Below are 112,710 nucleotides of genomic sequence, written 5' to 3'. Positions count from 1 at the left end.
AAATCATTTCCTTGAGTAAGACTGTGTCATCATTAGCTCCTAAAGAAAGGCCAGTTCTTGGGCAAGATACATTTTTGCACAAGGCTTAAGGAAAGCTTGAGTGAGAAATTTCACCTACTCCTTAAAGGCCCCTGGACTGCCTAAGTTTTAACTGTCTCACTAGGACCACTTGGGAAGCTCCCTTAATACTCCAGTAGTTGCCTAAGCTACTTTACCAGCAAAAAAAAACTGCCACTTACATTATACTTAAGGTAAAGTATTTAATGTTTCCCCCTGACATCAAGAATGAAATAAGGACATATTTGCTGATACCACTTGTTTTAAATGTGGCTTTGGATGCTCTAACCAACACAGTAAAAGGGGAAAAGAAAAGGCATATGAATTGGGAAGGAAGAAATGACAGTCATTATTCACAAATGGCATACTCATGTATACTGAAAACCGAAAAGAATTGGAAAGTATGTTTAATAAGGTCACTGAACACAATGTCTAAAAAATTCAGTTGTATACCTTTATTCCAGAAAATAAATAGAAAATGACATTTAAATAGATAATTATGATAGCACCAACAGTCATCAAATACCTCATAAGAAACCAATCAAAAGATGATACAAAACATTATTGACTACAAAAAAATTACTGACAAATTAAAATAAGTCCTAAATAAATGCCAGTTAATATACCATGTTCATGGATTGCTAATGTTAAGTAGTTAGAATAGGAAAATGGAGTCCAGAACGGTGGTGGCTAAAAGACAAGGAAGGGAAAAGCCCACAAAAATAGAACAAAGGAAGGTCCGAGGACCGGAGTGAGGACCTCAGGTACAACAAACAACACTCCTGGCTAGCCCAGTTTACATAGGGCAGGCCCAGGGGAAGGAGGGGCAACATATAAAAAGAGGAGCCAAAGGACCTGGGGTCTCTCTCTCCCATGTGTGCATGCTCTCTCTCTCTCTTCTCTTCTTGTCTTTTGGGTCAGCATGCCCTCACGCCTGTATTTTCCTTTTATTTTCTAAATAAAACTGAGCAGTAACACGGAGCTGTAACACTGATCTGTCTGAGAGCTATAACACGGTCTATCTGAGAGCTGTGACACGCCAAGGGCATTAACGTCCATTGCTTCAAATTTTTGTTGTGATGAGACAGAACCAAGGAAATTACACACTCCCCTGACACTAAGATGCCATTTCTCCCCAAGCTGATCTTTAGATTCAATGAAATTTAATACAATGTCCCAGGTAATTTTTGAGAGGAAATCAAAAAGCAGTTTCTAAAATCTATATGGAAATTCAAAGGCTGAAATTCAATAGCCAAGGAAATTTTGAAGAAGAATAAAGCTGGAGTACTTACAACTAGCAACTATCAAGATGTATTATAAAGTTGTAGTTACTGTCAACTGTAGTGCTGGAGAAAAAGACTCTTGAGAGTCCCTTGGATGCCAAGGAGATCAAACCAGTCAGTCCTAAGGGAAAGCAGCCCTGATCCTGAAGCGCCAATACTTTGGCCATCTGATGCAAAGAGCCAACTCACTGGAACAGACCCTGATACTCAGAAAGATTGAGGGTAGGAATAGAACATGGCAACAGAGGATGAGATGGTTGGATGGCATCGCTGACTCAATGGACGTGAGTTTGTGCAAACTCCAGGAGATGGTGAAGGACAGGAAAGGCTGGAGGGCTGCAGTCCATGGGGTTACCAAAGAGTCGGACATGACTCAGTGACTGAACAACAACAACTGAGGACCATCTATGTGAGGATTTTTCTTCTTCATCCCAATTCCTGCTGTCATTCTCAAGTAATTGTAAGAAACACCTGGACAATGTGCCAGCTAGGCTCACATTTCTTTGACTTTCAACTCCTGTTACTTTCATTTCTGTTTCACACATGCTACCTGTTTGATGGTCACAGTTTACATCACCAGAACCTTAATATCTTCCTTTCTGACTGGAACTTATTCCTACTACACCTGCTGTTTGGCTTCTTCTGGATATCCAGCCACTTGAGTCCTCCACTTTATGCAGGTTACCAGCATCCTTCTATCCTCATCGTGTGCAGAACAGACATCAGGATCTGTAGCTTGAACGACTTTTATTTTAGCTCATCTCTCAGGGCTAAGACTAGCTCTCAGAATAAATTTTATTTTCAGAGCTTTCAGCTCTCATTTTTAGCTCTATAGCTCACTTTTCTATGAGCCCAACCAACCCTTCAGTCATGAGTGTCATGACTGCCTTCTATACTGAGGCTTCTGGATAAAATCTGCCTATCTTTGAAAATATAAAATGAATGCAAGCTCATAAATTCTAGTATCAGTTGAACTACAGAGCACTATTCATCAATGTAATTTCCTCTTTTTTTTTTTTAAATCATCCTCTATAAAATGAAAGAGTTATTCCACACCTTTGCCAATCTCCTCGGATCTAGTCATCTCCAAACTTCCTTCTAAGAACACGGCATCATATCTTACTGAGGAAATTGATACAAGGACTTCCTTTCAATTTCTGATCCTACTCTACATCTATCCATATCATAAGACACATTTCTTTTCTTTTAAAATCTATACCTATACCTCACTTTTGTCTTCTTTTAAAAAGTTTTGGCTGTGCTGTGTGGCATGCAGAATCTTAGTTTCCTAACCAGGGATCAAACCCATACGCCCTGCATTGAAAGCATAGAGTTTTAAGCACTGGACCACTAAGGAAGTTCCTTATTCTAGCCTTCTTATATTTGGTTTCATGGTATGATTTGACGTTTCGGTTTGGAATCAAATCCTACATTTGTTCTCAAGCCCATCTCCTCTCATTCCCACTAAGGTTTTGCTTTATGAATTACCTCTTTCTCCAATCTATCTGCAATTTCTTTCTTTGTTTCCTTCACCTTACCTTAAGTATTTAAGAGACCATCTTGTCTTCTCCAAAAATTCCATTAATCTGCCATTATTTTCTAACTAATGTTAAGCTAGAGCATAGGTTTAATAGAGCTAGGATTTAATTGTCTCCAGATCACAGACTAACAAAGATAGCCCAGTCTCCTCTGACATATAATAGGGTTTAAATAATAACTATCTTGAGGTATTACTGTTAACATTAAATGAGATACCATACTATGTATGGTAGGTGTTGAACAAATATTAGTTTCCTTTTTTTTCCCCATCCTTTCTAGTTCCTAAGTGTAGGGGCTGTGTCTAAATCATTTTTGTGTCTCTACTGTATAAATCACTTTTATATATCTAATTACCTTATCTAGACCATATCTAATTCCTGAAAATGAGGCAATGAGGGGAGGAACAAACTCTTAAAATTATCTTATTTTAATTTTATTTAGAATTCAGTTCAGTTCAGTTCAGTCGCTCAGTAGTGTCCAACTCTTTGTGTCCCATAGACTGCAACATGCCAGGCTTCCCTGTCCATCACCAACTCCCAGAGCTTGCTCAAACTCATGTGCATTGAGTCGGTGATGCCATCCAACCATCTCATCCTCTGTCATCCCCTTCTCCTTCTGCTTTCAATCTTTCCCAGCATCAGAGTCTTTTCCATTGAGTCTGTTCTTCATGTCAGGTGGAAAAAGTATTGGAGTTTCAGCTTCAGCATCAGTCCTTCCAATGAACACCCAGGACTGATCTTTAGAATGGACTGGCTGAATCTCCTTGCAGTCCAAGGGACTCTCAAGAGTCTTCTCCAACCACAGTTCAAAAGCATCAACTCTTCGGTGCTCAGCTTTCTTCACAGTCCAACTCTCACATCCATGCATGACTACTGGAAAAATCATAGCCTTGACTAGATGGACCTTTGTTGGCAAAGTAATATCTCTGCTTTTCAATACACTATCTAGGTTGGTCATAACTTTCCTTCCAAGGAGTAAGCATCTTTTAATTTCATGGCTGCAGTCACCATCTGCAGTGATTTCGGAGCCCAGAAACATAAAATCTGACACTGTTTCCACTGATTCCCCATCTATTTCCCATGAAGTGATGGGACCGGATGACATGATCTTCGTTTTCTGAATGTTGAGCTTTAAGCCAACTTTTTCACTCTCTACTTTCACTTTCATCAAATGGCTCTTTAATTCCTCTTCACTTTCTGCCATAAGGGTGGTATCATCTGCATATCTGAGGTTATTGATATTTCTCCCAGCAATCTTGATTCCAGCTTGTGCTTCTTCCAGTCCAGCGTTTCTCATGATGTACTCTATATAGAAGTTAAATAAGCAGGGTGACAATATACAGCCTTGACGTACTAATTTTCCTATTTGGAACCAGTCTGTTGTTCCATGTCCAGTTCTAACTGTTGCTTCCTGACCTGCATACAGGTTTCTCAAGAGGCAGGTCAGGTAGTCTGGTATTCCCATTTCTTTCAGAATTTTCCATAGTTTATTGTGATCCACACAGTCAAAGGATTTGGCATAGGCAATAAAGCAGAAATGGATGTTTTTCTGGAACTCTCTTGCTTTTTCCATTATCCAGCGGATGTTGGCAAGTTGATCTCTGGTTCCTCTGCTTTTTCTAAAACCAGCTCGAACATCTGGAAGTTCACGGTTCACGTAGTGCTGAAGCCTGGCTTGGAGAATTTTGAGCATTACTTTACTAGCATGTGAAATGAGCACAACTGTGTGGTTGCTTGAGCATTCTTTGGCATTGCCTTTCTTTGGAATTGGAATGAAAACTGACCTTTTCCAGTCCTGTGGCCACTGCTGAGTTTTCCAAATTTGCTGGCATATTGAGTGCAGCACTTTCACAGCATCATCTTTCAGGATTTGAAATAGCTCAACTGGAATGCCATCACCTCCACTAGCTTTGTTCGTAGTGATGCTTTCTAAGGCCCACTTGACTTCACATTCCAGGATGTCTGGCTCTAGGTGAGTGATCACACCATCATGATTATCTGGGTCATGAAGCTCTCTTTTGTACAGTTCTTCTGTGTATTCTTGCCACCTCTTCTTAATATCTTCTGCTTCTGTTAGGTCTATACCTTTTCTGCCCTTTATCGAGCCCAGCTTTGCATGAATGTTCCCTTGGTATCTCTGATTTTCTTGAAGAGATCTCTAGTCTTTCCCATTCTGTTGTTTTCCTCTATTTCTTTGCATTGATCACTGAGGAAGGCTTTCTTATCTCTCCTTGCTATTCTTTGGAACTCTGCATTCAGATGCTTATATATTTTCTTTTCTCCTTTGCTTTTCGCTTCTCTTCTTTTCACAGCTATTTGTAAGGCCTCCTCAGACAGCCATTGTGCTTTTTTGCGTTTCTTTTCCATGGGGATGGTCTTGATCTCTATCTCCTGTACAATGTCACAGGAGTGACAGGCATTCTGTCTATCAGGTCCGGTCCCTTAAATATATTTCTCACTTTCACTGTATAATCATAAGGGATTTGATTTAGGTCATACCTGCATGGTCTAGTGGTTTTCCCTACTTTCTTCAATTTAAGTCTGAATTTGGCAATAAGGAGTTCATGATCTGAGCCACAGTCAGCTCCCGGTTTTGTTTTTGCTGACTGTATAGAGCTTCTCCATCTTTGTCTGCAAAGAATATAATCAATCTGATTTCGGTGTTGACCATCTGGTGATGTCCATGTGTAGAGTCTTCTCTTGTGTTGTTGGAAGAGAGTATTTGTTATGACCAGTGTGTTCTCTTGACAAAACTCTATTAGTCTTTGCCCTGCTTCATTCCGCATTCCAAGGCCAAATTTGCCTGTTACTTCAGATGTTTCTTGACTTCCTACTTTTGCATTCCAGTCTTCTATAATGAAAAGGACATCTTGTTTGGGTGTTAATTCTGAAAGGTCTTGTAGGTCTTCATAGAACCATTCAACTTCAGCTTCTTCAGTTGGAGCATAGGCTTGGATTACTGTGATATTGAATGGTTTGCCTTGGAAACGAACAGAGATCATTCTGTCGTTTTTGAGATTGCATCCAAGTACTGCATTTTGGGCTCTTTTGTTGACCATGATGGCTACTCCATTTCTAAGGGATTCCTGCCCGCAGTAGTAGATATAATGGTCATCTGAGTTAAATTTACCCATTCCAGTCCATTTTAGTTCGCTGATTCCTAGAATGTTGACGTTCACTCTTGCCATCTCCTGTTAGACCACTTCCAATTTGCCTTGATTCATGGACCTGACATTCCAGGTTCCTATGCAATATTGCTCTTTACAGCATCGGATCTTGCTTCTATCACCAGTCACATCCACAGCTGGGTATTGTTTTTGCTTTGGCTCCATCCCTTCATTCTTTCTGGAGTTATTTCTCTACTGATCTCCAGTAGCATATTGGGCACCTACCAACCCAGGGACTTCCCCTTTCAGTGTCCTATCATTTTGCCTTTTCATACTGTTCATGGGGTTCTCAAAGCAAGAATACTGAAGTGGTTGCCATTCCCTTCTCCAGTGAACCACATTCTGTAACCGTTTCTATTGTTTCCCCATCTCTTTGCCATGAAATGATAGGACCGGATGCTATGAACGTAGTTTTCTAAATGTTAAGCTTTAAGCCAACTCTTTCACTCTCCACTTTCACTTACATCAAGAGGCTTACTAATTTACAAATTAGTGAGTTTAATATTGTGATATCTGATTCATGACTAAGTTTAGAAAATGAAGCTAGATCTGTCCCTGTGTCTGTTTGGATATATGTATGCCTCAGTATGTGTCTTTGTCTTTGGATAATGTTACTGGGGGTTAATTTGTAAATGAGCTTTAATCTAATTGGCCTAAAAAAAAAGTAAGCACTTACAAATAAACAATTATAAATACAAGAGAAATTAAGCAATTATGAATTACTGAAGTCATAATTAATGATTTTCAGGTTCACATGAACTGGGAAGTGTTCAGTATTAAATTAATACCTGGTATTAATGTTTGTTGATCTAATTATTATAGACATGTCTAACAGTCATCAATATTAAGCATAATATTTTCATTCTGCCTAGGTTTAATACAAGCTAAATAAAATCTTGTTATATCTGTTACAAATTTGCCAGCAAGGAAACTTTTGATGTGAAGAAATGTTTAAGGAAAGAAAATGTAAATGAGATAAGAGTTTTTAGATATACTCTGTTAAGAATAATTATGTTTTAGTTTCTGCGGCCTTAGTGGTTGGGGTATAGACTTGATTTACTGTGATATTGAATGGTTTGCCTTAGAAATGAACTGAGACCATTCGTTCCTTTTTGAAATTGCAACCAAGTTGCCCCTTCTCGCCTCATTAAAGGTGATCTGTTCTTATAAAGTGCCGGTCTGGTTCTTTTTTCCGAACCTCGCCTTCTCTAACTCCCTTATCCTACCACCACAGTCCATGGGGATGCCAAAGAGGCAGAGAGGGCTCAGCAGCTAAACTACACGTGTGTCCATGTCATGCATGTCTGCCATCTCCAGACTTCTCTGGCACAGTAAGTCGTGCACTCAGAGGGACAGATGAACCTCCATTAAAGACCCTATTAAAACAGCAACAACAATGGGGAAAACAAAGGTAATTAGAGCACGAAAAAGCACAGGAGAGGCCTGGGCTCTGACCCGGGGGGCGGGGAGCCCCAGCCGCCCAGGCGGGTCGGCTCCCGAGGCAGTCCAGTCCTGCCAACTTGGGGCTCTCTGACCCGCCTCCCTTCGCGCGCGCATTTCCGGCCAGACCTGGGGAGGCCAGACATGGCGGTGCTAAGCCAGCTTCTCTTTTCTTGGGGCCGCGGTCCCCGGCGGGTAAGGCAGCTCCGAAAGGGCTGGGGGCCCTGCGTGTCTCCTGCAAGTCCCGTCCAGGGGGCGCGCGGAGCGCAGACCCGGCGACCCAGGCTCGGGGAGGAGCGCCGTGGGCCCCCGCGGTCCCCGAGCGGGGAGCCAGGCGCGGGGGTCCTGCAGACGCGGGGTCGGGGCGGGGGGCTGCGGCTTCCCCGGACTGGGATGAAGCGGGGCGGTCACGTCCAAGCTGCCCTCGGGAGAAGAGCTGGGGTACCTTTGTGCCCGTGTGGAGGGGCACGTTGAGCGCCTGCGTGATTCTCACAAGTTGCACATTCTTGTGAGTTTCCAGTGAAAGTCGGGCTTCCCTGTGGCTCAGCTGGTGAAGAATCCGCCTGCAATGCGGGAGACCTGGTTTCGATCCCTAGCTTGGGAAGATCCCCTGGAGAAGGGAAAGGCTACCCACTCCAGTATTCTGGCCTGGAGAATTCCATGGACTGTATAGTCCATGAGGTCGCAAAGAGTCCAAGTTGTATGTAAATAGAGAGAAGGACCCTGCACACACCTGCCGGCCTGGTGACGAGGGGGAGAGGGAGGGGTGGGAAGCGGGGCCCAGAGGAAACACTGGCCTTAGCTGGAGTCCTTTTTTTAAACGAAGAAATTCGTTCACCTGTTTGTTGTTCAAAGATTAATACCAACCTGGCGCGTGTGAGTGCTGAGTCACGTCAATTCTGAACCTGTCTCTTTCAATTCTGGTTTCAAGGGGGAGAAGGTTTAAGAAGGACTACTCATGCCCAATTATTCTCTCAAAATTTTCTGGTCAGATAAACGATTTGTAGGGGGACAGGGTGACTAAAGGGGCAAAAGAAGCCTGGAGTTAAACTAAGACATCTTCCCTCCTGGGGGGAAGTGAAGCATCAGGACTGGGGAAGAAGATGTTCCCACTCACAGTGGGACAAGTGTACAATCTTAAGGAGTATCATTTGGGGGTTTTACATTTAAACTAGGACCTGAAGGATCAGTGGAAGTTAGCCAGGGGGAGGAGAAAGAGTAAGAAAGTTCTAGGCAGCAGAGTGATCTTAGTGAAGGCCCAGACTAGGGTTATAGGTCCCAAGTAAGGAGGTGGGTTGTGAGACACAGACTGGGGAGGCCTGTGAGCCCCAGGAAGGAGTCGGAGCTTTGTCCTGAAGGCCTGAGAGCAGGGTGAGAATGGAGGCAACTTGGGCAAGACTCTCTCTGGATAAGAGACCATGGTGGCCTCAAGCGGGGAATGGCCGCACGTGAGAGGCTTGAAGTCTGGTGATATTCAAGTGGTAAATGGAGAGTCCTTGCTGCTTGGTCCATGGTAGGAGGTGAGAAAGGAAGACCGGGCCAGGCTGAGGAGGCAAATGGCACCATCAGAAGTGGAAGCAGAAAAGTAATGCCATCAGGTGGGACTTGAGATAGGGATCCTAGAGTGTAAGTAAAAGTGACAGGGGTCTGAGCTAAGGGCAGTTTTTGTAGCTATTTAGGACTAAAATGAACTCAGTGTATTGGGTGCGTGGTGTGAGATGAAGTCCTGATTTCTATCGTTGGCCTCTGAGCTAAGGAAAATGTTCCTCTCTCAGGGAATTTACAAGAGGGAGCCAGAGAGAAGAGAGGGGGTAAATGATGTACTTGAAAATGTTAAATGACCTCTCAGTTCATTTCAGTTGCTCAGTGGTGTTTGACTCTTTACGACCCCATGAACCACAGCACGCCAGGCCTCCCTGTCCTTCACCAACTCCCGGAGTTCAGCCAAACCCATGTCCATTGAGTCGGTGATGCCATCCAACCATCTTATCTTCTGTCGTCCCCTTCTCCTCCCACCCTCAATCTTTCCCAGCATCAGGGTCTTTTCAAATGAGTTAGTGCTTTGTATCAGGTGGCCAGAGTATTAGAGTTTCAGCTTCAACATCAGTCCTTCCAATGAACACCCAGGACTGATCTCTTTTAGGATGGACTGGTTGGATCTCCTGGCAGTCCAAGGGACTCTCAAGAGTCTTCTCCAACACCAGTTCAACATCATCAATTCTTTGGCGCTCAGCTTTCTTTATAGTCCACATCCATACATGACCACTGGAAAAGCCATAGCCTTGACTAGACGGACCTTTGTTGGCAAAGTAATGTCTCTGCTTTTTAATATGCTGTCTAGTTTGATCATAACTTTCCTTCCAAGGAGAAGCGTCTTTTAATTTCATGGCTGCAATCACCATCTGCAGTGATTTTGGAGCCTAGAAAAGTAAAGTCTGCCACTGTTTCCACTGTTTCCCCATCTATTTCCCATGAACTGATGGGACCGGATGCCATGGTCTTATTTTTCTGAATGTTGAGCTTTAAGCTAACTTTTTCACTCTCCTCTTTCACGTTCATGAAGAGGCTCTTTAGTTCTTCTTCACTTTCTGCCCTAAGGGTGGCCTCTAGGACTTATAAACTGGTATACAGGTGATTTGACTAAGTTGTAGAGGTGGTGGGGAGAACGATAAGTCTGTCGGGAGTGTTAACGAAGACCTTAGCCTTTGAATGGTGCATGTTGAGTGTTGGTGGAGATCCATTTGTATAAAGATAGGGAGGTGGACACAGTTGGTATTTGGGGAACCCTGAATATTTTGTTTATCTGAGTATAAATTTTAAGGAGGGGAAAGCAAAGGGAGATAAGGCTGGATAGATGGAGAAGAGCCAGATCATGATGACTTGCTGTGCTGGGTGAAGCTAAGGAATCTGAACGTTATGCAGGGAATCCCTGAAGGAGGTCAAAAAGAGAAGTGCTACAGGCAGGTTTGCAGTACTCTGGAGAGCAGTATTGCAGATGTGCTGGGATAAAGGGAGACTGGAGGACAGAGACCACGTAAGAGACGACGTAGCACAGACCTGCAGTATTTGTGAATGGTGGAAGATGGGAGTCTTTGAAGTCGGACAGTAGGCAGAGAGGAAAGATACTGACTAGGCAGGTAGAATACGGGCAATTTGGACAGGGATGGAATATATTAGGCGCCCATATTAGAAGGCATTTCATTAATACTTGACAACCCTTAGTGTTTTTTTTTTCCTTTTAGTTTTATTTATTTGTTTATGGCTGCACTGGATCTTCATTGCTGAATGCAGGCTTTCTCTAGTTGCAGAGAACAGGGGCTACTCCTTGTTAAGGTGCTCAGGCTTCTCCTTGCAGTGGCTTCTCTTGTTACAGAGGACCGGTTCTAGGGTGCATGGGGGCCAGTAGCTGAGGCACATGGACTCAGGAGTCGTGGCTCCTGGGCTCCAGAGCCCAGGCTCAATAGTCGTGGCACATGGGTTTAGCTGCTCCCTGGCATGTGGGCTCTTCCTGGGCCAGGGATCGAAGCTGTGTCTCCTGCATTGGCAGGCAGACTCTTTACCACTGAGCCACCAGGGAAACCCAGCCCTTAGTTTGTAAAGAAAATTCCAGGTGGAAAATAATCGCAAACTTAACTGTCCTATATTCTCTTCCTAAAATGATAACTTACTTTGACAGTAGAAATGCCTGGGTAAGTTAAGTAAGTTAAGAGTAAGGGGACAACTGTACTGTGATCCCTTCCAGAATGGGAAAACTCCCATGCTGTCTTGCATCGAAAGCTGTGATAGAACTGTAGGCTTTCACAATTTGTGAAATGATGTTGCCATTCACCTTTAGCTCTGATTTATTTTGCTTATGCTTTAAAATTATATTTTTAACTCCAGATTAGATATCTCCAGCTGAATATTCCACAGGCATTCCAGGTGAGACATTTCTGATACAGAACTGGCTATTTTCAGTTCTCCAACTTGAGTCTTTTCAGATCAACCGAGTCATTTAGTTACAGCTATTTATACTGTTTAAACTCTGTCATCCTCAGCTCTCCCCTTCTTGCTTACCATTTCCAGTTGGCTGGCTTCTGAGTTCAGGCTAACCAACGTGTTAAACATGTGGAAAGTATTGTCTTGCCTTGATTTCTGCTGTCCTCATTATTTCTCACCCAGACTAATGACTTTTGTCTGACTCATCTCCATTTCCTTCTAGTTCACCGTTAAATCTTATTCTTTCTAAAACACAAAGGCAATGCACAAAGTAGCTTCAGATACGAGATGAAGGTGAGAGAAGTGGAAAAGTTTCAGTCCACCAAATAGCCTTGATTAAAGAGAGAGACCTCTTTGTCTTCTTTTAGTGATATAGATCAAGGTGTGCTGAGGTTGGACTTTAAGGCAAGAGGAAATAGTAATTCACTGCATCTTCTTTTTCTGGGACCGTCTCACCTGCAAGTAATTTTATTTGCCAACTTCACACTCCTTCTATGGTGGCGTTCAGTCAAGGTCATCATCTCTTGCCTGGCCTGCTACAAAACATTATACCTACTCTCCCTGCTTTCAATTTTGCCTGCTACATTTTCTTCTCAATTTAGTAACCAGAACAAGTCTCTACAAACCTAAGGCAGATCATGACAGTCCTGTGCTCAAAGCTTTGGAGAGTTTCCCACACAACTTGAGTAAGAATGTCAGTCCATGTCGTGGCTGACTCAGCCTTTGTGATCCCAGCCTCTATGCCTCACTGACTTCGCCTCTGTCCTTCTTTCTGCTTCCTCTGTCTTCTTCAGCCATGCTGGCCCTCTGACTCTTCATGTGCTCGGTAGGCTTCCTTCTCAGGGGCTTTGCCTTTAGCTTTTCCTCCGCCTGAAAGAACCACATGACTCATCCCCTCACTCCCCTTGGGTCTTTGTTCAGATGTCACCTCAGTGAGACCTTTGCTGACCACTCTATTTAAAATAGCAACACTCTACCCATATTCTATGCCTTATTTTCCCTCACAGCAACACATTAGCTTTTACTGTACTATACATTTCACTTAATTTATCTGCCCTCATCCCAAAGATAATCTCTCTGTGGGTGGGATATCATATCTGTTTTGCTCACCACTATATTGCCGTTGGTTGGAAGAGTGTCTTGGGCATAGCATATGCTCAGTAAAAACTTGCTAAAAATAAAATGAGTTAACAGTATACCTAATTATAGTATCATATTTGTCTCTAGTACTTTTTCACAGAAGCAAATTCCCAAATCAAAACAAATCTCTTTCAAGCACAGGGTTTCTATTTCTTGGTTCAAAAAAGTTAGTCATATTAGTTTTGGCTAATGTGATAGGGACCAAGAGGAGATGACTTGAATGAGAGGCAAGCAGGAGTGAAAACTCCACTTGAAAAATTCAAATTGCCTATTAATTTATCTCTTTAATTTCATCTTCCTTGATTGCATAGTTTTGGTGAAGCATCTATTTAGTCTACATCTAATTGCATACAGATAAGAACTGTAATAAAAATTAGCAAGTACACCCTGTAACACAGAGCAACTACTTTTTCAAGGACTGATGTTCATTGCTATGAAACGTATCATCACTCAAAAATGTAATTTTTGTTTTGTTACTGGTAACAACCACATAATTCAGCCTAGCCACTGAAGCTTGGAGTCAGCTAACTTTCTCTTATATTTGCTTAGCCTTACCTTCACGTTGCTGTGGCAATGAGATCTGTGTTCTGCAGAAGCTTAGAATATTAGAGTCCTCTGTGCAGTGCCTGGTTTAAGTGAAGGAGCAGGTAGAGGTGCTCAAGCAAACCGCACAGGTGTGGAGTTTGAGTTTAATGAAGCCTGTGGCAAGAATCGGAGAAGGCGATGGCACCCCACTCCAGTACTCTTGCCTGGAAAATCCCGTGGACAGGGGAGCCTGGTAGGCTGCAGTCCATGGGGTCGCAAAGAGTCGGACACAACTGAGCGACTTCACTTTCACTTTTCACTTTCATGCATTGGAGAAGGAAATGGCAACCCACTCCAGTGTTCTTGCCTGGAGAATCCCAGGGACGGGGGAGCCTGCTGGGCTGCCGTCTATGGGGTCACACAGAGTCGGACACGACTGAAGTGACTTAGCAGCAGCAGCAGTGGCAAGAATGGAATGGGTAGAATTTGGGCTCTTCAACTTTGTTAAAGTTTGTAGTATACTGACACTATTGGCATTAGCAGGTGAGATGATCTTTTTACTCTGCAGGGAATAATGTCCTGTCTGCTCCTTATATTTCCAGACACTATGAACCATGTCAGTTATGCAGAAGTGACAGTAGGGTCTGGGCACTGAAAAGAATCCATGCATGTCACAGACTTATGCCTTCTAGCAACTGGATAAAATAAATTGCAAAGTAGTTATTGCAGGCTTACTCTGTTCATGCGCTATATGAATTCCTTTAGAAATGCAAAAGTGTGAACTTTTCAAAGTTGCTTGAAAAATAAGATTGTTTGGTCTTCACCAAATTGACATTTAAAGAATTATTTATTTTTAATTGCAGGATAATTGCTCTACTGTATTGTGTTGGTTTCTGCCATACATCAACATGAATCTATTTTATGATATGAGTGTTGCTGCACCTGCTTTCTTTTGATTTCTGTTAGCATGAAATATCTTTTTCTAGCCCTTTGCTTTCAGTCTGTATTTGTGCTTAGGTTTAATGTGGATCTCTTGTAGATAGCATATATAGGGGTCTTGTTTTTTGTATCCATTTAGCCAGTCTGTGTCTTTTGGTTGGAGCATTTAGTCCATTTACATTTAAGATAATTATTGTTATGTCTGTGCTCCCCTGGTGAATGAGCAGTAAAGAATCTGCCTGCAGAGCAAGAGATGCAGGAGACATGGGTTTGGTCCCTGGGTCGGGAGGATCCCCTGTAGGAGGGCATGGGGTACCCACTCCAGTGTTCTTGCCTGGAGGATCCCACAGATAGAGAAGCCTGGCAGGCTACAGTCCACAGGGTTGCAAAGAGTCAGACATGGCTGAAGTGACTGGGCATGCACGTCCATGATCCTGTTACCACTTACTGTATTGTATTATTTGTTTTTGTAGACCTTTTCTTTCTCTTGTATTTCCTGTCTAGAAAAGTTCCTTGAGCATTTGTTGTAACGTTGGTTTGGTGGTGCTGTATTTTCTTAACTTTGGCTTGGCTGTAAAGCTTTTGCTTTCTCCTTCAAATCTGAATGAGATCTTGGCTAAAAAGAGTAGTCTTGGTTGTAGGGTTTTTTCCCTTTTATCACTTTAAGTATAGCCTCCCATTCCCTTCTAGCCTGCAGAGTTTCTGTTGAAAAATCAACTGTTAGCCTTAGGAGGATCCCCTTGTAAGTTATTTGTTGCTTCTCCCTTGCTGCTTTTAATACTTGTTCTTTGTATTTAATTTTCGTTAGTTCAATTAATATGTGTCTTGGATTTAACCTGTATGGACTGCCTGGGCTTCCTGGTCTTGGTAGGCTAGTCACTTTCCAATGTTAGGGAAGTTTTCAACTCTAATCTCAAATATTTTTTTCATGCCTTTTCTTTTCTTTCTTCTTCTTCTTCTGGGACCCCTATAATGCGAATGTTGGTCCGCTTAATGTTGTCCCAGATATCTCTGAGATTTCTTTGTTTCTTTTTATTCTTTTCCCTTTATTCTGCTTTGCTTCACCTATTTTTACCACTCTGCTTTCTGGTTCACTTGCCTGCTCTTCTGCCTCTGACTGTTATTCTGCTCTTGGTTCCTGCTAGTGTATTTTTAATCTCAGTTATTGTGTTGTTCATTGCTGATTGTCTATTCTTTAATTTTTGTAGGTCCTCGTTAACTTTTTCTTGTATCTGCTTGATCCATGCCTCCAGCCTATTTATCTGTGCTTTGATTTTATTTCCAAGATTTTGGATCATCTTTACTTTCGTTGCTCTGAATTCTTTTTCAGGTAAGCTGTTTATTTCCTCTTCATTTGGCTTCGTTTTTCTTTCTTTCTTTTCTTTTTTTTTTTTTTTTTGTTACCATGGCCCTTAAATCTGCTGCATGTCTCTCTGTCATTTTATTTAACTTACTGAGTTTGGAGTCTCCTTTCTGCCTGGTGGTAGGTCATAGTTCATCTCAGTTGTGAAGTCTGCCCCTCGTGGGTGGAGTTGGACCAGTGCCTTGTGAAAGTCTGTTGGTTGGGGGAATGTGTGTCTGTGTTCTGGTGCATGGAGCTGGATCTTGTCTCTCTGAAGGGTAGTGCCGTTTCCAGTCATGTGTTTTTGGGTGTCTGTGCCTTGGTGAGGCTTTGGGCAGCCTTTCTGCTAATGAACAAAGTTGTGTTCCTGTTTTGCTAAAGTGCTGGCATGACACTGGAACTTGCTGGCTTTTCGGTGGGCTTGGTCTTGGTGTTGAGATGGGAGGCCTTTGGGAGAGCTCTCATCAATTAATGTTCCATGAAGCTGGGAGTTCTCTGGTGGTCCCAAGTCCTAGACTCGGGTCTCCCACCTAGGGGGCTCAGGCTTGACCCCTAACTGTAGCAGCAAGACTTCATAGGCCATGCAGCACAAAAGACAAAGTGAAAAAGTGAAAGTGAAGTTGCTCAGTCGTGTCCGACTCTTTGTGATCCCATGGACTATAGCCTACCAGGTTCCACCATCCATGGGATTTTCCAGGCAAGAATACTGGAGTGCATTGCCATTTCCTTCTCCAGACAAAGACAAAACTCCAAGGCTAATGGTGAAAGCAACACTCAGTAGCCAATAACACCCAAAGAAACTCACACACACTTATAAAAAGAAGAGAGAAAACAGAGAAAAGGATAAAAACTAGAGTCAAAACGGAAGAGAGCAATCAAGCCAATAAACAAGCCCCTAAGTGAAAATGTATAGTAAAAACATGACCAGCAAAAATGCCAAATGAAAGCATGGGGGAAAATGCAATATAACTACATAGTACCCTAAAAGCAGGGAAAAACTGAAATGAATTTTTTTTAAAATAAGATGTTTTAAAACTGGAAAAAGTAGGTTAAAAAGTGAAAGTTAAGAGAATCGTAAAGAAAGGACAACATAAGAACATATGAGAAAAAAGAGAAAAATATGGAGGCAGTGGCAATATGAAGAATATCCTTGTGATTCCTCCATTTTCCTCTCCACACAGTTTTCTTCAGTCTATCTCCCTGCTCAGAAAGTCATGCAATATTTGTAGCAAGGCCTCTGGACCTGTTGTGGGCAGTGTTGAGTCAACCCAGACTCAGGTGTTACCTTACTCCACCTTTTGTGTGCATACATGCTAACCAAGGTAAACTGGATGTGGTCAAATAGGAGATGGCAAGAGTGAACATCAGTATTTTAGGAATCAGTAAACAAAATGAACAGGAATGGGAGAATTTAATTCAGGTGACCATTTTATCTACTACTATGGGCAAGAATCTTAGAAGGAATGGAGTAGCCATCATAGTCAACAAAAGAGTTCAAAATGCAGTACTTGAATGCAATCTCAAAAATGACAGAATGATCTCAGTTTGTTTCCAAGGCAAACCATTCAACATCACAGTAATCCAAGTCTATGCCCCAACCACTAATGCTGAAGAAGCTGAAGTTGAATGGTTCTTTGAAGACCTACAAGATCTCCTAGAACTAACACCAAAAAAAAAAAAAAAAAAAGTCCTTTTCATCATAGGGGACTGGGATACAAAAGTAGAAAAAGATAGAAAAAAGTAAAGAGATACCTGGAATAACAGGCAAGTTTGGCCTTGGAGTACAAAATGAAGCAGGGCATAGGCTAACAGAGTTTTGCCAAGAAAACACACTTGTCATAGTAAACACCCTTTTCCAACGACACAAGAGATGACTCTTCACATAGACATCAGATGGTCAATACCGAAATCACATTGATTATATTCTTTATAGCCAAAGATGGAGAAGCTCTGTAGAGTCAGCAAAACAAGACCTGGAGCTGACTGTGGCTCAGATCATCAGCTCCTTATTGTAAAATTCAGACTCAATTTGAAGAAAGTAGGGAAAGCCATTAGGACATTCAAATTGCTTATGATTATACAGTGGAGGTGATGAATAGATTCAGGGGACTAGATCTGGTAGACAGAGTGGCTGAAGAACCATGGACAGAGGTTTGTAACATTGTACAGGAGGTGATGACCAAAACCATCCCCAAGAAAAAGAAATGCAAGAAGGCAAAGTGGTTGTCTGAGGAGGCCTTAACAAATAGCTGAGAAAAAAAGAGAAGCGAGAGGCAAAGGAGAAAGGGAAATATATATCGAAGTGAATGCAGAGTTCCAGAGAATAACAAGGAGAGATAAGAAGTCCTTAAAGGCTTTGTCAACATGAAACTAAAGGGAATATAATGACCAGCTTGGAAGATGGCCAGATCTGCAAATTTTTCTTTATCATTTATACACATTTTCAAATTTTATACTTCAGTAACTTTTCCCCCCTGGTTTAAAAATCAAATCATATTAATATTTATTGAATAAAATTTGAAATTACTCAAAATCAACCAACCTAACAAAAAGAACAAAGAATCTTCTATTATCCCTTCACCTAGTCATACATAATGACTGTGAAAGGTAATGAATGAAGTCAGATCTTAGATTTGAATCTTTACTGCTTTCATTATTTGCCTCTAAAAGTTAGTTACTTGACCTACCTGTGTCCTTCAGTTTTCTCATCTATAAAATTGGAGTAACAGTGTTGTTATTGTTTTTGGCCCCTAAGTGGTCTCCAACTCTTTGTGACCCCATGGACTGCAGCATGCCAAGCTTCTCTGTCCTCAATTATCCCTTGAAATTTGCTCAAATTCATGGCCATTGAGTTGGTGATGCTATCTAACCATCTCATCCTCGGTTGCCCACATCTCCTTTTGCCTTCAGTCCTTCCCAGGATCAAGATTTTTTCCAATCTCTTTACATCAGGTGGCCAAAGTATTGGAGCTTCAGCTTAAGTATCAGTCCTTCCAACAAATATTCATGGTTGATCTCCTTTAGGATTGACTAATTTGATCTCCTTGCAGTCCAAGAGATTCTCAAGAGCCTTCTCTAGGACCACAATTCAAAAGCATCAGTTCTTTGACTCTCAGCTTTCTTTATGGTCCAACTGTCACATTCATACATGACTACTGGAAAAACCGTAGCTTTGACTATATGAACCTTTGTCAGCAAAGTAATGTCTCTGCTTTTTAATACGCTGTCTAGGTTTGGCATAACTTCCATTCCAAGGAGCAAGTGTCTTTTAATTTCATGGCTGCAGTCACTATCTCTGGTGATTTTGGAGCCCAAGAAAATAAAATCTGTCATTGTGTCCACTTTTTCTCCTTGTATTTGCCATGAAGTGGTGGGACTGGATGCCATGATCTTAGTTTTTTGAATGTTGAGTTTCAAGCCAGCTTTTTCACTCTCCTCTTTCACCCTTATCAAGAGGCTCTTTAGTTCCTCTTTTTAGAGTGTTATGGTCTGCATATCTCAGGGTGTTGTTATTTCTCCTGGAGATCTTGATTGCAGCTTGTGATTCATCCAGCCTGGTATTTCTCATGATGTACTCTGCATAGATTTAAATAAGTAGAGTGACAATATACAGCCTTGTCATACTCCTTTCTGCATTGAACCAGCAGATAACTCCATGAACCAGTCAGTTGTTTCATGCCCAGTTCTAACTATAGCTTCTTGACCCACATACAGTTTTCTCAGGGGTTAGGTAAGGTAGTTGGTACTCCCATCTCTTTAAGAATTTTCTACAGTTTGTTGTGATCCAGTCCGTATTTTGGCATAGTCAATGAAGCAGAAGTGGATGTTTTTCTGGAATTCCCTTGCTTTCTCCATAATCCAGCAAATATTGTCAATTTGATCTCTGGTTCTTCTGCCTTTCTAAACCAGCTTGTACATCTGGAAGTTCTTGGTTCACGTACTGCTGACGCCTAGCTTGAAGGATTTTGACCTTAACCTTACTAACATGTGAAATTGTACAATAGTTTGAACATTCTTTGGCATTGCCCTTCTTTGGGATTGCAATGAGAACTGACCTTTTCCAGCTGTGTGGCTACTGCTGAGTTTTCCAAGTTCGTTGACATACTGAATGCAGCACTTTAACTGCATCATCTTTTAGGATAAGGCCAACTTGACTTCACATTCTAGGATGTATGACTCTAGGTGAATGACCACACCATCATGGTTATCTGGGTCATTAAGACCTTTTTAGTATAATTCTTTTTTCTGTATTCTTTACCCTTCTTAATCTCTTCTGCTTCTGTTAGGTCCCTGCTGTTTCTGTCCTTTATCATGATCATCCATGCATGAAATGTACCTTTGATATCTGCAATTTTCTTGAAGAGATCTCTAGTCTTTCCCATTCTATTGGAACAATACAGTTTACTTTATAGGGTTGTAGAAAGTCCTAAGTAGACCTGGCACTTGGCAAATATCGAATCCACTACTTACTGTTGTTATTTCCTTCTAGTCATTTTTCTAAGCATGTATTTTTATTTATAGTTCAGGACATCCTGTATATTTCTCTCTCTCTTTTTTTTACATCATATTATAAGCATTTTCTTGTTGAATTTATACTTGTGAATAGCCTTATCCTAAGTTATTGACTACATTTCTATTTCCTTACAGTAAATTTCTAGATATCTCAAGGCAAATAATGACAGCCCATTTAATGTATAAGAATGCTCTAGTGGGAAATTATATATTCTGAAGTTTTAATCTTACAGCCATCTGATGGGGAATATCAGATACCTGAATAGTATGATCATTAAACTCAGTAGGATCTCAGTGAATATAGAGAGATAACATGCAAGGTTTTATAATCTTGGTTTTGCAACTTGGGCAACATATTTAACCTCTCTGGGCCCCTCCTGTACAATCGGGTAAAATTAATACCTATTTCATGGGGTGGTGACAATTAGTTTTTAATCCTGATACGTGGTAAACACTTAATGAATATTGTTAGCTCTTTATTTGTTACTGTGTTTAACACTGAAAAGTTTGTCTTCATAATTAAAAATGAGAGAATGGCAGTGTTTTAGATAAGTAATATCTAAAATAAGTAAAGGGTAAGCTGTAAAGTACAAGATAGGGCAGTCCAAATACTTTTTTAGTTGAAAATGGTTTTATTGTTTCCCCCATTTTAATTATAACAAGTATTTTTCCCCATTCTAAATTTATTATTCAAAGACAACATGAGAAGAGGCATTTGATTTGATAAACCTTTTAAAGGACTTTTATAATGTTCTTAAGTGAGTCAAAAGATGGAATGTGATTTTCTTCCAAGTTGTTCTTGTTAAAAGACAAACATGCTTTAAGCTTTTTTAAAGTTAAATTTTAGCTAAACACAGAAACTAACAATGCCAGCATTTATAGAGTGTTTTCTATGTGCTATCCAATTTTCTAAGTTTATTGTTTATACTGTCTCATGAAACCCTTATAATGACCTGTGAGGAAGGTTCTGTTATTATTTCCAACTACAGAAGAAATTGAGGCAAATAGAGATTAAATAACTTGCTGAAGATTGTATGACTAGGGAGAAAGTTCTCTCCTGTGTAGTCTAGCTCCAAAGCCCATGCTTTACACCATTCTACTGTGTTACTTAACATTCCAACAGAAAAAGTATAAAAATTGATTAAATATAGTACTAACATGTTTACAGTGTTTGTGTTAATCCAAGAATTTGACTAATATTAAAGAATAAGTTTAAAAACTCATATCTTTTGTGGGAATACAAGTATGCATATTTCAATTCATTTTTCTTCTATTAGTTTTTCAGTTATGGAACAAAAATATTATATCAAAACAATGAAGCTTTGCGGTCTAAATTCTTTCCACCTTTTCCAAAAGTGATGCTACCACCCAATAGTTTTCAAGGAAAAGTAGCATTTATTACCGGGGGAGGCACTGGCCTTGGAAAAGGAATGACAACTTGTCTGTCCAGCCTGGGTGCACAGTGTGTGATAGCCAGCCGGTAAGTGAGTCTTAGTAAGTTGCCTGGCAAGAGTCTATTGATGGAATAAGTCTGTGCTACAACATTGAAAACACTTTTTGCCAGATTTGTTTGATTTGCATCTTAATCTCTATGAAATAGTCCTTAGATTATTTTAAAATAATAATAATAACTTTTCCTTGGAAAAAGTCAGTTATTATTTGTGATGATAGAAGTAATGATTGATGATGGAACTGATAATATACTTAAATTCAATAACATACACAAATTCAGTAACAAAATTTTTTCTGTGTATGAAGTAATAAAGTACTATACTGAGGCTCCTTTGTTTTCAGTGACAGCGATTATAATTACTGATTCAGTAGATAGTTAACCTTGCACCAAGATAATGGATAGAATGCTTCCATTTCCTATAAGATGGGCAAATATTTCAAAACATCTATTGTGATGAATATAGGAAGGGGGAGGCCTTGTGGAAAGAATTTACTTAGGCATGTCCTGGTATCTTATAGCTATTCAAGTTAGAGGTTTAGAGACTGGCCAAAAAATCTATCCCTTCTTTCAGTTTGGAATACTGTAAAATTTTTAGATAGGATAAGTTAATAGTCTGAATGATAAGTCACTATGTAATTTATAAGGGCCCAAAGGAATTTCTTTCAGATGTTTCTTTTAATGCAAATTGGCCAGAACACTTTTTTTATGTTGCAAATGTTTTTAAGTGTGTTAATATATTATTTTCTTTGTAATGCTATGTGATTTACATTGCTTTTGTGTGTGTGTGTGTTTCTGAAGAGTGTAAGATTCTGAATACATCTAGGTTGTCCAAACCCATCAATTTGGTATAAAATCTGGTAACATAGATTTTATATATAACATAGATTTTTTAAAAATAGTTTAACCTAAGCTTACATCATTCCAGGAATGTATTTTCCTTCTAAAGCATGCCTGGGCAAGCAAACACATAGAAAAGAATATAATTAAGGAAATAATTTAAGATTTAACTGGCTTAAAAGTAATTCTATCAATTAATGTCAGATATATGAAAATTGCTTAAATTTAACTTCTGGAAAATAAATGCACTCATACTTGTTTATAGATTTAGCTTTTCTATTGTCCTCAAAATACATGTTTTTAAGCTGTAAATTCTTTCTTAATGTATGAAATTAAAAAGAAAAATATAACATGAAATTATTTCAGAACTCATGCAAAGTACCGTGTGTTTATTTCTAGAAAAATTGATGTTTTGAAAGCAACTGCAGAGCAGATATCTTCTCAAACTGGAAATAAGGTACATTAAAAAGTTATTTAAGTCAGATTTAGGAATTATAACATGCTTAAGTAAGTAACTCATGCTTATGGATTAAGAAGTCTGAAAAAATGTAGAATTCTTTTTTCTTTTTGTTGTTTTGCAGGTCCATGCAATTCAGTGTGATGTGAGGGACCCTGACATGGTACAAAACGCTGTGTCAGAAACGATCCAAGTCCTTGGACATCCTGATGTAAGTGTGATGGTGATGAGGCGACAGTATGAGGTGTTTGATGTTGATAGCACCTTCCAAGGTGTATTAATGAAATAAAATATTGATGCTGGGCGAGTGCTGTGTTAAGAAGCCCCTGTTTTCCTTTGCTAGCAAAAAGCCAGCTCTTTTTGCCAGCGACTAGAGTAGGTAGACTGCTATGCTATTTCCTTTCAGGAATACTTTAAAAATGCATTTATAATCATATAGAACAAACTTTATTTCACTTTGTTTAGTAAGAATAAATAAATAAGAGTAAGCTATCCAACAGCACAATATTTAGTTTAAATGATTCATGCTCTTTGCTTTTCTTTATAATTTTGGATTATCTCTGTCCATGGAGGAAAATAATACAAACAAGGAAACCTACAAAATGGCTCCAGACTTCTCCTTATAAGACTTGAGATATACATGGATGTTTTGCTTTTGTTTGGTTCACATATTGGAAAGAAGCCATTTCTCCAGTAGTCTCAAAGATAGCACTTTTCTATGTTAAAGATATTTTTGGACAAATCAATATCTACTGTAGGACTAAGTGGAATTTTTATTGTTATTAAAGAAGCAGGTCATCAACCAAGAATTTCATTAGCTAAATTAAGCCAAAATGATACCAGAAATTAAAGGCACTTTAATTGAGATTCCTTGAAATAAATAATCACATCCTAGACATGCTTAATCTATATGTATATTTTTAGTAATAGACTCTACCCTAATTTTGAGACAGGGATTAGAATTCCAAAATTTGGTAAACAATAATAGGAAATTTTCAAAGGCTCACAGAAGGTAAAACTGAACCAAATCTCATGGTATTGTTTCATAACAGACTATGAACTTTAGTTTTACTATATTATTTGGATAAGTTTCAGAAATAAAAGCCCTTTAGGAAAAATATTCCTCCTCATCTAAGTTTCTATAACTTGCCTTATTCACTTATTAGATTGTGATAAACAATGCAGCAGGGAATTTTATTTCTCCCTCCGAAAGACTCTCTCCTAATGCTTGGAAGACAATAACTGACATAGTTCTGAACGGCACAGCCTTTGTGACTCTAGCAATTGGGAAGGAACTAATCAAAGCACAGAAAGGTATGTGTATTTATTCTTCACATATTAACTGGCTCCCTACTGTGTGCAGGTTCTGTGCTAAGTCCTGGGATACTCAATGATGCAATGTCTGTACTTGTACAGTCAGTTCAGTTCAGTTCAGTTCAGTTCAGTCGCTCAGTCGTGTCCGACTCCTTGCGACCCCAGGAATCGTAGCATGCCAGGCCTCCCTGTTCTTCACCAACTCTTGGAGTTCACTCAGACTCACGTCCATCGAGTCCGTGATGCCATCCAGCCATCTCATCCTCGGTCGTCCCCTTCTCCTCCTGCCCCCAATCCCTCCCAGCATCAGAGTCTTTTCCAATGAGTCAGCTCTTCTCATGAGGTGGCCGAAGTACTGGAGTTTCAGCTTTAGCATCATTCCTTCCAAAGAAATCCCAGGGTTGATCTCCTTCAGAATAGACTGGTTGGATCTCCTTGCAGTCCAAGGAACAGTCAGTTCAGTCACTCAGAAAAACCTGATTACAGGTTTTTCTATTAAATGCTACTTTTGGTGATATAGATTTCTATTTTCTGTTGACCAGTCATGATACAATGTTACCAAGTGAGTCAGTTCAGTTCAGTTCAGTCGTATCTGACCCCATGAATCACAGCACACCAAGCCTCCCTGTCCATCACCAACTCCCGGAGTTCACTCAGACTCATGTCCATCGAGTCAGTGATGCCATCCAGTCATCTCATCCTCGGTCATCCCCTTCTCCTCCTGCCTCCAATCCCTCCCAGCATCAGGGTCTTTTCCAATAAGTCAGTTCTTCACCTCAGGTGGCCAGAGTACTGGAGTTTCAGCTTCAGCATCAGTCCTTCCAATGAACGTTCAGGACTGATTTCCTTTAGGATGAACTGGTTGGATCTCCTTGCAGTCCAAGGGACTCTCAGGAGCCTTCTCCAACACCACAGTTCAAAAGCATCAATTCTTTGGCGCTCAGCTTTCTTTATAGTCCACCTCTCACATCCATACATGACTACAGGAAAAACCAGTATGTCTAGAATCAGTGTACAGTTATTCACTTAACACTTACTGATGACTTTTGTGTACCATACTCTGTGCTGCATGCCCAAATGACAGAGGTGAATAACACACTGTCCCTGAGCAGGCTGTGGTTGGGACTTGAAGGGTGCAGGTATTTTCTCAGAGAGGTGATAGAGTATTCTGAACCAGGACAAGGAGGAAGTATCCTTGTGTTGCTTGAAGGATGTCCTTTGGGGCTTGAGGGGAGTGGCATGGAGCTGATCAGTTTCCTTCCGTTTGTTCAAAGCTTTTGTCTCATTAGATTCAGTTTCTTCTGTACAGTGTGGATAATTCTCAAATCAGCTTGAGAAAGATATAGGAACAGACAGAAGGATTCTAGAGGGGCATTAGCTTTTTTTCTACACATGTGCTAACAATTTCCATCTTTTCCCCATTCTCTTATTGAAGTTGAAATCCTAAGTTTCAATTTCTGTTATAGAAAAGCGAATATGATTGAGATAGGGAATTTGCTTTTTTTAAAAAAGTTTTTAAGAGGGATGAATGAGTGGGGAGACAGAGAAGAGTTGCCTCCCTGTCCATCACCAAGTCCCGGAGTTCACTCAAACTCATGTCCATCGAGTCAGTGATGCCATCCAACCATCTCATCCTCTGTCACCCCATTCTCCTCCTGCCTTCAATCTTTCCCAGCTTTGGAGTCTTTTCCAATGAGTCAACTCTTTGCATGTGGGCTGATTTCTCTCTCTTCTCTCTCCCAGGATCCTTGTATCTCTTCTGTATCTCTTCTTACTATATCCTTTTTCAAGTGTATTTGATTATTATCCACATTGTGTCTGATTTTCTCTCTCCATACCTCTTACTCATTTCTCTGTTGCTCTCTGTATGTCTGTCTCACTCCCACTCTCTATCAGCTCTTCACTTTTGTTTCTCTGTTTATTTCTTCATCTTGGTCTCTCTCATCACTTGGTATTTCCCTGTCTTGTCTGTTTTATTTCATCCCCTGCCCGTCTTTGTTATTCTTGATTTCTGTCTGACTCTCCTTCCTTTTCTCATTATTGTCTTTCATTGTAATATAGACTTTGATCTATTTTTACTCATCACATTGGATTAAAATTAAAATTCTATGGACTTCATTAAAATTATATTAGCTCAGGCTTCTTAAAAGATGGAGCCAGTTTTTTTCTGCCAAAATTCCTGTCAGTTATAGATGCTGTAACCTGACAGTTTTCAGTTCAGTTCAGTTTAGTCACTCAGTCGTGTCCTACTCTTTGTGACCCCATGGACTGCCAGGCCTCCCTGTCCATCACCAACTCCCAGAGTTCACTCAAACTCATGTCCATCCAGTCAGTGATGCCATCCAACCATCTCATCTTCTGTCACACCATTCTCCTCCTGCCTTCAATCTTTCCCAGCTTTGGAGTCTTTTCCAATGAGTCAACTCTTCGCATAAGGTGGCCAAAGTATTGGAGTTTCAGCTTCAGCTTCAGTCCTTCCAATGAACATCCAGGATTGATCTCCTTTAGGATGGATTGGTTGGATCTCCTTGCAGTCCAAGGGACTCTCAAGAGTCTTCTCCAACACCACAGTTCAAAAGCATCAATTCTTCTGCACTCAGCTTTCTTTACAGTCCAACTCTCACATCCATACATGACTACTGGAAGAACCATAGCCTTGACTAGATGGACCTTTGTTGGCAAAGTAATGTCTGCTTTTTTTTTTTTTTAACTTTATTTTATTTTACAATACTGTATTGGTTTTGCCATACATCACCATGAATCCGCCATGGGTGTACACGTGTTCCCAATCCTGCTGTCTAGGTTGGTCATAACTTTCCTTCCAAGGAGTAAGCCTCTTTTAATTTCATGGCTGCAGTCACCATCTGCAGTGATTTTGGAGCCCAAAATAATAAAGTCTGACACTGTTTCCACTGTTTCCCCATCTATTTGCCATGAAGTGATGGGACCGGTCCCTCTAGTCAAGGCTATGGTTTTTCCAGTGGTCATGTATGGATGTGAGAGTTGAACTATAAAGGAAGCTGAGTGCCAAAGGATTGATGTTTTGAACTGTGGTGTTGGAGAAGATTCTTGAGAGTCCCTTGGACTGCAAGGAGATCCAACCGGTCTATTCTAAAGGAGATCAGCCCTGGGTGTTCTTTGGAAGGAATGATGCTGAAGCTGAAACTCCAGTACTTTGACCACCTCATGCGAAGAGTTGACTCATTGGAAAAGACTCTGATGCTGGGAGGGATTGGGAGCAGGAGGAGAAGGGGACGACAGAGGATGAGATGGCTGGATGGCATCACCGACTCGATGGACATGAGTTTGAGTGAACTCTGGGAGTTGGTGATGGACAGGGAGGCCTGGCGTGCTGCATGGGGTTGCAAAGAGTCAGTCGGACATGACTGAGCAACTGAACTGAACTGAATTGATGGGACTGGATGCCATGATCTTAGTTTTCTGAATGTTGAGCTTTAAGCCAACTTTTTCACTCTCCTCTTTCACTTTCATCAAGAAGCTCTTTAGTTCTTCTTCACTTTCTGCCATAAGGGTGGTGTTATCTGCATATCTGAGGTTATTGATATTTCTCCTGGCAATCTTGATTCCAGCTTGTGCTTCCTCCAGCCCAGCGTTTCTCATGATGTACTCTGCATATAAGTTAAATAAGCAGGGTGACAATATACAGCCTTGATGTACTCCTTTTCCTATTTGGAACCAGTCTGTTGTTCAATTTTGTTCTACCTTTTTATTGTTGATTTGTAGAGATTTTTCATAGATTCTGAGCTGAGTGCTTTGTGAGATATAGTGTGTATTTAGAATATCTCCTCCTAGTCTGCTGTCGTTCAGTGACTGAATTGTGTCTGACACTTTGCAACCCCATGAACTGCAGAATGCCAGGCTTCCCTGTCCTTCACTATCTCCTGGAGTTTGCTCAAAGTCATGTCCATTGAGTCAGTGATACCATCCAACCATCTCATCCTCTGTCACCCCCTTCTGCTTTTGCCCTCAATCTTTCTCTGCATCAGGGTCTTTTCCAATGAGTCACTCTTCACATTAGGTGACCAAAGTACTGGAGCTTCAGCTTCAGCATCAGTCCTTCCAATGAATATTCAAGGTTGATCTCCTTTAGGATTGATTGGTTTGATCTTCTTGCAATCCAAGGGACTCTCAAGAGTCTTCTCCAACACCACAGTTCAAAAACATCAGTTCTGTGGCTCTCAGCCTTCTTTATAGTCCAACTCTTATATTTGTACATGACTACTGGAAAAACCATAGCTTTGACAATAGGGACCTTTGTTGGCAAAGTAGTGTCTCTGCTTTTTAATATGCTGTCTAGGTTTTTTAATAGCTTTTATTCCAAGCAGCAAGCATCTTTTAATTTTGTGGCTGCAGTCACTGTCCATGGTGATTTTGAAGCTCAAGAAAATAAAATCTTTCACTGTTTCCAATTTTCCCCCATCTATTTGCCATGATGTGAGGGGACCAGATGCCATGGTCTTCATTTTTTAAAAGTTGAGTTTTTAAGCCAGGTTTATCACTCTCCTGCTTCACCTTCATGAAGAAATACTTTAGTTCCTCTTCACTTTCTACCATTAAAGTGGTATCATCTGCTTATCTGAGGTTGTTGCTATTTAGCCCAGCAATCTTGATTCCAGCTTGTGAGTATACAGCCCAGCATTTGGCATGATGAACCCAGCATATAGGTTAAATAAGCAGGGTGACAATATATGGTCTTGATGTACTCCTTTCTCAATTTCAAGCCAGTCCACTGTTCCATGTCTTGTTCTAACTGCTGCTTCTGGCCCTGCATACAGGTTTCTCAGGAGACAGTTAAGATGGTCTGGTATTCCTATCTCTTTCAGAATTTTCCAGTTTGTCATGATCCACAGTCAAAGGTGTTAGCATAGTCAGTGAAGCAGAAGTAGATGTTTTTTGGAGTTTTCTGGCTTTTTCTGTGATCCAAAGGATCATAGACCCTTTCTAGGTAAAAACAGAAGTAACGATAAAGGAGTAGGTTATCTGGTTTCTAGCTGCTGCTGCTGCTGCTAAGTTGCTTCAGTCACGTCTGACTCTGTGTGACACCATAGACAGCAGCCCAGCAGGCTCCCCCGTCCCTGGGATTCTCAAGGCAAGAACACTGGAGTGGGTTGCCATTTCCTTCTCCAGTGCATGAAAGTGAAAAGTGAAAGTGAAGTCGCTCAGTCGTGTCCAACTCTTAGCGACTTCATGGACTGCAGCCTACCAGGCTCCTCCATCCATGGGATTGTCCAGGCAAGAGTACTGGAGTGGGATGACATTGCCTTCTCTGTTTGGTCTCTAGAGGTTGTAGTTTTTATCAAATATAGTACATTTGCAGTCTTTATTTCTCCAAATGATTTTTCTGTTCCTTTATTCTGGGACTTCAATTATATATGTGTTAACATGCTAGATACTTCCACAGCTTATTGATATTCTGCCTTTTTTCCCCCTCAATTTTTATCCCTTCTTTGTCCTTTATTTTCCATGCTTGATATTTGTGATGTCTTCAAGAGTGTGGATCTTTTCTTCTGCAACTAAGACCATTTATTTGATTTTTCATTTCAGATGTTTTTTAGCATTAGAAGTTCTATTTGGTTCTACTTTTGTATTTCTAATTATACTCATGTTTTCCTTGAAATATTTTAGAATACTTACAATATCTTTTTTCTTCCATCTTTTGTTTTTATAAACAAAGATTATATTTTTAGTGATAAAAAGTACAATTCACAAAGGAGATAGACATCATAAACCATTACACACCTAACAACAGAGAAACAAAGATACATAAAGCAAAGATGAGAAGAAATGTAAGGGAAAAGGAAAAAATATATAATCATAGTGAGACATATTAATATTTCTCTAAGAATATTTTTTCAGTTGCAGAAAAAATAAGAATAGATGTGTCTTGAATGATGTCATTAATAATTTAAATATAATAGTTTTATATTTATATTAATCTTATATCCTACAGAGCTATATTTAAAATTTTATAACTCATTTGTTATTTGGTTTCTATAGGACATTTAGAAAAACTGACAAAAAGGTAAACATTACTAAATTTCAAGAAGTAGAATTCTTTTCTTGTGTGATTCAGTTATACATATACACATATATTATTTTGGAAATTATTTTCCATTACAGGTTATAATAAGATATTGACTTTGTTCCCTGTGCTACATAGTAAACCTTTGTTGCTTGTTGCATATCTATTTTTAAAGTTAGAAATCTAGTGTTCTATTCATACTAAGTCAATCAGGTGAAATCAAAATGTTAGAAATTTTTTAGTTAGGCAAAAATTGATAAATCTTCAAATATATATATTATACATATTATTTATATGTGAAAGTGAAAGTTGAAAGTCACTCAGTTGTGTCTGACTCTGCTCCCCCATGGACTATATAATCCATGGAGTTCTCCAGGCCAGAATACTGGAGTGGGTAGCCTTTCCCTTCTCCAGGGGATCTTCCCAACCCAGGAATTGAACCAGGGTCTCCTGCATTGCAGGTGGATTCTTTACCAATTGAGCTATCAGGGAAGCCCTATATTATTTATATATATGTATACAAAAGATTTTCTGCTATGCTTGTTAAAGGCTTGAGAAAGAACATTAGGAAAAAAAAAGAGAAGGTGGAGAAACTGGAAAACATAAACTAAATGAAATGGGAGCACCGAATGTAAAATAGAAAATGTGAACCAAGCTGGATGAAAGTAAAAGATCCTCATAGAGTCCAGTTGTTTTTAAACATGGCTGCTCATTAGGAACATATCTGAAACTCTGACCTATAAAAAACAAGTAACACCTGGACATTTGTATTTTTCAAAGAATTGCAAGGTAATACTGATATGCATCTGGATTTTTAAAAATGATTACAGGTTTTTCTATTAAATGCTACTTTTGGTGATACAGATTTCTATTTTCTGTTGACCAGTCATGATACCACAGTACTAAGTGAGTAATGGTTACATAGTCACAATAGTAAAAGATGTTGATCAGTTTTCACAATCAATAGCCAGATGAAAAATGAAAGATAATTACTGTTGCAAGCCATAATGGGAACATGATTAACCTAACAACATAAAATAATTACATACAATTTGGGGGATCAAGCCGAGTGATGTGGTAAGTGGAAGTGCATACATGCACATGTTTTCATCTGCTCAGCCAGTCTATGTCTTTTGGTTGATACATTTAATCCATTTACATTTAAGTTAATTATCAATATATATGATCCTATTACTGTTTTCTTGTTTTGGGTTTATTTTCGATAAGTAGATATTTTCTTTCTCTTGTTTTCTGCCTAGACAAGTTCCTTTAGCATTTGTTGTAAAGTTGATTTGGTGATGCTGAGTTCTCTTAACTTTTGCTTTTCTGGAAAGCTTTTGATTTCTCCGTCAAACCCAAAGGAGAGTTTTGCTTGATAGAGTATTCCTGATTGTAGTTGCTTCCCTTTCATCACTTTAAATATATCATGCCACTCTCTTCTGATTTACAAGTTTAGTTAAGAAATCAGCTGATAGCCTAATGGGAGTTCCCTTGTAAGTTACTTGTCATTTCCCCCTTGTTGCTTTTAACATTTTATCTCTGTCTTTAATTTTTGTCAGTTTGATTACTATGTGTCTTGGTGTGTTTCTCCTGGGGTTTATCCCACCTGGGATTTTCTGTGCTTCCTGGACTTGGTTGACTGTTTCTTTTCCCATGTTAGAGAAGTTTTCAGCTATTAGCTCTTCAAATATTTTCTTAGATGCTTTCTCTCTCTCGTCTTCTGGGACTCCTGTAATGCGAATGTTGATGTGTTTAATGTTGTCCTAAAGGTCTCTTTTTTTCGTCTTGAAGATCTTTTTTGTACAGTTCTTCTGTGTATTCTTGCCACCTCTTCTTAATATCTTCTGCTTCTGTTAGGTCCATACCATTTCTGTCCTTTTTTGAGCCCATCTTTGCCTGAAATGTTCCCTTGGTAACTCTAATTTCTCGAAGAGATCTCTAGTCTTTCCCATTCTGTTCTTTTTCCTCTATTTCTTTGCACTGATCGCTGAGGAAGGCTTTCTTATCTCTTCTTGCTATTCTTTGGAACTCTGCATTCAGATGCTTATATCTTTTCTTTCTCCATCTTCAAGACCAAGATAATCATGATGGAGTGATCACTCACCTAGAGCCAGACATCCTGGGATGTGAAGTCAAGTGGGCCTTAGAAAGCATCACTGCGAACAAAGCTAGTGGACGTGATGGCATTCCAGTTGAACTATTTCAAATCCTGAAAGATGATGCTGTGAAAGTGCTGCATTCAACATGCCAGCAAATTTGGAAAACTCAAGCAGTGGCCACAGGACTGGAAAAGGTCAGTTTTCATTCCAATCCCAAAGAAAGGCAATGCCAAAGAATGCTCAAACTACTGCACAATTGCACTCATCTCACACGCTAGTAAAGTAATGCTCAAAATTCTCCAAGCCAGGCTTTAGCACTACGTGAACCGTGAACTTCCAGATGTTCAAGCTGGTTTTAGAAAAGGCAGAGGAACCAGAGATCAAATTACCAACATCTGTTGGATCATCAAAAAAGCAAAAGAGTTCCAGAAAAACATCTATTTCTGCTTTATTGCCTATGCCAAAGCCTTTGACTGTGTGGGTCACAATAAGCTGTGGAAAATTCTGAAAGAGATGGGAATACCAGACCACCTGACCTGCCTCTTGAGAAACCTGTATGCAGGTCAGGAAGCAACAGTTAGAACTGGACATGGAACAACAGACTGGTTCCAGATAGGAAAAGGAGTATGTCAAGGCTGTATACTGTCACCCTGTTTAATTAACTTCCATGCAGAGTACATCCTGAGAAACACTGGGCTAGAAGAAGCACAAGCTGAAATCAAGATTGCCGGGAGAAATATCAATAACTTCAGATATGCAGATGACACCACCCTTATGGCAGAAAGTGAAGAGGAGCTAAAAAGCCTCTTTGATGAAAGTGAAAGTAGAGAGTGAAAAAGTTGGCTTAAAGCTCAACATTCAGAAAACGAAGATCATGGCATCTAGTCCCATCACTTCATGGGAAATAGATGGGGAATCAGTGGAAACAGTGTCAAACTTTATTTTTTGGGGCTCCAAAATCACTGCAGATGGTGATTGCAGCCATGAAATTAAAAGATGCTTACTCCTTGGAAGAAAAGTTATGACCAACCTAGATAGCATATTGAAAAGCAGAGACATTACTTTGCCAACAAAGGTCCGGCTAGTCAAGGCTATGGTTTTTCAAGTAGTCATGTGTGGATATGAGAGTTGGACTGTGAAGAAGGCTGAGTGCCGAAGAACTGATGCTTTTGAACTGTGGTATTGGAGAAGACTCCTGAGAGTCCTTGGACTGCAAGGAGATCCAACCAGTCCATTCTGAAGGAGATCAGCCCTGGGATTTCTTTGGAAGGAATGATGCTAAAGCTGAAACTCCAGTACTTTGACCACCTCATGTGAAGAGTTGACTCATTGGAAAAGATTCTGGTGCTGGGAGGGATTGGGGGCAGGAGGAGAAGGGGACGACAGAGGATGAGATAGCTGGATGGCATCACCGACTCGATGGACATGAGTTTGAGTGAACTCTGGAAGTTCGTGATGGACAGGGAGGCCTGGCGTGCTGCGATTCACGGGGTCGCAAAGAGTCGGACACAACTGAGTGACTGAACTGAACTTTTGGGTCTATGGGCTCTTGGTCTGGTTACTGGTGAGCTTCAAGAGGGTTTACATCAAGGGGGACCTTCTGAGGCTGCCGCTGCCTCTCCCCCACCTCCTGTAGAGAGCTTCTGCTGGCCCACACCTACACAGGAGACCCGCCGACACTAGCGGGTAATTTTGCTTCAGTCTCCTGTGGTTGGGGGTGTGGGGGTTACTGCTGCTTTCCTCTGAGTCTTGGTTGACACAAGATTTTGTTTGTGACCTTCAAAACTGGAGGCTCCATTTCTCCCAGTCCTGTGGAAATCTTGTCATCAGATCCCACTGGCCTTCAAGGTCAGATTCCCTGGGGATTCCCAGTCCCTTTGTTGGATCCCTAGGTTGGAAGCCTGACGTGGGGTTTAGAACCGTCACTACAGTGGGAGAACTTCTTTGGTATTATTTTTCTCCAGTTTCTGGGTTGCCCATCCAGTGGGGTTGTGATTTGATTTTATCATGATTGTGCCCCTCCTACCATCTCCCTGCAGCTTCTTCTTTGTCTTTGGACAAAGAAGATACTTTGGAGTATCTTTCTCTGGTGGGTTCCACTGTTCTTCTGTTGGTGGTTGTGCAATAGCTAGTTGTGATTATGGTGGTCTCGCAGGAGGAGATGAGCGCACATACTTCTATTCTGACGTCTTGAACAGAAGTCTTTTCTATTATCTTTTTTAAAAAATTGTGAAGGATAGTTGATTTAAAATATTATGTTAGTTTCAGGTGTATAACATAGTGATTCAATGTTTTTATGGGTTATACTCCATTTAAAGTTACTACAAAATAGTGGCTGTGTTTTCCTGTGCATTACAATGTATCCTCATCGCTTATTTTATACACAGCAGTTTGTGTCTCAATTCTGTATTCCTGTCTCACCACTCCCTTCTTTTTTCACCTCACTGGTGACCATTAGTTTGGTCTCTATATCCATGGGCCTGCTTCTGTTTTGTTATATATATATTCATTTATTTTAGATTTTGGAGAAGGAAATGGCAACCCACTCCAGGATTCTTGCCTGGAAAATTCCATGGACAGGGGAGCCTGGTGGGTGTCAGTCCATGGGGTCACAGAGAATCAGACATGATTGAGCACAGAGTATGGTACATTTTAGATTTTAGGTTCCAAATATATGCGATAACCTATAGTGTTTGTCTTTCTCTGACTTATTTCCTTAAGCACGATACTCTTTTGGACCATTTTGTTGCAGATGTCACAATTTCATCTTTTTTATGGCTGAGTGATATTCCATTGTGTATGTATACATCACATTTTCTTTATTCATTCATCTGTTGATGGACGCTTAAGATTGCATCCATATCTTGACAATTGTAAATAATGCCACTATGAATATTGGGGTGCTGGTATCTTTTCTAATTTCTTATATCAGGGTGCCCCACCTTAAGCTCCCTTTCGCGTGGATCTTAGCAGCCAGGGCAAGTAAGTAGACGTGGTGAGCCTCTGTACTCCAGATGGGAATTCAGCCAAGAAAAGGGAGAAAAGAACGACTTGGGGAAGCCCAGCATCGGTGCGAGACTCCAAAAACTATTTTTCAAAATCAGCTTATATACCCCAAGATGTACATAAAGAAATAATGGAATATGCAGAGTTATGCAGGGGCAGCAGTCCTGACCCTCATTGAAACCAGGCTTTCTTTTTGCATACCCTCCCGTACACAAAAGGTCTCAGGTGGTTTACATTATCTTCTGGCCAAGAGGCTTGTTAACATTTTTATGGCTCTCTTCCTGGATAATTGTCTATCAACCAGAAAACTCCTTTTCCCTAGAAGTGTTTTTTCTTTACTCTGCATCACCCTCAAAGTACTAAATAAAGTTACATTCCTGTAGAACAAAGGTGCAGTGGGTTATAACAAAGAAAGTACTTAACTCAAAGATCTAATGTTGCTAATACCAGGTCTACCACCTGTTTTTCTATATACCAACTATCTCTACAAACGAAAGATATGAAAATTTGGCAGCAGTAGTGGCTCAACAAATGAAACCTTTAATCAGTCCTATTCTAATGATTTTGACTCCTCGGAAGCCCCTACATTCCTAGGATGTTTTAAGCTTCCTGTGCCTCCTGCGGTTGGAGGCCTCAAACAATCACATGCGCAGCTGTACGAGTCCTGCAGGCAGGCTAGAAAGCCATCAGAGGGGTTTTTGGATTGAAACACTGTATTATGCCCAGGCGATTTATTATCTAAAAGCTCTAATTTTTTCCAGGAAAAGGTGGTGGGGGGACAGCCCCCTGTTAATGACAGAAGAGTAGGTGGAAAGCATAACACAGTAAAGCAGGCAGACTCTGGTCTTGGGGGGTGGATGCTCAGGGGGAACCCCTGAAGCCTGATCACATCCTTGCATTTTGTCAGGCTTCCTTCTGCATGACCTTGTCACGGGCGGGATTCCTCACACTGGCCCCCGGCAGGAAATAGATGGGCAAACAGTGGAAACAGTGTCAGACTTTATTTTTATGGGCTCCAAAATCACTGCAGATGGTGACTGCAGCCATGAAATTAAAAGACGCTTACTTCTTGGAAGAAAAGTTATGACCAACCTAGATAGTATATTCAAAAGTAGAGACGTTACTTTGCCGACTAAGGTCCGTCTAGTCAAGGCTATGGTTTTTCCTGTGGTCATGTATGGATATGAGAGTTGGACTGTGAAGAAGGCTGAGCGCCGAAGAATTGATGTTTTTGAACTGTGGTGTTGAAGACTCATGAGAGTCCCTTGGACTGCAAGGAGATCCAACCAGTCTATTCTGAAGGAGATCAGCCCTGGGATTTCTTTGGAAGGAATGATGCTAAAGCTGAAACTCCAGTACTTTGGCCACCTCATGTGAAGAGTTGACTCATTGGAAAAGACTCTGATGTTGGGAGGGATTGGGGGCAGGAGGAGAAGGGGACGACAGAAGATGAGATGGCTGGATGGCATCACTGACTTGATGAACGTGAGTCTGAGTGAACTCTGGAGTTGGTGATGGACAGGGAGGCCTGGCGTGCTGCGATTCATGGGGTTGCAAAGAGTCGGACACGATTGAGCGACTGAACTGAACTGAACTGATGATTAGTAATGTTCAGCATTTTTCTTATGCCTGCTGGACGTCTGTATATCTTCTTTGGAAATAGATTATTCAGGTCTTTTGCTCATTCTTTAATTGAGCTGTTTGGTTTATTTAATATTGAGTTGTATGTGTTATTTATATATTTTGGTTATTAGCCCCTTATTGCTTATCTTATTTGTCAGTATTTTTTCCCATTTAGTAGGCTTTTTTTTTTTTCATTTTGCTCATGGTTTTCTTTGTTGTACAAAAGCTTTTAAGTTTAATTATGTCCCATTTGCTAATTTTTCCCTTTATTCTTTTGTCTAAGGAAACAGATCTACAAAAATATTGCTATGATTTATGTCAGAGAGTGTTCTGCCTTATTCTCTTCTATTATAGTTTTAGGTCTTACATTTAGGCCTTTAATTCATTTTTGGTTTATTTTTGTATACAATATGAGGATATGTTCTAATCTTTTTTTGCATGTAGCTGTCCTATGTACAATATCATCTGAAAGGTCTTCATCTGCTGATTCTATCTTTTGTGTCATTTCTGGGAGACTTTCTATTATCTGATTTTTTTCCTGGTTGTTTCTGTGTCTTTTCATGAGTAGTAATTTTTGGTTGCCTGCTATAAATTTTATGTCATTGAGGTGTGTGCATGTGTGTGTATGTATGTGGTATGTCCCCATATGTGTATGCATTTTCATTTCCTTTTGAATCAAAAGCTTGTGGATCAGGTCCACTAGTTCAGGTTCACTTTTAAGCTTTATTTGGGTGAGTCTAGAGTGGACTTGACTTTGGGCTAATTAAATCCTCCTACTTTGGCCACCTGATACGAAGAGGCAACTCATTGGAAAAGATCCTGATGGTGGGAAGAACTGCAGGCAGGAGGAGAAGGGGGCAACAGAGAATGAGATGGTTGAATGGTGTCACTGACTCAATGGACATGAATTTGAGCAGACTCTAGGAGCTGGTAAAGGACAGGGAAGCCTGGGGTGCTGTAGTCCATGGGGTTGCAAAAAGTTGGACACAACTTAGCAGCTGAACAACAAACACCCTCCTACTGATGCACAGCCCTTCTGAACTTTCCACTGAAAGCCCCGATACTCAACAAGCCTACTTGAACAAACTTATCTCCCAGCCCTATGTGTACTATAGGAATTGTTCAGCTTATGACTCCCAGGAAGCTACTCTTTGCCTGGCTTTATGGGCTCTTATCCTAACAAGTACATTTTGGTGTCTGACCAGACTCAAAGATAGACTATGCAGATTTATGAGGCTCTATCTTTACATACTTTTCTCTTTGACATAAATCTCCTCACAAATTCAAACTTCCTTATTCTCCCCAAACCCCATTCTGTCTCCTAAACACAGTGATAATGCTATATTTTACTGTTTTCCCACTCCTTATGCCACAGTCTGGAGAAGGCAATGGCACCCCTCTCCAGTACTCTTGCCTGGCTAATCCCATGGATGGAGGAGCCTGGTGGGCTGCAGTCCATGGGGTCAGGAAGAGTTGGACACAACTAAGAGACTTCCCTTTCGCTTTTCACTTTCATGCACTGGAGAAGGAAATGGCAACCCACTCCAGTGCTCTTGCCTGGAGAATCCCAGGGACAGGGGAGCCTGGTGGGCTGCTGTCTATGGGGTCAGACAGAGTCGGACATGACTGAAGCGACTTAGCAGCAGCAGCATGCCACAGTCTATATGACATATGTATATAGGATATACACTAGATAGACTGTAATATACACTATAATATGTATATATATATATGGAGTACATACTGTAGTATATGTATAGTACCTTTATGTAAAATGTGATCTTAGGGCTCATTTCATTTGTTTTTCTTCTCTCAGAAATTGCTGTCTTCCCTCCCTGCTAAACAGTATCTGAAAATAGTTGTATCATATATTTCTGCAGTTTCTTTATGTTTATAGGAGGAAGGCAAGTCCATGGTGCTGAAGGGAGAAGTCCCTGCTAATTTAGTAGTTCTGATTTATTCTTGTTTAAATGGGTGGATAGCTAATGGAAATTCTATCCAGCTGATTATGCAGGGCCTCTTGAGATTTGAGCCTAGGTATTAACTCACCTGGTATAGAGTTTTGATTAAGATTGGGCCATCCTGAATGACAGCAAGATTACTAGAAAGAAAGATCAGGCACTTTTATTAGATTACTGTTTCATTAATTTAGCCTTAGTAAAGTTTTTAAAAATTCTTCAGTTTTTGTTATACTCTTTTGAATCAGATCCCGTTATTTTAAATGTTTTCCTGATGTGAATTGGTTTAGCTCTATTGTTAATTACTCTATCATTTTGAAATATTAGGAGCATCATTTCTTGCTATTACAACCATCTATGCTGAGACTGGATCAGGTTTTGTGGTACCAAGTGCTTCTGCCAAGGCAGGAGTGGAGGCCTTGAACAAGTGAGTACTATATTGTTAATCTTATATTACTGTGTATATAGTAATCTAATAAGTACTCTCAGGTTAATCTTGTCCCTGAAGATGATGTGCTTTGAAAGCCTGTGTAACTAAATTCCTGCTTTCTTGTTTCTTTCCAGAGAAAACGAAAACAATGACTAATTCGGATTTGCCAGGAGACATCGTGTCTCGTGAATAGTCTTATTTTTCTATAGCTGCACTGTCCATTAGAATTCTCTGTAGTGATTAAACTATTCTGCAGATCTGTATTATCCAGTAGCTACAAGTGGCCATTGAACCCTTGCATTGTGGTTACTGCAACTGAGAAACTAATTATTACTTAATTTTAATCACTTATCTAGTACGACTGTATTATAAAGTTTGAGGAAAGGGCTGATAGGAACTTAGACTGGAGTGTCCATGTATCTCTACTAGTACCCCCTCTGACCTCCCTTAAATATGCTTTCATCCTTTTATTGTACTTGCTATACTATTATACAGGATTAATAGAACTAGCATAGACAGTGACCACTTATCAGGTCTTTTGGCTTTTTCTCAGCAGTATATGATTGCTTTTTGAGTTTATTCCCCATTGGACTTCCCCAATGTCTTTGTTTTAATGTAAGTTCTTATTGCTTTTCTTTCTTATTACAATAGCCCCATAATATGTTTCTCTGCTGCCAGTTTATTTTTTATTCACGTTCCCACCAGACTCATCTTTCTAACAATGTATGCCTGCTTGTTATAATTCCCTAGGTAAAAACCTTATATCATTTTCTATTCATCTTTGGAATAAAAGCCGAAACTCAGTATAATGTTCTAAACGGACTTGCCTTTGGCCTTTCTGTACTCATTGGCTTGTTAGATCAATATTTACTGTGTACCTTTTGTGTACGTGGCACTTCTAGTAGGTAGAGGTATATGGTAGTAATGGAAATAGAACAATCCTCATTCTCACCTGAGCTTGTATTCTTTTACCATTCTTCCTCTGCTTTAATCACTGTTATTTCTATGCTCTATACTTACTTAAACACATCATGCATTTTCATATATCTATGCCTAGATTGTGCTGTTGTTAGAATTTGTTATAATATATTTCACCTCCCTTCAGGGCTCTCATATCACTTCTTCTGGGATAGTTTTTCTCATTTCTTGGAGTAACAGGCAAGCTTGGCCTTGGAGTACAAAAGGAAGCAGGGCAAAGGCTAACATAATTTTTGTCAAGAGAACTCACTGGTCACAGCAAACACCCTCTTCCAATAACACAAGAGATCACTCTACACATGGATGCTACCAAATGGTCAATACCAAAATCAGATTATATTCTTTGCAGCCAAAGATGGAGAAGCTCTATGCAGTTAGCAAAAACAAGACCTGGAGCTGACTGTGGCTCAGATCTTCAGCTCCTTATTGCAAAATTCAAACTTAAATTGAAGAAAGTAGGGAAAACCACTAGGCCATTCAGATATGACCTAAATCAAATCATTTATGATTATACAGTGGAGGGGACGAATGGATTCAAGGGACTAGATCTGGTAGACAGAGTGTCTGAAGAACTGTGGACAGAGGTTTGTAACATTGTACATGATGAAGTGACCAAAACCATCCCCCAAGAAAAGAATGCAAGAAGGCAAAATGGTTGTCTGAGGAGGGCTTATAAATAGCTGAGGAAAGAAGAGAAGCAAAAAGCAAGGGAGAAGGGGAAGGATACACCCAACTGAATACCGAGTTTTGGAGAAGAGCAAGGAGGAATAAGGCCTTCTTAAATGCACAATACAAAGAAGCAGATGAGGAAAACAGTAGGATGGAAGTGACTAGAGATCTCTTCAAGAAAATTGGAGATATCAAGGGAACATTTCGTGTTAGGTTGGGCATGACAAATGATGGAAACAGTAAGGACCTAGCAGTAGCAGGAGAGATAAGAAGAGGGAGAAAGAATACACAGAAGAACTATACAAAAAAGGTCTTAATGGCCGGGATAACCATGATGGTGTCACTCACGTAGAGCTCGACATCCTGCAGTGTGAAGTCAAATGGGCCTTAGGAAGTATTCCTACGAACAAAGCTGGTGGAAGCAATGGAATTCCAGCTGAACTATTTAAAATCCTTGAAGTTGATGTTGTTAAAGTACCACGCTCAATATATCAGCAAATATGGAAAACTTAGCAGTGGCCACAGGACTGGAAAATGTCAGTTTTCATTCCAAACCCAAAGAAGGGTGATGCCAATGAATGCTCAAACTACCTCACAATTGCACTCATTTCACATGGTAGTAAGTGATGCTCAAAATTCTCCAAGCTAGGCTTCAGCAGTACGTGAACTGAGAACTTCCAGATGTACAGCTGGGTTTAGAAAAGGCAGAGCAACCAGAGATCAAATTGACAGCATTTGATGGATCATAGAGAAAGCACGGGAATTCCAGAAAAATATCTACTTCTGCTTCACTGTCTGTGTTAAAGCCTTTGACTGTGTGGATCACAACAAACAGTGGAAAATTCTTAAAGAGATGGGGATACCAGACCGCCTTACTTGTCTCCTGAGAAACCTGTATGAGGGTCAAGAACCAACAGTTAGAATCTTACATGGAACAAGTAACTGGTTTACAATTGGAAAAGGAGTACGACAAGGCTATATATTGTCACCTTGTTTATTTAACTTCGATGCAGAGTACTCATGCAAAATGTCAGACTGGATGAATCAGGAGCTGGAATCAAGATTTCTGGAAGAAATAACAAGAGCCTCAGATATGCAGATGATACCACTCTAATGGTAGAAAGTGAAAAGGAACTAAAGAGCCTCTTGATGAAGGTGAAAGAGGAGAATGAAAAAGCTGTCTTGAAATTCAACATTCAGTAAACAAAGATCATGGCATCCAGTCCCATCACTTCATGACAAATAGGGAAAATTGGAAGCTGTGACAGACTGTATTTTCTTGGGCTCCAAAATCATTGCAGACAGTGACTGCAGGCACAAAATTAAAAGACACTTGCTCCTTGGAAGGGAAGCTATGACAGACCTAGACAGTGTATTAAAAAGCAAAGACATCACTTTGCTGACTTAGGTCCATACAGAAAAGCTATGGTTTTTCCAGTAGTCATGTACAGATGTGAGAGTTGGACCATAAAGAAGGCTGAACACTAAAGAATTGTTGCTTTCAAACTGTGGTGCTGGAGAAGACTCATGAGAGTCCCTTGGACTGTGTGGAGATCAAACCAGTAAGTCCTGAAGATAATCACCTATTCATTGGGAGGACTGATTTTGAAGCTGAAACTCCAATACTTTGGTCACCTGATGGGAAGAGCTGACTCATTGGAAGAGACTGTGATGCAGGGGAAGATTGAAGGCAAAAGGAGAAGAGGGTGGCAGAGGATGAGATGGTTGGATAGCATCACCGACTCAATGGACATAAATTTGAGCAAACTCTGAGAGATAGTGAAGGACAGGAAAGCCTGGCGTTCTGCAGTCCATGGGGTCACGAAGAGTCAGACAGGACTTAGTGACTGAACAATAACCCTTTGCAGCTTTAAAATTTTGTTTATTCGAATCTAATGAGAAGGGTAACACATTAATAAATGCCATCTTGTGTTGTAGATTCTAAAATGAAGGTGCACAGAGAAGGGCATGGTAGACCATTTTTAATTTATTATTAAAGTTATATAACTTCCCCACTAGGATCTGTGTACTGTGAGAGAAGAAAGCAGATCTTATTCATCTTGCTCATTGCTCAGCAAGATCTGGTACATAACCAATGCTCAGTTCCTGCTGAACTACACAATTCTCTCTTTTGAGTAGTTTTAAGGTACTTTTTAACATGTAAACTAATAATACACATTTCTTTGGGAGACAAAATTGTACTTTACTCAGCGGTTTAAACTTAGTCTGAATAGAGATAATTACCATTTTTAAGGTCAAATGATATTGGAAATAAGAGCTTAGAATGTGACTATTTTGACACCATTTGTACAATATCTATATTTGTTTTGTCGAGATCTTATTCGATATTTCAATTTCATGTTCCCTAAGGGCCATGATCCTGTGCTGCTTTTTTGATATTATATTACTACATGGTGAATCGCACATAGTAGCTGCTCAGTAACTGCGTATGTTCTTCCCCAGCCTGAGTTCCCATCAGCCCTCTTCCATACCTTGTAGCACACGGTCATACCACATAAGGTCTTTTAGGTCCTGGAGACTGCGTGTTGTTATGCCTTTGTCCTTTATACCCACTGACCCACGTTCCTGGACAGTCTTCTCTTCTCCACCCTCCCTTCCAATATCTTCCATCCTCTTCTCTTTCCCCCTTACTCCCACAAAATCCTCCTAATCCTTCTTCAAGTGTTAGCTCACTTATCACCTCCTGAAGGAAGCCTTCCCTCTTACTCCCGGTAGAGACGGGCACTTCTTCCTCTGAGTAATATTGGCACATATTACACAGTTTCCATCTTTCACTTGATGAAGGCACTTGTAATGTTGCAGACACTGTGATCTAATGTACTATAAGTAAAGTTGCATTGAACTTTATAAGTGCAGGACTGAACTCCAGACAATGCGAGGAAGAGACATGATTCTCTCAGTTCTTTATGCTAAATAATGATAGCCTCTTTAAATATGTATATGGATACTGGTCTTCATACTAAAATGTGAATGGTAGGTAGTCTAGCATAGTGCTTAGGACACTAAAATGTAAATATTATATAGTACAGAAGACTGTGATTAAGGGCACATATTCTTGTGCTGGACTGCTAGAAGTTGACTCACTAGCCATATGACCCAGAGCAAATGATTTATTTTCTCTGTGCCTCAGTTTCCTTGTCTGTAACAGAGGGAATAATAGCAGTACTTACCTACTGGAGTTGCAGTCTCTGGTATGTAGTAAGCATGTCGTAAGTCTTGGTTAATAGTATTTTTAATTTATAGTGTAGTATTTTAGAAATCTGTACTGTTTGTTTTAATTTTTAGGTCTCTTGCAGCTGAATGGGGTAAATATGGAATGAGATTCAATGTGATTCAACCGGGGCCTATAAAAACCAAAGTAAGTTTTGGTTTGCTTATGATCACATTTTGAATGATTAAGAAGTGGACGATTAATAGGTACATTCTGAAATATGCAGCATTTTCCAAGGAGACCAGAGTTTGGAGCCCTGGTAGAAGGGCAGAGGGTTTTGGTATTATCCAACATAAGAAATCAGAGAAAGTGATGGCACCCCACTCCAGTACTCTTACCTGGAAAATCCCATGATTGGAGGAGCCTGGTGGGCTGCAGTCCATGGGGTGGTGAAGAGTCAGACATGACTGAGTGACTTCACTTTCACTTTTCACTTTCATGCATTGGAGAAGGAAATGGCAACCCACTCCAGTGTTCTTGCCTGGAGAATCCCAGGGACGGGGGAGCCTGGTGGGCTGCCGTCTACGGGGTCGCACAGAGTCGGACACGACTGAAGCGACTTAGCAGTAGCAGCAGTAGCAGTAACATAAGAAATAAGGAGCTAGGAAAGAAAATAGTAGTTACACAACTCCTTCATAAGGTCTATTTCAGTGTCTTAATATAATATTTCTGGGATCTTCTATGCCTTGAATTTTGGCATTGTGTCTGATTTGTTTTAATGATCTGTTATTATATTTCTTATTTTTTACTATATTTTACAGGTTCTTCCTTTGACGTCCTTTTTTTTAAAATCATGGAAATTTAACTATATTTTAAATTTAAGAGATGCTTTCTAAATTTACCATATAAGCTTGGTCTTACATGTAGAAAAATAGGTAGCATTTTCTTTGAGTCATATCTGTGCCTTTTCACTTTAAACACTCATGTCGTCTAATCCCTGTGTCTCTGGGATTAAAAGTTCTTCTGATGGCATGCATTCTACCTGTAATCAGATATTCATTGCAATTCATATTATCACTTATGCTATTACAGACATTGCTCAAAAAGTTCACAGGTTCTCTGTTCTCTCACATTATCCCAAATAACTTCATTCTCATATCTTTTTGTTTTCATGTAAAGCAGGAATTTTTAATCCCACTTGGAATGTTGCTTTGAAGGCCCAGGTGAAATTTGCTAACTTTAACTTAATAAACTGAGGGGGCTTCCTTGGTGCCTCAAACGGTAAAGAATCCACCTGCGATGCAGGAGACCTGGGTTTGATCCCTGGATCAGGAAGATCCCCTGGAGAATGGAGTGGCTACCCACTCCAGTATTGTTATATAAATGGAAAATAATGCTAAGGAACATTTGCCTTATGGTGGTTCTGGGTTGTTAAATATTAACATGAAGATGGTTGTATTAAGTAGTTTGAAGGGTGGAAAATAGAAAAACTGCCTAAGTGAAACTTGACTGAATATCTTATTTGTTTGGCACTTAAATTATAAAATATGATAAAATTAATGGAAAAATAATTCAAATGCACATATTAAAATACTTGATTCAGAGTATCACTGTGTTAAGCACTGTCTGAAAAGGACTAAACAGTCATCAAAACTTCATTCTAGGACCTGAATATCTAGGAAAGGTCATCTGCATTTTATTATTTATTTAATATATATTTACTGAGTGCCTTCTGTGTGCAAAGGTGCTGAGAAAGATATAAAAACAGTTATGACAAAATGCTTGCCATCAAGGAGCTTTAGTCTAGCTAGCAATCTAGGTATGAGTTTTATGCAAGTGACAAGCATATAATTTTAAAGAAATTAAAAGAAAATTAAAGTATGGAAACTCTGTAGCCAGCACTGATAGAACCAGGTTTGAGACCTTTGTCTATGATTTTCTTTATACCTGTCTAGGAAAAGTTGAAGGACTCACAAGGAGCCTGTGTGTGCTTGCTCTGTCTCATGTCTGTGTTACTGAAAAGAATTGTCACCCAGACTTCCAGGCAGTAGTAGAGGAAGAGTCAATGATTTTTATTAATCAGTGTGCATGCATACTTTGGGCTTCCCAGCTGGCACCACTGGTGAAAAAAAAACCCACCTGCCAATGCAGGATACATAAGAGGTGAGGGTGCGATCCCTAGGTTGGGCAGATCCCCTGGAGGAGGCATGGCACCCCGCTCCAGCATTCTTTCCTGGAGAATCCTCATGGACAGAGGAGCTAGGCAGGCTACAGTCCATGGGGTCACAGAGAGTCAGACACGAATGAGCAAACTGTCACACAGTCACGAGCACACGCGTGCAAACTTTATCTTGGTCTGCTCCTTTTCGTCATTAACAGAAGGCAGAAATCGTTTCGCAGATTTAGTTATGGTTTTTCTCTCTCTGGGACCTACTTGAATTTGATATTACTACATACTGATTTTCTTCCTTTCCTATGATTTTGAGAAAAAAAGGAGAAGGAGAAGGAATTTCCTCTTAAATATTTTCTACTTGGCTCATTTTTCTGTGTTAAATCAAATGACAGTAGCCCCCTTACTTCCGTCACACTAAACTTGTACATATTTCAGAGTATTTTTGTATACATTTTCTCATTTCCCAGGCAAAAATTTTGTGAGATAGCTCAGACAGGCACCCTCATTTTACTTATGAAGAAACTAATGTAGAAAGGTTATATGTTCTAGTGGTTTTTTAAGGGTCAATATTAGGCAAAATGAATGTGGAAGAATTTGGCAAAACTTTTGCTTATAGGGAGTAAGATATGAACAGGCTGCCTTAGTAACATTCCATTTATTGCAAATTTAGTTCTTAAATAGGATTTTTTGTTTTTGTTTTTGTTTTTTAAAAGCAACCTAATTATTTTCTTAACTTCTAAGGGTGCCTTTAGCCGTCTTGACCCAACTGGAGCATTTGAAAAAGAAATTATTGACAGAATTCCCTGTGGTCGTCTGGGAACTGTGGAAGAACTTGCAAATCTTGCTGCTTTCCTTTGTAGTGATTATGCTTCTTGGATTAATGGAGCTGTAAGCATAGTTTTCTCTCTCAACACTTTTGGGAGGTGAATTTGGGGTGGGGAGGTGGATTTGGGGTGTGGAGGTCGATTGTAGAACCAACCCTGATGATGTTGAATGTAAATATGATTTAAATTATTTAATTAGCTGTATTTAGTATGTTATTTATAATATAGAAATACTAATATAGTTTAAGCTTATGGAGTTGATTCATTAATAAATTAATTTTATTAAATGCAAATAACTCTGGTAGACATGCCTTTAAGCTGATCTTTAAGAATGGGTAGAATTTGAAATCATAGAAATGATGGAAAGAGGATTTTTAAGAGAGTAAATCAATTTAGATTTAATTGTCAGTTTTGTCTTTAAAACTTGTGCTTGGATTGAAAGTGTCAAAGAGATATTCCAATCAGTTAGGAGGGAGAAGTGGCTAATGGTTCAGAAAACTTTTTAAAAGAAGTCAATTTCACAGCTTTTATTATCATTTTTTAGGTAATTAGATTTGATGGTGGAGAGGAAGTACTTATTTCAGGGGAATTCAACAGTCTGAGGAAGGTAATACCATTTTGTGAATATAATACAATATTAACAGTGAGGATACTAAGCTTTAAAAACACTCAAGAACCTCATTAAATTGACTTTTTTCTTTTTGTGGTAGGTCACCAAGGATCAGTGGGACATAATAGAAGGACTTATCAGGAAGACCAAAGGCTCCTAAAACTACTCTGGCCTCATCTTGGTTATAATGGAAATTATGCAGACTATCTATAATGATTTGAATATTTTCAGGTCTAATAAATTGTTAATTAGCACGCATTCCTGGAATGTGTATTATATGCTAGGCCAATGGTAGGTAGATCTTGTACATTAAAAGATGAATAAGATGGGATATTGTCTCTTCAAAGAATTTTTAAACAATAAAAACAGGAAAGTGAAAGGCTATTAATAGAACTGAAAGGTGCTTAGAAATGCAGAGAAAGGGACAGATATTTGTAACTGGAGAAAATCAGGAGAAACTTAATGGTGGAAGTAGCATTTAAGTTACATGTTAAAACTATGTCTTTGGTGATGGTGTCTAAAAGAAAACAGAGGATTTACAATAAATCTAATAATGGACTCTGTCTTTTCAGTGTATTTCCTTTTCATTGTACTTATGAATTGTCTTCTTTAACTTAGTATTAATTCAGTTTTAACTCAGTATTAACTCAGTTAACTTAGTATTAATTCAAACAAGTTTTTGCCAGCATCTATTTTGCAACCAGAAATTTTATTTGGCAGTAAGAATAAAACATGAATAATCTACAGCATTTGAACTCTTAAAACTCATTATCTAACAGGATAGATAAACTTGTAAATAATTATTTATGATTCATTGTGATCAATATTCCAGCAGGGTTATGGAGGGGGAAGTAATTCATTCTGTTTCTAGAGTTTAGAGAAAGTGACGCCTAGTAGATAGCATTTCATCTCAGCGTTTAAAGGATATGTTCCCTATGACTTACAATTACCAGAAGGAAAGGATGAGGTGGGGATGAATAGACTGGGAGTTTGAGATTGACATGTATACACTGCAATATTTAGGATGGATAGCACAGGGAATTCTGCTCAATATTCTATAATAACCTAGATGGGAAAAGAATTTGGAAAAGAATAGAGAAAAAAACTTTTTAAATAAAATGCTTGTTTTGAAAAAAATAAAATTACTAGAATAGGAAATGCTAAAAAAATTAAGTATGTGTTCTCTATGTAGAAAAGATGAACAAAGCTTATAAAAACTTTTTGTGTATAATTTCATTTTATTCCATATTTAATTTGACTAATTTGTCATCCTAAGAATCAAATAACAAAAAATCCACAGTTTCAAGTTGATATAGATAGAATTTTGAGTTTATATTTTAAAAAAGTATTTTGCTTTCATTATTCTTGTTTAGTCATTAAGTCATGACTGACTCTTTTGTGACTCCATGGACTGTATAGCCCTCCAGACTCCCCGTCCATGAGATTTCCCAGGCAAGAATACTGGAGTGGCTTGCCATTTAGGAATCAGTCATTATATGCTCGGCAGACTGACTTTCCCCATTGCCTAAGTTACTAAGAGAGGGCACCAGCAGCTTCCATCTTACCTCCTGCAAAAGAATCTAGTTTTTCTGTTTGAACTTATATACTATAAACCTGATATACAAATCCTTATTACATTGATGTTAATTATATGCATTAATTACATTAAATTGTGTACATAAATGGTTTAGAATTTGTATCCTTTACATGTATGATAATTTTGCCTTTTACCTTTTACCTATCTCCATTTACCTTTAAAAATAACCATTTCCTCTCTTCTATCCACATCTTTCTTCTTTATTTTTAAATTATCAATACTTATTATGGTGTAGGGGAAAAAAGTGACAGTAGTTACCTAAATGACTTTTGTAAGTTTCATCACTCTTATTTTCTTCATGATAAAATTCAAAATTGCAATATCTGCTTCACAGGGTTGTTATGAGGATTAGGTGAGAGAACTAAAAACACCATGTTAAGCATCAAGCACGCAAATGAAAGAAAAGGCCCTTCTGTTTCTCTACTCTTTGATTTTTAAGAAATTATTATCATAGAAAATGTGAGAATACAAAAGAATAAAAAAATTGAAAGTTAGCTTCCTAAAGCAAACTTCTGTTAACATTTTGGTATGTTTATTTTCAACTTTTGGCCTTTTTTCATTTAATCTTTATTTTTTATGCAAGTAATTTGTTTATATAATTTATATAGGAAAGAGTACACTGAAATCCCCACTCCAAAGCTGTCTTCCCATGTAACTATCTTCAGTTCTTTTAATTTTTTTTTCTGGAATTACATGAGATTGCAAAGGGTTGGACATGACTGAATGACTAACATGTTTTGGGCTTCCCTTGTGGCTCAGCTGGTAAAGAATCCACCTGCAATGCAGGAGACCCCAGTTCAATTCCTGGTTTGGGAACATCCCCTGGAGAAGGGAAAGGCTACCCACTCCAGTATTCTAGCCTGGAGAATTCCATGAATTGTATAGTCCATGGGGACACAAAGAGTCGGACATGACTGAGCGAATTTCACTTCTGCTTCATTGAGATGGCAATACCAGACCACCGTACATGCCTGCTGAGAAACCTGTGTGCAGGTCAAGAAGCAACAGTTAGAACTGGCCATAGGACAACAGACTGGTTCCAGATTGGGAAAGGAGTATGTCAAGGCTGTATATTGTCAGTCTTTTTAACTTATACGCAGAGTACATCATGCAAAATGCTAGACTAGATGAATCACAAGCTGGAATCATGATTCTCAGGAGAAATATCAACAACCTCAGATATGCAGACAATACCACTTTAATGGCAGAAAGGGAAGAGGAACATCACCTCTTGATGAAGGTGAAAGGGGAGAGTAAAAAAGCTGGCTTGAAACTCTATATAAAAAAAAAAAAAAACATGGAAAATAGAAGGGAAAAAAATGGGAACAGGGACAGATTTTATTTTCTTGGACTCCAAAATCACTGTGGACAGGGACTGGAGCCATGAAACCGAAAGATGCTTGCTTCTTGGAAGGAAGTCTATGACAACCCTAGACTGTGTATTAAAAAGCAGACACATCAATTTGCCAACAAAAGTCCGCATAGTCAAAGCTATGGTTTTCCCAGTAGTCATGTATGGATGTGAGAGTGGGACCATAAAGAAGGCTGAGTGCAGATGAATTGATAGTTTCAAATTATGGTGCTGGTGTGTCTTAGTGTCTTTTTGGATTGCAGTCCCTTGGACAGCAAGGAGATCAAACCAGTAAATTAATCCTAAAGGAAATCAATCCTGAGTTTTCATTGGAAGGACTGATACTGAAGCTGAAGCTCCAATACTTTGGCCACCTGATGCAAAGAGCTGACTCGCTGGGAAAACCCTGATGCTGGGAAAGATAGAAGGCAAAAGGAGAGGCGGGGGTGGAGGATGAGATAGTTAGATAGCATCACCAACTCAATGGACATGAATCTGAACAAACTACGGGAGACAGTAGAAGACAGAGAAGCTTCATGTCCTGCCGTCCATGGGGTCACAAGGACTTGGACACGACTTAGCAACTGCACAACGACTCCAGCTTTCTTTTAATTTCCACTTGCCTGGAATAGCGTTTTCCATCACTATACTTTCAGTCTGTATGTGTCCCTAGGTCCGATGCGGGTCTCTTTTAGGCAGAATATACACAGACCTTGTTTTTTAATCCATTCAGCCAGTGTGTCTCTTTCGGTTGGAGCATTTAATCTGTTTACATATAAGGTAATTATTAATATGTACTTACTTCCATTTTGTTAATTGTTTTGTTTACATGATTCTTTTTCTTCTTTTGTGTTTCCTACCTAGAGAAATTCCTTTAGTCAGTCAGTCAGTTCAGTCAGTTCAGTCGCTCAGTCGTGTCCGACTCTTTGCGATGCCATGAATCGCAGCACACCAGACCTCCCTGTCCATCATCAACTCCCGGAGTTCACTCAGACTTGCGTCCATCGAGTCGGTGATGCCATCCAGCCATCTCATCCTCTGTCGTCCCCTTCTCCTCCTGCCCCCAATCCCTCCCAGCCTCAAAGTCTTCTCCAATGAGTCAACTCTTCACATGAGGTGGCCAGAGTACTGGAGTTTCAGCTTTAGCATCATTCCTTCCAAAGAAATCCCAGGGTTGATCTCCTTTAGAATGGACTGGTTGGATCTCCCTGCAGTCCAAGGGACTCTGTAGAGTCTTCTCCAACACCACAGTTCAAAAGCATCAATTCTTCGGCACTCAGCCTTCTTCACAGTCCAGCTCTCACATCCATACATGACTACTGGAAAAACCATAGCCTTGACTAGACGGACCTTAGTCGGCAAAGTAATGTCTCTCCTAAGTTCCTTTAGCATTGTTTTTTCAGGCTGGTTTGCTTGGGTTGAATTCTGTTAGCTTTTGCTTCTCTGTAAAGCTTTCAATTTCCCTATCAAATCGAAATGAGATCCTTGCTGGGTAGAGTAATCTTGGTTGTATGTTTTTCCTTTTCATCACTTTAAATATAGCCTGCTACCCCCTTCTCTCCTGCAGAGCTTCTGCAGAAGCTTATGGGGATTTCCTTGTATATTATTTTTGCTTTTCCCTTGCTGCATTTTTTCTTTGAATTTAATTTTGAATTAATTTTTGTTAGTTTGATTAATATATGTCTTGATGTGATTCTCCTAGGGTTTATCCTTTATGGGACTCATTGATCTTCCTGGACTTGGGTTGCTATTTTCTTTCCCATGCTAGGAAATTTTTTTCTATAATATCTTCAAATAGTTTCTCATATCCTTTCCTTTTCTCTTCTGGGATGCCTCTAATTCGAATGTTAGTGCATTTAGTGTTGCCCCAGAGTTCTCTAAGACAGTCTTCAATTTTTTTCCCTCTTTTTTTTTTTTTTTATTCCACTCCTTGGCAGTTATTTCCACCATTCTATTTTCCAACTCATTTATCTGTTCCTCTGTCTCATTTATTCTGCTATCAATTCCTTCTATGTCAGGGAATGTTTAACAAGAGGATTCCTACGTGCTATTTCTCATAAATCCTCTATTCCTTATCAGTTTCTGTTGTCAGAAACTAGTGGAACGGCAAGGACTGAGATCATAGGATGAGACAGGCTTGAATCTCCTTCAGTAAACATTCTCCTTATGACAAAACTGCTTAGTCTCGATCCTCTTTCTTGAGATGTGGATTGTCTCCTGACCTTGTGGCCGTTATTGATCCCTTGTTCCCTAGGTAACAGTTGCCGTACATTTGGTTTTCTGATCTTTATCATTGTCGAAAGAAATTTCTTGTACCACAGTCTATATATACTCACAGAAAGATCATTAAAGCACCTTTGCTCCATCAGAGCTTGGGTCCCCATGTCTTTCTTTCTCTCTCTCTCTCTCTCTCTCTCCCTCCCTCTGGCTCTCTCTTTCACTTTCTTATCATCGACTCCGGACCACCAGGTTCCGATCCACTAAAGGACCCCAACACTTCTACTGTATTTTTCATTTCATTTGCTGTTCATCTCTGTTTGTTCTTTAGTTCTTCTAGGTCTTTGTTAAACATTTCTTGTATTTTCTCAATCTATGCCTCCATTGTATTTCTAAGATTTTCAATCATTACAAGTATCAGTCTAAATTCATTTTCAGGCAGATTGCCTATTTCCTCTTCATGTATTTAGTCACATAGATTTTTACCTTGGTCTTTCATCTGTAACATATTTTTTTGTCATGTCTTTTTTTCTTTTTTTAATAGATTCCTGTCTTCTGGTTGTTTGGCCTGAAGTTTCTAGCACTGGAAATTGCAGGCAGTTGGGTAGAGCTGGGTCTTAGTGTGAGATGTGGACCTACAGGAGACCTTACTTTGATTAATATCCCCTGGGTTCTGATGTTTTCTGTTAGTCCAGTAGTTTGGACTTGGCACTCCCAGTACAGGAACTCAGGCCTGACCTCTGGCCTAAGAACCAAGATCCTGCAGGTTGTGCAGTGTGGCAAAAAGAAAATAAATAAATAAATAAATAAGAGTACCAAAGAATACCAAATAAATTGAGAATATTAACATATATTAGAGAATATATATATATGAAACAACTGGAAGGTAAAACAGAACCCCAATAACAAAAACAAAAAAGTGCTTCTGTCCTTCACAGGCTGCCCTGGGCTGAATGCTTGGGGGACTGCCTGTAACTTCTCCTGATATCTATTCCCTGAGGGTCCCTCCCCATCCAGCTCGTCTCTTCCTCCTCTGTGAGCAGAGGGAGCCTTGGAAGGTGGTGGATCAGGTGCAGGGCCTCAGCAGGTCCCCCAGGCCGAGTTGGTGCGGGGATGTGAGCCACATTCCCCTCTGATCCTCCAATGCCCAGGTCCCTTCCTGCCCCCACTGGCCCCTCAAGGTAAGTGTGCCTCTTCAGGTGTATGGATACCTCCCCTCCTCCAGCTTCCCCCAGGGGCCCTGACCGCCTTCGGCCTCCCCTTCTTCCCCCTCCTTCCCCCCAAAGTCCTGTCCTGTTGCTCCAGGATTTATCCCATCCACCTGGGTGCTGAAGTCCCCACAAGCATCTGGTAGTGTCTTGGCTGTGCAGAGATGTGGACTCCATGTGTTCCCTCTCCTCCACCTGGACACTACCCCTTCCACCCCTTCATTTTATAAAGAGAGCTGAAGCTCAAGGAAGTTAGGACTTGACCAAGGTCATACGATTAAGCTAAGCTTATGTTTCCTGCTCAACTGGACCAGATTCTTAGGATCATCATTTAAACAAGGAGACAACAATAAGGTCTTTATGAGATACAGTTCTATTACAAAAGCCTGAAAAGAAAAAGACCCATTAATTTTTCGGCATGGGGGGATTGGTTCTTGATCAATTTAATTTTGTTGTAACTGAACATAAAATATTTGTTGTATTTTCATAAATTCATTCACAGCCTCAATCCCTTTAACTTCAATTTCCTTCCAAGGTCTTGCAGTTCTCAAGTGTACAGTAATATAACCCTTGGGTCTGGAGACAGAAAACATGGTGCTTAATACAAAATCTCAACTTCTTATGCTGGTAGAGGTGATCTTGCCTGCTCTGTCTTATACACCCTCTCCCCCAACCCAGGCTCACAGCAGCTTTCTTTCTATTCCTCAGAATTATTTGGCCTAGGGCCTTTGCACTAGCAGTTTATTCATCCTATGAATGAATGTGCTTTTCCTTATCTTTATAAAGCTGGCTTTTTTAGGGATGCTTTGGACACCATTAATTTTTCAAAAATAATTTTAACTGACCTATGATTGCTAAAAATACTCAAATCATGAATTTTCACAAAGAGAATTTGGTTGTATAACCACTAAGCAGGTAAGAAACAAAATATCATGAGGCGTTCAGAAGCCTTCCTTATGTTCCCCGCTGTGACTCCATTTTTCTCCCTAAAACTAACCGATATTTCGACTTCTAACATCTAAGTTAAGCTGCTTTTGAAGTTTCTATTTAGAATTATAAAACATGTATTCTTATATTTTTGGATTTTATCTACATAGCAATTGCTTTGTCATTGTTCAGTTGCCAAGTTGTGCCCAATTCTCTGCAACCCCATCAACTATAGCATGCCAGTTTCCCCTACCTTTCACCATCTCCCTGAGTTTGCTCAAACTCATGTCCATTGAGTCAGTGATGCCATCCAACCATCTCATCCTCTGTCACCTTTTTTTCATCTTGCCCTCAGTCTTTCCCAGCATCAGAGTCTTTTCCAATGAGTCAGCTCTTCCTATCAGTTGGCCAAAGTACTGGAGCTTCAGCTTCAGCATTAGTCCTAGTGAATATTCAGGACTGATTTCCTTTAGGATGGACTGGTTGGATCTCCTCGCAGTCCAAGGGATTCTCAAGAGCCTTCTCCTACACCACACAGTTCAAAAGCATCAATTCTTCAGTGCTCAGCTTTCTTTATAGTCCAACTCCCACATCCATACATGACTACTGGAAAAACCATAGCTTTGACTAGATGGATTTTGTTGGTAAAGTAATGTCTCTGCTTTTTAATATGCTTTCTAGGTTTGTCATAACTTTTCTTCCAAGGAGCAAGTGTCTTTTAATTTCACAGCTGCAGTCACCATCTGAAGTGACTTTGGAGCACAAGAAAATAAAGTCTGTCACTGTTTCCACTGTTTCCCCATCTCTTCGCCATGAAGTGATGGGATTGGATGCCATGATCTTCATTTTTTGAATGTTGAGTTTTGAGCCAGCTTTTTCACTCTCCTCTTTCACTTTCATCAAGAGGCTCTTCAGTTCTTCTTCCTTTCTGCCATAAGGGTGGTGTCATCTGCATATCTGAGGTTATTGATATTTCTCCCGGCAATCTTGATTCTAGCTTGTGCTTCATCCAGCCCAGCATTTCTCATGATGTACTCTGCATATAAGTTAAATAAATAGGGTGACAATATACAGCCTTGATATTCTTTTCCTAATTTGAAATCAGTCTGTTGTTTCATGTCCAGTTCTAACTGTTGCTTCCTGACCTGCAAACAAATTTCTCATGAGGCAGGTAAGGTGGTCTGATATTCCTATCTCTTTTAAGAATTTTCCACAGTTCGTTGTGATCCACACAGTCAAAAGCTTTGGCATAGCCAATGAAGCAGAAATAGATGTTTTTCTGGAACTCTCTTGCTTTTTCTATAATCCAGCAGATGTTGACAATTTGATCTCTGGTTCCTTTGCCTTTTCTAAAGCCAGCTTGAACATCTAGAGGTTCTTGGTTCATGTATTGTTGAAGCCTCACTTGGAGAATTTTAAGCATTACTTTACTAGCGTGTGAGATGAGTGCAATTGTGCAGTGGTTTGAACATTCTGTGGCATTGCCTTTCTTTGGGAAGGAAACTGACTTTTCCAGTCCTGTGGCCACTGCTGAGTTTTCCAAATTTGCTGACATATTGAGTGCAGCACTCCAACAGCATCATCTTTTAGGATTCAAAATAGCTCAGCTGGAATTCCATCACCTCCACTAGCTTTGTTCGTAGTGATGCTTCCTAAGGCCCACTTGACTTCGCACCCCAGGATGTCTGACTCTAGGTGAGTGATTGAACCATCATGGTTATCTGGGTCATGAAGATCTTTTTTGTATAGTTCTGTGTATTCGTGCCACCTTTTCTTAATATCTTTTGCTTCTGTTAAGTCCATACCATTTCTGTCCTTTATTGAGCCCATCTTTGCATGAAATGTTCCCTTGGTATCTCTAATTTTCTTGAAGAGATCTCTAGTCTTTCCAATTCTATTGTTTTCCTCTCTTTCTTTGTAATGATCACTGAGGAAGGCTTCCTTATCTCTCCTTGCTATTATCTAGAACACTGCATTCATATGGCTCTATCTTTCCTTTTCTTCTTTGCCTTTCATTTCTCGTCTTTTCTCAGCTATTTGTACGGCCTCCTCAGACAACCGCTTTGGCTTCTTATATTTCTTTTTTTTGAGAATGGTTTTGGACACCACCTCCTGTATAATGTTGTGAGCCTCTGTCCATAGTTCTTCAGGCATTCTGTCTGTCAGATCTAATCCCTTGAATCTATTTCTCACTTCCCCTGTATAGTCATGAGGGATTTGATTTAGGTCATACCTGAATGGCCTAGTGTTTTTCCCTACTTTCTTCAATTTGAGCCTGAATTTTGCAATAATGAGCTGATGGGGGAGCCACAGTCAGTTCTCAGTATTGTTTTTGCTGACTCTATAGAGCTTCTTCATCTTTGGCTGCAAATAGTATACTCAGTTTGATTTTGTTATTGACCATCTGGTGGTGTCCATGTGTAGGCTTGTCTCCTGTGTTCATTCTCATAGTTATGTTACATTTCACCATACGAATATACCAGTTTAATGCTCAGCTATTGGTAGACATTGGATTATTTCTAGTTTGGGTTATGTCAAATACAATGCTGCTTGCTTTAAGCATCCTTTTTTTTTTTTTTTTAAGATACATACACCTTCCTCTGTTAGGTTGCTAAGCCTAAAAGTGAAATTTCTGGATTGTGAAGTGTGTGTGCGTGTGCTTTGTCACTCAGTCGTGTCTCTTTGCAACCCAATAAACTGTAGCCTGCCAGGCTCTGTTCGTGGAATTTTCCAGGCAAGAATACTGGAGTTGGAGCATGTTGCCATTTCCTACTCCAGGGGATCTTCCTGACCCAGGGATCGAACATGCATTTCTTGCGTCATCAGGCAAATTCTTTACCACTGAGCCACCTGGGAAGCCCATGAACTGTACATGCATTCAAATTCAGTAGATGCTGCCAAATGGCTTTTCAAGGTCTTCACAACTTAACTTCCCACCAAGCAGTGTGTAAACATGTTCACTGTGCCACAACCACACCAATGCTTGGCATTCAAAAATCTCTTTAACTTTAGTCTCTCTGGTGAGGGCATAATAGTATCCCACTTATTCTAATTTGATTTCTCCTGATTACTAATAACACTGATTATTTTATTTTTATTTTGGTTAGATATCCTTTTATTTGTGAAATGCCCGTTCAGCCTTCGTACACATTTTTATGTTGTGTTAAATATAAACATTGTTTTCAGAAACAATGTTTATATATTTGTACCTTTGTCAGTGTTAACAAATCACTGAAGGAGGTCATCAAGTGCACTTGAGTACAGGTTGACCCAAGAGCTGAGTCCAGGCTCCTCACTCTCTCCTTCCTGGAATGTCCATGTGACCTACCCTTCCTACACCAGAGCTCTTTCAGCCACGAGCAGGTAAGGTACTGTGAGACCACCTGGATTGAATGTGTGACTGAACCCAGAGTCAAGGCTCTATAGAAACTCTCAGATTCAGGTGGGTGAGTGTGGAGGTCTACTCACTTAACACCCAAGCCAAACCTTGTATGTCAATTTCCTTACTTACTAAAACAGCCACCTGCCAGTCTGGAGTGGCCTGCCTCTTTCCTAGGTCGCTCCATGCCCTCCATGTACTGGGGCCAGTTTCAGGTCTCACCTGGGAAACTCTCAAGATTGTGAGCCAACACAAACACCTGTTCACACGCTGGTGTTTGGTTTTCAAGCTACAAGCAACTTTGTTCTCTTAATAGCATATTTTTGAGAACAGAGTTCCTAATTTTAACGGAGTCCAAATTTTCAGTCTGCTTTTTCATAACTGGTTAAGGAATTTTTCCATGCTTGAAGTATTAGAGATATTCCCTTGCTGTCTGTGTACACTTCCCATTTAGACTGGTAACATAGTTGGAATGGATTTCATGATATGAGGAAGGTGTTATACAAGCTACCTTACATTTGTTCTTTCGGACTCATTTTCCATTCTTCGTTCTGTTCTCTGCTCCAGGAGGCTGGCCTGTCACCTATATGTAATTGTGACTAATTTAGCTGAGTTGTAAGAATCTTCCCCAGGAGTGCTTAGGAGTTAAAGTCCACCCTGATAGGCCAGGTGCTCAATTTGTGGCCCTTATAACTGTCAGCACTCTAGGAAATTCCCTCAGACATCCTCCTATCAGAATTTTTGCTGTTGCTTTTCTTTCTTTTTCCTTGCTATTACTGTAAGAGCACCAAACCTGGTCTAGTTATGGTGTATACTTCATAATAAACAGCTGTTCACCCACAGATGAAATGTAGGGAAATTCTGTATATTACTCCTATGCCTCTGGAGAACATCTTTCACAAAGAAATATTTGATTATGTTTGCTGAGATTTCTTTGTAAATCTTAATGTCAGAGACACCTATTAATTCAATGAGGCATCCCACAATTCGATGATAATGAGTTAAACAGGTTTACATTTATTTAAATGTCTTGTGCTGTGCTTAGTCACTCAGTTGTGTCCAACTCTTTGCACCCCCATGGGCTGTATCCCACCAAGCTCCTCTGTCCATGGGGATTCTCCAGGCAAGAATACTGGAGTGGGTTGCCATTCTTCTCCAGGGGATCTTCCCAACCCAGGGATCAAACCCAGATCTCCCCCACTGCAGGCAGATTTTTTACCATCTGAGCCACCAGGGAAGCCCATTAGATGTCTTAGGGTGTGATAATTTTGGTAACCTACATTTCCCATGGATTGATCATGGGTTACGTGTTCACTGACTTGAGGAAGAAAAGAAAAATACAAGAAATTATTAAAGTTATTTCTGTTTTTATTTATTCTTAGTAGTTAAATTCAGCCTAAGACCAGTGCTTCCATTTACACACTAAGAGCAAAGCCAGTCTACCACTGAAATCACATGACAAATTTTTATGTTTTGGCAATCTCTTTTCTGTTCATTCTTGAGGGAAAGAAATACCTAACTTTTTGTTATTTATATGAATTGAGGAGATCAGTGCTGAATTTATAGAATGGCAACATTCAAAGTGACCCAGAACCATTAACTCTTTGGTAGTAACTATAAATTTCAGAGACACATCTCTCATAGTTCCCTGCTTCACAATCAAAAACTGAGAAATCACAAAGCATTACATGTCAACTATAACCAGTATAGTATATTCTAGCTACAAATATATGAAACTGTGGCTTGAATGTGTGTCAAGAGAATGTTTTAGAATGACCCTTCTAAATAAGATAAATGGCTGCATTAGCATTTCTTTTCAGATGTTCTTTTTAATTCATTTGAAACTATCTGCAGATAGAAATAGAACTAGTTTGAATGCTGATCTCAATATGAAATACAGAATTCACAGAATAGATAAAATTGTTGATGTAGCATTCAATAATCAGGGTGCTATGAATTTTCCATTAAAATTCACTTATGTAGTAAAAATAGAGCTGTCATAGCTAGAAAAAATTATTTTCAGAGACAGCAGTTACCCTGGGTGGAAAAGAACAGTTCTACATAGAAAGAAAATCCAAGAAGTATGCAAAGTAAACACCAGGATACTTGATATATATAATTTAATCAGATAGTACATAGACTATGACATAAAACAGCAGTTTCCTAGAATAATTATAGGCTGCAAGACATGAAACCAGTTAGAAAACGGGTTGAGGTCCTACTCTGTGACAGTAGACTTATAAATACAAATGTAGAATTAGGTAGATCTACGCATTGTCTGCTTTTCCTTGTCATCAAATCAACGTGAACCAGTAGACTGATAAGAATTCAAGCAGTAGATGTATTGCTGATTCACTATATCTTGCCCAGTGAAGTGAGACTATTAACCTCACAGAGCCGCGATTAACTATGGATTGATAGTTTGGTATTTTAGATGCAAAAGCACATTTCTTCTAATTGGAAATACAGCTTAGAACTATTTTGTTGGGCAGACTTCAGATTGTCTGAAATAAGAATGCTTAGCTTGTGATGTATAATCCTCCTATTCAATAGTGACAAACATCAGAAACTAGGATTTTAGAGACTAATCCTGGTGGATGTTTGAGGGAAATCTTGTCCAATGACATGTATGGAAGGAAGAATATGTTAGCTTATTTTTTTCTTTTAATTGGGTGTATTGACTGGCCTAAGCATAGACATCCTCCTTTTCAGTCATATGGTTACAAAAACTGTACATTACAAAGAGTATAGAAACAAACTGAAAAGAGTGTGCCACAGATCCTGGATAATTATCTATATGCAGTTAAATTTAGAGATAGAAAAGAAAATACAGCCTACATCCTTATGGTGCACAATTACTTTTTAGATACAACGTATCACTAATAAGTATCATGGGCATCAACCCTAGTTGTCACCAGCAGAGAGAATGAGAGCGAGATCCGTTCGGTATAGCTTCCCTCCATCCGATAAAGCCATTATACTTTTCTTGTATGTTGGAATATTATTAATATCCAGATCCTAAAAAGGACATAGACAGTATTACAATCCAGTTAAACACTGAAGTGAATTAACCACTGTCACGTAATAAAATATGAGACAAAACTGCTTGTTATACCAATCCATTAAGAAGAGTTGGATTAAATTCTTATACAAATGTGAATAAATCACAAGGTTGTTTTAAAATCTATTTATCATAGGTAAACACTGATTCAGACCAGTATGAAATCAAGTGAAGAACTGAAATCTACTTCTCCTCTACAAAGTTTTAAAGTAGATTCTCCAGAGTAGATGTGTCGTTGCATCAGGATGGATCCATCAAGTCTGCTTAAGAAGGAAATGGCAAGGTAACTAGATTACCTGTTTATTTTTCTCACACAGATCTTTCAGTAAAGCATCCAGTTCATTTTCATCTATGTATCCATTGCCATCCTACAAGAGGGTTAATAAAACAATATATAAGCAACCTCATCCACAAAAAATGCAAAGGCAGTAAAATGGAAATAATTGAAATCCTCAGAAAATCTACCTACTGCAAATTTGGCAGATATACTAACCTTGTAGGTCAGACCCTCAAATTTTGAACTGCTCCAAAGTTCCAAAACAGATACGAATTTCCTCTCATTCAGCACCTTACATTTGTAAAATGCTTCGAAATTTTCAAAGCGGTTTTACATTTACTATTTCCCTGTATGTTAACAATATCACTACCTCTCGTTGAAGTAAGAAATTAATCACAAATGTTTTGCTGGAGGGAGGACGTAGGCATGGGGGAAGTATATTCCCGGCCTGTAATAGAGGCGGGCTGTTATCACATCAGCTGTGCTAGGGCCTCCAGAGGACTGGCTTGGTCCAGGAGGAAAGAAATGAGAAGAGATAGAGCATGTTAACTACTGACGTCATACACAACCTTTCCTCACACATGTGATCTCACTATTCCCTACGTGGGAGAATCCCCTCTGGATATTTTCATCTAGCCACCCTGCAGAGTGACTATTATTATCTCTTGGTTACAAATGAGGAAATTAAGGGTCAGAGGAGTTTGGTGTCTTATGCACAGTTCACAGGAGATAAATTGTAGCATGGGATTTGAATAAAATTCATCTAATTTGGGATATAACGTAATTCATTTCCTATGACAAGAATAAATTGGCTGAGTAATTTTAATAGCTCATGTTTCTTTAAATATAACCTTGAGTTTGAGGCTTTTTTTCCCTTTCTGAGCATTTTCCAAATTTTTCTAAAAAATCAAATTACAGATAAGAAACACTTTTTTTTTTTTTACCTGATCGTATAACTCAAAAGCTTTATTGAACTCTTTCCCACACATTTTGACTCCCTAGATGATAGAGAAGAGGGCAAAGATTAAAATGCTACAATTACATTTCATTGTGCTTCCCTTGGCAGATATCCCACATTTTAACCTTTTGAGAAATATTATGTACGGTAGAGAAAAAGAGAAATACCTGAAATTTAAGAAGAAAGTTCTCCTGCACGGGTAGTAATCTTTTGAGAGAAAAACATTATATAACTGCATTAGATTTCTGACAAAGGTCAGCTTATAATGGTTTTATTTGCATAGCTCCTAAACTCACCTGGCCATCTCAGTTAATTCCAGCTTTCCATCATTATTTGAATCAAACAATTTCAGCTGAAAGACAGAAGGCATTATTTTGTATTAAAAAAAATACCTGTTGCATAGAGAAGGAAATTCAAAATAAAGAAGTTTGAGTAATCAATTACCTATATAGACAGTAAAATTCTAGAAACTAGCATTTATTAAAAGTTCGGTGAAAAATTTCAGTTCTGTGACTTGTCAATTACCAAAGTTTATCACAACAATAGAAAATAGAGTAAGAGTGATCTTACGCTAGACTTCTGGAACATCATTGTTTATTTTTCTTGCAATGTATGTATGTATTATATTTGCAATATCTTGCAAATATGTATATGTTTATATTTGCATATAAACCTGAAAATATGTATGTTTATATGTATCAAGATGTGGGAGATACGGTGTCTGGCAGTACACATCCTGAAACTTTCCAAATAATAGTAGGAAAATAAATATTTAACTTGTTTTCCTCTTTTAGAGCATCAGAGAGTAAAGCAGATAATATGGATAAATCCTTACAGAATAAATTTTTGAGTAAGTGATCTTTTGATAGCTGAAAATTACCTAACTCCACAAAAAAGGAAACACTCATACACGGAGCCTTGAAGCTAGCCTTACAAGGCAGAAGCTTTGTAGGTATTTCACTTTTCAAGTGAAATGATACATGTGTGCATATGATGCCCACACCATAGTTTATTCATTTCATCCTGTGTAGTCTTGGGAATTAGCCAGAACACAGTAATATTTCATAGGCTCTTGGCTATAATCTTTTCAAGATCAGTCCTACCATTAGGTCTGTATATTCAGCTAGTTTTGTATCATCAACAGTCTTGTTTGCTTTTTCCAGCAAGTCCTTTAGAAAGTTCTGTTAAGACAAAAAAACAGATAAATTTCATCAATAACAATCTGCCTTCTTTACAGCCTGCTTTGAAATGGAACACCCCAGGAATACAAAGAAAGTCTCTTTTTGAGACTAGGACTGGATAAAAGGAGGACATTAGAAGAGAGGTCCTCTTGGCATTCCAGCAGGGATGCTGCCTTTGACAGGCGTGATATCTGCCTTTTACTGAGAACTGATCTGTCAGACCATGCTATGGTATGCTACGCTTTTATGATTTCAATTTAAAGAGAAGTTAGATTGTGCACCATGTAGGAATCAGAGTAAAAACTTATAAAGCCAGCCGGCCCAATGGATGCATTTCTTCCTAATGGTATCTTCACAGATACTCATGCGATTCTTCTCCAAGAAATAAGAAACACTGTGCATGTGTGCGTGCTAACTCATTTCAGTCGTGTCCGACTCTTTTGCAAGCCCATGGACTGTACCCCGCCAGGCTCCTCTGTCCATGGGATTGATTCTCCAGGCAAGAATACCGGTGTGGGTTGCCATGCCCTCCTCCAGGGACTGATCCTGCGTCTCTCATGTCTCCTGCATTGGAAGCCCAAGAAACAGAATGGACCCCCTTATACCTTTTTGAAGTGTGTGAATGATTATTAGTATACAAGGTGGAGATCTACCCTTAATCTCAAGTGCATTTTCTGCCCTTGCAATCTGTATTTCCTTATCAGTGTATAGCCAGTATGAAGCACATTTCACTAGAGGCTGAATTAGCTTTTAGGTTTGATGCAGTCCAAAGCACCTTGGTTAGTGTTTCACCTGACTGTTCAAACTAAAATAGTTGGCTGCAGGCGTTACCTAATTCTTGAAGGATATGAATCACACCAAAGTAGAAATTAATATGGGAAAGATGCAAAAAAAGATGATTATTAATTTGACAGTTGACATTTAGGAGTGATTTTAATTTTTTTACCAGAGAAATAAATCAAATAAAAGCTTTCAAGAGCTTGCCATATAAATGACAATGTAAGTACTTAAGAATATAATAGTTTTTCACTTTGTCTAGTGCTGTTCATTTGCAATTTCTTTATTTTTCAGAAAAATGAATTACTGCAATTATGGAAAACTGAGCTGATATGTTAAGACAATACCAAAGGATCGGGTTTCTTCAGGTTTGCTGTCATATATCTCCCTCCCAAATTTTCTAGTTCTGCTGGGATGATTTAACTTCATTATTTTCAATGAAGGAGACTTTTTCCTTATTATATTTCATAATTTTATTTTCACTTCAAACATTCCACTTAAAATTCAAAGTGAAGCATGGAAAATTCAAAGTTATCTGTTGGGGATGAATTTTATTTTTGAACCATATGAAGCTTTTGTCAGAGACTAATTGGGTTAAAAATCCTCATCAGAGACTAAAATGGTGGTCACAAAAATAGCCTGGGAGAAACTTCAGGACGCTGAGATTCAAAGTCATGTCTGAGAGCAAGCAATGTTTTACTCCATTATGGAATCTTAAAATTAGCTTTCTTGAAAGATCCATTAAAAAAGAATGCCAACTTATCTTCAAAATTCCCCAGAGAGAAGTACTTCTATTTAGAATCTCTTCTGAGAATAAAATTTAGAACAAAGAAGGTCAGTATTGGAAATGAGCTAAAGTTTCTTTATAAACTTGAGATGATTTTTAAAAGAATTTTTTTGGTCCAGTAGAATAAAAACACAATAATTTAACTGTCACCTTGTGGGTTGCTGAATTACAAATTTGTGAAAAATATAGTTTCTGGTGATTTCGTGTGAAAAATGTTTACATTTCTAAGTGTTGTTAGTCCCACATGCTTTAACGATTTTGCAGTTATACATGTGTGCTAAGTAGCTTCAGTCTTTGTGACCCCGTGGACTGTCACCTGCCAGGCTCCTCTGTCCATGGGATTCTCCAGGCAAGAATACTGGAGTGGGTTGCTGTGGCCTCCTCCAGGGGTCTTCCCGACCCAGGTATTGAACCCACATCTGAGTCTCCTGCATTGGCAGGCAGGTTCCTTACCACTAGTGCCACCTGGGAAGCCCTTGATTATACAAATACGTGTAACTCAAACAATGTTCAACTATGACCGGGAAACCATGTTTGATATTCCTGTTTCCCTACAGAGGAGCAGAAGAGGTAACTCTTGGTGACTAAAGCTGAAAACTTTTGATATTGTGGGAAAGAAAATTATTGCTATTATCAGATATTCTGTGGCCAAAGCCAGGTTCTTTTCCCAAGCAGCTGAGTACTCTTGAAAAATTATCTAATTTCTCTGAATTTCAGTTTGTTTGTTTGTTTGTATAATGGGAATTATAATACCTCCTCTGCAAATTTTCTTTGAGGATTAAATGTTAAAATACATGTTAAGCCTAGTATTATGCCTGCCACATAACAGGTGCTCAATAACTATTAATTTGTTTCCCTTCTAGTTACTCTATACCCTAAAGATAGAGAAAATAGAGACTTTCAGACTGAGAAGTGTTGAGGTCAATTTAAAAAAATGAGGGAAAGATGGTTTTGTATTTCTGAAAGGCTAGTAAATTATCGAGCTCATGAATAATATAATTTATATTGTACCTGTATTTCACAGAACCTCTCAGATGCAACATCTTACTTGAGCCTCACAATAAATTGAAAGGTAAGTGTTATTACCCTCATATAAAGGAAGAAAAAGTGAGGCAGAATGATAAAGACATTTGTCCAGAGACAAGACTTGGTTTCAGATCTCTTTACCTTTTCCTTCCTATCTTCCTCCTCTCCTACCAGTTCCTATGTACGTTTCTGAGATACGAATTGATAAATTCATTTCCAAAGTTACAGTTTTTCAGAAGTTTGATTATAGTGGGACTTTGTAAGCCCGGGGCCTTGGAAGCAAACTAGTGCAGAGATCACAGCTCTATGTCCTGTTTCTGTGTAGACTTCAGTTCATCACTTAACTTCGCTTCACTTTTTTCCTTACTGTGGTACCATTAATCCCACAGTACTCACATAAAGATTAAATAAGACGTGTATAAAGTGCCTGGCATACAACTGGTGTCCAACGGTTGCTTCTTTATCTTTAAAGGGAAATCTATATAGTTGTTTAATCTATAAGATAAAATGTCAAATTTTAATGAAAATAACCTGACTTATTTGGCTTAGTATGCCATTATAAATCTCTCTCTCTATCATCTATCTATCCCTTATTAACAATTAGTACACACCACAGGAAATGTCAACTGCTGAACAGAATTTCAAAAGGTACTTGAAGTCTCTTTTTTGATGGGGTACTTTATTAACCATGTGGAAGAGTGGATGAAAATGTGCCATTGCTTAACGTTAGTTTCTTTTGTGGGAAGTTTTTTTTAAAAAACCACGAAATTCATAATTGTATTTGAAAGGGGAAAATGTACACATTTTTCTTTGCTTACCTTAAGCTCCTCAGTTTCTATGAAGCCACTGTGATCAGTATCATATTTTCTCCATGTCTGTAAATAATTTTGGATAAGGAAGACCAAACACGTTAGAAAAGGTCATAATTCCCCTACTTTCAGATATCTGAAGATTTCACTCAGTGACAGGTTTCCTGTACCTTCATGAATTCCTCACAGGACTTTAGCTGCTGGCATCGGAAAAGCAGCAGGAAGTTCTCTTCCGTGGGTAACACATGAGCCAACTGGAAAAGATCGAAGAAGCTGGTGTGAGGAGCTCGAAAGCAAGTCTCTCTCATTTCCTGCTCTTAGTTGTGCTTGGCCATGATTTTTTACCCAGAAAACTAGGAGAGGAGAAACATGGCAATCGATTTTCCCTTTTGGATACTTTGTCCCTACAAAGTGCCATCGTGTTTTGCAGCGCTTGCTGCCCTTTGAGGGACTGGTTCTCAGGTCAGGGAGGAGGCTGCAGCAAGCATGCCTGGGGAGCGCAGGGAAGGGTGACTGACACTTCTCGTCTGCTAGACACACTGGCAGACTCATGCCGGTGGCTCGACCCCTGCATCTTTCCTGTGCCCCAGCCAGATCAGGTCTTTTCCTGTGAGGGCCCAGAAGATGGCACACATGGGGCCATGCATTTCATAAAAGAAGAAGCTGTGAGATATGAATGTAGCAGGGAGCACAGACGGCAAGAAATGAATTCTGAAAGTCGGAGGAGAAAGCTTATTAAGAGATGCAATGGAATATAAACTCAGGACAATTGTAAAACAAGAGAAAGAGAGATGGGAAAAGACACTTTACAGTGAACAGTGGAAACTGAATGGTAACAGGGAATATCAGTTCTCAAATGTTTGGTGTCTGCTAAAAGGACATCTGTTGCTTGAGTCCAGGGCTTAAATCTTATTTGATGATCTCCCTTGAGTGACCCACTGACATTTCTCCTAAGATCTCATTTTGTAACTTGAATGCTCCTTTTTTTTGTTTGTTTGTTTGGTGGAAAGAAGGACTCCAGATCCCATTTTATGACGAATACAATCTATTGTGCGCAGGGAGGGCGGGAGCTGGACTGATGGCCTAATGAAGGTGTATGCTCTATTCCTGGGCAGCTGCTAATTAGCTGTGGTCCGCAGCAACTCCCTCAGCCGTTTCTGGAACTTAGCATGCTCATCACTTAAAATGAGGAGTGGAAATAGAAACCAGTGTCTCTTAAATGTATTTGGTTCAAAATGACTTTGAGAAGCTGTTAGAATTACTGCATTTTCACCATTAAAGAATGAACCTACAATACTATATTTCATCTAATTACCAGAAGTTGATGAATCCCCTGAAGTACAGGCATGGACCCTCATCTGTGAATTTTAAACTAAAAAACCCATGGTCTAGATTAACCTCTAGGTCAGCATAAATCCCAAAAGTCTACCAAATTATAGAACAGACTCTCACACTTAAAAAATATATATATTGTCCTTTTAGGTCCATTAAAAAATTTTAAATGTAAAATGTATCATTCTATCTTATATGCAAGTAACCTCAGCTTCTTTATGCTGTATATGTCCTTTAACTTATCTTATTTTTAGATCTTTGAAATAATATTTCAAATTAGAATCATTCAGGCACTAATAATGGGATAAAATGAAGGGGCAGAGCCAGATATCTTATTAGGATGTTTAGTATGACTATCAGAAAACATTTTCTTATTTCCAAAGGTCAATAGTATGGTTATGCATTAATGCAAGCATTAATTTAGGAAACAGGAAATAGCCAATGCCAACTCTTTCTTTATTGGTATGTAAATTGTCAGATACCCCTTTGTAAGCTTTTGGTAGACCTACCCATAGCCCACCCATTTCAGGAGGGTAAAGACTATTCTTTGTCTGCATCCCCTGAATACTTAGTGTGGTACTCAACATGTTAGGTGCTTGACATAAATGTTTGGATTTGGTTAATAATTTTACTTCATTAAAAGTACCTACTTAACATGATTTGTAATGAGCATATATTTTTTATCTTCGTTGTGATTTTCTATATTGTTTGGATTTTCAAAATTACTGTACATTGTTTTGAACAAAATAATAATTTTTCTTTAAAAATCTACTTATCAAAACCCACCAAATAGATAAAAACAGAAAAACTAAAATACTGAACTAACAAGCAATGACCACATGTAAAATTAGGGAAATGTTTAACCTCTTTTGTTTAAAAAATTAAACTTTACATAACTTGCATGAAGTTCACAGGTCTCTAAGAATGTCAAATATAAAGATGGTAAAATTGCTCTTCATGTTTAGTATAAATGTATATTTCTTCACCCCTGCTATTTTGCTCCTACTTGGTTTAATTATAATAAAATACATATTATATCTACATGCAACATAGTCAATCTTTTAATTTAATTGAACTGTTAATGTTAAATTCAATACAGTACCATCATATTTTATAGACATTAGCAATGATTCTTAAACACATAAAACCCTGTCATAAGACAAACCAGCCACTAAGAAAGAAGTAAGTATGTGTGGATAGGATGTGGCTATGTGCTCAGTTGCTACGTTGTGTCTGACGCTCTGCAATCCCATGGACTGTTGCCCTCCAGGCTCCTCATGGGAGTCTCCAGGCAAGAATACTGGAGTGGGTTGCCATTTCCTTCTTCAGGGGATCTTCCCAACCCAGGGATAGAACCCTGGTCTCCCCCATTGCAGGCAGACTCTTTACTGACTGAGCTATGAGGGAAGCCCCTTCACAACAAACAAATAACATAACAAATCATCTCTTTTTTTACATATTTTTTGCCACGTCATGTGGTTTGTGGGATCTTAGTTCCTGGACCAGGGATTGAACCCAGACCCTTGGCAGTGAAAGCACCTAGTCCTAATCAATGGACCACTAGGGAAAGCATATGAATCAATATTAAAATTTCAGAGCTGGGTGCCTAAACTCTCCAGCTGTTGATTCTAAGACCATATCTACAATGTGACTGAGGTCTTTTATAGAAGCTGTTAAGTAGGGCTGTTGTTGCCTCTCTTTTGCTAAGTCACTCTTGTCAACAGGAGTAGCCTGTATTACTTGTTCCAAGGTTATTGGTGATTTCTTAATTTTCAGTCCACCAGCCTGCTTTTTTTATAAACTCTCAAAACTTTATTATGAGTTGGAGAAGAGAGTTAAGAAAAGGAGAGAAATGAGTGGAAGTCAGATAAGTGTGGCTACTAGGAGAATCTTTCAAAGCTTCATTTATGAAAATCGCTTGCTTGTCCCTGAGAGTGGGGAGGCAAAGATTTCTCTCTACTTGCCTGGCTTCTGTTTCAGTCTCTGTACATCTTGAGGAAAGGGTCTGTGACTTAATTAATGTTTTTTTTGCCTGGCACCTGCAAGAATTTCCATAGATATTTTACTCAACCAATGAATGAAGGCAGTTGACTATCCAGGGTCAGCGTAGGCTGCCAGAATTCAAATAGCTTGCTACTAAGCTGTGGACAGGGGTTGGAGTGGCCGCTGTGACTGCCATCCACAGTTCTCTTTAGATGCTAGGAGTGTTGTTGTGGTCTCAGCTGTCAGGTCTCTTTGGGAGATTACCTGGGCTGACGAGAGCTATGTTCCCAAGATGCACATAGGGATATAAAACCTAGCTCTCTCACTCAAAACTTGGGACATCTCCCAAGGTTTGTCCCAGTTCAGAGCTCACTGTAGGGTCAGCTAAAGTTGAGACTGTTTCATAGCCCAACGTCTTGCTCTGCCCAGCTTTGTTCTTTTATTTCCCTCGGATAGGCACTGATTCCAAGAGCACTTCTTAATAAACTTCCTCATTGCTTCTCTTCAACTCAGATATGGTCCCCAAAGGAACCAACCTATCCCAGGACAGGGATCTTTACCACCTCTCTTCTATTACTAACCATAATATGGAGCTCTTGATTAAGTTTTGGATCAGGTTGAAATCCCTTGCTGTGGCTCACGTGGCCGTGATTCAGAACCTATGAGGCACTGGACTGCATGCTGGGGATTCATAGTCACTGACAGTAAGAACTTTACAGGGAGGCAGATAATTAAAAATTTTGTTTCAGACAATTTCAAAGCAAGAGATAACTACAGTGGTAAAACTACATGCTAGGTGCTGGGAGAAGACATGTGAAGGACAATTTTACAAGAAATATAAATGACTGAGGTATATCTTTTAAAGCATACACACAAAGCTTAATTTTTGAAGACAATCTTGGTGCATGTTAGATTCTTTCAACACATATTAGTAAAACATTCACTTTCTTGGTTTGGAAGCCAAAGAAATATTTTTCTAGCCAATGAGAGGTGAGTCCAGGAAATTAGGAAATTTAAAAGGCAAATAATCTTTTCACACAAATTGAAGGCTAGTTGAATTTAATAATTTGAATTTGACAAGTTATAAGAATGGGAAAAAGATTGACATTAAGAAAAATGGCATAGATTTTTAATGAAATATTTTTATTTTTGATAATAATAGCAAGTACATTTACTTAGTTTTTATAGTGTACCAGGGCTTATCTATTTTTAACATGTGTTATCTGATGTTGATATTCATATGTCATCTGTGTTCACAACCAAGGAAACAGAGGCTCAGAGAAGGGAAATGACCTGCTATCACATAGCTTACAGTTGGAGCCAGATTTGAAATCAGTCTGACATTTTGATTTTGAGACTCTTGTCCTTTAACTATCACCCTCCATTAAAATCTTCAGTCTTAATAAACTATTTTAAAAATCTATCAAGAATGGAGTTCTAAATCAGATTTTATTGTCAGTCATTTCCCCAAACTCTGAGGTAGAAAACTGTGTATGCTTAGTTGCTCAGGCATGTCCAATTCTTCACAACCCCATGGACTGTAGCCCTCCAGGCTCCTCTGTCCTTGGAATTTTCCAGGCAAGAATACTGGAGTGGGTTGCCATTTCCTCCTCCAGGGTATATTCCTGACCCAGGGATTGAACCCTCATCTCCTGCAAGCCTCCTGCATTGCAGGGGAATTTTTTACCACTGAATCACCAGGAAAGCCTGAGGTAGAAAACTAGTTTACTATTTTAAAAATTACGTTTATTATGGTTAAATTTATATGCTCAAATCCCACTATCAAGAAAAGAAGGAAAGTCTAGAAAAATGCCTGCTTCCCTGGGAGAGTTATTACAATTTTACAACTGAAATAGCTTTCAGATCTATTTTTTCCAGTGGATGCACCGACCTGGACAAATAGACACAGTAAAACTCGAGAGGACGCTATTTTCTCACACAGTGCTCAAGCAATCAGGTGAAAAGTTTGCAGATTTGACATCCAGCTAAGGGAAACATCTATACTTAATGTGAGCACCAGAGAAGGAATTTCTATTATCTGCTAAATCATTCAGTCTCCCTCTTTGACTATTTTAATCAATCTTCTCTGCAATAGAGCTATTAGTCTGAATAAATTTAGAACATTTGACCGTCATGGTATTTGTTAAATTATCTCAGAATTTCAGAGTTCCTGTTTTGAGTTTGTATCAACAATCTCTTTATTATCAAGCTGTATTTGTGTGAATTTGAAAATCTATTTAAAAGACATGAAACCTAAAAGTTCACAAGAAAGCATATTTGTACATTGCCCTTCTTGTTACATGTTTTCACATGTCTAGGTGGTAACAGCATGTTGTTGGAAAGTGTCAGTCAACTTCGTTAAAACAGAAGTTTGAAAGTTAACCACTATATTTTCTGATTTTTTGAACAACACATTTCAATTAGAGCCAAGTCAGTTTGACCTGGAAAGCAGACTACCACATAAATACCATTTGGTTTATTTGGATTAGATTTTGAGGAGCCCCTGAATAACACCTACTAAGTGGGCAATACATAAGCAAATCAAATCTCTTTTCCCTTTGAACATGAAAGTTATGTATACTTGATGTGAGCTGATGGGAATCTGTAAACTATTATAAATTCTGGAAAACCTGGGTTTTTTTTTTATTCCCTCAAAGCTGGCTGAAATTCATGTATTTATGTTCCATGTTATACATAGGATTTCTTAGCAAGTGATATATGTCAGATTGGAAAACAGAAAGGATGAACTTGATTTAATACAACTTACTGGTGACACTAGAGGGCACATTACAAATTCAGGCATTCCCCACTCTCCTCCATTTTGTACATGTAATCTGTAGCTTTCAGTTCCTTTTTTCCAATGATTTTTCGGAATCTCTCCTTTTTTGTTATCCCTCCTCCTTAACCAGGTTAAGTACAATCAACCTGCACATGAATGACAGCAGCAATCTCTTCCCTGTTCCCCCATTCTCTCCTCGTTTCTCCAAGTACAGACCCTCCTCACTTCCTTCTGTGTCTTGGCTGATAACTCTGATTAACAAAAAGAATTCTGAAATCAGAGTCAGATCTAGACCTGTATAAATGTTCTGTCACTCTTTGCCAGTGGGACCTTAGACACGTCATTCAACCTTTCTGAGCTTCAATTTCTTTACCCTTAAAGTGAGAAACCTTGGCTAGCTTTTCTTCTGGGTCCCATGCAACAAAAAGTTCCATGTCCTGGAATAATTAAATTTTCTAATTAAGTCTTATGTGTTTCACTTCTCTTCTTTTAAACTCTTTCTGCTTTCACTGATTGAATGAGTGAGTGAGTGAAGTCTCTCAGTCGTGTCTGACTCTTTGTGGCTTCCTAGACTGTAGCCTACCAGGATCCTCCATCCATGGGATTTTCCAGGCAAGAGAACTGGAGTGGGTTGCCATTTCCTTCTCCAGGGGATCTTCCCAACCCAGGGATCAAACCCAGGTCTCCTGCATTGCAGGCAGATGCTTTACTCTCTAAGCTACCAGGGAAGTCCTTTCACTGATTGAAAGTTCTTCCCAAATCATGTTTCAAGTGATTGGGTCAAATAACTTCTCTATACTTTGTGCATCCCTGTTCAACCAGGTTAAATTTAAGCCTTGCCATAAGTAACCAATGAACTGAAGCTTAAAAATATTTTCTTTTAATGCAGAAAACTTGTGACTTATTAATTGCAAAAAAAAAAAAAAAAAGGCTGAGTGGTTTAGAGGAAAGTGGCTGAAATTCTACTTAAGCTACAGCTTTCCTCAACTATAAATTTATTTTATTTTGTTATTGTGAGGATCAAATGAGATCACATGTTTGAAAACACTCCATAATTGTGTGCGTGTTCAGTCCCCTCAGTAGTGTCCAACCCTTAGCCCTGGACTATAGCCCTCCAGGGTCCTCTGTCCATGGGATTCTCCAGGCAAGAATACTGGAGTGGGTTCCATGATTGTGTAATGTCATACAAATAAATGAAAATTCTCTTTCTTACTGTTATTGCTATAAAAGTTTCTCAAGTCTTCATTTCAGTCTTCATTAACTTCTTCATTCTCTTCTGTTAACTATGTCTATCTTTCCTCACACAGAAATCCTTTTCTTTCTTTCATGTAACAGTTTCTTTCCCAAACCTCTGTGGAAATTCCTGACATCAAATCTCTAGGAAAATGTATCTGGTAATAACTCCTAGCTTCTCATTCAAATTAGACCTCAAATAATACTTCATAAATGACCATCCCATATAATATACAGTAAAATATAGATTCAAAGTAGCTTTTTTCATCTTATCCTTTTGAAAATATAGAATCTATGTGAATCAGATCCATGCTTTTTGTGCTATTGTTAACAACCTAGGGTCACAGAAGAAATTAAAAATAGCTGAGCCCATTGGAGTCCTTAAGGTTAAATACATTAAATACAAGATGACAGTCTTTCCTGTACTAGAATTATAAAGTATGCCAAACTCTCAAATACCCACATCTATAATTTCACTGATTTCAGAATTTCTGACTATTTGAATAACTAGATTTATGTCATGTCATTTATGTTCATTTCAATGTTATTTCTTATCCTTGATGATTCACATTTTGATTAGTTGTCTTCTATGTCAATCTATAAGTCCCATTACTATTAATTTATCTATTTATATAGTAATGAGTTATGCATAGGCAAAGGGAAAAGTGTATACTCCAGGGAAATATTTTAATTACAAAGATAATAATAGTATGTCCTTCTTTAACTCTATTTGTAGTAGCTGTTTAAAAATAAGTATATTTCACATTGACATCACTGGTGTCCTATAACATCAATTTTTGAAAACCAGGTTAGTTCTCTGAATCAAAGGTAAATTATGACTAAGAATACTTCACAATCTAATACACTAAGAACATTATATAAAGAACATAATTATGTCTATTATTTGATATATTTTAAACTATGACCTTACTAATTTTTCTGGACAAAGTTATCCACTCAATTTCTCTAATTGGTTGCAGAGATAAAGAAAGTAGCTAAGACATTAGATTTTATAAAAGTAAAAGTACTGTTTCACATATCTGAAGAATGCAAAAGAGTTAATGTATAGACAAAGTTTTGCTTCCTTGATTCATAGACAAAAAAGTTGTCCTCACTAGAAAAAGATAAGATTTGACACTGAAGTTTCAGCTTTTAAAGAGTCAAAAGAAACACCTACACATCATAAAATACTCACTTTAAGTTCTTGTGTTTTTACATGGCCAACTGGCAATTTAAAATGGAACTTCAGAAAACAAGATGCAACTTTTTGCCATGATATCATCTTTAGGGCCTGCAAATAGTTCATTTTATTTTCTTTCTTTCTTTTTTTTTTTTTCATTTTATTTTCTAATAGAAAAGTCTACACTATTAGTAAGAAATTCCAGCGAACCGTGTTCTTAGCGTTTTATTGAACTGAGGCTGGTAAGGTAATGGGATGAGTACTCATCCAGAAGTTGCGAACTTGAGTCTCTAACTGCACCAAGGCCAGCAGACAGTTGCATAGCCAGAGACGAATCATTTGACTTCTTTAGGTCTTAGTTTCGTAATATATTAAATTTTGGCTTGGATTATAAAAATTCTTAGGTCTGTTGCATTTCTGAGCAGTTTTTGATTTTATATCTCTGAACAAAAGATAGCATGTTACTTAAGTAAAATAAGCCTCTTAGAACAGGTTTTGCCTATCATGTTTGAGTTAAATACAACTCCAAAAAGCTCACTTATTAAAACCATATGAGAACAATGCATAAATTCCTTACCTCTACAATTCCTATTTTTCCATCATCTCTTTGTCCATACTGATCCACAAAAGTTTTCATCTCAGGTGATAACTCCTAAAATTATAACAAGCCAGGTAAGAAGAAGGTTTTTTTCAAGAACAAATAAACAGTATGCTTGCTATCATGTTAATAACTTGTTACAAAGAAAAACTGGAATTAGAACCATTTAGAGTTATGCATATTGATTAACTTTTTCATGAAAATTAGGATATAACTGATGTACCAGTTTTACTCATTTGAAATGAAAGACATAATTTCTGAATCAGTCATTATGATTTATCTTCTATTATTAGTTTTGAGAATATGTTATCCTTTAAAAATGTAGTCAGAATTATTCTGTTCATAACCTTTAGTGAATTTAAATATAGTGATCCTCATGAATGCACCTTAACATTACTTGCTTCAGGGAAGATTATTTTATATTGCTGCACTAATTATCCTATAACATTTTCCTTATTATAACATGCTTTATCCATGGAAGTTAATATTGTGTTTTCAATTTGGACAAGCAAATGTGAATGTTCAAACGCAACTCACTTCTAAACAAAAAAAGTTTCCAGTGTGGATGAAGCTGGAAATGTTCTTACAAATTAAAAATCAGAAAAATTTGTGTCAAATTAACAAAAATGACTTGACCAATTTGTACTTTCATTAAAAATATGCAATACTGATGACCTTAGTTTGGATTACTGATTGTATATGCTAAAGATCTTTGTTTCCAAGAGTAATTTAGGGAGTAGTTCTCCAGTGTTTCCTTGTTTCCATTTTCTACCAAGAGGATGTTCTCATTTCCATTTAGTTACGTACAGAAGATATATTGAAGAGGGACAAAGTGAAAGCTTTCATCTCGTTTGACTTATCTTTTTCAATCTATTTTATTGCTTACATAACCTCTTCACATATTGACAGAATAGATAGCTCTGAACTGTAAACTAATGACCTGAACATAGATAGAACTAGTATTCAGGAAGTTGGATTTTATACCCTTGGGTCTTCAACATAGCCCATTTAAAATAGCCCTATTGCATTAACTGAAGCTGATGTAAAATAGGTCAGCCTTTATGAATGTCCTATTCTGTGTCCTTGGAAAAGTAAATTAAGGTTTCAGTTTTTATCATAACTGAGAAGATGGTGATAGTATCTATCACACACATTTGCTCTAGGGATAAATAGCTTAATAGAGTTTGAGGACTGTACTAAGGCTGAATATTATTATTATTAGTGTTAAAAAATCCTACTTTGGTTAAAGGTAAATTTCTTTAATAGAAGGTAACAAATAGTAATTAAACAGCTTAAAATAGCCTTAAAAAACCTCTTCCAATATGGATTAATTTCAACTTACCTTTATTACCTTAAACAGTGTAAAACATAATTACAATGATAATGATAATAAGTTAAAGCTTTATAAAAAATAAATGTAAATTTACAGACTATTTAGTGGAAAATGCTAGTTCTGAAAGTATATTAAGTTATGATATTTCATTAATGTTATATCACCTACAGTTAATATTAGTGAAACTTTGAAATTTCACATTATTAATATGCTAAGCCAAATAATTTTTCCATTAATACAGTAAAATTTGTTATCGTATTGCTAGAAATGCAAAGAAACCTGGTTTATAAGTTCAACCTTTAAGTTCTAAAAAAAAAAAGAGAAGAAAAAATAGATAAAAATTGATTTAATACAGTGAGGCCAGTAGTGAAATATTTGTCTAGTACATGAATGTTTCAATTCATATCTTGATTTAGATTTTAACTATTCAAACCTATATTACAATAATCAAGCTGTTAAGCAACTTGATATAATCCTGAACCTGTGCTCAGATTTGGTGTTATTGGATTATAATCCAACAATAACATCTTCCAATATTCTAAGATTGGAAACATACAGTAGAAAAAAATAATTAAGATCTAAAATTTTAAAAAGACTAAGATGAAGTCATTGTTTACAAAAAGTATATATATTAAAATGAGAAGAGGAAAAGAAATATCTGAAAACATGTATAGAGTTTCTAAATATCTGAATTTCTAAGCTGAAAATAAATATTAAAATTACTTCTTAGAAAATTAAAATATAATCATTTAGCTGCTGGAAACATCTTTAAAGGTTTTAATTAGAAGTTTTATGGTAAGTAAGATTTCCCAACCAGATATTTTAAATATATATATTTTAACTGTAGAAGAAAATGTTTTGTATTATTAGTCAAAGATACATAGATCTATAATGATAGTATTGCATGAATTTATGTACATGGTAATATATAAGATGGTATGGAGAGAGTATATAAAACATTTTCAATTTTATTTGATCCCATCCTATTACACTTTCAAATTTATGTAATATCAAATCTGGATAAAACAATTCCCAGAGTGTCCTGTGCCTGCTCAGTTGTGTCTGACTCTTTGTGACCCCATGGACTGTAGCCCGCCAGGCTCCTCTGTCCATGGGATTCTCCAGGCAAGAATACTGGAGTGGGTTGCTATTTCCTTCTCCAGGGTATATTCCTGACCCAGGGTCCCAGAGTGCTCTCTGGTTTTAAATCAATTTGATTTAAATCATTGAATTTTAGCAACTGATAGCTTTTAATGCATTATAAATCATTTTAGTGTCCTCTGGCATTCTTTTGGAGCTTTCCTGATAGCTCAGCTGGTAAAGAATCCACCTGCAGCAGTGCAGAAGACCCCTGTTCAAATTCCTGGGTTGGGAAGATCCTCTGGAGAAGGGATAGGCTATCCACTCCAGTATTCTTGGGCTTCCCTGGTGGCTCAGATGGTAAATAATCTGACTGCAATGCAGGAAACCTGGGTTCAATCCCTGAGTCAGGAAGATCCCCTGGAGGAGGGCACAGTAACCCATTCCAGTATTCTTGCCTGGAGAATCCCATGGACAGAAGAGCCTGGAGGGCTAGGCGTTCTTTTGATATGTGTACAAAGATATGTGCCACACATTTTTCAATTTAGATAGAACAAAAAGGTGATTATTAGTGAATTATATCTATATATATATATATATGTATGGCCATACTTCTCAGGCTTGTCCAATTTTTTGTGATCCTGTGGACCACAGCCCACCAGGCTCCTCTGTCCAAGGGTTTCTCCAGGCAAGAATACTGGAGTGGGTTGCCATCCCCTTCTCCAGGGGATTTTTCTAACCCAGGGATCGAAACCAGGTCTCCTGCATTGCAGGCAGATTCTTTACCATCTGATCCACCAGAGAAGCCCATTTATGTATACTATTATGTGTATAACTCAGTGCTGGAGGTGGTGATTTGCTAAAAGCTCACACAATTATATTTTCCTCTAAAGATATATCTTTGTATCTTCATATATATGTATATATATAATGTAAAATCTCTATGCTGACAATATATATTCTTAACAGGCTAATTTGTGCCAAAAGGAAGCTATTCATAATTAGTAAAAATTAACTGATAGCTTAAATTACAAATATAGCTAGTTTTCAAAATGCCACTAATTGCTTCCCATTAGAGAATCACTTTGCTTGTTTAAAATGTGTCAAGTTCTTAAAATTACTTTTTACATCTCTAACTTTTGATTTTCTTCCTCACAACAGAAATGAACCCCCTTTTTGCTAAATTTCCTGCTCATTATTATGTTGCAAAGTTGTACAAATTTCCCCCAGTGAGGAAGGACATTTTCTCCTCACTCCAACCACATCAACATTACAAGAATAATAATTGGCATTAATTGGCAATAGAATGAGAGATCCATAATCTACAGATTGGTTTCCTGACCTCCAAGGGGTAGAAATGTATTTCTACTCGTTTACTTTTCAGGCTATTAAAGAGAGGTTAAAAATTACCTAACTGAACTCAATAGAAGAGGTGGTGATCTGCTAACAGGTCTCACCCACACTTTCCTTTTAAGTACTATTAAAATACAAGTATATAATCTTTTAAAAGCTCTGACTTCATATTGTAAGGCTTTTTCGCTTTAAGGAATTACTCTTTCTCTCTCTCCTTTGTCTCTGCGTCTCCCCCTCCTTCTCCCTCTCTTTATCCCTACGCAATTTCAAAAGGCACTCTTTCTCCCGTTCTCAGTAAATAAATGTTTACGTTCCCAGAAACCATTTGATTTCGCTAGCTCTTTATGAGAACGCTAGAATATTTATTCAAAGACAAAGGTCTCTTTCCTCCCTTGCAAACTTCAACCTACCAAACCAGCCTTCTTCCGCGCCTGCTGGAGCTCCTGAATCAAGTTCTGAAGCTCCTTTCCTTCCAGGTAACCACTTCCTGTAAAGACAAAGAAGCACCCAGTTGTCAGACATTTCACTCAAGTTTCTTCCCCGTTCAATGTCCACAATGGCTATTTTCCGGCCACTGGAGAGGTCCCATCTTGGCCTTGATTATTGATTAACCTGCAAAAGATACACGACAGGGCAGTGGTCCCCTCCTGGGAGAGACCCATTAAGGGCAAAGGAGGATGGTTGGGTTGATGAGTGTAGCCATAGAAACTTTGCACTGTAGGGTCTCTCTCGCTGTCGCTACCCTCCACCCCAACCCCCCAGCTTCTATTTGTATCATCCTTGGAGAGAGAGAGAGAGAGAGAGAAAAAAAAAAAAAAAACTTTCCAGGTTTTGGGATAACATAGAAACAACACATAAACTTTAAAGTTCATGGTTGGCAGCCAACTGGAAAGAGATTAGGGAGATGGGGAAAGAAGCAAAGAAAAGAAATGAAGGATAATCGGATCAGGAGGCTCAAGGAAGGGAAAAGGGTGGGACAAGGTTCTTCAAGCAGTTAAAAAGATAAAAGATAATCACCGTCAGCGTCGAAATGAAGCCAGATCTCAAAAAACTGTGAGGCTGTGATCAGAGATGATTGCAGGTGGGATTCTGCCATCGTAGAGCGGAGTGGGTGGTCTGCGTGGAGTATGCGCGTGTCAGCGCTGAAGTGGGGTGAGAACCTCAGGGTATAGGTGCGCGTGTGTCTGTGCACGTGCGCGAGTGTGGACGTCTGTGTGTGTGTGTAAGAAGAAATCCCGGGCTGCAGGAGAAGGAAACGCAGGGCGCCGGCGCCGCCAGTCGCTGTCCTCGGTGCTGCTCGGCTCAGGCGTCCCCGGGAGTCCTCTGCGCCGGGGCTCCCGCTCTCGGTATTTATCTCGCCGTCGGGCCGGGCCACGCCTGCCCCGGCCTCCCATCCCTCAATCCCGCCTCTTGCTCGCAGCAACCTTCCACCCCTCCCTTCCCGTCTCCTCCTCTCCTCCCAGGAAAGCGAGCTGGAGCACTAGTTGTGAAGTGCAGAAAGCAGCAGGTGGTGGGAAATCCTTGGCTTAGAGACAGGTTGCGGAAAACATTCATTTCCCTCCACATTCTCATGTCCGAAAGGGATCTTATTTCTGAAGAGTATAGTGAAATATCGTGTGTGAAGAGGTTTTGATTTGCAGATGGAAGAGGAAAGTTAATGAAGGGTAGAACCACATAACGGATGCTTATATTGTGTGTGTGTCTCTGTGTGGGTGTGATTTCTCCAAGACATTTGAGTATTTGTTTGAACAAAGTCAGGTGAAAGTTTAGCAAATATTAGATTAATGTGATGAACATATGCAATGAACTATTGATATCAATAGCTACTCTATTTTGTGCTTGTTGAGGACCATCACATGAGTATTTGTTCAGTTCAATTCAGTAGCTCAGTCTTGTCCGACTCCTTGTGACCTCCATGAATCGCAGCACGCCAGGCCTCACTGTCCATCACCAACTCCCGGAGTTCACTCAAACTCATGTCCATCGAGTCGGTGATGCCATCCAGCCATCTCATCCTCTGTCGCCCCCTTCTCCTCCTGCTCCCAATCCCTCCCAGCATCAGAGTCTTTTCCAATGAGTCAACTCTTCGCATGAGGTGGCCAAAGTACTGGAGTTTCAGCTTTAGCATCATTCCTTCCAAAGAAATCCCAGGGCTGATCTCCCTTAGAATGGACTGGTTGGATCTCCTTGCAGTCCAAGGGACTCTCAAGAGTCTTCTCCAACACCACAGTTCAAAAGCATCAATTCTTTGGTGCTCAGCTTTCTTCACCTCCAACTTTCGCATCCATACGTGACCACTGGAAAAACCATAGCCTTGACTAGATGGACATTTGTTGGCAAAGTAATGTCTCTGCTTTTGAATATGCTATCTAATTTGGTCATGACTTTCCTTCCAAGAAGTAAGCGTCTTTTAATTTCATGGCTGCAGTCACCATCTGATCATTTATATAAACAAGCCTTGCCAACATGAGAAAGCACGATGATTTTTTTTTTTCAACTTGAAGTAGAATTATAATTGAAAAGTGACAGAATTTAAACTATAAAATGATAAAATGTAAAGAAAAGGAAGTTATCTTTAGAGATACTATGGTTTACCTTCTTTGGGTATAGAAAGACTTAGCAAACTAAAGAAAGAGAAACCATACCTAGGTGAGCTAAAAAGCCAAGGCCCTGCCTGCTCAGTGGCTGGAACACCATATCTCTCCTTTTTGCTATGCCAAGCAAGTTCTGTTAAAGAAATTTTCAAACATTTTTGGAAGTTACCATGAGAATTGGGGGGGGGGGGGGAATCTAACTGAACATGTTATGTATTTTAATATAATAAATGATGATTTATTATTTACTTACAGACTGTATGCAGGTCAAAAGCAACAGTTAGAACTGGATATGGAACAACAGACTGGTTCCAAATAGGAAAAGGAGTATGTCAAGGCTGTATATTGTCACCCTGCTTATTTAACTTCTGTGCAGAGTACATCATGAGAAATGCTGGGCTGGAAGAAGCACAAGCTGGAATCAAGATTGTGGGGAGAAATATCAATAACCTCAGATATGCAGATGACACCACCCTTATGGCAGAAAGTGAAGAGGCACTAAAAAGCCTCTTGATAAAAGTGAAAGAGGAGAATGAAAAAGCTGGCTTAAAACTCAGCATTCAGAAAATTACAATCATGGCATCTGGCCCCATCACTTCATGACAAAAAGATGGGGAAACAATGGAAACAGTGACAGACTTTATTTGGGGGGGATCCAAAATTAAATTAAATTAAATTAAATTAAAAACCACTTGCTCCTTGGAAGAAAAGTTATGACTAACCTAGACAGCTTATTAAAAAGCAGAGACATCGCTTTGCCAAGAAAGGTCCGTCTAGTCAAAGCTATGGTTTTTCCAGTAGTCATGTATCAATGTGAGAGTTGGACTATAAAGAAAGCTGAGTGTTTTAGAATTGATGTTTTTGAACTGTGGTGTTTTAGAAGTCTCTTGAAGGGTCCCTTGGACTGCAAGGAGATCCAACCAGTCCATCCTGAAGGAAATCAGTCCTGAACATTCATTGGAAGGAGTGATGTGAAAGCTGAAACTCCAATACTTTGGCCACCTGATGCAAAGAACTGACTCTTTTGAAAAGACTCTGATGCTGGGAAAGATTGAAGGTGGGAGGAGAAGGGGATGACAGAGGATGAGAAGGTTGGATGGCATCACCGACTCAATGGACATGAGTTTGGGTGAACTCCGGGAGTTGGTGATGACAGGGAGGCCTGGCGTACTGCAGTCCATGGGGTCTCAAAGAGTTGGACACAGCTGAGCGACTGAACTGAACTGAAAGACTTCTAAAGTATTTGGTTTTGAATATTTTAAAAGTTGAGATCCACTGAAGATGTATCTTAAGTGTCTGATTCAGTTCAGTTCAGTTCAGTCACTCAGTCATGTCTGACTCTTTGCAACCCCATGGACTATACAGTCCATGGAATTCTCCAGGCCACAATACTGGAGTGGGTGGCCTTTCCCTTCTCCAGGGGATCTTCCCAACCCAGGGATCGAATCCAGGTCTCCCACATTGCAGGTGGATTCTTTACCAGCTGATCCACAAAGGAAGCCCAAGAATACTGAAATGGGTAGCCTATCCCTTCTCCAGCAGATCTGCCCAACCAAGCAACTGAACTGGGGTCTCCTGCTTTGCAGGCAGATTCTTTACCAACTGAGCTATCAATATTCTTGGACTAAGTAGGCAATCATTAAATGTTCATTTGTTTATACTTTTATGTATCCAATGAACATTTATTAGTACTTACGTCAAGCACTCTGCTAGACACTGGAAAAAGATGAAATAAAAGACGTGATCCCTGACTTATTGAAGCTTACATTTATGGGGATACAGTCACATGCACACACACATGATATAATAGATATATTGGGGTTATTCACAAGATACTATGTATGCATAATCTTCCCAATTTGCTTGCATGAGAGTTGAAGCTTAAATTTTGTAACTTTTCTTAGATAATAGGCACAGAGAAAACTTTGTTCCATGGTGGGCACTTTGGTTGTAAGGAGAAATGGTCATGGAAATGAAAGACCAATAGCTTGGGCAAATTCATAATTTCTGGAAGACTAATCCTAAATCTAGTTTGCCACTATATTAGCAACAGGTACTTTATATGAAAAAGTACAGTATGTGAATTTGGAAACCAATGCTGGAGGATAAACTTCAAAGAGAACATGAAAAAGAATTGACTATAGAATGATTTGAGGAAGAACCTTGACCCTTTCTAGTCCTAACAGCTAAGAATGTCTAGACTTTGGGTACAGTTCAGAGAGAAGGAAAAAAAATACTGGGGAAAAAAACGAAGGAACATGAACAAACCAATTAAAAGACCACTAACATTTCTATTACTTTTGGTAGTTAACAACTGAACACTCCTCCTGAACACTGAACAGTTTACTCCTGAACAATGAATAGTTTCCTCCTGAACAATGAATAGTTTCCTCCTGAACACTCCTTCCCAGCTTCCCCTGCTCAACACACAGTGATATAAATTCCTAATTAGTTTCACCACAACATTTTTAGAATATCATTTTAAGTTTTGAAAATATTACATGGTAACTTAATTTTTTTAAAACAAAAAAAGGTGTATATGAAAAACTGTCTCTTTTCCATTTCACTTTGTCGAAGCTAAGAAGACTTCAGAATTTCCATGCAGCATTGTTCACGTGTAGTGATTTCATTAGGTTCGGAAATTACATAACAAAAGGACTAATTTTCTTCAAGTCACACAGATTTGGAGAAGGCAATGGCACCCCACTCCAGTACTCTTGCCTGGGAAATCCCATGGATGGAGGAGCCGGGTAGGCTGCAGTCCATGGGGTCGCTAAGAGTCGGACACAACTGAAGTGACTTAACAGTAGCAGCAGAAAAGAACAGGTGACTTTTCTTGGAGCTGTGTGCAAATACCAGGAACACACTTTTTAGTTCTTTTTCTTTTTAAAATACATTAATTTTTTTTTTTAATTTTTGACTGTGCTGGGTCTTCATTACTTCACAGGCTGCCCTCTCCTTGCTGTGCGTGGGGTTCTCCTTGCAGTGGCTTCTCTCTTGAAAAGCATGGCCTCTAGGGCGCTGGGCTTCAGTAGCTGCAGCCCGTGGTGTCAGTAGTTGTGGCATTGCAGTCGTGGTGCACAGGCTTAGCTGCTCCTCAGCACGTGGGATCTTCCTGAATCAGGGTTGGAACCCATGTCTCCTGCATTGGCAGGCAGATTATTTACCACTGAACTAACCGGGAAGCACTTTCCTTTTTTTATGTATATGTAGAGTGGCTTTTGAGGAAGCAGTGTAGATTATGGAGCTCTAAAGCTCCCTTTTAAATCACCTCTTGGTACTGCCACTACCTTGGGCAATCAATATTAAAAGCTCCATGCTTCTATAAACACACAAATATGCACATATGGTTTTTATTTAAAAATTGGTTTCACAGAAAAGAGACTATATTCTTCATATTACTCCATAACTTTTAATTATTAAATCAAAGCATCCCTCCAGTATTAGGTCAAAACCTAACATAATTTTTTATAGTCAAATATTTTTTTGATTAACTGTAATTATAGACATTCAATTTATTTCTGGTTTTTTTTCCTTTTTTCTTTTCTTTTGCAGCATCAAACAATGCTATAACAATGTAACATACACCTTTATCTATTTATTTTAGGTACATGTATTTTTTTGTTGTTGTTTTGTTTGTATTTTGGCCCTCAGCTTGCAGGTGGCTCAAATGGTTAAAAAAAAAAAAAAATCTGTCTGCAGTGTGGGACTGGGTTTAATTCTTGGGTCAGGAAGATCCCCTGGAGAAGGGAATGGCTACCCACTCAGTATTCTTGCCTGGTGAATTCCATGGACAGAGGAGCCTGGCTGGCTACAGTCCACAGGGGTCACAAAGAGTTGGACACCACTGAGCAACTGACATTTTTCACTTTGTGGGATCTTAGTTTCTCAACCAGGTACCAGGATTTGAACTTGGTTTCCCACAGTGAAAGCTCCAAGGCCTAACCACTGGACTGCCAGAGAATTTCCAATACATGTATTTTTTATTACAGCAGGACAGAGTCCCAAAAACTAGTACTGCTAGTTCAGAAGTGCACATACTTTAAATTTTAATACATATTTCCAGATTATTTTTCTCAACTTGTAGTAACTCATACTTAGCCTCATTAGCTACTGCATTGCCTTTAAATGCAAATGCATTGCCTTAAAATTTTGTGCTAATCTAATTGCAAAACTAAGTTATTAGTCTTCCCTTAATTTGCATTCACTATTCTTAAATTTTACCTTTTCATTTTCTAAGGTGAGATTTTTTAAAAATCATATATATGTATTTAATGGGCTTCCCTGGTGGCTCAGACAGTACATCATCTGCCTATAATGCGGGAGACCAAGGTTCAATCTCTGGGTTGAGAAGATCCCCTGGAGAAGGAAATGGCAACCCACTCCAGTACTCTTGCCTGAAAGATTCCATGGACTGAGGAGCCTGGTAGGCTACAGTCCATGGGGTTGCAAAGAGTCAGACATGACTGAGTGATTTCATGTATATATATATTTAATGGAAGAAATATCATTCAATAGAAAATATTTTTCCTTGAAATTATTATTGGTCTATTGTCTCAGACTGTTACCTCATTGTACATACAGTGTCTTTTTTCAGACTATTTTCAGCCATTTCCAGATTAAATTCTACTTTATGGTACCAGCAAAAAAAATGTATAGTTTATATAGATTTGAAGTAAATTTATAAATAATTCTTACCTCTGTCTTCAAATACTTTGATTCCTTAATTAAGGTATGAAGGATGTTCTTAAGTTCATGGGAATCCTTTCATTTCCAGGATTCTTAAATAACTAAAAAGCTTTCAATAATTTTTCCATAAGATAGGAGTTTCTAAAAACAGCACTGCAAACAAAGCATTTTTATTACTTGCTTTATAGGCCTTATTAACCACCGTTAAGGTGAATGGATTCATGATCTCATATTGTCATAAAAACAGAAGCAATTCGTTTGCAAAAAGAAAATGCCTGGGGTAATTAAAATGCATTTCCCATTTCATGGTACTAAATTACCATATCTCCTTTCATATTCAGCTACAGTGGCTCCAGTTCACTATGCAAATGGGAAGACTCTGAACTTCCCACTTTTAATGAAAGCTTGCATGCTTGCTAAATTGCTTCAGTTGTGTCCATCTCTTTCAGATTCTATGGAGTATAGCCCACCAGGTTCCTCTGTCCATGAGATTCTCCAGGCAAAAATGCTAAAGTGGGTTGCCATTCCCTTCTCCAGGGGTTCTTCCCAACCCAGGGATTGAACTCATGTCTCTTATGTCTCCTGCATTGCCAGGCAGATTCTTTTCTACTAGCGCCACTACTGGATATAGCTGGCACAATCTCCCCCACAAGAATACCCATTTGCTTGCTCAAAAATATTTACTGACCACATATTATTCAGGGGGCTATGATGGTGAAAAAGACGGTCTCTGTCCTCATGGGGGTTACAGTTTAGCAGGAAAGAATGTAGAAGTCCAATGGCAGGCTGTGAGAACTGGGGGCATTTTGATTTTATAATTTCTGTGACCCTTCCCAACTCTTCAATTCTGTAATTTTGTGACTCTGCTTGGTCTGGTGTTTTTGTGATAGATAGTATACATTGCTAAATAGACATCTAGTGTACGAGTACAGACTGTGGCCTTGAGCAAAAATGATTTTCTTGGTGACTATCTGACCTACTTAAGATAATTCTGAAGTCCTTGACCTCACTAAATGCTCCATCTAACCTGAGTTACAAACACCAGTAAATGCTGCAACAAATATTTGCATTAACTGTGAGTTCATTTTTTAAAGACATAGAGTCCCTTTATTAGGTAGTTAGAATAGAGAAAAGAGTCCAAAATTGTAGTAGCTAAAAGACAAAGAAAGGGAAAAGCCCACAAAAAGGGAATAAAGGATATATCTGAGGACCAAAGCAAGAACCTCAGGTGAAAAATAAACATGCCCCCTTCCTGGCTAGCCCTAATTTGTGTAGGGCAGGCTCAGGGTTGGTGGGGGGAGGCGGGCGGGGGGGGGGGGGGGTGATGTGGAGACAAAATGTATAAAAAGAGGGACGCATGATGGGTTGAGGCCTCTCCTTTGGGGTCAGCCCACCCTCATGCCTTGAGGGTGTACTGTCCTCTGTTTACCAAATAAAATTCTGAGCTGTAACCAAGCTGTAACACTGGTCCACCATTTCAAATCTTTGTTGTGGAGAGACAGAACCAAGGAAATTACACACTCTCCCGACATAGCTGGTGCTGTGACTCAGGTCTAACTTGGCTGAAGCTACCTCAGCTTGGCCCCAGTGAGGCAGAGGCCAAGCACAGCAGAAGCCCAACTCAGCAAAATCTGTCAAGGTGGAAGGAGAACATGACAGAAACCCAGTGCATGGAAGTGACAAGAAGCCCAGCGTGCTGGAAACTGGCACAGCAAAACAAACGTGGCAGAAAGCTTACACGGCTCAGTCTCAGAATCCAGAAAACTTCCGTTTAAGGTAGGAAGTCTTCGCCCCTATGGCTGGAAGGACATATGGCTAACAAAATGTTAATTCCATTACAATCTCTCTTTTCTTGTTTCCTTGAACAAACTGCAAGTGGGCATGTTGTGGTTGAGGGGCCTGGTGCCATTCTCTGAATTCTGAAACATTTCCTTTCTCTAATTAGTCGACTGCTAGTAGCTATATAGCATCTGGCTAAAGGCTAGCAGGGAGGCACTCTTTCTGCCCCCTTCTTATGTCTATGTCAGAAGCTTTCTCTATCTCTTCTATACTTTAATAAAACTTTATTACACAAAAGCTCTGAGCGATCAAGCCTCACTGCTGGCCCCGGATTGAATTCTTCTTCTCTGAAGGCCAAGAATCCTGGCATCTTTCACGGCTCTGCAACAAACTTTCAGGGACCCGAACCCAGCAAAAACCCTTGGTACCTGGTTTCAGGATCTAGTGAAACTTAGGTTCTTGATGTCTCATTGCCAAGAGAATTCAGTGAGAGACAAAGTGATAGGTAAGAAGTGGATTTGTTCAGATTCAGAGAGAAGCACACTCCACAGAGTGTGGGCTATTGCAATGGGTGAGTGCAGCGGCTATGAAATGTGGCATGGTTAGTTTTTATGGGCTGGGTAATTTTATACGCTGGAATCTGTATGTAGGTCAGGAAGCAACAGTTAGAACTGGACATGGAACAACAGACTGGTTCCAAATAGGAAAAGGAGTATGTCAAGGCTGTATATTGTCACCCTGCTTATTTAACTTATATGCAGAGTACATCATGAGAAATGCTGGACTGGAAGAAACACAAGCTGGAATCAAGATTGCCAGGAGAAATATCAATAACCTCAGATATGAAGATGACACTACCGTTATGGCAGAAAGTGAAGAGGAACTAAAAAGCCTCTTGATGAAAGTGAAAGTGAAGAGTGAAAAATTTGGCTTAAAGCTCAACATTCAGAAAACAAAGATCATGGTATCTGGTCCCATCACTTGATGGGAAATAGATGGGGAAACAGTGGAAACAGTGTCAGGCTTTATTTTTTGGGGCTCCAAAATCACTGCAGATGGTGACTGCAGCCATGAAATTAAAAGACGCTTACTCCTTGGAAGAAAAGTTATGACCAACCTAGATAGCATATTCAAAAGCAGAGACATTACTTTGCTATGGTTTTTCCTGTGGTCATGTATGGATGTGAGAGTTGGACTGTAAAGAAAGCTGAGCACCAAAGAATTGATGCTTTTGAACTGTGTTGTTGGAGAAGACTCTTGAGAGTCGCTTGGACTGCCAGGAGATCCAACCAGTCCATTCTGAAGATCAGCCCTGGGATTTCTTTGGAAGGAATGATGCTAAAGCTGAAACTCCAGTACTTTGGCCACCTCATGCGAAGAGTTGACTCACTGGAAAAGACTCTGATGCTGGTAGGGATTGAGGGCAGGAGGAGAAGGGGACGACCGAGGATGAGATGGCTGGATGGCATCACTGACTCGATGGACATGAGTCTGAGTGAACTCCGGGAGTTGGTGATGGACAGGGAGGCCTGGCATGCTGTGATTCATGGGGTTGCAAAGAGTCAGACATGACTGAGCAACTGAACTGAATGAGTGGGAGGGTCATTCCAACTATTTTGGGGAAAGGGTAGAAATTTCCTGAAATTGGGCCACTGCCCACTCCTTGGTCTTTCGACAGTGCTTTGAAACTGTCATGGAGCCTCTGGGTATGTCGTTTAGCTTGCTGATTGCAGATCAAGGTCTAGTCAAAGTTTACTTGTCTGCCATCTTCAACACATTTAATTCTAATTGGTTTGTGTTATGTCCTTGGGCTATGTCATTCTTTCAAAAGTTGTGCCCTGCCCCTTTCCCTCCTGTTACACCACTATCCACTGTGTCCTGGTAGCTGTTGCCCAAGTGGGTGAGGGTTCTGTCCTTAATCTCCCTTGTGTCAAGGATCAGGCCAATTAAAACTGTGGGCACAGGTCAGGCATTTATGAAGGGGATTGATTCTTTAGTACGTTCTTCCCGTTGCTTTTTTCTCCTGTCCTTCAGCTCCTCCCTCCATCGATGCCATTGTTTGCAAAGTATTGGGTAGGTCATCAGCTTTCTATTTCTAGAAAGGATGCTCTTTTCGTGAGCCCTGTCCGGGCACACAGTGTTGCCTCTGCAATTTTCTGGTGGGAAAACTAGAAAATGGCTTGACCTTGGGAAGGAAATACTGTATAGTTTCCAATCCCTGTAGAGATTCAGGCCTTTATTGTCTATGTTTCCTACATGTGTGACAACAGCACCTCTCCGTTGACCCACTAGGGTGGGTGACAGGCACACAATGCCTGCGAGAAGTCCATCAGTTGGTGGCAAACCTTCAAGGGTGATTGGGCGTCCAGGTACAATGTTTGCCACTTTGGGGGTTAGCCCTGCAGACCATTTGAGCTCAAACCCTTACCATCCTTCTCCTAAAGCTACAAACGTATCCCCTGGATCAAATCTCCACTCCACTTATGGAACCTCTGGTCTGTTGCCTCTTATCGTTTTGTCCCTAAGCCACTTTGCCTAACTCCTACAACCACAAGCCTGCCCCCTCTGTGAAAGTGAAAGTGAAGTTACTCAGTCTTGTCCAACTCTTTGCACCCCCATGGACCATAACCTACCAAGCTCTTCTGTCCATGGGATTTTCCAGGCAAGGGTACTGGAGTGGGTTGCCATTTCCTTCTCCAGGGGATCCTCCCGACCCAGCGATTGAACCCAGGTCTCCCGCATTGCAGGCAGACGCTTTACCGTCTGAGCCACCAGGGAAGCCCCCTCGTAGGCAACATCATTCCACTCAGCCCATTATTTTAATACTCTTAGCAGGACCAGATAACCTACTCCTTTATCATTACTTCCGTTATTACCTAGAATGGGTCTGTGACATGAAATGTTTACCACTGGAGGCACCCTATAATGCTCTTATGGAAGGCTAGGGAAGGAAGTCAGTGACTTAACATTCCCTCACAGCAACAAAAGGATTAGGCTTGTGGCTATTTTACCAGGTTCACAGTTTCAGGGCACAGGCTTGGACTGATTTATATCATGTTATCTGTTTCCTTCTGGGGTGAGCAAACCAGCAATGAGTTATGATTACAACCCCTTAATCCTACCCAGCACTAGTCATGCTGGAGATCTTGGGGACACCCAGCTCCAGCCTGGGGATCCCTGGAGGTTGACCTGCCTTGACCTGTCCAGGGATCTGGTCCTCGGGAGGTTGACATGCCTCAGCCTGCTTGGGGATCAGCCAGTCTGGGGGTCCCAAGAGGTCAAAATGCCTCAACCTGCCCAGGGACCCAATTCCAGGGAAGCAACCAGCCTTGACTTGCCTGGGGATTCGATCTTCAGGAGGATGACCTGCCTTAACCTGCTTGGGGATCTGCAGCCTGACCTGGGGACACCTGGCTCTCAGGTTGCAATAGTACTGGGTAGGATAAGCTTCCGAAAGACTCACCCCTAAGGAAGCCCACCCAGGGAAATAGGAGGAAGCCTATTAGTTGTGGTGCTGTGCCCAGTCTCAGCAGTAACTCAGGAGTCCAACACGAACCCCACTGCCTTTCTCAAAAGGCTAAGAGAGGCCCTCCACAAGTTTACCAAACTGGACTTAGACTCTTACAAGGGACAGGTGATTTTAAAGGACTAGTTTCTGTCCCAGTGTACATCAGACATAATGATAAAGTTACAACAGCTACAGCAGCAGGGCCCTGCTGCCTCCTGATGAGACAGTCCAGACAGCCACCAATACCTTTTATAACAGAGAACAGGAGAGGGAGGCCAGGGCCCAGGAAAGGGAGAAAAGGAACGAGAAAGGCATGACGAGATGCTGCCTGCCCTCCAGGGAAGCCCTGTGGCAAACCCTGAGTCCTTGAAGGACAAGGCATGAGACAAATGCCTGATCTGTAGACAGAAGGGACATTGCATCAGAGTGTCCAAATCATGGCAAGTCTCCTAAAATGGGTTACTACAAAGGCCATCATTTGGGACATGGGCAGCCCTCTGTCCTCAGGATCCAAGAGCCTCAAGGTCACGTGCCAAGCCTTCCCTCACGATGGTTCCACAGGACTGAAGCGGCCTGCTCCAGCCAGGCCACCTGTCACAGATAACCATCACGGGGCTAGAGCCAAGGGTGCAACTGGATGTGGCAGGGAGTTCTGAAAATCTCTTGGTTGACACAGAGGCTTCCTGCTCTGTCCTGACCTCCTACTCTGGGAACTTCTCCCCTCAGACCTGTAGCATTTTGGGTGCTACAGGAAAAGCAATTACAAAAAAAAAGCACCTGAACACTTTGTCACCGGGATGGACAGATATTTTCCCACCAGTTTCTGGTGGTCTCTGAGAGTCCTACTCCTTTATTGGGAAGAGACATACTCACTAAGCTGGGGACCACCCTTGTGATGGGAAGCTTCTCAGCCCCTAGCACCCTACGGCTCCTGGTTACTACTGAGAAGCCCATTATGGTCTCTCCAATAAGGAGGGACCAAAAACTCCAGGAGAAAAGCACCAACAGATGACTTGGACAGTACTACCTCAGGGGTTCAGAGATAGCTCCCACCTCTTTGGACAGGCTTTTAGTTGGGATCTTCTAGATCTGGACCTGGAACCTAATGGGAAAATATTGCAATATGTGGATGACCTACTAATCTGCTCCTCAGATGAGGAAAATGCTCATCAACATGTGATTCAGATTCTAAACTTTTTGGCTGAGAGGGGATATAAAGTCTTGTGCTAAGGCACAGATGGTCCAGTCAAAGACCTGGGAGTTCAGATTACACATGGGTCCAGGAGGCTGTCCTTCGACCGAGTACAAGGAATCCTCCAGTTGCCCTCCCCCACGATTCAAAAGCAATTGTGAGCTTTCCTGGTGCTAACCCGGTATTGTAGAATAAAGTGAAGTGAAGTCGCTCAGTCGTGTCCGACTCTTCGCGACCCCATGGACTACATCCTACCAGGCTCCTCTGTCCATGGAATTTTCCAGGCAAGAGTACTGGAGTGGGTTGCCATTTCCTTCTCCAGGGGATCTTCCCGATGTAGGGATTGAACCCGGGTCTCCCTCACTGCAGCAGACGCTTTACCCTCTGGGCCACCAGGGAAGCCACCACTGTAGAATCTGGATACTCAACTATGGCCTAATCGTCCAACCCTTATATGAATGCTTAAAGGGACAAGACGATTCCGCAAAAGGAGGCAGAGGCTACACTAAAACAGGCCTTAATCCAAGCACCCGCCTTGATGTTGCCAGACCCAGAGAAAGCAATCCATCTATATGTCCATGAAAAAGAAAGAATAGCCTTGGGAATGTTTACTCAAAGGTTGGGGCCTGAGCCCCAACCAGTAGCTTCCTTATTTGAGAGGCTCAACCCAACCACCCAAGGCTGGCCTCCCTGCCTTCAAAAACTTGCAGCTACTGCAGTCCTGATAGAAGATGCTTTAAAACTTTCTCTTCAGTTCAGTTCAGTCACTCAGTCGTGTCCAACTCTTTGCAAACTATTTTTACCAGCCACCAAGTGAAACAACTCCTGAATGGGAGAGGCCATTTATAGATGTCTGATCAAAGGATCCTCAGATATCAAGTAGTGTTGATGGAAAATCCAGGCCTGACTATACCCCCTTGTGAGGTTCTTAACCCAATCGCCCTCCTGCCTACCTTTGAGAGCTCTCTCTCCTTTCACTCTTGCCTAGAAACTTTGGACCATTGGACAAAACCCTGAGAGGGATTGTCAGAAGATCCTCTGACCAATCCTGAGGAAATCTGGTACACTGATGGAAGCAGCTTTGTCTTGGATGGAAAAAGGAGAGAAAGATATGCAATAGTCTCCAATTTTGAGACCATAGAGGCTAAACCTTTGCCACCAGCTACTTCAGCCCAATTAGCTGAGCTCATAGCCCTGACTCGAGATTTAGAGCTGGAAAAAGGAAAAAGAGTAGCCATTTACACTGACTCCAAGTATGCCTTTCTGGTGCTACACACACATGCTGCTATTTGGAAAGAGGCCACTTGACCACCTGAGGGTCCCCAATCAAGTATGGTGATCAAATCCTTAGACTCTTGGAGGCAGTCCATCTGCCCACTGAGGTTCCAGTCTCCCATTGTAAAGGACACCATAAAGGGAGCACAGAAGTGGCACGAGGGAACCAGGCAGCTGATCAGGCAGCTAAGAGAGCAGCATTACAGAACCATGACCTAATAGGGGTTGCCACCCTAGTTCCACAGACTAATTTGCCAGAAACTCCTTCATATACAGAAGGTGAGACTCTTAAAGCTAAGAGGGAGGGTTTTCAAGAAGATCATATGGGGTGGTTCCAAAAGGAGGGACTTCTTTTTCTGCCTGGGAACATCCAGTGGAAGTTCATTTACTCCTTACATGCCACCACTCATTTAGGGGACAAGGCCCTTCAAAGATTACTAGAAAGGTCCTTCAGAGGATCAGACCTCCAAACTATAAGGCAAGTATTCTCCTCATGTCCCACTTGCCAATTAAATAATTCCCAAGAAATTCAAAGACCCCAGCTGGCCCAGCCCATCCAACAACAGTGAGGGATCTACCTAGGACTGGCAGATAGACTTTACACAGACGCCAATTTCTCAAGGATATAAATACCTACTAGGCTTGATAGATATATTCACAGGATGGATTGAATGTAGACTGAAAAGGCTGAGGAGGCTGTAAAAAAGCTGCTCTATGAAATCATTCCAAGATTTGGCCTGCCCAGGTCCCTACAAAGTGACAATGGGACATCATTTACTTCTAAAGTCTACCTAAGGGGGTCTCTAAAGCACTGGGCATTACTTATTACCTCCATTGTGCCTGGAGGCCTCAGTCTTCAGGAAAAGTAGAAAGAGCCAACCAATTCTTAAAATCAGTGATAAAAACCCTAATTGCCCCTACAGGTCAGTCTTAGCCCTTATGAGATGCTATATGGGAGTATACGTGTCTCTTCCAATTCTGGTTTCCTTGGTATGTATGCCCAGCAGTGGGATTCCTGGCTTATATGGCAGTTCTATTTCCAGTTTTTAAAAGAATTTCCATACTTTTCTCCATAGTGGTTCTACCAGTTTGCATTCCCACCAACAGTGTAAGAGGGTTACCTTTTCTCCTCATCCTTTCCAGCATTTATTGTTTTGTAGACATTTTGATGATGGCCATTCTGATCATGTGAGATGATACCGCATTGAGGTTTTGATTTGCATATCTCTAATAATGAGTGATATTGAGGATCTTTCATGTATTTATTAGCCATCTGTACCTCTTCTTTGGAGAAATGTCTGTTTAGTTCTTTGGCCTACTTCTTGATTGAGTTGTTTGCTTTTCTGGTATTGAGCTGCATGAGCTGCTTGTATATTTTGGAGATTAATTCTTTGTCAGTTATTTCATTTGCTATTATTTTTTCCAATTCTGAAGGCTGCCTTTTCACCTTGCTTATAGTTTCCTTCACTGTGCAAAAGCTTTTAAGTTTAATTAGGTCCCATTTGTTTATTTTTGTTTTAATTTCCATTATTCTGGGAGGTGGGCCATAGAGGATCTTTCTGTGATTTATGTCAGACGGTGTTCTGCCTATGCTTTCCTCTAAGAGTTTCATAGTTTCTTGTCTTACATTTATATTTTTAATCCATTTTGAATTTATTTTTGTGTATGCTGTTAGAAAGTGTTTAGTTTCATTATTTTACATGTGGTTGACCAGTTTGCCCAGCACCAATTGTTAAAGAGATTTTTCCATTGTATATCTTTGCCCCTTTTGTCAAAGATAAGCTGCCCATAGGTGTGTGGATTTATTTCTGGACTTTCTGTTTTGTTCCATTGGTCTATATGTCTGTCTTTGTGCGTACCATACTGTCTTGATGACTGTAGCTTTGTAGTATGGTCTGAAGTCAGGAAGGTTGAGTCCTCCAGTTCCCTTCTTCTTTCTCAAGATTGCTTTGGCTATTCGAGGTTTTTTGTGTTTCCATACAAATTGTGAAATTATTTGTTCTAGTTCTGTGAGAAATTTACCATTGGTAGCTTGATTGGGATTGCATTGAATCTACAGATTGTGAAGACTAGAATTTAAATCTCTCAGACTAGAAATCAGAGACCTGTGACCCATGCAATATGTTTTAAGTCTTATTTACAACACATTCCCATAATTTCTAACTTTCCAACCTCACACACATACATACACCCCCACTTGCATATTTGCAGAAAATCTTTGCTCCTGTTATTTTCCTTTTTCTAGGAATTTTTTTTTCCTTCTTCAATAGTTTCCTGTTGGAGTACTACCCAATCAGCAGCTTCCTACAGGTTTAGATATTCCCAGGTTTTTCTCTCTCAGTCTCTCACCAAGAAATAACACTTCTTTCTGTTGAGTAACTTTGAGTAGATTACTGTGTTGTATTTTCTCTGTCTTGTCTCTCAGCTTTATTATACAGTTATCTGTAAAGTAGCTTTAAAGGCCCAGATAAAGGGAAGTATCTTGGCTAACAACAGGGCAGGAAATTTGTCACATTTGATTTTAATCTGAGTTAATACCTAACTAGAAGAAACCCATTATATGTTAATATCTTTGGATTTATAATTGTGCTTTCCCTCCCCCTCCCCCATAGATGTAACACTTGGAAGTATGAAAAGTTCTCATCAATACATGCAATGAATTTTTAAAAATCAGCCATTAAAAAATGGAATAGGGTATTGAAAATGGATAGCTAGTCAATCAGTGAAACAGGTATGTATTGTTTAAAAATTTTAAAGTTATTAATAAAGTCTGATGTTTCACTTTTTAGAATCATCTCTTTCCAGCACACTTGCCTTAATGTGGATTGGGCTTCCCTGGTGGCTCAGGTGGTAAAGAATTTGCCTGCAGCGCAGGAAACCTGAGTTTGATCCCTGGAGAAGATCCCTGGAGAAGGAAATGGCAACCCACTCTAGTATTCTTGCTGGAGAATTCCACGGACAGAGGAGCCTGGCTGGCTACAGTCCATGGGGTCGCTAAGAGTTGGACACTACTGGGCGACTTTCACTTTCTGCCTTACTGTATTCTGTATGAATCTTTCAGTTGTTCAAAATTTTCTTTTTTCTTTTCTCCAGGGTATTTGCACATTTACTTCCTGCTTCCTGGAGCATTTTCACACACTCTCTTTGTGCATGAGTCAAGATTGCCAGGAGAAATATCAATAACCTCAGATATGCAGATGACACCACCCTTATGGCAGAAAGTGAAGAGGAACTAAAAAGCCTCTTGATGAAAGTGAAAGTGGAGAATGAAAAAGCTGGTTTAAAACTCAACATTCAAAAAACTTAGATCGTGGCATCTGGTCCCATCACTTCATGGCAAATAGATGGGGAAACAGTGAAAACAGTGACAGATTTTATTTTATTGGGCTCCAAAATCACTGCAGATGGTGACTACAGCCATGAATTTAAAAGATGTTTGCCCCTTGGAAGAAAAGTGATGACCAACCTAGATAGCATATTCAAAAGCAGAGACATTACTTTGCCGACTAAGGTCCATCTAGTCAAGGCTGTGGTTTTTCCTGTGGTCATGCATGGATGTGAGAGTTGGACTGTGAAGAAAGCTGAGCGCCAAAGAATTGATGCTTTTGAACTGTGGTGTTGGAGAAGACTCTTGAGAGTCCCTTGGACTGCAAGGAGATCCAACCAGTCCATTCTAAAGGAGATCGGTCCTGGGCTCCAGGCATGAGTACATCTTAAAACTACCCCAGTGATTCAAACGTGCAGCCAAGGTTGAAGAACCTTTCTCATTTAATATTTATCATAATTTTATTGGGGCTTCGCTGGTGACTCAGACAGTAAAGAATCTGCCTGTAGTGTGGGAGACCCAGTTCAATCTCCGGGTCAGGAAGATCCCCTGGAGAAGAAAATGGCAACCCACTCCAGTATTCTTGCCTAGAGAACTCCATGGACAGACAGAGAAGTCTAGCCAGCTACAGTCCATGGGGTCACAAAGAGTTGGACCTGACTGAGCAACTAACACTTTCACTTTCAGATTAATAGCTTTATTGAAATATACCATAAAGTTCACCAACTGTTAGTGTACAATTCAGTGATTTTTAATGAATATAGAGTGTAAAGCTATCACCTCAATACTTAAACTTTCTCCTGACCTCCTGAATTTATCTTAAGTAAAAGTTTAAGTCGTTCAGTTGTGTCCAGCTCTTCGTGATTCCATGGACTAGCCTGCTAAGTTCCTCTGTCCATGTAATTCTTCAGGCAAGAGGACTGGAGTGGGTTGCCATTCCCTCTCCTGGGGATCTTCCCCGTCCAGGGATTGAACCCTGGTCTCCTCCGCTGCAGGCAGATTCTTTGCAGTTATAGCCAACAGTTCAGTTTAGTTCATTTCAGTCACTTAGTCATGTCCAACTCCTTGAGACCCCATGAATCGCAGCATGACAGGCCTCCCTGTCCATCACCAACTCCCAGAGTTTACTCAAACTCATGTGCATTGAGTCGGTGATGCCATCCAGCCATCTCATCCTCTGTCATCCCCTTCTCCTCCTGCCCCCAATCCCTCCCAGCATCAGGGTCTTTTCCAATGAGTCAACTATTCACACGAGGTGGCCAGAGTACTGGAGTTTCAGCTTTAGCATCATTCCTTCCAAAGAACACCCAGGGCTGATCTCCTTTAGGATGGACTGGTTGGATCTCCTTGTAGTCCAAGGGACTCTCAAGAGTCTTCTCCAACACCACAGTTCAAAAGCATCAATTCTTCGGCGCTCAGCCTTCTTCACAGTCCAACTCTCACATCCATACATGACCACAGGAAAAACCATAGCCTTGACTAGATGGACCTTAGTCGGCAAAGTAATGTCTCTGCTTTTGAATATGCTATCTAGGTTGGTCATCACTTTTCTTCCAAGGAGTAAGCGTCTTTTAATTTCATGGCTGCAGTCACCATCTGCAGTGATTTGGGAGCCCCCCAAAAATAAAGTCTGACACTGTTTCCACTGTTTCCACATCTATTTCCCATGAAGTGGTGGGACCAGATGCCATGATCTTCGTTTTCTGAATATTGAGCTTTAAGCCAACTTTTTCACTCTCTACTTTCACTTTCATCAAGAGGCTTTTTAGTTCCTCTTCACTGTCTGCCATAAGGGTGATATCATCTGCATGTCTGAGGTTATTGATATTTCTCCCAGCAATCTTGATTCCAGCTTGTGTTTCTTCCAGTCCAGCATTTCTCATGATGTACTCTGCATAGAAGTTAAATAAGCAGGATAACAATATACAGCCTTGTCGTACTCCTTTTCCTATTTGGAACCAGTCTGTTGTCCCATGTCCAGTTCTAACTGTTGCTTCCTGACCTGCATACAGGTTTCTCAAGAGGCAGGTCAGGTGCTCTGGTATTCCCATCTCTTTCAGAATTTTCCACAGCTTATTGTGTTCCACACAGTCAAAGGCTTTGGCATAGTCAATAAAGCAGAAATAGATGTTTTTCTGGAGCTCTCTTGCTTTTTCCATGATCCAGTGGATGTTGGCAATTTGATCTCTGGTTCCTCTGCCATTTCTAAAACCAGCTTGAACATCTGGAAGTTCACGGTTCACGTATTGCTGAAGCCTGGCTTGGAGAATTTTGAGCATTACTTTACTAGCATGTGAGATGAGCGCAGCTGTGTGGTAGTTTGAGCAATCTTTGGCATTGCCTTTCTTTGGGATTGGAATGAAAACTGACCTTTTCCAGTCCTGTGGCCACTGCTGAGTTTTCCAAATTTGCTGGCATATTGAGTGCAGCACTTTCACAGCATCATCTTTCAGGATTTGAAATAGCTCAACTGAAATTCCATCACCTCCACTAGCTTTGTTCATAGTGATGCTTTCTAAGGCCCACTTGATTTCACATTCCAGGATGTCTGGCTCTAGATGAGTGACCACACCATCGTGATTATCTGGGTTGTGAAGATCTTTTTTGTACAGATCTTCTGTGCATTCTTGCCACCTCTTCTTAATATATTCTGCTTCTGTTAGGTCCATACCATTTCTGTCTTTTATAGAGCCCATCTTTGCATGAAATGTTCCCTTGGTATCTCTAACTTTCTTGAAGAGATCTCTAGTCTTTCCCATTCTGTTGTTTTCCTCTATTTCTTTGCATTGATTGCTGAGGAAGGCTTTCTTATCTCTTCTTGCTATTCTTTGGAACTCTGCATTCAGATGCCTATATCTTTCCTTTTCTCCTTTGTTTTTCACTTCTCTTCTTTTCACAGCTATTTGTAAGTCCTCCCCAGATAGCCATTTTGCTTTTTTGCATTTCTTTTCCATGGGGATGATCTTGATCTCTGTCTCCTGTACAATGTCATGAACCTCATTCCATAGTTCATCAGGCACTCTATCTATCAGATCTTTTTTAGACAGCATATTATTGGGTTTTGCTTTTTTAATTCAGTATGACAAGCTTTTTTGTGTGTTTATGGGGAGTTTTTTGAATATCAACATCTTATGCTAGTATTCTGTATTCATTAAATGAAAACAGGTACTGATTAAGAACCACATGATAATAGGAAAAGCACAGACTTTACAGCTAGGAAGACCTATTTAAAATAATGATTTCACTATTTATTAATTTTGTGACTTTGGTTAAGAGGAGTTCTGAAATGGTAAAATGGTGATATCTGTCTCATGGTACTGTAAAATTAAAAAAGAAACCTGAGGCAAAGTGCCTGGTAGGTTACTAGCCGGGTCAAGTAGTTAGAGATTAATATAGTAATATTAGAGTACTCAATTAGATTCAAGATTCTTATCTTAAAACTCTTTAATCCTGATTCATTATAATTGACTGGGGAAAGTATTCCCATGCCCTTTATGTAGCAAAATTCCAAGTTAATTTTTGTTGCTGTGTAATTATTGGATGGTTATTGTTAATTTTCATTCAGAGATCACAGTTCATTAACTAGACATGATATTTTGAATGACCTTTTGACTTGTTCATTGAAAGCAATGCCAATATGAATTAAGATATAAAGATGAGGTCTAAAGATGGTGCAGTGGTATAGAATCTGCCTGCCAATACAGGTGATTCAGGAGATATCTGTTCCATCCCTGGGTCAGGAAGATCCCCTGGGATAGGAAATGGCAACCCACTCTAGTATTCTGTCCATGGAAAATTCCATGGACAGAAGAGTCTGGCGGGTTATAGCCCATGGGGTTGCAAAGAGTTGGACACAACTCAGTAACTTTCACTTTCTGTCTTATTGTATTCTGTATGAATCTTTTTTAGTTCTCCAAAATTCCCTTTAGAAAGTCAAGGTCTCACCTGAGCTAGTTGGCAGCCATTGGCCGAATGAAGCTGCAAGGTCGGGCTCTCCTTGTCACATTCATACTGGAACAAGGACACAAGGCTTAGTGCTCAGAGGTGGCACACACCTCCACATCAAAAAGGAAGAAGACATCAGGATGGGCATGATGTGAGCAACGGAGCTTGCATACACGCAAGAGGTCTGCTTATCACAGTGTTTTTGAAATATTTCGTGACAATTAAAGCTGAGCACAGTCTCAGTAAACGAATCTTAGGAAATCCATTTCCAATCAGCCATGACATGAAATTACAAAACTCTCCTGGGAAAAATGCTTTCACGAAAGATGAGAAAAAGGAGCTTCCCTGGTGGCTCAGCAGTAAAGAATCCACTTGTGAAGCAGGAGATGGGGGTTCGCTCCCTAGGTCAGGACGATCCGCTAGAGAAGGAAATGGCAACCCAATCCAGCATTCTTGCCTGGGAAATCCCATGGACAGAGGAGCCTGGCAGGCTACAGTCCATGGACTTGCAAAGAGTCACACATTACTTAGCAACTAACAGGAGCAGCAAGGCCACCATAAAAATGAGGGTAAAAGAAGATAATCAGTAACACAACAAAAAGAAAGCAAACAAGGAGAACAAGTTCACACAAACCAAATTTTTTTCCAGGACATTTGTGAGTGTCTTTTGCAAATAAAACGTGAAGAATGTTCTCAGGGTGCTTCCCTGGTGGCTCAGTGATAAAAAGTCCACCTGCCAATGTGAGAAACATGGGTTTGATCCCTGATGCAGGAAGATCCCACGGGCTGCGACAACTACTAAAGCCCATGCACCCCAGAGCCCCTGCTCTGCAGCAAGAGAAGCGCTGTAATGAGAAGCCCGTGCCCCACAACCAGAGAGCAGCCCCTGCTTGGCACAACGACAGAAAAGAAACAAAGACCCCGCACAGCCAAAAATAAACAATAAAATGAAAAGGATGCTCTTGGACACCAGGAAAAATCTAAAAGTTGATTTCTTTAATAATTTTTTCCTTAGAATAATAGCACTTAGGAATGGTTAGGAATAAATCAGACTGAGAGCTTTTACGTTATACTTTTAATGTCCTCTAGGAAAATGCTAGTAACATATATTTTTATCTTAAAAATCGTGTATGTGCCCAGGAAGAGCAGTGATGAGCAGTAAAGAAGCATTTTAACAGACAGATGAACAACAATTAGAATATTCTCAGAGGTACTGCATCCAGCACTATGGTGTTTGGTGCCAGGGAAATGCAAAATAACTAAAGTGCTAATAATCATAATGTTAATTATGATGAACAAGGTTTAAAATTTATTTGAAGATGAATAGATAGAGCTTTATTTATAAATATGTACTAAGGACGTGACTGAAGAGACATAGCACGCACGCATGCAAGGAACCATATGTATATACATACACACACACACAAGCATATGTAATGTCAACTAAAGATATTTACAACCTAAAAGTTGATAGTTATGTATGATTTGGTGGGAATTTTTAGGACATTAAGCCTGAGAGGCAGCATCTCAAGCAACCCCAAGATAACTACTCCAAGGATGTGAGTGGGGAGCTAGGATATATAGGAGTTATGCAACAAAGGACAAGTAGTCTAGAACATCAAAAGATTATGCTTAAAGAAAACCAGATATCCCAAGTGAAGGAATTTAGCACTTTTCTGTGTATGGGAAGATGCAGGAGTCTGGCTCACTGAAATCTTTCCTTTGATATGCACCTCACTCTCTGGGGCCACGCTATCCTCTTTTCACATATGGAGCTTCCTTTCCTCGGGGCACACTGCAGGGAGTCACTGCTGTCGGACGGCTGCTGAAAGTGAAAGTCGCTCAGTCATATCTGACTCTTTGCGACCCCAAAGTCCATGGAATTCTCCAGGCCGGAATACTGGAGTGGGTAGCCTTCCAGGGGATCTTCCCAACCCAGGGATAGAACCCAGGTCTCCCGCATTGCAGGTGGATTCTTTACCAGCTGAGCCACCTGGAAATCCCAAGAATACTGGAGTAGGTAGCCTATCCCTTCTCCAGGGAATCTTCCAGACCCAGAAATTGAACCGGGGTCTCCTGCATTGCAGGTGAATTCTTTACCGGCTGAGCTACCGGGGAAGCGACGATGGCTGCTAGATGGCAGGTATCCTTCTCTTCCTGAGATCCCTCAGGGCTCACCAGGTCTCTGTGGGGTGGTGGCTGCAACCACTGATGACCGTGACATCCTTTGTTTATTGATATGGCAGGTACGTTCCATTTATCAGCAGTTGATGAGCCATATTTCACCTTATGAAATGGATTTGTGCTAATGAAATTGAATTTAAAGTGAGTTTCCATGTAGCAAATCCTATTTTCCAACCTATCCCAGTCATATAATTGGGAACATTTACCATGGGATATGATGGAACTGAGAAGCAAATACCGGTCTGAAATGTGTGTAAAGTTTTAACTCAAAAATAATTTTTCAACAATCCCTATGTGCCTTCTACTGCAAACAAGCTGAGGATGCAGTGTTGAATCACAAGCTCTGTGTCTCTAATTCCAAGGAATTTATCCTTTAGTTAGAGGTGCAGAGAAGTAAACAAGGAATTTCAACACAATGTAAAGTGATATAAAAAGATGATGCTGAGTAGTATGGGAGAAAACAGACCATACTTAACACAATCAGCTGAAGCTGGGTAAGTCTCCTGGAGTCAGTAAAATCTAATCACAAGAAATTATTATCTAGGGAAAATGGAGTGGAGTGCGGCTATAGTGGGCCCAGTGATGATGGTAGATGCTCAATTAGGATGGTTGTGTTTGTGATGGTAGAGGGCGTTCTAGGCAGAGAAGCAGGAGGGAGCATGGAGGGTTTGCAGGTCTGCGTATTTTAAGCATTGTTTAATGTGGGGGAATGGAAAGAAGTCGACGGTGAGGGATGAGGCTGGCAGTATATGAATACATTTCTAGCCTACAGAAGGAGAATTGCTGTTCTGTGGCGTGCCAGTAAACAGTTCTCTGAATAAAATCCTCTGTTGTTTTAATATTTGCCCATTTCTGTGCTGTAAATCCTCCCACCATGGTCACTTTTATGCTGCCAATGGTTTAACAACTGTCATGCAAAATCCCTCAGTATTTAACAACTGATTCTTTAAAAAATTTTTTTTTAATTGGAGGAAAATTGCTTTACAATGTTATATTGATTTCTGCCCATATAGTAATACAAATCAGTCATAATTATATGTATATCACCTCCCTCCTGAACCTCCTTCCCCTCTCCTCATTTCACCCCTCTAAGACATCACAGAGCACCAGGCTGGGCTCCCTGTGTTATATGGCAACGTCGCACCAGCTATCTGTTCTACACAGATGGTATATGCATGTTGGATGCTGGTGGATGTATGTTGGTGCCACTTTCTCCATTCGTCTCATTCTTGCCTTCCTTCACTGTGCCCACACGTCTATTCTCTACATCCGCATCTCCATTCCTTCCCTGCAAAGAGTTTCATCAATACCATTTTTATAGATTCCATATAGATGCATTAATATATATTTGTTGTCCTCTTTCTGACTTACTTCACTTTGTGTAACAGGTTCTAGGTTTATCTACTTCACTAGAACTGACTCAAATTTGTTCTTTTTATGGCTGTGTAATATTCCATTTGGAGAAGGCATATATATATATATATATATATATGTACACCACATTTGTATCCATTCATCTGTAGATGAACATCTACACTGTTTCCATGCCCTGACTTTTGTAAATAGTGCTGCAGTGAAGAATGGGGTACATGTGTCTTTTAGAATTATGGTTTTGCCAGGATATGTGCCCAGTAGTGGGATTGCTGGATCATATGGTAGATTCATTCCTAGTTTTTTTTTTTTTTTTAAACAAATCTCCATACTGTTCTCCATAATGGCTGTATCAGTTTTCATTCCCACCAACAGTGTAGGAGGGTTCTCATTTCTCAACACCCACTCCAACATTTAAACAATTGATTCTTGAGAGCCAGTTCATCTAGCACACTGTTGCTAGAGACTAGATCATGATTGATAAATTAATATTAGGAAAGAACATGTGGAGATGGAAGGAGGCAGACACATTCATTATTGTGATTCATCACTAGTTTAAATCAGTCAGTTCAGTTCAGTCACTCAGTCATGTCTGACTCTTTGCGAACCCATGGACTGCAGCACACCAGGCTTCCCTGTCCATCACCAACACCCAGAGCTTCCTCAGACTCAGGTCCATCGAGTTGGTGATGCCATCAACCATCCATCCTCTGTCGTCCCCTTCTCCTGCTTTCAATCTTTCCCAGCATCAGGGTCCTTTCTAATGAGTCAGTTCTTCGTATCATGTGGCCAAAGCATTGGAGCTTCAGCTTCAGCATCAGTCCTTCCAATGAATATTCGAGGTTGATTTCCTTTAGGAATGACTGGTTGGAATTCCTTGTAGTCCAAGGGACTCTCAAGAGTCTTCTCCAAAAAAAGTTCAAAAACATCAATTCTTTAGCACCCAGGTTTCTTTATGGTCCAACTCTCATATCCATACATGACTGCTGGAAAAACCATAGCTTTGACTAGATGGATTTTGTTGGCAAAGTAATGTCTCTGCTTTTTAATTTGCTGTCTAGGTTGGTCATGGCTTTTCTTCCAAGGAGCAAATATCTTTTAATTTCATGGCTGCAGTCACCATCTGAATTGGTTTTGGAACCCAAGAAAATAAAGTCTGTCACTGTTTCCATTGTTTCCCCATCTATTTGCCATGAAGTGATGGGACTGGATGCCATGATCTTCGTTTTTTGAATGTTGAGTTTTAAGCCAGCTTTTTCCACTTTCTTCTCTCACCTTCATCAGGAGTCTCTATAGTTCCTCTTCACTTTCTGCATAAGGGTGGTGTCATCTGCATATCTGAGGTTATTGCTACTTCTCCCGGCAATCTTGATTCCATCTTGTGCTTCAACCAACCCAGCGTTTCTCATGATGTACTCTACATATAAGTTAAATAAGCAGGGTGACAATATACAGCCTTGATGTACTCCTTTCACAATTTGGAACTAGTCCATTGTTCCATGTCTGGGTCTAACTGTTGCTTCTTGACCTGCACACAGATTTCTCAAGATGTTTAAATAGCTTAAATAACCTTTTCTTTTTCAGGTTGTAACTGAACCTACCTTCTCAACCACTGTGCATAGCTATATACTCACAAAATCAGCAGTTCATTTTACTACGTAATGCTTTCCATTCTCTGGGGGACAAAACTTAGAATCTTAGCATTTTAAAGGGTCTTTGAAATGGTTCAACATAGTTGTTTTAGGGTTCAGAAAACTGAATCTCAGGTTACAACTAATAGTTGCACGTGTAAAACTTGTATGTCTTATTCAGCCCTTTTCAGATCAGCCATTAGCCCTCTTCAGCATTCTGTGTGGCTCAGAGGTTAAAGCGTCTGCCTCTATTATGGGAGACCTGGGTTCGATCCCTGGGTCAGGAAGATCCCCTGGAGAAGGAAATGGCAACCCACTCCAGTATTCTTGCCTGGAGAATCCCATGGACGGAGGAGCCTGGTGGGCTACAGTCCATGGGGTCACAAAGAGTCGGACACGACTGAGCAACTTAACAACAACAACAGTTTCTTTACACTGTTAGTCACTAAATTTTAACTCTTTACTCCTTTTCTAAATATTTATGCTTCAGCTGAACTGCAATACTATGCTTCACGGCTCTCAGATTTAGAGTTCTCTTACTTCAACATTTTAGTTCTTTGAATTTTTTTTTAATTGGATTTTTGTGTGTGCAGATTTTCAATAAATATGCATGTTCAGTTCAATGAGTAATTCTTAATGTTAAATGTGTTGAATTGTCAAACACAATTTAGAAAACGCGGAAGAAAACTCTACAGACCCCAAGTCTTACTGTTACCTTTCTTCTGTCTTTCTTCCTGATATTCCAAGATCCCTTCATCACTTCCCTTCTATTTCAAAACCTTCATTTAGTTATTCATTGTAGTAGGTATATAGGTGACAAATTCTCTTAGCTTCCTTTCATTTGGGAATGTTATGATTTTGCCTTCATTTCTTAAGAATACTTTCAATGAACACAGAATTTGGGATTGATAGTTCTTTTCTTTCAGGGCTGGTATCTGGTGAGAAACGACCTGTCGTTCCAATAGCTTTTCCACTGAAGGTATGGTGTTCTCTCTGTTTTCCAGTTTTTGTTTGTTTGTTTTTTTATCCTTAGCTGTAAGAAATTTGAAATTTATCCTTGCTGTGTCTTGGCACAGATTACTTTGAGTTTATCTTGTTTATGGTTTCTTTAGTTTATTGAATCTGCCGGCTTATGTTTTTTGTCAAATTTGGGCCTCATTATTTTCTTTCATTATTTCTCTAGGCCTTCCCTCTTCCTCTACTTCTGAGACTCCCATGATGTAAATATTAGATATTTTGTTACAGTCTCACAGAACTTTGAAGCTCCATTTAAACCCTGTTTAATGCTGATCAGTCTATTTTCTACCCATTACTCAGTTCAGGCAGTTTTTATTATTCTGTTTTCAAGTTCACAGGTTCTTTCCTCTGTCCTCTACATTCTGATGTTAAAGCCATCACTGAATTTAAAAAAGGTTTCTTAATATTTCAACTTTAAAAATTCATGTGGTTTTAATGTTATACCTCCATTTTCTTTGCTAAAACTCTATTTTTTCACCTAAGAAGAGTGTGATGGCTAACTTCAACATATTTATGATGACTGCTTAAAAACCCTTGTCAGGTAATTCCGCCATGTGTGTCATCTCAGTGTTGATGTCTGTTGAATGTCTTTTCTTGTTCATGTTGGCATTTCTCTGACTCTTGATAGGATGAGAGATTTTAAATTGTACCCTGTACATCTTGGGTATCATCTAGTGAGACTATGGATCTTTTGAAAATCTTAAGATGTAACTAGTCTCCTCTGACATGTCTGTGGACAAAGAAAGATGAAGTCCTGTTGTCACATGGAGGTGGAAATGCAGGTTCTCTAGTCAGCTTCCACTGACAGCCCAGAGTAGGGATAGAATTCCTCATCATTGCTGAACATGCAGGAATTCAAGCTCCCTGCTAAACCTGCACTGACACCACTCTGACTGGAAAGAGACGGGAGACTGGTATTACTCTCCACAAGGCCGCCGCCGACACCGTGAGGGACGCTCCTTACTTCCGAGCAGGGATGAATTCCTGCCTCCACATTGATAAAACTCTACAGAAAAGGTTTTGAGTGATTAAGCCTGGTTTCTGGTCTCAGAGAAGGCGATGGCACCCCACTCCAGTACTCTTGCCTGGAAAATCCCATGGACAGAGGAGCCTGGTAGGCTGCAGTCCATGAGGTTGCGAAGAGTCAGACACGACTGAGCGACTTCACTTTCACTTTTCACTTTCATGCATTGGAGAAGGAAATGGCAACCCACTCCAGTGTTCTTGCCTGGAGAATCCCAGGGACGGGGGAGCCTGGTGGGCTGCCATCTATGGGGTCGCACAGAGTCGGTCATGACTGAAGCGACTTAGCAGCAGTAGTCAGGAAGCGTGGAAGTCAGTGTTCTTCACTTGACTTTTGCTGACAGAGGTAAGGTATAGCCATGGTTTTCTCTATGATACTTGGTTGGAGTAGAGAGGTTATTGTCTACTATCATTGTTTACTGTTTTTGATAGACAGCCCCTTTTTAATCCTTTGACTAGAGGGAGCTGGCCTTGGTACTTTTTTCTGCTCTCATTGACATTTCTGGGTTGTCAGACTTACTCAGCACTTAAAATTTCCTACACCATCTGCCTTTTTCTTGCCTTTTATTAAAAAGTTTCCTCAGAAGGCTAATGGATAAGAGACGTAGGGATTTTAATTTCAAAATTTGAGAAAAAAACCGCAAGTCAAACTATCCAGAGATGGAATCTTGGTAGGCGAGATATTCTGTATCTTGGGCTGTTGAAGATGAAAATCAAGAACCAGAAAGGAATCAGACTAACTGACACTTAAGATCTCCTCCAACTCTGAAGTTCTATGAGAGTCTAAGAAAGCGGCTTTAGAAAATCTTCCCCAGTGAAGAGGACTGTGACACTGAGGTACCCCGGCTTGAACATTTGTACTGTGACTCTCCTATATGGAGATTTCTTGTCTGCATAGTCCCTATAAGACTAGCAGAGTGAGGATGGAGAGTTAGGAGGAGGATGGGAAGAGAACATTCATCATAGACAAAGAATGAATATTTTAAGTTGCTTTTAAAAGCTGAAAGACTTGCATATGTTTTTATAATGTTTATATTTTTATCAGCATGTTGAAAACACCACCAGCTATAAATAAAAATGTTAATACTTAGCCAAAATAAATGTTTTATGTACCAGATAATTCTCAGGAAAAAAGACATTGGGTTTATGTGAAATAAATGTTTATTAATTTAAACCAAAAGTATTTAGAGTTAAGAACATTTGGATCTCATTTAATGAAATTCAACGTTTTGCTTACCTGTATTTAATATAATTCCATTATGGACTTCTTGGTATCTGAGAGGTCATAATTATCCCTTGAGAGAATGTCATGTTAGTAACATGTTGGAGCTAGAGTGATCCTTTATAGTTAGTGATACCCCTGAAATAAATACTAAAACTTCTGAATTGTGTAATTTCAAATCTTACTATGGAGATATGTCAATGGAATGTGATTCAAAAGCAAATATGTTCCATAATGGCATCTCAATAAACTGTTCTATGGAAAAAAACAGTAACTAAAGTACACAACCCGAAAACGTTAACTAGTTCACCTGACTCCCATGATTTTGAAATAGGTCTGTATTGCCATAGGGGGTGATAAGGAAGCTAGTTAGTATAATTAGAATTTGCTGGTGCAAATCAGCTACTCAGCTGCAGAATTATCCCAATAAGATTCATTTACTGTGTCATCATCTATGCATATTTTCAGCTAGCCACTTTGAGGGCTCCAGCAACACTATAGGCAATTTTGGCGTTTGTTTCCTGAGTGCCATTTTCATTAACATTAGTGGATGTGAAGTGTGAGTAGTGAAAGAATAATCATTTCCTCTTGCGGATATCAAAAATTTTAAAATGAGAGACATTGCAAACCATCTGAAATATGCTTCTGTCCTTTTTTTGCTGAGCAATAACCCTAGAGGTTGTTTTTTTGGTGTGTGTGTGTTAAGTGACCAGAGTCATATTCTGATTAGAAACTTTGCTGGTTAATAAGCATGTCTTACAGAGAAAGCAATAGCAACCCACTCCAGTACTCTTGCCTGGAAAATCCCAGGGATGGCGGAGCCTGGTATTAAAGAAAGTTAAGATTCAACGAGAGAGAATTGACACAAGAATTATACTGAACAATTTATCTACCCAGGAAATCAGTCCTGAATATTCATTGGAAGGACTGATGCTGAAGCTGAAACTTCAATACTTTGGCCACTTGATACAAAGAACTGATTCACTTGAAAAGACCCTGATGCTGGGAGAGATTGAAGGCAGGAGGAGAAGCAGATGACAGAGGATGAGATGGTTGGATGGCATCACCGACTCAATGGACATAGGTTTGGGTGGACTCTGGGAGTTGGTGGTGGACAGGGAGGCCTGGCATGCTGCGGTTCATGGGGTCACAATGAGTTGGACACAACTGAGAGACTGAACTGAACTGAATCTGTATACACACACACACACACAGATACACACACACAATATGTATTTATGTATACATATTGTTAACTTAAAAAATAGTCATAACCTAAAAGTTTAGAAGTATATATTTTAAATGATGAAAGTATGATAACACATTTACAGGAGACTTGGAAAATAGAGAACAAAGTTACATATAGTTCCACTGTATATTACAATTATTTTTTCAGTAGATAAATTAAGATGTTCAGTTGGAGTTTCAATATCAACTCTCAAAAATTAATAGAACGAGTCTGGTTCAAGATGGCAGAGTGGGAGGATGCACACATACGTCCTCCTGTGAGAGCACCAAAATCACAACTAGCTGTTGAACAACCACCAACAGGAGGACCCTGGAACCTACCAAAAAAAGATACCCCACGTTCAAAGACAAAGAAGAAGCTGCAGTGAGACAGTAGGAGGGGCAAAATCACAATAATCAAATCCCATATCCACTTGGTGGGTGACTCACAAATTGAAGAACAATAATACCAAAGAAGTTCTCCCACTGTTGTGAAGGTTCTGAACCCCACACCAGGCTTCCCAGCCTGGGGACCTGTCAAAGGGACTGGGAATCCCAGGGAATCTGACCTTGAAGGCCAGAGGGATTTGACTACAAGACTTCCACTGGGGGAAACAGGGACTCCAGGCTTGGAGGGCACACACCAAACCTTGTATGCACCAAGACTCAGAGGAAAGGGGCAAAGACCCCATTGGAGACTGAGATGAAACTACCTGCACGTGTTGGAGGGTGTCC

General features: G+C 39.7%; 2 protein-coding genes across 3 annotated transcripts; one reads left to right on the top strand and one right to left on the bottom strand.

Annotated features, from left to right (window-relative positions):
• Nucleotides 1-7,618: 7,618 nt before the first annotated feature.
• Nucleotides 7,619-48,119, top strand: DECR1 (2,4-dienoyl-CoA reductase 1). Of its 2 annotated transcripts, XM_052651769.1 has the most exons (12): nt 7,637-7,680; nt 11,368-11,406; nt 15,276-15,397; nt 21,199-21,401; nt 22,611-22,668; nt 22,793-22,879; nt 23,835-23,982; nt 39,039-39,138; nt 44,095-44,167; nt 46,875-47,021; nt 47,502-47,564; nt 47,668-48,119. In XM_052651769.1, exons 4-12 carry the CDS (start codon nt 21,280-21,282, stop codon nt 47,725-47,727), a joined length of 858 nt encoding a protein of 285 aa, XP_052507729.1. In that variant the 5' UTR covers nt 7,637-7,680; nt 11,368-11,406; nt 15,276-15,397; nt 21,199-21,279; the 3' UTR covers nt 47,728-48,119. The 2 variants fall into 2 exon arrangements, with proteins under 2 accessions (XP_052507728.1, XP_052507729.1); XM_052651768.1 differs by lacking the exons at nt 11,368-11,406; nt 15,276-15,397 and having other exon boundaries at nt 7,619-7,680.
• A 13,031-nt stretch (nt 48,120-61,150) lies between these two features.
• Nucleotides 61,151-81,089, bottom strand: CALB1 (calbindin 1). The gene is made up of 11 exons (XM_052651834.1): nt 81,011-81,089; nt 80,404-80,480; nt 76,207-76,281; nt 67,293-67,376; nt 67,132-67,188; nt 63,646-63,723; nt 62,839-62,894; nt 62,710-62,749; nt 62,529-62,582; nt 61,604-61,675; nt 61,151-61,264 (listed from the first exon to the last, which is right to left on the bottom strand). Exons 1-11 carry the CDS (start codon nt 81,087-81,089, stop codon nt 61,151-61,153), a joined length of 786 nt encoding a protein of 261 aa, XP_052507794.1.
• Nucleotides 81,090-112,710: the final 31,621 nt, after the last annotated feature.

Source organism: Budorcas taxicolor, chromosome 14 (assembly GCF_023091745.1).
Source record: "Budorcas taxicolor isolate Tak-1 chromosome 14, Takin1.1, whole genome shotgun sequence".
Taxonomy (NCBI): Eukaryota; Metazoa; Chordata; class Mammalia; order Artiodactyla; family Bovidae; genus Budorcas; species Budorcas taxicolor.
Note: the sequence above shows the minus strand (reverse complement) of the source record. Positions and strands in the feature narration are given on the sequence as shown.

What these genes read in the sequence shown, in the direction of transcription:
- DECR1 (XM_052651768.1), top strand. Translation starts at nt 7,630, where the DNA reads ATGGCGGTGCTAAGCCAGCTTCTCTTTTCTTGGGGCCGCGGTCCCCGG. An exon ending in GGGGCCGCGGTCCCCGGCGG is followed by an intron (nt 7,681 to 21,198) that starts GTAAGGCAGCTC and finishes TTCTTCTATTAG; the next exon opens with TTTTTCAGTTATGGAACAAA. An exon ending in AAGTCCTTGGACATCCTGAT is followed by an intron (nt 22,880 to 23,834) that starts GTAAGTGTGATG and finishes TTCACTTATTAG; the next exon opens with ATTGTGATAAACAATGCAGC.
- CALB1 (XM_052651834.1), bottom strand. Translation starts at nt 81,089, where the DNA reads ATGGCAGAATCCCACCTGCAATCATCTCTGATCACAGCCTCACAGTTT. An exon ending in GCTTCATTTCGACGCTGACG is followed by an intron (nt 80,481 to 81,010) that starts GTGATTATCTTT and finishes TTGTCTTTACAG; the next exon opens with GAAGTGGTTACCTGGAAGGA. An exon ending in CGCGGAAGAAGGCTGGTTTG is followed by an intron (nt 76,282 to 80,403) that starts GTAGGTTGAAGT and finishes TTATAATTTTAG; the next exon opens with GAGTTATCACCTGAGATGAA.